Here is a 144,179-nt window from a genome sequence, read left to right as displayed (position 1 = left end):
TGTTCAAGGGTAACTCCACATAGAGCGCATTACAGTAATCCAGCCATGCCGTGATTAAGGCAAAAATAACTAAGGTGCGGGTTCACGGGCAGTATAGCTCAATCCTAGCTAGCCAAATCTGGCTGCCTTCACATGCCCAGTTTCTGAGCTTTCCATAGATATCTAGTAGGTCACTGCTGAGAAAGGAATGTTGAATTAGGTGGATCTTTGATGTGATCCAGCAATTCAGTTTCTGTGGGTGGGAAGAGGATCAAAGATGAGATGGAAACATAATTAATTTGTGGTTTAGAATGATAATGTTTGAAGATCAATATGAAAACTGACATTAAACTATTCTGTTATCATTCATGACATCTTCTAGCCTGCAATGCATTCTGTGTTCCTTAGAAATTTGCATAACACCAGGAAGAGGGAGAAAGAAAGAAAATACTGTATATTATCACCTTACATAATTTACAGATTAAAAGCACCTCTTAGATTCAGTGCAGACATTACATTTCTAAAGATCCCCCCAGCCTATGTTTCAATTAATGTCTCATGTGAAGAACTATGGAAGCTGGAGATGGATACTTCTGCAATTAGAAAAAGTAATTTTACAATTTTTTCCTAATTGCAGAATTAGCTGCAGCAATCTCCCACATGCCTCCTCTTGAAATATTACAATGCTCATGTAAGTTATTTACATGGGTTAGCTGGCTATAAAGATGTCTGCACCTTTTCTTATATTCCAAGTCCCGTGTGGCAAAAAAAATCCCTGATCTGTGAACTCTATGTGCAGATCAGCAGAGGGAGACAGAGCACAATAGTTTGTGTCATGATCTTGCAGCCCTAGCGAGGTATTTGCGTGTCTCTCTATATTTAATCTTCCCATTACCTGTATATGTAAGTGTATAGCCCCTACTAACTTGGCAAAGAGGCACCTTTTAATGTGGCGATTCTCTTTATTTAGCAGGGGGAGAGTAACTGGCCCTATCCACCCCAGCACACTACCTCCAGTGACTGTTGCTGATGTCTATCTTGTGTTTCTTTTTAGATTGTGAGCCTTTTGGGGACAGGGATCCATCTTATTTATGTATTATTTCTCTGTGTAAACCGCGCTGAGCCATTTTTGGAAGGGCGGTATAGAAATCAAATAAATAATAATAAATAATGCAGCACCATGCCTAGCAGCACTTCAAGGAGGAGGAGGAGGAGGAGGAGAAAGAAGAAGAAGAAAGAAGAAGAAGAAGAAGAAATGAAATAGCTAATGGATATATTAGGAATGAAGCTTCAAATAAGAAACTGATGTTTATCTTCAATAATCTGTTTTGTATGCCTTCCTTTGATCCGGCAGTTCAATATAACTGTGTTCATATAACATATAGCAAGTAAGTGTGAGAGAGCCTCCAGTTTCTGCCAGGCATGCACTCCTGCTGCTATTGCCACTTCCATGCTGTCAGATCCCGGAAATGGGCAGAGGATGGCCAGTACCCACCGCTGCCCAACATGGTCAAGCCAAGTTCAAATGACAGGCTTGATATGGGGTGAATGTTGGGCTGAGGTGGGTACAGAACATTTGTGGCCTGACATTTCTAAGTTCTGACAACACAGAAGTGACAGTGGCAGCGAGAGCACACATCTGGCAGGAACCAGCAGTTCTCCCTTTCTTACTTGTGTGAATATTTCCAGCAAAAAATTTTGAATTCTAAAACTACCTACTCTTGTGACTGAATGCTGGCTCTTGTCATTCTTATATTCACCCAACCGTTCACTAGTTAACAGTGAAAGGACAAACTGTAGAAAGCATGAAGAGCTGAAGGCCACGCAAAAATTGTTAGAGGTTGTTGATTTTTTTAACCCTCAGTGGGTAAAACAGCAGAGCACTGAGGAATGAGCACACACTCCAGTGAAAGAGTAGGTAGCAGAGGATGGTTTAGCTGTTGCATCTATTTAGGGAAAAACACATGGAGATCCTTGTAGAACTAAATACTAAGTATTTATTGGTTAAGTACACTTGGATAGGAAAGACCTAAACATAAGGACTACATAATGAATAGGTAAGGAGGGAGAGAGATGTTTCCATCTTCTTTCTAGGAGGAAAGGAAAGGAAGGATTGTGACTCAGCACAGGAAGTGTGGAAGAGTCAGATTGGGGTCACAGAGTCTAGGGAGACCCTTACTCACTGTCTCTACTCCCAATGCCCCTGGTGGTCATTAGGATAGCTGGTGCAAAAGGCTGATGCACTGGAACTCCATCTCCAACAAAAATACCCTCTCTGGCAGATCACATCTCATGAGAATAGGAAGAGGCAAATGAAGGGAGCGAGAATCTGGTCAATCAGATAATTAAAGATGTTGCTCCTTTACTCACACTGGTCAGGCAGAGCCAATGCCAATCCAAGGCATAATGCATTGCAGTGCAACAGAAAATCCCTTTTGAATCTAATTCTCATATATTACTTGTTTCATAATTAAACAAATAAACTGTTTAATTGGTTTTTATCCCATGAGATTGTTTTAACTTTTTATTCTGTGAAATAGAGCTCTTCCAGATGGTGATATATTCTAACTTCAGATTCTAAATTCAAAGTGCTGGTTTTGACCTTTAAAGCCCTTAACAGTTTGGGCTGTGGATATCTGAAAGAATGCCTGCTCCCAGGCAGGTTTCTGCCTGGAGGGGGCTCTGCTCCACATGCCAACGGTGAGGGAGGCTCAGCTGACAAGCACGTGGGACAGGGCCTTCCTGGTCGTTGCCCCCAGGCTTTGGAATGCTCTCCTGGCTGGCTGGCACTTGCTCCTCAGCCTCCCACACAGTTTTTAGGAAACAAGTAAAAACATGGCTCTTCACCAGGCATTTATATGAGAGAACTGTTTTTTGTCATTGCTTTTAGATGAGAGAACTCAGGTTGCTGCTTTGTGTATGACAGAATTCATGTCGCTGCTCTGTTTTATATATATAGGTTTTAAGCTTTTAAAATAAAGAGGTAGCATTTTTATATGTAAATTTAACATTTGTACTTTTGTGTATTGTTTTAATTGTGCATTTTAATTATACTGTGAACTGCCTTGGGATTATTTTAATGAAAGGCAGTATAATAGATAGATAGATAGATAGATAGATAGTTTTGTTTTTACTCTGTTTTATATTTATTGTATTTTAAATTATGTGCACTGCCTAGAGCTGCACATATCAGGCAGTATATAAATTAGATAGATAGACAGACAGAATGGCCATACCAAATTCCAATCGCACATTGAGATGCCTTGCACGTGGCCTGACCTAGTAACTTTCCAGGACATGGCAAAAGTGACACAGCAAAGTGTTACACAGCTACAGCTCCTACCAGTCTGGCATCAGGGATTGGCACAATAAATTCCAGCTCAGCAGGGGGCTTCCTGCCAACCCCAAAAGCCTCTTGGCCTTGATGCTCCTGCTCAGTCTTTGCTGCCTCTGCTTGTTCATGTGTCCTCTTCAATTATCTAAGCAGCAACAGCCACTCACTTGGTACACTCTCCTCTGGGGGGTTATGTGGATTGAGTCAGTGACCAGAAACAGCAACAGTGATGAGAAGGAGCAGAGCCCACTTGGGGAGGGGGCCCACTGAGGGTATCTTGCCCCAGGGTCTCCCCAAACCTGGAACTGCCATTGGTTTCTTGTAACTCCTGCCCACTTCCTCTCCAAGTTATAGACAGACAGTAGTGTCTACCTAGAAACTAAATATGCTTCATCACACCTCTGTCCTTTCTCTTGGGGCCTTCCTGCTTTCAGCCAGGAAACCTACTGAAGTCAGCTTCAAAGCCAGTTTTTCCATGGGCCGATCTGCATCTACAAGTGACAGCCATGCCACCCACAGCTGCCAGATTGGTCACGGATTTACCGATGGGGAAAATCATCCATAAACATAGCCTTTTGAAAAAAGCCAGACTGAATTTAAGGAGCTGGTCCTGTTTAGGACTACTTAGGAGGTACACACTGACCCCTTGCTTTCCCTATATGCTTTCATTTGGGTTAGAAAGAATGGTTTGTGTTACTAGTGATGGACTGTAAGTTGGAGGAATAAGGCTGATGGATGGAAGGTGGAGAGGGAAAGAGAAAATACTGGGGCCTGTCTTAGGAGATGTTGCAGACCATTATCAGACCATTTATCTGTTGTTTCTGTTTTTATCTGTTGTATTGTTTTTATCCCTGTTTTATATGTTTTTAGCTTGATGTTTTTATTGCTTGATGTTTTTATTGCTTTTTATTGTATGTTTTAATTTTTGTAAACCGCCTTGAGGTTTTCTTTTAATGAAAGGTGGTATAGAAATGTAAAAATAAATAAAAAATAAATAAAAACCATTCAGCAAGACAAAGTGGGTTGGTTCTCAGAACATCAGGCTTATATTGCATAGAACTGGCCTTTACAACAGGTTGATTCTGTTTTAAAATGCATGAGTTAAATATTTAGATATTTAATTACATACTTAAACAAGTCTTTTCAGTGGTGGACAGGCCATTAAGCAAGTTTTGTTTTTCAGGCATGAGGGAGGTCTGCCTGTATCCCCAAATGGAGCTCCTTCTGCAACTTAAGAGAGCCCTCTGCTGGTTCAGACACCTTTCTTTCTATTCTGACAAGGAGGCTAAGCAAACAGTTGGTAATGCTTTCCTGAGGATACTTTTGGTTAAACATGTATTCATGCCATTCAATTTCTTTATTTTGGTCAGAGCAACTTAAATACCAACTTTAAACATTAAAATATGCATCTACAAATACGCACTGTCATGGCTTACTCACTCCATCAGCAGCCTTTGTTTTGAGGAACCTGGTTCTGCAAGAGTTGTTTCAATTTACCAGAGACACAAGTTGCAAATTTTTAACTTAATTGAATGAGTGTTTTCAAGTTTTGTTAGCTTTGACATTTCATAACTTGACTTTTTACCAAATAACTAAAGGCATACCATGACAATATCCTTGAATTGTTGACATGAAGTGTGGTGTAGTGGTTAGAGTGCTGGACTAGGACCAGGGAGACCCGAGTTCAAATCCCCATTCAACCATGATACGTGCTGGGTGACTCTGGGCCAGTTATTTCTCTCTCAGCCTAACCTACTTCACAGGGTTGTTGTGAGGAGAAACATAAGTATGTAGTACACCACTTTGGGCTCCTTGGAGGAAGAGCGGGATATAAAATGTAAAAAAATATAAATAAATATAAAAGAAGAAAAGGAAAATATATTGGGGGTGGGGTGGGGAGGCAACCCCACTTCTTAACAACATGAGGATAGCTAGTTGTTGTTTTTTTTTTTAAACACCTTTAAAAATTGCTATAACTCAGTCATTCTTCATCGGAATTTCCTTATATTTGGCCAGATTATACACTTTAGAATACAGATTCTCCAAATTTCCTACAGATAAGGCAAATAGTCTCAACTGTATGATGAATAGAATGTCCATGCTTTATATTGATATTAAGATAAGTGGTTGTTTCAGCATAACAATGTAGGGACTCCCATGCTTGTATAATTTTGACATGAGCATTATCCCAGAGTTTGTGCCTATGCAGGAGTATGAACTGTGCATAGCCCCTAAACTACAACGTGCAAATCAAGATCTCAACTGAATTAGAATTTGGCCAAGTCTACTATATTCTCAGAGCAATCAAGCAATATGACAGCAAGCTGGACCAGACAAGAGTACAGCTCTGTTCTTACTTTGGTCTAAAACTCTATACCTGAAGAAGGAATGTGTGCAGTTTTAAAACTTGTAGAATATCTTTAAATAGCTAATATTTCTGGTTCCTTGTTTCCAGCTGCATGGAAAGCAGAAATTCAGCAGATAAACATTTGTCCCTCAATCCATCAGCAAAGAAACTTCACCACCTGATTTTTCTCATTGTCATTCTGGGGTTAACAACCCTCCAAAACAGAGAAACAAGATGGATCCCTGTCCCCAAAGGGCCCACAATTGATTTTCAGATGACTGTTGAAAGCAATCCTGGAGATACTAGTGGCTTGATCCTGTGAAAAATACAGCAAAATTCCCTGAGGGAATTGGGGGGGTTGGAGCGCGGATTCTTCTCCGGGAATAGCTTAAGCCAGAGTTGGCAACCCTACATGCAGCTGTTAAAGGCACATGAACTCTAATGGTGAAAAACAACAACAAAAACCCCTATCCATGCTGGATCTAGCAACTTAAAGCTGCTTACTAGTAACCTCTCTACATTACAGCCAATTCAGGGCCACAATTAACTGTGCATCTCTAGGACATAGATTTGGTTACAATGTTGTATAAAGAACTGTGCGCAACAAGTTTTAGTTGCTCTTTTTACAGCAACTTTGTAAATAGATTTCCATGGTCAGAGGATACTCTGCTACAAATATGGTTACGTGGGAAGATACATTTGCAGGCAAATGGAAAACATTGCCTCAAGATAACTGGGTGACATAAAGCATTGATTAAAGCTCCATCATTATCTATCTGCCTGCCTATCAACTAGGTCCCAACGTTCCATCACACTCTGACCATGAAACAGAATCTAGGATGTAGCTATGCAGACAAAAGCACACTTTACAATAACACTCATATGTTATGTTCATCACTTGTACAATCAGTGTATACAAGTACAGCTCTATACTCAGGTACAGTTATTCACACATTATGTTGAACGCAGGTGCAGTAGTATACACTTCCTATCTGTATCATGCGTCTGATGGGCCTGTATCCAAGCTCACTTTTAAAATGAAACCAGTTCAGTTATTCACCCAAAGACACATCCCTGTGTACATACATCTGATTCTGAACATCAATACAGCATGAAGTCTGAATAGGGCTAATGGCTTCTGCTCATTAGGTACAAGGTGCAGGTTAAGGCCTCACTCCAGTTGTGTCCCTGAGCGTGACCCATAATGTAACATATTGACTTAAATACTTTTGAAGCAACTTTGTTTTGGGCGGGGTTTTTGCCACAGAATAATTTACAATTGTCATAACTGCTGAAGATCTTATTGAAATACATTGAACAACTGAATCAATTTTTTCCTTGGCACCGGTCTGAGTTTATCTCTTGGTGTTTTTTGTTTGTCTGTTTGTTATTTTGATGTAGCCACTAGGTGGCCTTGCTCTCACTGATAGAAATCCCCTTCATGTGTATTCACAGCCACCTATCACCAAACATTACAGCTTGAGAAGCAGGTAGGATCTATAGACTTCCCCTTGTAACAAGGGGGAGCTCATAATCTCAACACTCATAACAAGCATTTTGCTAGTAACCCAACTAAACTATACACTGGGATTCGATTTCAGTCATACAGCTCAGAGAAAGGGAGGAAAGAGCTGACTGCCTAAGGTTACCTCCTGATCAGAAAAGAAACACCCTGGCCTAATTTTGTGCCTTTAAATGTAGGTTGATCTGCACTGCAGATCTCAGCATGAAGTCTGAGAGTGGCATGACATCTGCATCTCAAGCTATGGTTCAAGGCACAGTTACAGAGTCCAATGGAAAAGTTGGCAGCACTTGACTTCTGAGAGCAGTGAGTTTCTAAGCTTAAAAGTTGTGCACAAATATTCACATAGAACTGACAATCTTCAGCCCCCAGAACTGCCTGCTTCCCACATGTACAATATCTCCTGTTCCTCTCTAGCCTCTCGAATTGGCTAGAAGGCAGAATTTCACCTGGTATGATTTTCCAATCACAAAAATACCGTTGGAAATCTCTCCTATATCAATCTTAAAGATACAGGGGTCCTCCAAGTGGCTAAAATAGCCTGAATCCAAAGAACTGCACCACCAGTACCACATGCCCAAGGAAGGACTGGACTTGTGTTTCTCAAACAACTGTGCCCCCTCCCCCTCTCCTGCCATGTCAAAACAGATCATGGCAAGCCTCAGTGGAGGGGAGCTGCATAAGCAGCTTGTGATATGTATTATTATCATTATTTTATTCAATGTATATGCCGCCCTTCCAAAAATGGCTCAGGGTGGTTTACATCAAAGGAAATAAGTGGTGCAGTGGGGAAATGCTTGAAGGTTGTCGGTTTGAATGCCTGCTGGTACTATATCAGGCAGCAGCGATATAGGAAGATGCTGAAAGGCATCATCTCATACTGTGTGGGAGGAGGCAATGGTAAACCCCTCCTGTGTTCTACCAAAAGAAAACCACGGGGCTCTGTGAGCACAGGGGTCGAAATAGACTTGACGGCACACTTTACCTTTACCTAAAAACAATTAAAATCAATTAACAATTAAAATCAAAACTATAAAAACAGCATAAAACTAATTAACAGTCAAAACATTTAAACAATTGAAAACCCTGGAGAACCAGGCAGAAAACTTACAGCAGTTAAAAACAATTTACAACAAATTAAATACCCTGGAAGGCCAGGCCAAGCAGATAGGTTTTAATGGCTCTCCAGAAGGCCAGCAATGAACTCAGATTATGGATTTCTTCCATAATCTGGCATTCGGGGGCGGGAGGCAGGAATCTGCCTTTTAATTTTTTTAAAAGTGTAAAAAAATGCCACTGAAATGTCATTGGGCACTCCTGAAGGAGCTCTTTATATCTCATTCAATAAATATATCCAGTTATTACTGTTCATTTAAAGTGGATTTTGATTCTCATAAAAGAGTGATCTCTGCCTTTGCAACAATGCTATCAATAGTGTCCACTCCATGGATTGGCAAACAGCACAGCTGGCCTGTGTCTGGAAGGCTGCTATTGATCACAGCTCAAAGGCCCAGCAGGACTCCCTTTTAAGGGTGGTATTATTTGGGCGGGGGCGGGGGGGGGGCCAGAATGCACTTCTGTTCATTTTGAAATAACACAATAGAGTCATATAAGCACAGTGAGGGAGCTCAGAAGAGAGCCTCTCTTTGCCTTCAATCTCTCATTTCAACGGAAGCAGCTACAGCACACATACAACCCCAGAGTTCTATCATCCCATCTGTGGCCTCCATTCTGTACACCCTGTTGCTATTATTACACCACAATCCAAGGAGATTATTGGTGGCGGGGGGCGGGGGAATCAAAGCTTTAATGCTTCACAACTCAGCAGATACTTTTATAACCTGGTTGCTCTCTGTCTAGCCCCACTCTAAAACTAGTCTGGGTCCACCCCCCACATCTCCCAGAGTTCCACTAGGCTTTCCTTTTAAAGTGACAGTATTGTACAAAGCCTTAACCAGACTGGATAGCCTTATGCTGTAGGATGTAAGAAATGTCCAAATCTGCTCTCTGGGCTGCTCAGAGCTCTTCTTGCGAGATGGGAGGCAGTGTACAGTCCGCACCTTCTGCAAACTCACCCATAACCACTGGATTGCAGGTCACAGCTGTCACTCAAGATACAGTGCCCCCTTTCTGCCTATCTGCAGCTTATAAAATGGCATCCACAACTTCAGTAGTTGTTTCTTTAGTACATTGTGTCATGCAACTGTCCAAATCAATAGGCATCCTGGATCACGCATAAGCATCTACATTTAATATTCCTGGCCTACCCACCAGTGAGTTGTGGCGCTGAGTGTTGCAGAAGTAAAATATATATGTTAATGTGCTGTTATCACTGTACACTGTAAAAAAAAAAAGGGGTGGTGGTGGTGGTGGATTATATAGATAGTCTCAGAACCTGTCTGCCAGAAACTCTAGTTTCCCTGAGTGCATATGATAATTTTTCTCTGCTGCTGTTAATGTTCTTGACCCATACCCAATAACACAGAGTTGGCCTTTCTATAATTGATAGAAAACTGCACCAAGTCCTTTGTTGGAGGCATCCATATAAAATAAAGGGCAATTATATATCTGGGTATGCCATTACTGGAGGCTGCACTACGTGGTCAATCAATTCATTCAATAACCATTGATGATTCCATACCCATTGATGATACCATGCAATACCTGATGATCCAAGTGATTAGTTGTTTGGAGGGTACAGGCCCGGAGATCCTTTGTAATCTTGCCATCTGTGTCCCTTTTTTAGTTGTTCTATGACAATCATTAACATCAGATCCTAAAGAAGACTTTAACAAGTCGTATAAAGCTTTAGCTATTCGAGAAAAATCTCAAGAAACCCTTAAAAATCGTAAGAAACCCTAGTAGTTTGCCAAGTTCCCCAATGGTCTTTGGAGCTTGTTCTGCCAGGGTGCAAACTGCCAAATCGTCAGCAGGATCCATTCTGTAACCTTCAGCAGACACTACCATCCCCAAATCGCATACTTCTCTTCTTAAAAGATTGCACTTAGAAGCTTTGAGTTTGTTTGATGCCATATTTCTGTAGCTGCTGTAACACCCTTCTCACGTTCTCCACGTGTTCCTCAAATGTGCCATTGTAAACTAGGACATCGTCTAAAAATAGAATGCAAGTCATCCCTGAGTCCTTCTAGGCATTCTTCCATACACCTCTGGGAGTCTGCAGGTGCATTAGTCAATCCAAATGGGATCAGGACCCACTCATATAGCCTCCAGGGAGTGATGAAAGCAGTCAGGTGATTACTTTGTTCAGCGATGTATCCTTGGTGATAGGCCTTTCCTTGGTCCAAAACAGAGTACCAAGCTTTGCCCCTTAATCCATTAAGCACATCCTGAATTTGGGGAATGGGCTGCCTAGCTGATATTGTTTTCCTGTTCATTTCCTGATAGTCCACACAGAGATGGAGGCTCCCATCTTTCTTCTGAACACAGACTACTAGAGATGTGTATGCAGATCTTGATTTTGTAATTTATCCTTTGTTAAGGAGGTCTTGCAGATATTCCTTTACTTCTTTATATAATGTGTGTGGGGTTGAGATGTATGTATTCTGAACTGGTTGTCATGCAGGTTGATAAACATTTGCAGAGTGGGAATTTGTCCCAGGTCTCCCTCATCTCTTAACATATTTTGGGCCATTTCCTGCTGTAGACCAGAGAGGTGACTAAGATCCACAGCTGGTTCATACAACATATTTTCTTCTCTCTTCATCTGATGGGATTCAGAATGCTTAAGCCTGTTGCTATTGGGTCTAAAGTCTGAAGTTACTTGAATATCAATTGGGATTTCAGACTTAATCCGGTTGCAGTTTCCCAGTGGGGTTCATCCTCTTAATTGGATAGCATGTTTTGTGGGTTTACTACCTGGGATGTTTACCTGGCAGGGTGTTCCTCTTGGTATTCAGACCAATGTTTCTTTAAGGTACATGTCCTCAGGCCACAATGCAGTTGGGTCTGATTCTAATATAGTAGTCAGGCTTTCCTGGTGAGGCTGTACATGGGCCCAAGATTTCACATACATCCCTTTTTCCTTCCTTAAGGCCACATAATTGACCAGAATTGGTCAATTTTCCATTGTCAACATGTGGGAATGCATGCTTCATTCTGCTGTGGAAATTGTAAGTAGATGTTTCTGGTTGAGGTGCTACTATGACATTTTAGAACCTCCTCAATAACATTGCAGCCAATTATCACATGCTCCATTTCATGTGAACTGACAAGCATAAGAATAGTCAAGATGTCATCATCTAAGGATAACTGAAACTGGGCCTCAATCCATCCCTCATAGCGTATTTGGAGTCCTATTGGCTGCTTTCAGTTCCAGTTCACTGTCTATTTCTAGCAGATCTCCAAGCTTACACAGGAGTATTCCTGGAAGATTATCCTTTGCTCAATGGCTAGACACCATGGACACCTGTGCCCTCATATCCAACAAAACTGGGGTCCTGACTTGGTTGAGGAAGCAGCAAATAACACATTTCTTTCCAAGTGGACCATTCTGGTTTTCTGCTTACGGGTGAGATGACAGGCATAATTAGCTCCCGCCACATCCAGCTGTACAGGGGCGGGGTTCTGGCCATGTGCTTGTTTTGATTCTGGGACCATGCTTTCTGGGTAGTCACTCCTGGTCCCTTTGGAGTGACCTTCTGCCATTTCCTACCTGAGTATTTTTCTGAGGTAACCTTCTGGCATGACACCCTGACTGGTAGTGTTCCTCACTTCCACATCAGAAACAATGATTGCATATGTCCAATCTGTTGGCAGATTCTGAGACCCCTTCTTTGATATTGGTTATCAAAATCTCTCATATTCCCATAGTTTGCACATTGGTCTGCACTTTGAACAGCTTGCTTTAAAAGGCTGACTTCAGCTTTAAGTTCTCTAATTTCTTCAAGGCTGTTTTTCAGTTCCTTCATCTCATTCAGCAAGGAATTGCTCTTTTGCTTGGATGGTAATACCATGCTCCTCTTAGGCTCTGGTTCTAGATGTAAGTGTTGCGCAGTTAGGCTTTTCCCAGTCTTAGTATGGGCCCTGCTTTCCCATTTTGAGTTCTTTTCTCATTCTTTACCGACAACCATGTTCAGGCTTTCATATAAAAGGTCATCAGTGATCTGGCTGTCCTTTAAATGAGGTTGCATCAAGATTCAGATATTATCACTCTTAAGTCCTGTTAGGAAGGAGTGGAGTAATATATTTTGTACAAGTGCAGGGTCATACTTTAAGCTGGAGTTGGCTTCCTGTGAGGCAAGGAGAATGTTTGGTCTCAAATCCATCAGTCAGACTAGGAAATACTGGTGTGTCTCTTGGGGTTCTTGCACTGCTTTTGACAAGGATAAATACAGCTCTGTTGCATCTTTTCCTGGTGGTAGGATCTTATAATATGTCTCTGTTTGGCTAGGCTGAGATCTCTTTCCCCTTCCAGATAGCTTCTGAGGCGAAGTGCAGGGGAAATGGACTTAATTACAGCTTCTAGGATTTCTGCCTCACTCCACCCCCTTTGATCTTCACCCTCAATCCAATAGGCCAAGCTGGTGAATCTCAGTATGTCCTTTTGCAGAGGGTTGCCTATCTGCCCAGTTATCTTAACATGTTTTGGTTCCATTCCTATATGTGATTTTCTCTCCTTCAAAAGTTTTGTATCTCCTCCATTTTTTTCTGGAGCTGATCTTCTAATAGTTTCACTTTCTCAAGATATTGCTTCTGTAGTCCTCTTTAATTACTGTTCTCTACTCCTCAATTTGATCTTTCACTTTCAATAATGTGGATAGGCCCTCATCTTCTAATTATTTGTTCAGCACTAATCAAATGTTGCAATACATATCTGCATAAAGCAAAATGGTTCTTGTTTGCAATCTTAGATGATTTGGCCCAGCAATGCCCCAGGACTCACACACTTTTAAATACTGCTCCTCCTGCAGTTGATACAAAAATCCATAAGAAGGCTTTCTAAATCATTACCAGCCATAATGGCTATTGCCTATGCTCTATTTAACAAGGCCCTTCTTACTGTCTTATGGTCTTCAGAAATTCTCCCTTGTATTACTCAGTCCTCCAGAACTGGATGTTCATCTCTTGTGGATGAAGTCTTGTTAAATTCATGCTCCTGGCTGTCTTGCCAAAATGTTACACCATAATCCAAAGAGATTGCAGGGTGGGGTGGGGGACCTTATTGCTTCACAACTCAGCAGATTCTTTTACAGCCTGGTTGCTCTCTGTCTCTAGGCCCATTCTAAAACTATTTTGCACCCCGCTTTCCCCCCAGAGTTCCATTAGGCTCTCCTTTTTAAAGTGACAGTATTGTATCAACAACCAACTAGTGGGCCGGGTGCAGAACATCTGTGCCTCTAGTTGGGCTCAGCCATTCCCCCACCATGCCCACATGCCCAGCTTTCTGGCTGGCCGACCGGCCGCTCCTCCCCACTGCCGTCCCACCAGGCCAGGCTGTCCCTGTTGGAGATGAACTTCCAGTGCATCGACCTTTTTGCACCAACTGTCCTAATGACCACTAGGGGCATTGGGAGTAGACACAGTGAGTCAGGGTCTCCCTATCTGTCCCTACTCTATGACCCCTGAACTGACTCTGCAGCACTTCCCGTGCTGAGTCACAATCCTTCCTTTCCTCCTAGAGAGCAGATGGAAACATCTCTCTCTCTCCTTACCTATCCACTATGTAGTCCTTTAGATTAGAGATAGGTCTTTCCTATCTAAGTGTATTTAACCAATAAATATTTAGTGTTTAGTCATACAAGGATCTCCATGTGTTTTCTCTAAACAGCTGCAATATCCAAACCATCCTCTGCTACCTACTCTGTAACTGGAGTGTGTGCTCATTCCTTAGTGCTCTGCTGTTTTACCTATTGTGGGTAAAAATCAACAACCTCTAACAGGGTTATGGGCCCAGCAGGAGCAACAGGCTTCTAGGCACAAGCAGAGTTTATTTTATTTTTCATTTTTGAAAGTGCAGCTGAGTTAGTTAGAAACTGCAGTATGGATCCTGTGACTACAGCCTACTCAGGAATGGCTCCTTCTTTTCCCAAACTGGATGGCAATAACTACGAAACCTGGGCCCTCAAGATGAAAGTGATCTTCATGACAAAAGGAATCTTTGAAGTGCTCACGGAGAGACGGCCAGCCCAAGATGAAGCTGTTCAAGCCTTGTGTTCAAGTACTTTTTCACACAACGCATAATCCACTTGTGGAATTCTCTGCCACAAGATGTGGTGATGGCCAACAACCTGGATGGCTTTAAGAAGGGTTTGGATAACTTCATGGAGGAGAGATCTATCAACAGCTACTAGTTGGAGGGCTGTGGGCCACCTCCAGCCTCCAAGGCAGGATGACTCTGAGTACCAGTTGCAGGGGAGTGATAGCAGGAGGGAGGGCATGCCCTCAAGGCATGCCCTCAAGCAGGAGGGAGGGCATGCCTGTGGCTTCCAGCAGCATCTGGTGGGCCACTGTGCAAAACAGGACGCTGGACTAGATGGGCCTTGGGCCTGATTCAGTAGGGCTGCTCTTATTCTTATTCTTATTATTTTACATTTATATCCTGCTCTTCCTCCAAGGAGCCCAGAGTGGTGTACTACATACTTGAGTTTCTCTTTCACAACAACCCTGTGAAGTAGGTTAGGCTGAGAGAGAAGTGACTGGCCCAGAGTCACCCAGCTAGTTTTATGGCTGAATGGGGATTTGAACTTATGTTCTTATGTACTTTCTAAACACATACCATAGAGCCAGATATGAAGACCAGACTAACTACACAAAGAGAAGGATGCACATACCAGGTAGAAAATGATTGCAAATTAATATCATATATAAAAATCAACCCCACCCGCCCCACCCCACCCCACCCCCACAAAAAATTCCATGGGGCTGTGGCCACAACCCAAAAGGAACTGCTACATGCATCCCTGCCACAAAAAATTAAATGAAAGGAGAATTAAACAATAGCAAAGGATGTTGATGATTGTGTAGCAGTCAGGGCAGATGTTCCTTGCCTGGCCAGAACTTTGCAAGCTTGCTAAAGTTATTTAAAAGCTTTTTGGTGCTAAAATACATTAATTAACAGTTACAGAAAATGCTACAATTCTTTTAAAAATCATTACTTCCTACTTCTAATCCTGTGAGATTATAGGCAAATTTATAAATCTCATTAAACATGCAGCTATTTCCAGCTTATTTTCTTATGTGGTGGGAATGCAATGCACAATATTATGGAAATAAAAATATAGATTAGTCAGACGACAAGAAAATTACTACCATATTAATCAAATGTCTGACTCCTTCCCCAGATAAATGCATGGCATCACAGATACATCAGTGGGGTGCTTTGGCAGTGCTCAGCCATTGGATAAATCTCTGCTTGGAAATGGCCCCTGAAGCATCACAAAAAAGATCTTAAGGAAAAGTGGACTCAAACCTTTTGCCGTTCATATTCATTTGCTTAATTATTATTTTTGGCTGACTGGTCATATTTCTTTTGCACATTTCCAGATGCTTTTCTATTGGCTGTGTAGGGGTTAATTGAAAATCCCCTCCATACAAATCGGGTGACGTTGATGACACATCACCAGTTTGGACCCAAATGCAGATATTCAGAGCTGCTGCAAGATAATTGGAATCAGATGCCTTTTTTCTCCACTCCAAGCCTAAGGCATTCTGGTTGCTTTAGCAACTTATTCCCTTTGCTTCCCTTCTGATGTCATTCTTGGAATGCATTGCATTGGAACATAACGGCAGTGGCTGCCGGAATAAGGAGGTGTGTGATGCCTGGAAATATGTAGCCAGAGTTTACACAGTTTTCGCCTTCAGGACCATAGGAACAAGTTGCAACTAAGTCCCACTGAAAGCAATGAAATGAGACGAATTATGATTGATCTGAGTGCCACTGATTTCATGTGAACCTGCCTTACACTGAGTCAGACTATCAGTCCATCTAGATCAGTACTATCTACGGACTCGCAGTGGCGCTCCAGGGTTTCAGACAGGGATGTTTCTCTGCTAACTAAAGATGCGTGGAATTGAACCTGAGACATGTGCTCTGTCACTAAGTAACAGCCCCTTCACATTTCAATGACACTTAAGTCACAGTAACTAACTTTTGTGGATGTCTAAGGTCAACAGGTTACAGTTTTTGAGAGCTGAAGGTGATATGGTGGAGCCATACCACTATGACAAAGCCATATCATATCTGTCATTTTCGATGGTGAGCCCCTTTGGGACAGGGAACCATTTTTTCATTCCTTATGCCATGTAAACTACTTTAAGAATGTTCTGTTGTTGTTGAAAAGCAGTATATGCATGTTAATAATAATAATGTTTCTCATGGTGTTCTTACTAATTCTTCTGTCCCTCTTTTGTCCATGGTCAAATAGGTTAAGTCAAATTTTGTAGTGTTTAACCCAGGTCAATAGTGGGACCAAATAAATGAATGTATTCACAATGCCACAGGTATTGGTGGTACTATCATGCCACCTTCGGCTCTCTTAAAAAGCATTGTCTGTTTGCAGACTACAGGACTAGTTCCTGAGGGGCTGAAAGGTCATTATTCCATGAAATACTTCAAAGGTATACCCACCCAAGAGGAAGCTACTATAGATGATGAGTTAACAGTAAGCATCAAATGATCAGCTATTGATTTAATTTGAGGATGCTTATGATGAAATACTTACCTGTTCTCCACAGTATGACCGTGGGCGATAATTCTTCTGCAAACTTTCCTCAATACTTAAGGTTGGTCAGGGTTATTGGGAGTTGGCATTTTTGGGCAGGTGCTGAGGGCCCAGGGCCCACTGCTGATTTCAGAGACTATGTCTGGGCCACAGCCTTTCTGTGAGAGTAGCAAAGTTACTATCTCAAAGCCAGGAGCAGCTCTTCCATGAGACCAGGTGAAGTGACAGCCTCAGGGGACAAGTGCACCATGGGGGTCAAGTGCAGACACACTTCACTGATGATGGGCATCACCTCACCTGCCTGCTGTTGCCACCCCATCTCTGGGATTCCCCCCAACCCACCACTCTCTCATTGGCCCAGACCGCACCCCTCTCCCCCCTCACTGCTGGCCTCTTCTTCTGGCACGTTCAAGTTTGCACACCAAGGCAGCATGGAGTGTGCATCCCAAAGTAGTGACTGCTGGCCGGCCTCTCCTTGCATCATCACTGCACTGCTGGGCTCACACCAGCTCTCTCTCTCTCTCTTCTCCCCACCCACCGCTGCTTCTTCACTTTGGTGCTGGAGGGAAGAGACAGCAGGAGGGAGAGAGGGAAAGAGCTGGTATTGGTGAAGCAGTGCAGTGGTGACATGAGGAGAAGCCCACTGGCAAAACCACTGCCATGGTTGGATGCATGTTCCATGTTACCTCACTATGCAAACAGCAAGCGGCAGCAGTGAACCTGAGAAGGTGAGGCTAGAGGGAAAGGGGTAGAAGCATCTGGTGAGAGGGGGCTGAGACAGCACAGATAATTGCCATTTGCCTCAAATGGTTTATGACAAGGAACCAGCACTGCTCTGGGGCCACCCAGAGAGGAGGGGCCCATGAAGGTCCATTTGCCAAGGGCCCCCTAAAACTTGGAGCCAGCCCCAAGGGTAAAACTGGCCCATTGGGCATGCTGGCTGAGTTTCTCTGGCATTTGGTTTGTGTGGCTCGCTTCATTATGTGTGCAGCTTTACTGCACTACATTTACTGTAAAACTGGCTACCCATCGCTGGGCTGCATAGGGATGTGATAAATGTGGGAAGAGTTCCAAGTCAGGCACATGGCAAAGCAATCATATAACTATTTGTCCACATGTTGAACTTTTCACACAATTCAATTCACATTTTAAATTTGCCAGTCTGGTTGTGTGAGCTGGTCATAATACAAATTGATTTATATTGGCAAGAGTGTGAATTATTGTCTTCTGTGTGCCTATTTAAAGGGAAGACCTGGGGTATGTGTGTGTGTGTGTGTGTGTGTGTAAGCTACTGATGATTGTTTCCAAAATGCTGTGAAACCTATCAAAAATTAAAAGTCTGTACAACACAGTATTTATGCTTGTTTACATGAGAAAAAGGGCTGGTCTCCTGATTTCCTCTTTATATGAAAAGAGGGTTGTTAAGAATCATACAGGCTTGAAATAGAGCAAGAATGGTTTGGTTCTGCTCCAGCTGCCTTGGTATATTTATTGCTCCAAATCTTCACATTGAAAAGAATATTCCCCATAGGTAAGTGGTTCTCAAATAACACATGTGGCCAATTACAAAATGTCTTGCTTCTACATTCATTTCCAACGTTGCTGTGACTTTTCATTATATTTTTATAAGGATCTTGCTTAACCAAAACATGTAAGGCACACGTTTTCTTGTAATACAGGAAACAATAAGTTTTAATCGTGTCTAGAAATTACACATGAATCCCAATGGAATGTGAAGCAATCTACGAGACCATTATTTTTTTTACACATGCTTAACCTTGTAGTCTACCCACATTCAATATTGCAAACTATATGCAGATGGATCTCAGACTCAGAATCCAACCAGAGTGCCCTTGATTTGTGTGGGGAACCCCATGCTGCTCTGTGCTCGTTGGTGGACTGAATTAATTATTAATTATTATCATCATCATCATTATTATGTATTATGGTACTCGTAGCACAGTGAACTGAGAATGAAGACTGAACAACATCTTACATTAAATTCATTTTTGTAATTTAAACAGTAAAATAGATCAGTAACAGAGGACTATCAGGGCCGTGGTATGCAGCGGGTGGGGCTTTAACCCTTTCCACACATTTGCAGTCCTGTAGAGAATCAGGGTCCCCTGGCAGCTGCTATTTATCCCAAGGATGAAGCTGCTGTGGGTGCCAATGGGGGTTTCCCTCCTGGGGCAGCCACTGCAGTGTGTGCATGCTGTGCTGGACTGGGGGGAAAGGGATAAAAAGCCTTCCTCCACCGCATAATCCCAATGCTCACCCCCCCCCCCATTTCAGCTATTTAACCTTCATCCAGAGTGATGATTATTTTACACACAAGCAGGAGTCCCTACTCCGAAATAATCCCATTAGTTACATCGGATGCCCCCCCAATTTTCCAGGCCACAGGACCCACACAAATTCAACATATCACTTTAGTGCAGTGCAGTGCAGCGGTGACCCCCCACATCCCAAGTATTGTGCCCTGTGTGACTGCACGACTCATTGAGGATGTGAGTTCTTAAGAAAGAAAAATGAACATTCCAAAGCCCACACTAATGAGGATCCCGACTTCTAACAGCTCCTGCCATTGCCCACCTTCCTCCCATAGCTTGGCCAGCAGCACTCACTCTGGCCAGGCCTTGCCTTGCTCCATATTGGGCCTGAGGGGCATGTCAGAAACTCACACCCGGCTCTGACCAATTTCCCCTGGTCGTCTGTTGTTATGGGAGCCACATGTCTCCCAGCAACAAACCACCTCTCCCCTTAAATGCGGTTAGCTGAGCAAGTGCTCTGCTAACCCCATTTAATTGTGCGCTGCTGCGGCATGGCTCCGTGGCCACACACGAGGAGACCCCCGCCGAGTGGGGGAAACCCCACTCGCACGGCCATCCCGAGACTTCTGGGGGCTGTGTGGCCCCTGCTCCTTGATGGAGCCAGTAGTTGGGTGGGTGGGCGATCCGGCCGCCCAGGGCTTGGAGGCTGCTCGTGTTCACACGGGTCTTCACCCATTAAATCCATTTTTCACATCCTTTCAGATTCAAGTTTTCATTATGATGCTGAGGTGGTGAAAGACCATGATGAGCTAAGCAGCTAGTTAATCGCCAGCACAATGACTTCACACCACATCACTTGGTGCACTTATCAATGCCTGATAATGCCATAGTATAATGTTAAGCACATTTTAGAAAGAATTTAATCCATTTTATTGGGAAGATTTTTTGTAATCTCTCTGACTAGGAATCCAGATGTCTCTGCTAACATTATTCTGCCTCAAATTTTACAATATAAAGCTCAGGGGGAACTATAAAACCTCCCAACATGATGTTCAGTACTGTTTCCGATACATAAAAATGCCACAGCTTTAGAAAAACTGTTCACGTCTTTGAGCTAGATGAGAGTTCTGCATCCCTCATCTGGAAGTTGAATCTCTCCTTTCCCAGGATTTAAAAATTCTAGTTCTTAGTGCTTGCATTTTTATTTTTATTTTTAGCGCATTAAGGAAAGCAGCCACAGGTTCATAACTTGATCTCACATGTTCTGAGCCTGGAGCTGTCAGGAAGAGAAAGGAAAGGATCCCCATGATGTGGGCTTATATTTTTAAATTACAGTTTGTTTCAAACTGCTCAAGACACTGGACATAAAAGCTAAACAAATGAGTGACCAGAGGGCAAGTGATTTTGGCTCGGGAGATTTCATACAAAGAAACATGAGTTGCACTTTGTTATAGGGATGAAACATGACAATAGCCAGATAGAAAAACGTTTACACAAGTTATTTTTATACATTACTCTGAAGTACATTACTTTATAAAAGGAAGCATAATTTTTCTTCCCCTGGTTTTGTTGCAATATGTGCAGTTGCTCTATTCTGAGTATACTATACAGCAAGTGTCTAAACTAGGTTTCTTCTCCTCCCAGGCAAAATTAGTGTGGCTTCCAAGAAGTTCAGGTCCCAGAACTGATTGTTACTTATGGTAATATCATCACAAGGTGATTTTCACTTTGTGAGTTTCACATAGCAAATATCTTGGCCGAACATGCTTTCTTTTCATATACGGGCACTCCCCAAGTTACAAACATCAGTACTTCCAATTTGTACTTCCATAATATATTAAATTAAGGCAGCCTGGAACTTACAAATACCAATCCACACATAAACAAGTGTTTGCTCTTGAGAACTATACATGGTCCAAGTTGTGAACTTTCGACTTACAAACTTTGGGAACATATGTAAGTTGGGGACTTTCACATGTATGTTGGGGACTTCCTGTACACAAAGTGCTGGTATAATGGGACCCTACTGAAAATGGCTGACTTGGATGCATAAATACCATCTTGCATTACCTGTGAATTTTTTAAAGCCCAAATTTAATATTCCATACACAATATTGTGCATATTTAGAAACACTAATTACAGCATTATATATTAGGATTAAATTACAATATTTGTGACCATTCTCAAATTATATAATGATATAAATTAAAAGACAAACATTCAAAACATGATTATAGGAATTATATATATATAATTCCTGTGAGATTTTATATATATATATATGAGAGATATGTGTGTGTGTACAGGAGATACACACACACACACACACACACACACACACACAATGTACACGTCATATCATGTGTGCATGTGCGTGAGTGCTTTTTAAAAAATGGATACAATCCAGCCAGAGTTATGAGCATTCATGCCTCACTGATGTCTATGGTGTTTAATGTGTTTTCATTCTTCCATTAAAGTCAATAGGATTTGGGTATGCTTAAGTGAATTATGTCCATGTTTTCCTAAAGCAGAATTGTTTAATTTTAAAGGCAGTAATTACATTTTAAAAACAATTTATTGTTGTGCTTTTTGTATAAAAATATAACATATAATATAGTATAACAATATTATAAAATTTTATTTTACCTATTCCTTTAGAATATCATCACCTAGACAGTTAGGGGCCTTCCCTTCCATTTGGTAATTATTTGATTTTTATGTCCTTTCATTGCTTTTAAAGAAAATACTGTTGCCATCAATTACAGCAAGACTGTACATATATAATTATTCTAACATTGGTTATGTGCCTTTTCTCTGCATATGCATAATTCATGGCTTGAAGGTGAAATGTTGTATGTGAGTGTAACTATTTACACAATGCTCATTTGGTCACTTCCCTCTGGCATTGTATATCCCTATCCATCCCCAGTACAGTACCTCCAATGACTGTTGCTGGTGTCTATCTTGTGTTTCTTTTTAGATTGTGAGCCCTTTGGGGACAGGGATCCATCTTATTTATTTATTATTTCTCTGTGTCAATCACTGAGAGTCATTTCTGGAAGGGCAGAATAGAAATAGAATAAATAAATGAATAAATAAATGAATAAATTTGAAAAATGTGTTTTCACAGATAAATAATTAAAATTAAAAAGCCACACTTTTTCATAATATAGCATCATCTAAGCCCAACAAAATGACCTACCTCAGTTGTCACTCACATCTAAAATCCCAGTGCTTTGCCTCCATTATTTTACTTCTTCTTTATTGTAATATATGTCAGTTTAAAATAATTGGTTGCTGACTACTCATGTTCTCTATCTTGTTCCAGGCTGGGATCAGTGGCCGAGTTGGAGCCTCCACCAAGGCAGGGATCTGGATGCTAGTCAAAGTCCCAGGAAGTTCTGAGGGAGGCACAGTCAGGTAAAAGGTCAGGACCTGACAGCTCTAAGGGAGCTGGATACAGCTACATAGATCAGACGTGGCTCCATCAAATGTTTAGAGTTGACTGAAAGTTTTTATAGTTGCTGCTGAGGCAGGGTGCTTTGCCCCCCCCCCCCATCCTTGGTTAAGGCTCTGTGGCTTAAAGGAGCCTTGCCTGATTTTGTAGGCATCGACTCCAGTGGCACTGTGGAAGCTGTGCTTGGACTGGCAGGGCTTCAAGGGACTCTTCAGAGTCAGAGAACAAAGGTAGGATTGTATCCTCAGGACATGGAAAGGATGCTGGAGTTCCCCTGATACAAGGGTTCCTTCTCACCCCAAAGCATTTCCTGAACTGTTTGCCTCACCCCTGATTGGGGAGGCAAATTCAGTTTACAACATTCTTCCATTGCTTAATTGACAGCACCTCTTTGCTTTTTCAGAACCAGGTTACAAAAATCTTAATACCCATCACCAGATTAAAAGCCTGTTCAGCCTCTTGAACCAAGTTTCTTTAAATATCCCACTATTACCACTGCTGGATCCACTGGTAGCACAATGTTTGAAATTTCTACAATTTGTCTGTTATTTAACTCCAAAATAGTTTGTTCCCATGTTTCAGAATCCAGCTGATCTTGCTTAATAACTGAGTCATAATTATGCCAAATGAATCCACCCTAGGAATTAGTAGAATATTAATTAATTAATTTATTTATAAGAATTACTTTCTTGCTAAATTCTCCCAAAGCAGCTAACAAATTCAACCATCCAAATGAGAAGCCACAAGGGCATGAGTATCTACATTTTTGAATGTTTTTCCTCCCATTGTCTGCCAAACAGCTTCAAATTCTTCTGTTTATGTTGCCTATTTAAATAAAATTCAGATGTAGCCTCTTTTTTCTTCAATGTTTTCCCTAATGTCTTATCTTGAAGAGGCCAGCAAGAAGTCTAGGACTTCAGCAAGGAAGTTGATCCCATGACATCTCAGCCACTAGGGATGTGCAAACCGGTTCGAATTTGAACTGGTGAGTTTGAAGGGTTGAACTTGGACCAAACAGGGCATTGCATTGACAATGCTGGTCCAAGTTTGAACCAATGGAGCCAGGTTCGGTTTGAGCTGGTTCAAAGGTTCTAGAGGCCATTTTAGATGTTGTCCTCCATTTTGTGTGACTTGTGTTGCTTGATTTCATTGGCTGAGCTCTTGCTTCCCTGATTGGCCAGATGAGTGTGGCTCTCTGGTAGGCTCTGCACTGTGCCAGTCCTTGAGAACTGGCACCCTATTGGCCAGGGGGGAGGGCAAAAATGGGGGCTCCCAAAGGAGGGAGTTTCAAATCCTATTTAAAGCCAAGCCTCTGGCCTAGCAAAATCACTATGGCTGCAGTTGCTGCTTAGCTTCCTTCTGGCCTGCTGTTGCTGGTGCAGTGAGAGTCTGCTTGGCAGACTGCTGTGTTTTTGTTCCCAATCCCCTGTTCCCTTCTGTCTGTTTCTATCTGCCCCTGCCCTTCTCTCCCCTGCTTCAAACCCTTTTTCTTCTGGTGTGTGTGTCTGTTCTGTTGTGTGTTTGTTCTGCTACTTTTATTTTTTTTCCTCCTGAGTGAGTGAGTTTCTCCTCTCCTTTGGGCCAGGGGGCCCGAGGCCCATTTCCCTAATGCAGTCCCGACTTCCCCCCACTTTTTTTTGCTTTTGGTGGATGCTGCTTTTAAATCTGTTGGCTGAGTTGAGACAGAAAGAGAGTCCTCCTCCTTGGCTCAGCAGCCACTGCCAGTTGTTTCTATTTTATTCTGGGTTCTTTGGGGGGTCCCCCCCCACCTTGTTTTCTCTGGAGCAGGTGCTTTTCTTTGTTAATTCTTTTCTTGCTGTGCTTAGCACACTGCCTGCTCCAGAGTCCAGCACCTCTTTGTCCCCCCCTTCCCTCTCCCCCTTACCCATCCCCATTCCTACAGCCTTTTCCTCCGACCAGGCTTTTTATTTATTTTCTCAGTGTTTTTAACTTTGTTTTTTGGGCAGGTGAAATAGCTGGAAAGCTTTTCATTCTGCCCAACCCTCACCCCAACTATGTCAGCCTGCCCACGCTGTGCCAGCCTGCCACTGGTCTCGAATTCCTTCTTTTTTCTCCTGACCAGTGTGGGGGCAGAAGATCTCCAGGACAAGGGGGTAAGTGATTACTTTTTGTTGTCCCCCTTAGTATTCCTTAAATAGGGTCTCCTTTCATGTTTGGGTGTGGGCAGGTATATTTTCTGTGTTTTTTCTTTACAGGTTGTTTCTTGGTTTCCACAGGTTCTCGCTTAGTCCCCCCCCCCCCCCCCCGCCTTGTGTATTTTATTGCATTGTTTTTTATTGTATTGTATTGTTGTGGGTGGGTAGGCTTGTTTTAAAAGGGGTTTTCTTTAAATAGGGTTTCTTTTTTTAAAAAAGGTTCCCCTCCAATAGGTTTTTTAAAAAGTTCCCCCCATAGACTTAAAAAAGGGTTGCCCCCTCCAAAAAGCATTGTTTTTAAGTCCGCCCTCCTTCTTAAAAAACATTTCCCCATTTTTTAAAAAAAGCCCCAATGTCTTCGGGAATGTCTGAGCACCATGTAGTGAGCAAAGCTTGCAGCAGGGGCAAGCAGAGGTGGGAGGGGTCCCCAAGCTGGTGCAGGAGGCCAAGGTGAGGGGCAGAGAAGACACCATCCTGGGGTCCCACAGGTCCCCATCAGCTAATTCTTTGGCCCAGGTGAGGCAGAGGCAGTGGCTCCTCCAGTGAAACCAGGCCCTTCTTCTTCCATGCAGGGTGGAAGGGGGGTGCGTGATGGCAGTGGGCAAGCACCAGCAGCCCCTCTAGGTCCGCCGTCACCCAAGAGCCCCAAGATGGCGCCCAGGGCATCTGAGGCCACCCAGAGCTGTGATGTTTGGCAGCATTTTGAGGTCTCTCAAGATGCCCCAACTGCGGCTCGCTGTGTTCACTGCAGGGCACGGGTCAGTTGGGGCAAGGATGCTAAGCATCTGGGGATGACCTCCATGTAGAGACACATGTGACAGCGTCACCTAGATCTCCTTGACTCTGCTGGCAGCACTAGTGCTCTTCGTGTACCTGCGACTAGCACTGATAAGGGCAGTGCGCCAGCTTCCATGAAGCAGGGCATGCTGCCAGCCAAGCGGTGGACGCAGTCATCAGTCAAGAAGCTCCCTGGTCACGTGGACCCACATCTCCTCACCCGCCTCATAGGGGAGATGATGGCCACTGATGACCAGCCTTTTCAGGTGGTCAAGAACTCTGCCTTCTGCTGGATACTCCAGCTGCTAGCGCCTAACTACACCATCCCCTCATGGAACACTTTCAGCCATAATGTGGCCCCCTCCCAATACAGGCAGCTCATGTCAGCCATGCTGTGTGCAGCACCAGCTGGCACCAGTGTGCATTTCACCACTGATCTGTGGAACAGTATGAGTGGAATGCATGCTGTTTTCCTTGCCCTGACCACCCACTGGTGGGGTCTGGAGAGAGAAGGGACCTCCAGTGGTGCTTCCTCTGGCTCTAGCACATCCCACACCGCATTTCGGCACAGGTGGGCCGTCTTGCACGTGGAGACCGGATGTCAAGCACACCAAGGAGGAGGTGGCAGCTGTACCCTGCCGCCAAATTGACAAGTGGGTAGGTGGGTTGCTACACCTCTCCCGGGGCTTCATTTTGACAGACAATGGCTCCAATGTCATGGCAGTGGTAGAGTTAGTGTTGGAGTGTGTGAACATCCGCTGCATGGCACACATGCTCCACCTGACTGTCAGGGACGCCCTTGGCCTCAAGAAGGCAAAGGTGTCCAGGGAACATGGCTGCCCCATGGTAGGTGCTGTTGCTGCCACAGCTGTGCTTGTGGAGAAGTCTCACAAGACTGCAGCCCACTTCCACTGGAGTGCAAAGTCCAGGTGCCTGCTTCGCATGCGGCAGTGTGTCCATGGGCTTCCACAAGACCTCATCCCCATGGATGTAGATACCTAGTGGAACTCCACATTCCTCTTATTCCAGCGCCTGCTGGAGCAGGAGGTGGCTCTCGATGACCTGGTGAGGAACAAGTCCTTGGGTGTGTGCGACCTATCCAATGCGGAGTGGAAGCTCATGTTCAAGATGGTGTCAGCACTCGTGCCCTTCCCGTTTGCCATGAAAGGCTTGTGTGCCGACACCACTCCTCTGAGTGAGGCCCTGCCCACCGCACTCCTCCTGGAGAAGCTGATGGCTGTACTCCAGACTTCGCTGACCATGCCAGAGGGGTGTGCTCTGGCTGGAAGGCTGAGGACCGGGGTTGTCGACAGGCTGGTCAATGAGTTGGGTGACATGGAGGAGTATGTCCTGGCTTGTCTCTGTGACTCGACCATCAAGGGCAATGTCATTTGCGCCGATGGCTTGCCCAGGGGGAGGGACCTCCTGGTTGATAGAGTAAGGGAAGAGGAGGTCACTAGGACCCACAGAGACCAGGAGGGTGGTGATGGTGTGCCCCTTGAGCATGTGCGACCCACACCCAGTAGCAGCAGTGCGGGCAGAGACCTTTCCGTTCCCACCCCTTCTTCTTCCCAGTCAAGCAGCGCGGCATTCCAGGCAGTGGCGCCAATGCAACAGGCAGTTCCTCCCACTAAATCAGCCCAGTGGTTTAAGCGGGTGTGCCTTGGCACCTTGACCAGTTTGTAGGAGGCTCGGCCTACCAGGCTGTCGTAAATCTGTTAGCTCGGCTCACCCAACAGGATTTCCAACCCCCTTCAGCACTCCCCCATGAGTTAACAGAAAACAGCAGCGAAGCTACACGAAGGAAAATAAAAGGCTCACTAAGAAAATAGTAAATGAATTAAGTCCCCCTGAACTGAACTAGGTACCCCACTCTAACAATAACTGAGTAATCACTGAAAAGAAAGCACAGAGCGAAGAATGAAAGGGCGGAGGACACCAGAAACAAGAAATTAACAGAATAAAGCAGGAAAGCATAAACATGGGCAAACTGGAATTCGGAAAAGTTAGGAATTCAGAATAGCACACGGACTGTGGTCAGCAACGTTGCTAATAGCATCTGAGCAATTGACAGACTGCTAAATATATATGGTTCAAAAGAACCAGCAGCCAATCAGGCTTCCCTGAGTCAGCACTTCTGCTTCCTCTCTTGTTATCTCCTGTGCCTGGGTGACTCCCACTGAGCTTGCCTCTTGAGATGTCTTCTCAAGACAGTGAAATCCCAGGCTCCTCCTCATCAGAAATCATGTCTGGCAGCTGTTCCAAATCCTCAGCTCCAGAGTCTGGTCTCCCTGCCAAATCCTGTTGCTGTGTCCCTGAGCCCTCACTAGCAGGCGAATCCTCCTGCCCTAACTCTTCTGAGTCAGAAGTCTGAGCCATGACACCGGCCCACCAGTGCTGCACAATGCGTTGCCCAGTACTTGGAGGAGCCTGTGGAGGAAGACCCCGAGATGGACCGTGTGCAGTTCTGGGCAACCCACTGCCAAGTCTGGCCGGACCTGGCAGTGGCTGTTGCGCGCCTCTTCTCCTGCCCACCAACCAGCGTCCAGAGCGAGCAGGTGTTTTCAAGTGTTGGAGACATGGTAACATCTGCTTGGTTCCGATTGGACCCTGGCTTGGTCGAGCAGCTGGTTTTCCTCAAGGTTAACCTCTCCCTGCTGGGCCACCCCGAGCTGGAGGTTGAGCTGGGCGAGTGATTGGCCCATGGTTGACCCATGGTGCTGGTCACCTGCCCAGCAGCATCTTCTGCTCATCCCTCCCCTCCCCCTCCCCCTTCCTCTTTCAGCCATGCCAAGTTGCAGCGTGCCTGCTAGTGCTGTTACTTGGCAACTGGATACACCCCCACCACCACTGGCGTAACCCAATGCTGAACTAGTCCCTGGTTCCACCTGACCACAGCACTTGGGGAGCTGTGGGCGCACACACACACACACATACACAGCGGTTTGTGCCAGTGTGGCACTGTGTAGGAGACATGTAAATATTTTGATGTGTGTTGTGTTGCTTGTTGTTATACATAGTTGACTTGGGGGAGAGGGCAGCAAGACTGCCAAAATGTATATTTGTAAATATTTCAGTGTGTGTTAATATGTGCTTGTGTAGATACAAGTGTTGTGTGTGCATAAGTGTGTGTATGCGTGGAGGTTTCTTCTGTTGTGTGTGGGTGGTGGATGTTGTCAGTAGTAGAGATTTTTCATTTCCTTTCTGTAGATAGTGTTTTTGGTCTGGTTTGTGTCGATAGATAGTTGTTCGTGGTATAAATATTACTGTATAGCTGCTGTATATATGGATTTGTATATATACTTGTGTAATGTGTATATATGTATTTGTGAATTGTTTTTATTAAGTGTGGCCCCCCTCTTCCCTCTTGTTTGGCTCTGCTTGCACGCACACACACACGACACACATGCACCGGCCATGATGAGTAAGTGGTCTCTCGCCATACCACATCATTTGTGGCCTCCACTGACTCACCTCTGAGCTGGACTTTCCTATCCCTTTAATTTTTTCAGAGCCCCGCTTCTCCTCTTCTAGCTAGCAGCACACACCAAACGCAAACATGCATGGATGCTGCTGATGCCACCACGTGTCTGGGGCCCAGTGTGGCCTCCAGCAAAGATATGGTGGACCAGACACTCTGAGGCATTTCTTTCCCCACAGGCAAAACACATGCATTGCACACAAAGAGAAGAGCAGAAGAACCACGTGCACATTACTTTAAGTTCCCCTTCAGCGTGTTGGTGTGTTTTTGCCTTGCCCCTCTTTCTTTGCAGTTTGCGTGCTATGTTGGTTTTACTGCCTTGCACAGTCTAGTTAGGTCTTGTTGGTTTGTGGCTGTTGTGTAGTCTGTGCTGTTGTTTGGTTTGGTCCCCTTGGCTTTGCAGTTGTGCGGGCACAGCAGCAGGTCTATTTCTGTGGTGGTTTTTTGGTTTCCAGCTGGTTGTCTTCTTTGTTGTGTCACTGTGTGTTGCCATGGTGGCCTGCTAGGGGCACAAAACTGGGGCGGGTGGTGGGCATCCAGGGGTGCCAAGCACCCACCGAACCCCAAAGCAATCGACACTTCTGTGATTTTAGATTTTTCCAATTTTTGCATTCCTCCCATAGGGAACAATGGGGATTTGAGGCAGCCCAGCCAGCCCATTCTTCTCTTTGGGTGGTACCAGGGCACCCCAAAGTGGGTCTGGGGGCACAGTGGGTTGTACCACAACTCCCCCCAGGCAGCCCCAAGCTGGTGGGGTTCATAGTTCCCCCCCAGGAATTGTTCGAGTTACTGTCCTTTTAACACGTCTATCTCTATCAGAGTGTGTGTGTGTGTGTGTGTGTGTGTATGAATGATCTTCATAGGGATTCATTGAGAGAACTCATACAGCCACCAAGAATCCAATTTGTGTTTGGACTTGCTGTGTATGAGTTCTCTCAATGAATCCCTATGAAGATCTCTCATACACACACACACATATATATATATACACACACACACACACACACACAGACCAGAGAAGCTACTCTGATAGAGATAGACGTGTTAAAAGGACAGTAACTGGAAAAAAATCCTGGGGGGGAAACCATGAACCCCACCGGCTTGGGGCTGCCTGGGGAGAGTTGTGGTACAACCCACCATGCCCCCAGACCCACTTTGGGGTGCCCTGGCATCCCCCCAAAGGGGGGAATGGGGCTGCCTCAAATCCCCATTATTCCCTATGGGAGGAATGCAAAAACTGGAAAAATCTTCAAAAATTCATTTAAAAATCACAGAAGTGTCTGATTGCTTTGGGGTTCAGTGGGTGGTTGGTACCTCTGGGTGCCTACCACTAACCCCAGTTTTGTGCCCCTAGGTGCTCTACATAGGGAGTAATGGGCTGGTTCGAGTCCCCATTATACCCGATGTAGAAGCTTTTAGAACTGGTTCAAACTGGGTTTGAATTCAAACCGAACCGGGGGGTGGGGGTTTTCATGCAAAACCAAACCTACCCACCCTGGTTCAAAGCTTGTTCGAATTTGAACCAAACAGGTCTAACCGGTTTTGTGCACATCCCTATCAGCCACAACTAAGCCCTTTTATGTCTCTTGGCCCTGCCTCCTTCCCTCAGGCTCCACTCCATGAATACTTAAAGGGGAGCACTTTGCTGTCTCTCAGCCACATCTTGCCTGATGTGTTCCCTGTGTTGGCAGGCAAGCACAGAAGGATGAGAGGTTTCTGGTAAATCCACTTAATTGAGTCCAGCTCAGGTGGGACCATCTCTGGGGGTTCAGGCTCCTCAGGCCCTTCATTGCTCAATTAATCCTTGAGGCTGATGCCTAAGGCCTGTGCCTCAGCTGCTGGTGTTGGTGATGGGGATTTGTCTGGCTCTTCAGATCTAAGCCCTGGATGTCATTCAAGGATGGGGTCGTGACACACAATTCCTGAAGAAGTTCACCTTCTTCAGGATTAGCACAGTTAACACAATCTTACATTTTATTGATATGGTTATCTGATTATAGAATAATGTTAATCTCCTCGTACTCCATCCTTTCATTATTTCCAATACAGCTAGACTCTCAATGAAGATTTTAAACAAACCAAAAGATAAGACTTCCTTGGTATGGACCTTTTTCTAACTCAGTATGTTCTGAAATAGCCACCTAATGGCGCAGTGGGGAAATAACCTGCCTAGTGATCAAGAGGTTGCTGGTTCGAATCCCCACTGGTATATTTCCCAGACTATGGGAAACACCTACAGTATATCTGGCAGTAGCGATATGGAAAGATGCTGAAAGGCATCATCTCATACTGAGTGGGAAGAGGCAATGGTAAACCCCTCCTGTATTCTACCAAAGACAACCACAGGGCTCTGTGGTCGCCAGGAGTAGACACTGAGTCGATGGCACAGCTTTACCAACTTGATATTCTGAAATGCCCATTTAGTGTAATTTAGCTTTTGATTGCTTAGACCACATTAATCTGCAGGTTCCCCAAATGAGAACTTGTCCAAGTTGGCATTCCAGAATATTCTTTTTACTTTTCTGAAAGCCTTTTTCACACCCAGAAAGGCTAACACAAAGGGTCATTGATCTCTCTCTTGTATCCCCCTCAACATATTATTTTTAAACAAATGCCCATTAATAAATCTTCTGAGGGTCTATTCAAATGAAATACTCACCATGCAAACTTAACATTTAAGACTAGTTAAAATTGGCCTTATCTTTTCAAAATATAAAGTGAGAATTGATCTTAGGTTAATAGAAATAGTGTATATATATATATATATATATATATATATATATATATATATATATAAAAGAAATCTTGAGTGTACTGTAGGAGTGCAATAGAAAAATGTTATTCCCCATGCCTCCATCACTTCTTGCAGTTGAACACTGGAACTGAGGAAACCAGGGAGAAATGAGAGGCATAGACTGAAAGAGCAGTTGGAGGAACTGGCAGTTGAGTTATATGTGGGGTCTGGAGGAAGCATTTTGACCTGGTAAAGGTACTAATAGATTATCTTGGCAAGTCAGTTTTGTATGGTGAGGTGTTTTGGGTTTTTTTAATATGCCCTTAGAGGTAGGTTAAATGCACCCTGAATATTGGTTGTTTCAAGATAAGATTCAAAGGGCAAACTACCAGGGCTGATAGGCCAGGTTAAGAAGGTGCAGCAGTGGTTGTTGGGGAAGGAGAAGAAGAAATCCTTCCAAGGTTTTGGTTTGGGATATATGCCAGATTTGGGAATATATACCAGAATTCTACTTTGAGCTCAGGCAATTTGACAAAGCAGCTGACTAAAAAAAGTAGTCCTGTCCTTTTCCAGGATGACTTTGTTTCCTCAGGGACCATAGGCTTTCTGAGTTCCATATTAATTACATATGTACTGAATATAATTGTATCACCCTTTTCATTTTAAACCACATAGGAGTTCACAAAATATTAAAACAATTGCAAAATGAACAAAGTTTAAACTACCACAATAACAGAACAAATCCGCAGTAGTGGCCAGGGGAAAAAGTCAGAATATAACATCATATTTCAGGGCTAAAATAACTTCTGCAACAAGAAGCTCTTGACCATTAATCCAAAGATAGTAAGAGTGTAAGCCAGCCTGTGGAGAGAGTTCTGCAGTTGTGATGCCACCACCAAGAAGTGTCTGACTTTGGTACCTGCCAATCAAATTTCAACAGTGGGCCAAACAGCAGGGACTCCGATGCTGATTTTAAGACCTAGGCAAGTTCATATGGGTTCCTATATTAAACAATAACTAGCTGATCACCTGTGCGGCAGTGCACTCCCCCCACCTTCAGGCCCAGTTTGTTCTCCCTCCAACCTTCTGCCCCAGTTAGTTTCCCCCACACCCTTCAGGCCCAGTTAGCTCTCAACTTTCTATCCCAGTCTCCCCCCACCTTCTGCCCCAGTCTCCTCCCCTTCTGCCCACCAGCCTACCCTCCTCCCATCCTGCTCCTCAGGGTGGCGGGGCTTCAGCTGCCACCAGCCCTCCTCCCGCCGTCTGTCCTGCTCCATCACGGCTGCCTGTCACACATCCTCCTCATATGTCCTTGCCCATCCTTGGCCATCGCATGTCCTCCCACCACACGTCGTCCTCCATCCCAGCCCATCCTCACCCATCCCAGTGCCTGTCCTGCTGCTCAGGGCAGCGGGGCTTCACCCATCACCCATCCTCCACCATCCCGGCCCCCGTTACCGATGCGTGGGGCAGCGTGCTGCAACTCTCGCGGGATCTCACGAGAATTCCACCAGGCATCCCTACGCATCCCCACACATTCTGGCTTAGAGAATTAATTATATAGATTGTGGTAGACAAACACCCCAAGGTGAAAATGTGTAAATCACAGAGCTCTTCTTCAACAAAAGGAGAGAGGACAAATTAGCCTGAAGCTTACCTACAATGACTTAGCAAGCATGCAATTATTTACTACTGGTCCATCACCTTCACATTTGCCAGGTCTTAATTTGTAAAAGGAGAGGAGAGATATGAGGGATCATTCTGCATGGAAGTAATGCTTTCTGACTTAGAAGCCCTCCCCACTAAACCCAGATATATAGAGGCTGGAAGTGGTGAGATGTGTCTCCACAATTACTCCCATGATGTCACAAATGGTTCCAGAATGAAACCATGGTTCACATTAAACTGAGCAAACCCTGAAATTAATATGGTCACAGCTGTACATATTTGTACAACAGCAATATTAATTAGGGATGTGCATGAACCTGTTTGGAGGCCCTTTTACAGGCCTCTGAACAGTTTCGAACACAAGCTGGTTCGAAGGCTTGATGGTGTGTGTGTCTGCCTTTAAGGGCGGGGGAGGGTGCACTCCCCCCCCCGCCATGTTTCCCCTGCTGGGGCTCCGCTTCCTCAAAGTCTGTCGGGGTCGCAGCATACCTCCTTGCTGCCCCATTGTCCCCTTTACTGGATGTAACCCGAAGTACTCAGCATGCCTGCACGCGTCAGGAGCACACATCGGGTGCGTGTGAGCAGTGTCCGCATGCATGCCCGATGCACACAGGTAATGTAATGTAAAACTTTATTTCAGTCGTAGACCAGCAATGATGCACACAGGTGCCTCGAGTACTTCCAGTTACACCCGGTAAATAGGACAATGGGGCGGCAGGGAGGTACGCTGCTGCCCCAGCGTACTTTGAGGAAACCGAGTGCTGGTGGGGGAAATGCGGTGGGGTTGGGGTAAGTGCACCCTCCTTCACCCTTAAAGTTACCCCCCCACACACACTGTTGACCCAGCCCCCGCCAGTTCTGTGCACATCCCTAATATAAATGTGTGCAAAAACCTACTTACCTGTACATATGTCAATCTCTTTCTTGCTCATACACACATACCCATATGCATGCACCTCATACTAGCACTGCTAGTAGATGACTTTGTTTCCTTGCACTGAGTAGCTGATTAGAGGAAATCAATTCAGCAGGATGTTTTTCACACAGGGCTTTTAAAGCCCTTTAACTTGCATCTCCTCCAGAATGGAGGGGGTGAGTTCACATATCAGACAGATTATGAGAGTAATCGGGGAGCAGTTCACACACAATGCAGGTTTTTTACTGCATGTTAGAGTGCAGCGTGATTTATATCTGGGGTTAAAAAAATCCACTATTTGTGTCAGTTTTTTGGGACAATTTCAAGCCTCCCAATAAACTCGCAGTAAAGCCTGCTGTGTGTAAAAGTCCCAGGTGATACTTTTCTCATCACTATCACCCTACAATGGAACAGCCACACAATTTATCCCTGCAACATACTAATTAGATATATAAGCTTTCTCTTTGTGTGCCACAACAACCTTACCGCATTCTCATTGATGAAGACCATTGTGTGAATTCACAGTGGTGTAAAACAACCAACTGATTTTTCTCAGTTGCCCAAACAAAAAATACGTTTCACAGAGAGTCATTGGAGCAGCAGTCTCAGAAGCCACATTGCATCTATAGTTTCAGCAGTTTAGCTTGCTCCTATAGTTGGAGCCAAGAACCAATTTAAATAGGTGCTAGGGAGAGAAATTGAATTTGCTGACCTCTTGCTAGAGCAGTGGGAGACTGCTATTACTCTCTTATTTGAGTCTGTACTGTTCTGTAAATCTGTTTCAGGTTTATGGCAAATGAAAAGACTTGAGAGATGAATGGGGGAAAGCCATAAAGGTGAGAGAGAGAGAGGAATGTTGGATTGGGGACTAGTGGTTCAAAAGAGTACCTCATCCCCCAATGTCTGATTACCTTGGAAGATCAATTTCACATGAGCCCAACTAGTGCTGAAATGCTATTGCAGACAATCTGAGATTGATATCATGCAGACACATCTATCAAGGAATGCACCTGTGTGAACATACCTGTGTGATTGACACAAAGTTCAATATCTATACTATAGGCACACACTATACATATAATTTTCCAAAAAGAGGGACAATCGCATGTATAGAAAAATAACTCAGTCTTAAGTCTCAGTCTGATGTATGCAGATGCAGTCTAAATTACTGACTTTGATGAATGGTGGAGTTCAGAGATGGATTCAAAAGCATCTGAGATACACAACAGACTGGGTGACAGTGGGGATTAAAGTACAGGGGCTAGGGATAAAACTAATACACTGAATGAACAAACATTCTTCCTGGTGAGGACAGTTAAAGATTAAAACCCAATATTGAGTTTTAACTGCTCAATATTCTTTCTGCTACTTTTTACTAGCAAAAGTGACATTGCTTGCTTCTCTGCCAATGAAATATATGTATACCTTTTGGAGAATAAGAGTACTCTACAAAATGGGAGATCTTTGGTAAGGAAGCTCAGTGGGATATGCACTGACTCTGAGTGACCATGGGATTTAGGGACCTGTCCCTAAATTTCAGTAGAGCTACCCTGAAATCATATTGGGGCCTGGTGAAGGAAGTGGGTTATTGGCAGAGCAGTAGGAAGCATCAGCTGTTAGGCTGATGGTTGCCTGTAGCTGATGGATGGAGGCAAGGCCTAAGATATCATGGGCTAGGCAGGACTCCTTCACAAATACATGCTCTGTTATGTGTATATGATTTTTAAAAAAACACTTACATTTATTGAGCTTCCCTCATGCTCCCCTCCTGAACATTCAGAACAATAGGTACTGTGAAGAAGTATGCACTTATGGAAGTTTAGAAACAAATTTTTTTAAAGTTTGCCTTCCATAAACATTACAGTATGCTAAACACATACTTGAACTGTACTCATATTTCATTCCCACATCATCCTGAAAGGGATGATTATTCATTTGGCATTTGAGAATAGCTAACCTAAAACTCAGCACTGTATTACGTTTTTTAATAAAAACATTCTTGTGTTCCTTTTAAGTCGGTAAAAAATCTGCTCTATTGACTTCTGTAATATTAATGTACTGACTGTATTATTACATTTGTTTACTCCTGAGGGGAGGCAGCAGTCAGTAAACGTCTGCCCTATTAACTGTTGTAATTAATGTATTTAACATATTATTACACTTGTTAACCATTGTTGGGAGGCACCATTCAGATTGTCTCCCAGAAGCCAAAATGTCATAGGCTACTTTATAATTTATTTAAGCTTTAATTTATGGAGGAAATAATCAAGGAGGAATGAGGAAATGGCATGCTAGAGGGCTGGAGAAAACTGGAAAATCCTGTGTATGATTTTTTGGGGAAAAGAGCATCTCAAGTGGGAAGCCTTAGGTAGTGGATCTGAATGAGGAAATGAATGACAGGGACGCTTTCTGAAAGCACCTTTCTGTGAAGGTTACTGATGGCTTGGCATAGCCCCATTTGCTGTTTTCAGGGACTGGCATGACTAGGTCTATGTATGTATGAAGCAAAAATATATGGAACTCCCTCCCCCTGCCCCCTGTTCCTAACAAAAGCCTCACTCCTCCTAAGGCACATAAAACATTGCTTTTGCAGCTGGGAGGTTTCAGAAATGGTTGGCAAGGAAATTTGAAAGAGGAAATAAATTCAAAAGCCCCACTATATACACACAAGCTCCCATGCACCTTAAAGTGTTTCTTGGTCATGATGACCCAGAAGTGAAGAGGCTGAAAAACTGAAAGATGAGGAGGCAAGACTTTATCAAGCCAGCAAGGGAAGATGGATCGGCTTTCTTAGAGCACGAAGGAAAAGCAAATGCAATATGTTCCTCACATTGAAGAACAAGGTGGGTATTGTAATGTATGTGGGAAAAGTGAGGCTCCTTGCCCCACTAAATGGCCACTTAACACATCCACGTTGCCTTAGTTACATTCTGAAAATACATGTAAGGAAGAAGTCAGAAAACAGCCAAAGACATTCATCTTCGTCATGCTGGAATGAGAGTGTAGGAGAAATGTATCTTTCAAGCTTCTGGAACATTCTTTGCTTTTCTCACATGTAAGGCCTACTTCATATGGATTGCTATCAAATCCCTACAGAGGACACTTCTGCGTAAGAATCAGAGGCGTAACTAGGGAGAATGGCGCCTAGGGCAAGCACTGAAATTGCCCCCCCCCCCGCTAATGTTGTCATCTGAGCTCGATACTGAGCTTTAATACTGAGCTAGATGAACCTACGGTCTGACCCAGTATATGGCAGCTTCCTATGTTCCTATGTGGGCCTACCAAGACTGGGGGCAGAGCAGAGACACTCTTACCCCTAGACTTCAGGGCCAAAGTCCAGGATTTTCACACCTCCTGGGGACCCCCAAATTTCTTCAGTGTGTCCTGGGTGGTGTAGTTGCCACATCATGTCACTGGCCCATGAGGTGCCAGGTGTCCAAGTGCAATTGTGAACTGTGCTGGGTGATTTAGAGACAGAGGGAGGAATGGGGAAATAAATATGTGGGACTAGGATTGATTCTCACAATCAGCTCCACAGAGCTCACTAATCCCGACTGACTATTTAACCAGGATCCCTGCTGTTGTGAAGATGCCGCCAGAGTTATATTTTACTGGTATAGCAAATCATCATACAATTATTATGTTAATTGAATATATGTTTAAGCAAAAGAGCAAACACCCTCTTGGCTTTTAAATCGGTGGAAGGCTGGGCTTTTGCAGAATAGAGTGTTACAAGCACGTCTCACTACAAGCATTTCTATTTTTTAATTTGTTTTTACATTTAATATCCCGCCCTCCTCCATGGAGCCCAGAGTGCTGTACTACATACTTCAGTTTCTCCTCACAACAACCCTGTGAAGTAGGTTAGTCTGAGAGAGAAGTGACTGGCCCAGAGTCACCCAGCAAGTCTCATGGCTAAATGGGGATTTGAACTTGGGTCTCCCTGGTCCTAGTCCAGCACTCTAACCACTACACCACGCTGGCTCTTTGTGAAACAGTGGAAGGTCTGCAGCATGGATTCTTAGTTGGCTAGGTCTGATTTTAACAACTGAAAACTCCAATATTCTTCCCCCACTTGTTCTGGTACATCATTGTTTTACTTCTGATTGCAAGCATACATATATATTGAGTCATTATGCTTATTTTTTGTTTTGTTCATGCATTTATGCTTTATTTTATGTTATGATTTCAAAGTTAGAAAAACTATAAAAGGGCCATTTTAGAGAAGCTATGCACTGCCTAAGTTGCAAATCCTGCTTTTTTGAGATTCCCTGCAATTGAATACAGCAATAATATACACCTTTGCTATTTAAATTGGTTGGAGATTATTTATAAAAAATGAAATGGCATTTTAGATGCAACATTGGTTGCCTAAGACCACTCATATTCAACTAATCTTCATCACAATAAAATCACATTGACAAAGAGAACAATTAAAACTCAAATCCATGTCTAAAAACAAACCGCTTTGGTATTGTTTTTAATGAAAAGGCGGTATATAAATTTAACAATAAACCAATAAACAATAAAAGTCACCATTTTGTAGGAGGTCACAAAGGGAATGGTATAATCATGGTCAACATTGTTCCTAATGTGGACTACATCAGCTGCCTGACTTTTGTTTGCTTTAATCAAAACTTGATTCCTCAAAGACTGGACATTCAATTATTTATCACTCCCTCTCTGCTACACACACACACACACACACACACACACACACTTTTAATCAGCTGCAAGGATTTTTTTAATGATATTTAGAGGGCGTCAGAATATCAACAGAAAATGTAGCATTCATTACTTGATGAAACTGGCATTCACTTGGCATTGAATCCCTGCAGTTTAATCTATTTGTTTGAAGCTATTAAAGCAGAGCCACCATGCCCTCGCTAGGCTTAAATGCGAAGACAACCTGAAACACCCACATAGTTTGCTCATTGTGGGCAGATTTTGATGCAAGGAAATGGGAGCACATATTCTGCAGATACAGCTTTAAAAATAGTGTTTGTGTAACTGAAACGCTCACCTCTAGGAAAAGCTCTGACTTTGCTACCGAGCTGCAGCCCCCGCCTCTTCCAGCTGTCGGGGAGGGGGGAGGTCACCCGCCCCCACCACCACGCCTCCCCCCTGGACGAGAGACACCTTGGCTTGAGCGCCCAAGAAGAGACCGAGAAGCCCCAACCGTTTCCTCAAGTCGACAACAACACACAGTAACACACAGCTTCTGCCAGCTTCTCTCCACCACGCGACCCAAAGGCTCCCTTTGCTGAGGGAGGGGGCGCAAATATGCTTGCCTGTGCTGCTGGGCTGGGAACTTCCTCCCTGAGCCAAACAGCAGGCGAGCATTTACGCCCTCTCCCTCGGCAGTCAGCTCGGCGACGGCACAGCAGCAGCAGCAGCAGCACAGACTTGGGCAGCTAACTTAACAATGGGGGCTGAGAGGGGATGGAGCCTCCCCATCTCTGACAGTTTTTAGAAAGCATTTGAAAACCCACGTCTTCACCCAAGCTTTTTCTGTTCTTTAAATTTTAAGGTTTTAATTCATGGTTGATTTTTAAATTGTTTTAAGTTTTTGTATATTTTTAAACTTGTTTTATACTATTGTTAACCGCCCAGAGACAAAAGTTTGGGGCAGTGTACAAACGTTAAATAAATAAATAAAATTGGGGTGGAGCCACCATTGGGTGAATGGGTTCAAAGAACCCGGGCCACCACCAATCAGGGGCTGCGAGCGCGGCCCCAGACATGCCCCCCCCCCGCATCTGACGTCAGATGCAGGGGCATTATTTGGGTCCCAAACAGGGCTGCGCAGCCCCGTTTGGAGCTGAAATCGGCCCACGCTGTGTTGGCAGCGCAGCCAGAGTGACTCTCACTGCCTTAAAGGCAGGGAGAGCCACTCTTGGTCTCATGGCCAATGCAGCAGGGTCGATCGGTCTCCCTCCCAAATGGGGCCGTGTGGCCCCATTTAGGAGAGAGATTGGCCTGAGCTGCATTGGCCGGAACGGCTCTCCCTGCCTTTAAGGCAGTGAGAGTCACTCTGGCTGCGCTGCCAACACAGCGTGGGCAGATTTTCTCCCTTTAAGGCAGGGAGAGTCACTCTGGCTTTGTTGCCAACACAGCGTGGGCAGATTTTCTCCCTTTAAGGCAGGGAGAGTCGCTCGGGCCCACGCTGCCCAATGCAGCGCGGGCCGATCTCCTTTCCAAACGGGGCCAGGTGGCCCCATTTGGAAGGGAGACCACACACCCACATCTGATGTCAGACGCGGGGGCATGGCTAGCTGCACACGAGCTGCTGCCAGTCACGCTGCACTCCTGATGCTTATGACACCCAGATCTATTTCTCCATACCAACTTCATCAGGAATTAGCATGACCCCCCTAAGTGCCTGCCTGGAGGTGGTATTGGGCTGGATAATAACAAACTGAAGTTGAATCCTAACAATATGGAGGCACTGTCTGTAGGGGGTCGGGGTCCAATAGATGGTTTAGATCTACTTGCTTTGGATGGAGTTACACTCCCCCTAAAAGATCAGGTTCGTAGTCTGGGAGTGCTCCTGGATTCCAAACTCTCCCTGGTTTTTCAGGTTGAGGCTGTGGCCAGGAATGCTTTTTGCCAGCTTTGGCTGATATGCCAGATAAGTCCATTTCTGGAGACAAATGACCTTAAAAATGGTGATACATATGCTGGTAACCTCTAGGCTTGACTACTGTAATGCACCCTATGTGGGGCTGCCTTTGTACGTAGTTCAGAAACTACAATTGGTACAGAATGTCACAGCCAGATTGGTCTCTGGGTTTACCCGAATATAACACCATATAACACCATAACACACCAATTCTAAAAGAACTACACTGGCTGCCGATATGTTTCCGAATGAAATACAAAGTGCTGGTTATTACCTATAAGGCCCTTAATGGCTTAGGTCCAGGGTACTTAAGAGAACACCTTCTCTATCATGAACCCTGTCACCTATTAAGATCATCTGGAGAGGTCTGGTTATGGTCACCACCAACTTGTTTGGTGGCAACTTGGGACTGGGCCTTCTCTGTGGCTGCCCAAGGGCTTTGGAACACGTTCCCTGAGGAAATGAGCATCTCCTTCTCTGTTTGCTTTAGGAGGACCTTGAAGATGTACCTTTTGCCCCAGGCTTTTAATTGAAATTGTAATTTTAATGTGTGTTATTATCTATTGTGATTTGTATCTGTTGTATGAATTTTAAATGTGTTATTTTATATTATGTTTTAATCTGTACATGCCAAGAGATTTCTACACTAGGTGGTATAGAAATGCAATAAATAATAACTAGCTGACCTGGCGCAGAGCATTGGCACCCCTAATTCTCCCTGTCTCCCCCCCTTGAGCTCCATTTAGTTCCCCCCATCAGCCCCATTTCGTTCTCCCCCCCACCCTGGTTTGTTCTCCCCCCCCCAGCTCGTTTGCCCTCTGCAGCTGGCCGGCCTGGCCGCCACTTGCCCTCCTCGCATCCTTCCAACCGCCACCACTTACCCTCCACTGGCTGGCCTCCACTACCATTTCCCCCCCAGCTGGCTGCCACCATTTTCTCCCCCGTCCACGTGGGTAATCAGCAGTTGCTCACGAACTCTCATGAGAGCCATGGAATTAGCCATGGGTATGTCTTAGAAAAATAAATATATAGATTATAAATTTAGTTATCAAAAGTGGGGCTGTGCATCTGCATGAGAATCTACAGAACCTTTTACAGGGGTGGGGGGCAGAGGCTGCAATCCTATACCCACCTACCTAGGAGTAAGCGCAATCCGGGCGGGCAACTGCCTCCCTCCAGCTCCAGACACCTATGTACACCTGAGCTCCAGGTATTTTATGTACCTTGCAACGTTTCTGGTGGTATGTAATACATCTGTAAGCCTTCATCTTCCTGGGCCTTTCCACTTGTTGATTCCTAATGTTATCAGGAAAGGTCTGAGTTGTGTTGACAGGCTTCAAGTGCTGCGCATCTCCACCAGGGGAAGGGAGAGATGGCCCCACCCTTAATACCTCGTAGGTAGAAATAACATGACGTCATAGCCGTGCTATCTCGCGGGTCCTCCCTTCCCTACTACTCCCACCACGGGGCCCTTTGTCAGATACCCTCCTGGCCTAGAGCAACCCTTTCTGTAGCACACACCCCCCCCCCGGGAGAGCACAAAGTGGCGCCTTTTATTCTGCTCCGTAAAAGCCCTCATCCAGTCAAGCAGCGAGCCCCACGCGACTATTTGCTCCCGCCAGCACGCAAGCGCCTCAGAAACCAGCCGCATATTTTGTCAGAAAGGGTCTTGGACAAAGCCAACAGAAGGGTCCTTGTTAGCCGGCTGCTCCCTGGAGAGGGAGGGTGGGAAGGGAGAGCGAAGAGGTGGGGTGGGGCCCTCTCCGCTGCCTGTCTCCTCCTTCGTCTGCAGAAGCCAGGGGGAGGCAGCAGCCTGAGCCAGGAGGGGATCTAGCGACTTTTCTAACACTTTGCAACTCTCCCCGCCTGGGGCAGCGGCGCAGCGCTTCTTCTCGCGCGCGGAGCCGGCCTTGCTGCGCCTGTGGGTTCCTTTGACGCACACGCTGCGGAGAAGCGGCTCTTCAGGACTGCTGGAAACCCTTCAGGAATCCAGGAGGGGAAGGGCTGTGTGTCTTTTTAGGGGCAGCCAAAGCGGGGAGGAGGAGGAGGAGGAGAGACTCGTCCCCAGGGAGCGTCCCCACGCCTGACCTCCCATACCCCGGGCTTCTTCAGTGCAAGCCGGTGTGAGGGACGGGAAGGGCTCACCCCGCCCCAGTCGACCCTGCACAGCCGCGCGGGGCAAAGAGGGGATTCTTAAAGCTGCTTTCCCCAGGAAAAGGCGGCGCGAGGCTGAAGGAGGAGAGAGAGCGCCGAAGGAAGCGCTCGGAGTGGATGGTCCCCAAGCTGCTGCAGCTCATCCCTTTCGGGGAGAGCTCTCGGCCACCAGCCCCTCCTCGGAAGGAGACGGCGCGGAGGACCCCGCGGCAGGGTAAGGCGAGAAATGCGCCCGGGCGTCTCTTCTTGTGTGCCAGGCGTGCTTCCGAGCCGGCTGCGCCGTTGTCTTCCGCTCCTTTCACGCTCTTTTGTTTCTTGGTGGCGAGGGAGTCCTTTCGTTTCAGTGATGGATTTCCAGCTTCTCTGATGTAACGGGAGGAGCGAGGCAGGGAAAGAGCTCTGGTGCATCCGGATGCTGAAGGAGCAGGAGAAGGACTTACCTGCTTTTCCAAGCAAAACAAAGCCAGACGATCTCCGCAAAGTTTTGCTGAAAGATAAAGTAGCAGGGGGTTGTGTTGTCATATGCGTTTTATTTAGATGCCTTTTAATATACAGATCCAAACATTGCTAAGCACTTTTGATGTCTCACTGGGTTAAAAAGAAGCATGTGCTTAAGTCTCACACTAAAATCAATGGGGTTGAGAAGTGCTTAACTTTGACTGGATTGTGCCCATATATTCTATTTTTGACGCAGCCTTTTGTATCTCTGCAGTACAGGGTGACTGAGAGGACTTCTTTATCTTGAAACCCAGAGCAATAAGCAGGGGCGTAGCTAGGGGGGAAGGGGGCCCTCTCCCCTCTCCCTGCCAGCCCCTCAGAGTGAGAGAGATAATAAAGAGAATAGGGAAAGGTGGAGCTGGGGCTCAGGATCTGGGGGCCCAGGTTCTTTGAACCCATCCACTCAATTATAGCTACACCCCTGGCAATAAGTAAGACATTATGTTGGATTTCGTTTTTATGGCCCAACTGGTGTTTAAGATGCAGGATTCAAGCTTTCAAGCAACACAGGACTCTTTCTAACCAGAAAGCTTTGATGCTAACTCAAAGTTTTTAAATTAGAAAGAGCTCTAAGCAAAAGCCATCATGCTGGATTTTAAAAACTAGCTGATCTATTCAGAAGTATATTTCTCAGAACTGCCTCATACAAGAGGAAGGGTACAATCCACCCACCAGGAGGTTCTCCTGCACCAGTCCCATTGAAAGGAGTGAGTGGTGCAAGAGTGCTCCTCTGCAGTCTCATTTAATTTTATTGGGATTTGCATAGAAGAGTTTCCTAAAAGATTATGTCAAATATGTTTTATACAAAAATAAGTTCTGTGCTGGAATCAGCAAATCTCATATATGGCTAATTGTGTCATAAATGCACACAGTATTAGTTCACTATATGCACACCTGACAATGGAAGTTGGAAATTCCTTATGGTCAAAGGCACCCTTGCTTGCTTTGTGTTCTCCTGTTCTGTGGTAGTAACAAAAACTTTGACTTCTTTATCATAGCTATTGTCTCAGCAAGTCTGTAGGTCACTATGATGCCCATTCTACAGATGGAAATGGAAACTATTGAATTAAAACATTCAGAAAAGATGCATAGTACAGTCCACCCATTTTCTGTACACAGACTGAGGGGAATCTGCTTTTTGCGGCCAAACATCTCCAGACTTTGGAACCCAGCATGTTGGGGACAAAGCCAGGCAAGAACCTTTATCCTGGATGTACAGCGGTTCGCATGCAGGGAGTTTTTGACATGGGGAAGCATTCAAGCATACAATTTCTCTATCTGCATTCCAAACAGGCTAGCATGCTTTTTATTGCAGGGCAGAGAATTGTACCAAGGTTTCTATGGTTCAGATGCGGAAAAATATAATGTAATATAAATCTATATGGGAGAGGTAGGGAGCAGGAAAGTAGCCTGTTGAGGATTTTGCTCATCTTTCTGCTCTGCTACTGACACAACCTGCAGTTGAGCTACTGACACAACCTGCATCTACTGTATTGACTGCAGGGGAAGCAATGTGGAATTAGCATGGGCAGCTTGTTGGGGATCCAATTCATTGACCTGAAACCTGAAAAGAAAAGACTTGTATGGATATGACCTACATCATCCACTGAAATGAGGCATCATTGGAGAATATCCGTGTGGAGAATTTCTCAGAGCAAGGGTCACTTTCATGACTTTGTAATGGTACCCAGGGCAACATACATACTAAATTCAGGATATCACTTAAAATATTTTGAGCAGAAGGAAGGGATTCCAAAAGGCGAAAAGAAAACCACCCCCAAAAGCAAGAAGATCCAGGTAGTACAGATCAGAATTTAAGTGAATTCAGTACTTCTGAAACAAAAAACAAATTCAAAATTCTGCATCAAGGTAACCCAACATTCTTTGCCAAGAAAAAATGAATTTTGTGATGTGTATAAATTATGCTGCTAAAACATATTGCATAATTTCTCTTTATCTTTCATAATTTATTATGCACTTGTTACTATTCTCACAGTTTATTCTGTTTCTATTAGTCAAGGAGAGGGGTAAGGAACTATGCAAGCCACTGAAACCCTATCCCCACCACTTGGAATGTTATTCAACAATGTCTTTGGTGTTTACATTTTCACCAGATGTTGCTGACACATCTTAAAGTGTACCTCATAGGGCTAGAAACTTGCATTTTTCAATGAAAGCTGAGCTCTTTAGGAAACTGAATTCTGCACTCAGCATCACAGCTCTGATGCCCTGAAGCTACATATCATTAAACTGTTACTTTTGCAGAAGCCATAGAAGTAAATATGCAAAGAAAGAAAATGCCCATTGCTGTCATAATCACAGTTGTCGTCATTATCAATTTGTTAAATGTCAACGTAGACTTGTGTAGAATATAAAATAGGCATGGTTCCTGTGCATTGGGTTTACAGTCTTGTAGTACACATGCTCCAGTGGAAGGAGAGTGAGAGACATGTAATAAGTGAGATATAAGAAAGATTAGAAATCAAAGCAAATTCTGTTATTTGACTACAGACAGCCACACTTCCATTTTCCAATTTGATAGCAATATTGGCACTCCACATGGACATTTAGGCCTATAAAAGTATACCATTGAAGTCCCCCCCCCCTTTTAAAAATTGGTATATATTGGAATATATGGAAATTCATCCTACAAACAAGCTTTTGTTTGGATGGTAGACCTAAGGAATGCTTCATTAAAACTAAAACTGTATATAATGTAAATTGTCAGCAGATTTCAAAAGAAGCAACATCATGGTAGCAAGAGACAGGCACAGAGGAAAGCTAAAGTCTTTGTTTGGACTAACAGACTAGACTTTTGCCAGATGAGAATCTCTTTTAACAATGTTGTTTAATTGACTGAATATGGAAGTACATTAATTGGGGAAAACGAAAAGGAAGGTTCATGCTTTGGAAGCTGATAGAAACAAAGGATGCTTACTGGATGTGTTGTACCAGCATCATTTGTTGCATATGTTGTAATCTCACTTCAATTTGCTCCTCATTATCTTGATACTAATCTTCACACATTTCTTGTATGTGCTTTCTCCTCTCATGACTGGGGGGACCAAATTCCACCCCCCACATACATAAATAAATAAAGCTGCATTTGTACGGTGAGATGTGATAATAATCTGATTTGGTGTGCAAAAACAAGGGTAGGGGAAAGTAGTCTTGAGATGTTTCTGTGGAATTGTGACATAACTTGGATTGAACGAGAAAGAATTAGCTGAAGAAATTTGCAAGGTGTGTTGGATAGGTGAGTTTGCACAAAATCAGCTTTTTAAACGTAATAGAAGAAAGACGGCTCTGACAACAAAGGAGGAAAGGTGGGCAATAAATCAAGATGACAGGCATTGCTAAACATTTACCCAAACTTCTTGCCCAAACGCTAGCTTCTCTATAAGGAGCCTGGAGGTATTAACTTTTGCAGGAAGGTGAAAGTAGGAAGTGGAACACAAATCTGTAACAATAAAGGACAAGATCTGAGATAATGTGCAGAGTGCACCAGCTCCTTGTACCAATTGCAAAAATGAGCTAATGCAGATCTGTGCTTAAAGAACCTATGGATAGATTCCTTTTCCATCACATCAAACAAGGATAGCAGTTCATGTTGCCAGCTCCTGTGCTAGTCTTGTAAAGGCAGAACAAGGCCGTGTATGGTGGAGACATCATACCTAACAATTGTATTATGCTCTGTGTTTATCTGTATTTTCATTCTGGTCCCAACGAGGGCATGTCCACACACATTTGAGGGGCTTACCTAAGGGCTGCAAGCTATGTAGCACTTTTGCATGGCTCATACAAATCCCTGCCTTTCCATGCTGTAGATGCAGAGAATTATGGATTGTGCAGTCCACAGGTGAAGGGTGACATGAATATGCAAAATCCCACATCATCCCTTTTTGTTTGAAACCTCCATGTGGACATGCTATTAGTGATTGGAAGAGAGGCTGAAAGGATTTGTAACTGCATCGTGGCATACAGTCATGACAAATGCTATTTTGATTTCACACAGGTATCCAATCCTGCCCATCTCCACTACCTCATTTAAAAAACGAAACAAGAAACCATTCACATGTTGTTCTCATCGATCAAACTGCCAGTTCATTAATTCAGTCCTTAGCTGTCTTTGCGCTCTGGCTTCTGTTCTGAAAACTGGCAGGCTATCTCAGGCCACACCAGACTTTTCTTGAATATGCCAAATGGTTTTTAACTTGTGTGAAATTGGGGTGTTTTTTTTTTGTTTGTTTGTTTTGTTTTTTTGTGGTCTAACATTACATGATATTGAGGAGAGCCACCATGGATGCCGCACATGGAGTATTGGATTTGGATATAAGAGTCCTACAGTGGATGTCTTGGGGAAGGCCCTGTGTGGTTCTCACCTGCCTCACAGGATTCTTGTGAAAATAAAGCACACTGTAAATATGAAATGGTTTATAGAAGGAGTAAATAATATTTGTAACAAATGTCTCCTAGAAAGAAGGAAGTGTTCTATAAGCTGGTCTAGGCTGCATGGAGTTTTCTGTAAAAATATGGTTAGTAAACGAAATCCATTGGTAACCTTGGTGTGGTTTTTCTGTTTTTAAAAAGTGACAGGATGTTATCCTCCAGACATTTAGCTACTGTCCAGAATGTAGCTGGCTCTCAAAAAGAGAACTTGCTCAAAAATATCCAGAAATTGCATCCTCCTCCTTGCCAACCTTACTCGGAGGGTGTAAAAGTTCTTCAATCCTTACAGATTCAATCGGTGGTCAAAAAACGGGCCTGGCTGTCATTCTGGATCTGAATGTTCTGTGTTCCTGCTTCTTCAGGGCTGACACAGTCAGGTTCATGCTGGTTTCATCCATGGCATTGCTCCTCTGGCTTGGACCTTGGCCACTGTGATCGGAAGCTCTGACTTCTGTTGACACACTTGATTGCTGCAGCCAAATTCTGGGATGGAGAAACAGATACATGGGTATATTCTTCTGTGAGAGCATGTAAGGACTTCTGTGGGTAATTCCTGTTAGTATTCAGAAGCGTTATCCACATAAATCCCTCATTCATCCAACAGGAGAATGGAGTGTTGTGTATATGTAAACTGCAGCATTTCATCCTACCTTAGAGTCCCAAGGGAAAGAGGATAAGCCTCTGCTCCTTCACAGCTTTAGTACTAGTTGCCCTTTCCAGTTACTAATTAGGGAGATTTATGGTTCCAAAAGTGGATGTTGAAAACACAATTATTTTTCCTGGTAACTTTTACAAACCTGATTTGATACTTGGACTGGAATTATGGCAGGGTTTCCTGGAAATGCACTGTATATGCAGTCCAGATGCATTCTGGGATATTCATCACAGTTCACTGGGAGCATGACAATGGATTGATTTACAAGAAGGAATTCCTTCTTAATACTGGTCCCTGCCTCCCAAGAGGTGGCTTGGGGGCGGTGGGAGAAAACTGAGCACACTACTTGCTTTAAGGTGGTAAAACAGAAGCAAACACAGATTCCAAACTAGCTTGAAGGAACAGGCATCCCATTCAGCAGTTTTTCTGGACTCTTTTTAACAGGGGAGGGTGGGAAAAGATTGACAAGTATAATGTAGCAAGATTTAACCCTCCCTCAAATAACAACCAAGCATCAATCTGCAGGCACATATTTTACAAGATAGGAGAAAAAGGAAAATGTTTTATAAACATAATCTTAAACAAACAAGACAGTGTTTGAACCGAGAATGTTTGAAACCAGAATATCTGACCTGGAAAAGCAGTTTATTGAGAAGCAGATGTAGTCCTGTGGTTTAGAACATGCCCCAAAGGCACAGCAGGGAAGAGTGTGAACACAGCAGCCAACATTGTCTTTTGCTACAGAGAAATATATAACTGAACAGCAACCAAATGCACCTAGGTTGTCTTTAATTGCAGAAGTGTATAAACCTAGAGCTCTCAGGCTAACAATAATAATAGATCAGCAAAAGGTTTCTTAGCCATTCCTTGTGGTACACAGAGTATGGTGGCCTATAGATACCGTGTTTCATTTAATACCCTCCCCATTTCCCAGCTCTGGTGAATAAGGGTGCATCTAGGGCAAATCTTGACACATTTTCTTTGGATCTAGGAGCCAACTCAAAATTTTTAGAAACCAGACAATGGTCACTTCACAAAATTACTGGACTTCGTGTGATGGAAATTGATTGATTTATAAATAAATAAGGTCTGGCTTTAAAATAAAAGGTATTTTTATTTTATTTATTATTTATTCTATAATGTGTAACAAGATGAAAGTGCTAGGTACCTGCAAAAATGTTTCTTAAAACAAACAGTGCCCCACCAGCAAAGTCTGCCTGCAGCATGAGGGAGGAAAGAGCGAAGGCAGAGAGGAAATGGGTGCTGGATTGTGAACCAGGTGTTTGTGTCATTAGAGCATTAGAAGAGCAAGGGAAGCAAAGTTCACCCCATAACGGTGGTAGTGGGGGCAGCAAAAACTAGCTCCTGTATTTTGGTTAATCTGTATAGCAGGCTAATCTTACATACATCTTACATTTTACATAACAAAAGTGAGAGGTGCATTCCAAGGGAACTGTTGTTGCCCTCACTTTCCAGTGCACAAAATGAGGTTAGGGTTGAACACTATAATATGACTATGCTATTCAATTCAATCTTTATTACAGTCAAAGACCAGCATAAAGTATAAGGGGTGATTACATATTAAAAGTAGACTATTATTAAAGACTATACAAATCAGAAATAAAAGTAAAATTTAAAATAAAACTATGGCTGTCTATAACAAAGTAAGACGACAAACTAATGACCCTTAATGGCCGAGTCCTGGAAATTGCAATTAACAGTAGTTAAGAATGGTAAAAAATGGGTACAAATATTTATAAAAGGCACCATAAAAACATTATTTTTAAAAAGGCATAAAAGAGAGAAGCAAGAACGCATTAAAAAGTTATATGAAAAACATGGAGGCATAAAAGGACATATAAAATCATACAAGGGCAACTATATACGTAGTAAGAGTTTTATCAATTTAGGGCAAGATAAAAAGCCAAGAAGCTGTGGGGCCGTAGGAGTGCTGTGCTGCCTGCCATGAAGTGCCTGGAGGCAGCAGGCAAAGCTGTGCTCGCGTTAGACCCTAAAGTTGGGCGCTGGACACATGCATGAGGTCATAATCTGCCAGATTTTAATCGCTGCCACGCAGAACCTGCCAATACTGTAAGTGGTGGTGGGGTTGCTATCAGATATTTCTTTATTTATGATTTGATTTGATTTCTGTACCGCCCTTCCAAAAATGGCTCAGGACGGTTTACATTAAAGCAAAACAATTAAAATAAATTAACAATTAAAACTGTAAAAACAACATAAAACCATTATCAAAACAGTTTTTAAAGACCCTGGAAAACCAGGCCAAACTTTTACAGTTTACATTTTAAAAACCCTGGAAGGCCAGGCTAAACAGATAGGGCTCTCCTGAAGGCCAATAATGAACTCAGATTACAGATTTCTGCTAGGAGTGCATTCCACAGCCCAGGAGCAGCTACAGAAAAGGCCTGCCTCTGATTCGCCACCAGACGTGTTGGTGGAAACGTAAGATGGACCTCATCAGATGACCTTAACATGTTGTGGGTATCGTGCAGAAGAAGGCTTTCTATAAGACAACTCGGACCTAAGCCATTCAGGGCTTCAGATAGCAGTAAAGAGGTGTAAAATTGGTCCGTATGATCAGGATACTTATGTAATAATGTTGGAATGAAGATGGCACAGATGTCCCTGTAGTACAAACACTGAAGGAGGATGTGCCCTGTTGTTTCTTCTTGCCCTGAGTTGCAGATATGGCTATGCAGTTGGAGCTGCTATAATGACTGACAGAGAGGATTTTAGGAGGAGGACTCAGGAAAACAAACAAGCATGACCCTGAGCCTGACCTTCCCCAAACTTCAGAGTCAGTGAAAAGAAAATGTACAAGCTAGCTGTGGATTTCACAGTGGTTGAACATCTGTTGTTTCTAAGACTTTCAATTGCTGAAAGTGTGATTTTCACCCCATCACACTCGGTGTGTGATGGGCCCTTCTTCTCATTAGGGCCGGGTCTGATGTACCATACTCTGAGGATTTCATCTTGGTGTGAAAGTGGTGGTATAAGAATAGAATATGAGCTCCTCCTTGCTCTCCCAGGGGAGAGCTGTTGCCAGATGTAGCCATCTCTAGGCTTCCATGTCCTGGAATCAGCACAGCCTAGTGACTATGGTTGCCTGCATCCCAGCTGACCCCTGGGAGTGTGCCCTTGGCTCCAGGCAGCCCTTGCACGGTCTGGGCCCAAACATACTCTCCTGCCTCCTCCCAGTTCCATGTCTTTCACTCCTTCCAATGCATATATGGATATCATTCCCATTTACTCACATGAGTCATCAGGAATTCTAAACATACACTTGATTGGATGTCTAGCCCCTGGCGATTTTGGTTTGGAAGAGAAAAACAAGCCCTCCTTTTTCTCTTTCTAGACTCACATGGGAGGAGGTGGGTTGAAGAGTAAGCCACAGAAGGTCCATACAGTATGTATGTACTTTTGTTCTTGTTTTAATTCATAAGCATTATTTTGAGGCAAGCAGTAGTTTTGCTTTCAGTTTAAGAAACTTTAGTACTGAGACTCTCCTTTACTGTTCCTTCAGAGTTATGATGACTTTTTCTCTAGACAGCTGTTGGTGGGAAGAAGAGGTTAACCTAGGCAAGGAAACACTAATAACTTTTAAAATGTTTAATTAGATTTTCTTTCTACACCCCCATATGGGACTGAGAAAAGATTTTCACACAAGATAAAAAGCCCTCTTAAAATGTATTTGTAGTGCAAATCTTCCCCCCCCCCTTCATTACTGTCTTTCATTGGTGTTTTAGAATGAATGCCCAGATGACTTAAGGAAGCCAAGGAAAGCTATATTGGCTTCTTGTCAGAGAAAGGTTGAAAGGGCTTCAACCTTTCCTTTATGTACTTTGACTTGCTTTAACTAAAGCTTTCACCAAGTGCAAAAACTAAAAATAGAAAAAATATACACAAGAATGAGAGCACGTTTGTGAGCACACATATCTGACCACTTCCTCTTGAACTACAGTATTTCACTGCAGTGACATGAGAGGCACTACCAAAAAACTGAAAGGGGGGGCACTAATAGATTGGGTTTGAGGAAATTGAGACCTCTCACTAGAGGCAAGCCCAACTGTGGCCCCTAGAAACTCCAGGAAGGAAGAGCTTATCTTAATGCTTATGGGTCCTTATGGAATCCCTAGCCAGTGGCCCAGTCTTCCTTTCCTTCTACTCACTGTCTTCCCTGTTTACATGTCTGAAAATGCTGAGCTCAAAATGGCAAACTGGGATATGCTGCAGTTTTCAAAAATTTCCATGACGTAGTAAGCATCTTTCTGGTTCTATAAAGTTCCAGGCACTTGCAAGCACCTGTTTCACAAGCATCTCCTCCTCCTGAACTGTTCGCTGGCATGAACAGGAGATGTGCTGTTGGAAAGCTGAGGGGAAAGGGACACACTGTGGATGAGGAATATATTACATTTTAGCTGGGAGGGGGAGACCCTCGAGTGCCACATACCCCTAGGAACAGCTGTAAGGAAAAGGCTCTCTCAGTGCAGAGTTAAGAACTATTGTGAGTTTGACATCAACCAATGCACCAGTCTTCTCTAGGGGTGTGCAAAGACCACTGTTTCAGCTGTGGTCTGAATTTGGACCGGCCTGCAGTCTGGCAAACTGGTTTGGTCTGGTTCGGCCAAACCATAGACCGGTCTGGCAGTTCAATGTGGTGCCAGGGTGGGTGGGTGGCAGCAAGTAGCCCCTTTGAAAGTAGAGCTGCAGGTCCTTACCTGCATGACTGCCACTCCAGGTAACCTTCCTGCTGCGGTGGAGCTCTCCCCAGCAGCCCCGGTGCGGCTCCACCTGGCCTCTGTGGAGGCCAGGTGAGTGATGGAGCCACGCGACCACCACATGTGGGCTGCTGGGAGGAGCGCCGCTGCAGCAGGAAGCGGCCTGGCGTGGCGGTCACATGGGTGAGGACCTGCAGCTCTACTTTTAAAAGTGCCGCTTGCCGCCCCACCTGGCGCCACCTCGAACTGCTGGACTGGTCTGTGGTTCGGTTGAACTGGACTGAACTGGTTTGCTGGACTGCTGACCAGTCTGAATACAGATTGTGGCCTGAACCACAGTTCATGCACACACCTAGTCATCCCCCCTTCCTATTTGCATGTTTGAAAAGCCAGATATATCTATGCAGTTCTATGAGAATATAAAGCAACATACCAACTACATATAAGATAAAGGGTGAGTGAATCACTATACAGCAAACACCTTCCCCCCTTTTCTGACCATGTGTTTAATTCTTGGATGAATGGAGCAAACTATTTTTGTCATGCTGTCCAATGCTATGCATGCTTGTTTGTTTGCTTGTTACATTTCTATACCACCCTATCCTTCCAAGGGCTCTGGGCAGTTTACTCAGAAGTAAGTCCTATACATTAGTGCAGCTTACTCCCAGGTAAGTGTTTACAGGATTGCAGCTTTAATGCACAATTAAAGGCAGTTCCATACATAATGTGTTGGATGGATCTTCTGTTTTGGATGTGCTCACAATTATGGTGATTCTGGTTAAAGAGTTAACTAAAATTGCTGAGCTCCACAGAACTGGTTGTGAGAATGCAGATTTTCTGGGCAAACCACTCTGGTTAAACTGCATTTAACCAGGATCAGATCCTGGTTAAATGCAGTATAACCACAGTGCTTTGACAAGGATTGCCCAGAAAAATCTGCATTCTCACAACCAGCTCTGCGGGGCTCAGCAATCCTGGTTATATCTCTACCAGGATCAAGATGATTGTGAGAATGCAGCCTTTGTTTAGTTCACATAGGTACTTTCTGCTCCTGCTTTTCGCCCCAAATTACAGCAGTTCTAGCTATGTATGTGGTGGAAGGTCAAAGTTCTGCAACAAGGCCACACATTCTACATAAATAAAAATGGAATCCTGCAGCAATGGCTTGTTTTGCACAGTTTATCCCACTTTGGCTAGTCACAGGGAGAACAAAGAAGTGTTCAGGGTGCTGAAGTTCTGCCCTTGATAGTTCTGCTCCCCTAGCTGACCTCTCTGAAATTACCCCATCCATTGCCCGCATACTTCCAAAGATTCTTCACAGAGAGAGTCAAAAGCTTGCTCTTTGAATTGCAAGCTCAATTAAAAAACAAAACAATGCTATGCTATGCATGTTTACCCAGAAATAAACCCTGCCGTGTTCATTGGAGCTTGCTCTCAGGTAAATGTGCACTGGATTGCAGTCTATGGCTGCAGTGTTATACACATTAACCTGGGAGTAAATCTCATTGAACACAGTGGCTGACATCCAGACTAACTTAATGTGTAGTTTAACTTAATGTGTAGTACTACTCAGGGAGTTGTTGAAGGACTACTAAATTTCAACAGGATTTGCTCTGAGTTTAGTCAGAATGTCAGCAGTGGGGCATACATATGTGTAAATATGCATAGGATTTTGCTGCATGACTCTGAGATACTGAAGAATCTTCCACCCAGTACCAATGGAGAGCCAGCATGGTGTAGTGGTTAGAGTGCTGGACTAGGACCAGGGAGACCTGAGTTCAAATCCCCATTCAGCCATGAAACTAGCTGGGTGACTCTGGGCCAGTCATGTCTCTCTCAGCCTAGCTTACTTCACAGGGTTGTTGTGAAAGAGAAACTCAAGTATGTAGTACACCGCTCTGGGCTCCTTGGAGGAAGAGCCGGATATAAATGTAATAATAATAATAATAATTTCTGCTCTTACATGGTGCAATTGCAAAATCATGGAATACACACAACTTTGTCAGAATTCGTTATTTCAGTGCTCTAGCTATCTAAAGGTGCATCCAGGAGAAACAGCTTTCCCCACACAGGGTTATCACCTAATCAAATGTATGTGAAATGAAGAAAGAATGATTTAGCTTGGAAGAATCCCATGCTGACATCATATGTGAGGTCATGGTGAGTCATGATGGCTCTGCTTATATCCCCATCTGTTAGGCAAAGGGAGCACAGCAGGGTCAGCTTAGGACATATTGTGGCCTGTGAGGAATAGGTGCTGTATGTCTGATTCCCACCACCTCAGTGCAAAAAGAAAAGGAAGCGGGGTGGGGGGAGGAACTGTACATACTCAGAGAATGAAAAAACTTGAGAATTTAAATTGTTGGTGGCTGCAAATTGTGGCCATCATTTAAAGCTTATGCAACTTTTATAGAAGACTGAATGAGTGGAGACCAAAGTTGATTTTAGCTTAGGAAGCCTGGAGTTGTATCACGTAGCTGTGAATTTTATCTTAGTTATTAAAAGATACTCGATTACTGAGTGATGCCCTGATCCATTTAGGAATGTTACACATTTAGTAGCAACCTTCTGTACATGTATCCCTAGCTGGATGAAGAACTCAACATGCAAGCAGGTGTTGTACGCAAACGTGCTTTCTCAGATCCAATGGCCGGTCATGAGTTCTCTTAAAACAGCTGTGATCATATGTAGACCAGATGCTAAGGTGGAGAAATTGAAGGGCTGCATTTAGTCTCTCCTCTACCCTCTGTTGAACTACTGATCAGCTTGATTGCAGCTTTTCTGAGCAGACTCTGCAATGGCTGTAGCATGTTGGATACAGGCCTGTGTTTCCCCCCGCCCCTCCATATTTACATGTCAGTTCCTGCTTTTCCAGAATAAAACAGAAATGCACTTCTCAGAGTAGGTAGAACCAAATAGGTTCTGAAAAAGAATTTTACTGAAGCACAACCTAGTCTAGTGGGGCAGCTAATGGATGGCATTGTACCTTTGACTCACAAGCATGAGCTTTTGCAGAAATGTTCCCAGATATATATGGTTTTAGAAAGTAAGAAAGGACACCCCAAGAAATCCAGTATGGTGGCCAAAAATAAAGATGATGTAGCAGTATAAACTGTTAAAAAATCATAAGTATCATTCAAATAATGGCACAGACCTGAGATTTAGCACAAATGTTGCCAGAGGTTTCTGGTTCTAGAAAGCAATGTTATATACCCCAACATTCCAAGATGGTGACTAAACATAAATATGGCATTTATGTTAAATGTTAAAAATAATCAGATTCATAATGATACAAACCTGAGATTTGGCAGGAAAGTTGTCAGACGTTTATGCTTTTAGAAAGCATTGTTAGGTATCCAAAAAATCCAATGTGGTGGCTAAAAATTCAGTTCAATATGGTGGCTAAACATAACTATGACGGCACAATATAAAATGTTAAAAGTCATCAGAATGATTCAAACATTGATGTGTACCTGATATTCAGCAGAAGTGCTGTCGGATGTTTATTAAAACAATAGGAAACAATAGCACCCCGAAAATATGGTGTATACAAATCCAATATGGTAGCTAAACCTAAATATTGAGCACAATCTTAAAATTCTTCAGAGACATTTTGAATAGTGATATGAAATTGAAAAATATATCATTAAGATTGTATGGAATGTATTTTATTTGATGGAATTCAATATTCGTATTTGCAATAAGACATGTTTCTTCAGAAATTGAGCCAAAACATCTTATTCATAATTAACAATACTTACATTACTCTACAGTTCTATTGTTTATGAGCAAAATTATTTGAATACAGCAAAGTACTTAAATGGCAAAGCTAACTTAATGAATCAATGAAATAAAACAAAGACAAATGAGAGCTTTCTAATCCAAGCATGTACAACTACACAATCCAGTGCAGTCGAGGCCACTTTTGAAACATTTACACCTTCTTTTGCAGTCAGCTTTGCAGGCACAGTTTGCAAGTTGCCTGCAGCATTCTGCAAGAGGTAGAAGCATTGTCCAAGGGATTTTCCATGTTCCTCCCTCTTTTTTTCCTATCCCCACTGGATGGAATACTCAGCAGGACTTGGTATGTTGGGTTGGCATGCAGTTGTTTGGCCCCATACTATCCTGCCTGGTACACAGCCTGCTATGAATGCAGTAAGAGGGCACCTCCAGTTGACAGAATAAACAGCATAGCCAAATGGGATTTTTGTTTTCTAGCAAAAAGTTCCAGTCTTACATCATTCACATGCACCGCTGTACTGTCTCTGTCATACATGATTACCACAAACCTATCCAAGATATATCAGATCTTGCTCTTTAGTTATTGCTGGGCAGTGACTCAGTTTTGTAAACACACTTGGCACATCATCAAACACATTCCATGTACACCACGCAGATTTATTGCCTTTGCCGCGAAATGATATGGTATCGGATCCAGTGAATTCATGAAAGAAGGGTAGCCCACTAATTTTTTCTGGCCCTAATGAGTCAGTGATTTCGTCGACTGGACTCCATTGGTGCTTTGCACCCTTCCCAAAAGAAAGCCACATGGTCTGAAGCCAAGCTCCTTCAGTGACGGAAGAACTGATATGGCGATGACAATGATATTTGTTTAATTTGCTTTGATTAGAAGTTCCTTGCAACCCAATGTTACTGCATTTTTGGCATGCACAAATATGCGCGTCAGCCTCTTCATGTGAGCAAGGAGCCAAATGATATACACAGATATTTTGGTTGCTTAAGGTGTTTTCTCTTTTAGTTAATAATAATTACTTCTGTGCTGACTGGTGCCTTCTTGTTTGCTAAGAAGTGGAAAAGCTCAGTCTTCTTGTTAGAATCTCTTAAAGGCTTTTCTAGTCATTTGGTGCAGTGTTGCTTCCTGCAACCTTCTCCTGAGACCTTTGCTTCTGGAACACCATTACTCCATTTCGGACTGTACACATCAGACACATACTCATCAAATACAATATCACATCTTTTGTACTACCTACAGTATGCCTCCACTGTAGGAAGAAACACATCCACTGCATAACTATCAAAGGCTATCCCTGCTGTCCATGGTGGTTCACTATTCACACTAGTGCTGACCAATCTACTATTACAGGTATATTATCTGTTCTTTTCTTTTCAGATATAATATTTCAGATAATATTATATTATCTGTTCTTTTCTGTACTACCGTTATATCATCTTCAAGAATTTCAATAAGTTGAGATTTTTCACAGGTGTGAAGCTTCCCAATGTCACTGAGTGAGGCTTGAGAGCACTGGTTTTCATACTTTAAAAAATTATACAAATACAGAGCAGAATCTGTCTGCTCTGACGAGATAAAGAGTTGTGAGAAAAAGTTGTGATCTTCCTTCATTGTAGCCTGTGGAGCAACGACCTGCTGTTTGAAGAAACCCAACTTGTATTCCTTAATAGGTCAATAGAAGGAGTTTTCATCTTCCATGTCTAGCCCCACTGTGAATGATTTGTACTTTTCTCTGTGTCTGCAGTAGTGTGTAAAAATCATGTCAGCACAACTGTGATCTGTAATATCTCTGGTGTGGAGACTGAAAAGGTCTGCTGATGCTTCTGTGAAAGTCTAGCCCAACTCCTGAATCACGTTGGTAATCTTGCACACTCTGTCAAAGAATGCTTGTTGAGCTTCCTGCACTGTTTGTGGTGACAGCTGCTGTTCACTAACTTTTTGACACCTGAAGCAGTCTCATATTCATTCACTGGCAGCTGTCCTCAGGCCCAGCAATCATCCACTGCCTAGATGTTAGGTTATATTTATGTTAAATAAACAAGTGCTGATTAATTCTCAGATACACCAATTTCTCCTCCTTCACCTTTAATATCTTTATTTGCCTGATCAAGTGGCAGACCTGAGTATTCTTTCTCAGATTTGTGAACCACAAAGCTTCATCTGTGGAATTGCTCAGCTTCCTGTGGGTGCAGTTCGTCCAATGACATCATGTCTCTGAGGTGGATGCGGAGTTGGAACTGTTGCTAGCAAAAACGTATGGTAATAGTTCAGATAATTCTCTGAATGATCAAACAAGGGTGAAGATGGTCAGTTCCATTGAAAGTATAAGGTACCAGAAGTGAAACTGAAGACTTTCAAGTTTACATTTCCCACACTAGGTTGCAAGGTTATATATCCCACACTAGGTTTAAAGTATGTGACACAGAGCATAGAGAGTCTACCAAAAAGTATTGGGGGGTGGGGGCGGAATTCTCTGCTGCATGAGGACTGACTGAAATGCTTTTAATGCAGTCTTCTGGTATATTAAAGTGTGCAAAACAGAAGGAAGATGCTTGTTTCCTTAGTGTGGCCATGTTAATCTAGCAACAGTATATCTATTTTCAGCCACCATATTAAAATTTTGGGGATACCTACAAAGCTTTCTGAACAGTATAAACCTCTGACAACTTTCCTGCAAAATCTCAGGTCTGTATCACTATGAATGATGATTTTTAACACTTCAGAGCCCATATTTATGTTTAGCCACCATCTTAGAATTTTTGGGTGTGTACATCTGGCAATATTTGTGCTAAATCTCAGGTCTGTGCCACTAGTGTTCCCTCTAAGGCAGGCATCCCCAAACTGCGGCCCTCCAGATGTTGCTGAACTACAGCTCCCAGCATCCCTAGACACAATTTTTTGTGGCTGGGTATGCTGGAAGTTGTAGTTCAGCAATATCTGGAGGGCTGCAGTTTGGGGATGCCTGCTCTAAGGCATGCACACATGCGTGAGCATAAGTGGTTTTTTTTTGATGTCCACTTAGTTAATTTGGGATCCCGCTCAGATAGAATCAGGACAGTCCCACTCTGAATATACGTGCGCACACACTTCCTTGATACTTCCACCCAGAACAAAGTTCATTTTGCACACAGATGAAAAAAATTTGAGAGAACACTGTGTGCCATTATTTATGATCCCCTTATGGTCCCCTGGTGTCAACCAGTCATGGAATAAGGGGACAAGTACATGTGTGGATTTCTAACTGGTTGAAGGACAGGAAACAGAGGGTGGGTGTAAATGGGGAGTTTTCACAATGGAGGGAAGTAAGAAATGTGGTCCCCCAGGGAGCTGTACTGGGACCGGTGCTTTTTAATTTATTCATAAATGATCTAGAAGTAGGGGTAAGTAGCAAGGTGGCCAAATGTGCTGATGATACCAAACTCTTTCGGGTAGTGAAATCCAAAACCAATTGTGTGGAGCTCAGAAAGGATCTCTCCAAACTGGGTGAGTGGGCGACAAAATAGCAAATGTGGTTCAATGTTGGAAAGTGTAAAGTGATGCACATTGGGACAAAAAAACCCAATTTCAAGTATATGTTGATGGGATCTGAGCTGTCAGTGACTGACCAAGAGAGGGCCCTTGGGGTCACTGTGGACAGCTTGTTGAAAGTGCTGACTCAGTGTGCGGCAGCTGTGAAAAAGGCCAATTCCATGCCAGGGATCATTAGGAAGGGGATTGAAAATAAAACGGCTGATATTATAATACCTTATATAAAACTATGGTGTGGCCACACCTGGAGTACTGCATACAATTCTGGTCACCACATCTAAAAAAGGACATTGTAGAACTGGAAAAGGTGCAGAAGAGGGAGATGATCAGGGGCCTAGAGCACCTTTCTTATGAGGCAAGGCTACAACACCTGGGGCTATTTAGTTTAGAAAAAAGATGACTGCAGGGAGACATGATAGAGGTCTATAAAATCATTCATGGTGTTAAGAAAGTGATAGAGAGAAATTCTTCTCCCTCTCACATAACACTAGAACCAGGGGTCATCCCATGAAATTGATTGCCAGGAAATTTAGGACCAACAAATGGAAGTGCTTTTTCACACAATGCATAATCAGCTTGTGGAATTCTCTGCCACAAGATGTGGTGACAGCCAACAACCTGGATGGCTTGAGGAGGGGTTTGGATAACTTTATGGAGGAGAGATCTATCAACAGCTACTAGTCAGAGGGCTGTGGGCCACCTCCAGTCTCAAAGGCAGGATTCCTCTGAGAACCAGTTGCAGGGGAGTAACAGCAGGAGAGAGGGCATGCCCTCAACTCCTGCCTGTGGCTTCCAGCAGCATCTGGTGGGCCACTGTGTGAAACAGGATGCTGGACTAGATGGGCCTTGGGCCTGATCCAGCTGGGCTGTTCTTATTTTTTACATTTTATATCCCGCTCTTCCTCCAAGGAGCCCAGAGCGGTGTACTACATACTTCGGTTATGAATGAATGATACTTATGAATGATACTTATGATTTTTAACGGTTTGTACCACAACACCATCTTTTTTTTCTTTTTCTTTTTCTTTTCTTTTTCTTTTTGCCATCATATTGGATTTCTTGGGGAGTCCAATCTTACTTTCTAAAACCATACATACCTGACAACGTTTTTGCAAAAACTCATGTTTGTGAACCAAACTGCATGATTCAGCTTAATTTTCCAATTTAGCTGTTCCACTAGTCAAGGTTAGGCTGTTCAGAAATGAAATGCTCTTACGCTACCCAGAATGTGCTTGAAATAAGAGAAAACTAATGGTAGAGGGGGTAGAAAGATAGCTGATGTGCAAGGTATTGGCAAGAATGGCAGGCTATAAAAATATACAAGGCTGGACGTGAAACTGCCTGAGGCTATGCTGCAGGGAGTAAAAAAGAACTGGCAGTTATATGGCCTGAAAGTAAACAAAAATAGCTAATTTTGTTCCTGAAGAAGAATGATGAACTTTGGGCCATCACCATTAAGATTCAATTCCTAATTGTGCCCAACTTCTTTTTGACCACAACCTTTTGCCATTAGGGCAGATTTAATGGGTCATTCACAGTGTTGGCTTCAGGAAAAGCATGAGTGTGCTTTTGGTACCATAAGCATACTGAGCAGCAGGAATGGCCAGTACTTAAGGAACAGTCAGCACCAGGGGATCGGGGCCACATATTTCAGCTGGGCAAGGGACAACAGTTGGAAGCAGCCAGCTTGGTTGTGTCTCCCTTGTTTGAGGATTGAAAGAGGAAATTTACATTCAGTGGGTGATGTATTATGCAGTTGTAGATCAGCTTGATAATGCTGCCTGCACACAAGCAGCACAAATGCAAAAACTGTGCAAACATTATGCAAAAGAAAGCCAATTGGAAATAACATTCCAATTATGTTATTGAAATGTGCAGCATTTGTACAATTTTTGCATTTGTGTAGCTTGTGTGTATGCACAGTTACTAGGCTGATGTACCATTTTGCAGTATGTCAGCCACTATTATTTTGGAACTAGGCCTGGCTTAACTCCATCTACTGCAGTCCACTTATAAATTCTGTGCTCAGGGTGACCTTCACAAGCCCCCTTAGGCTAAAGCAGCAGCTTCTTTTGTGCCTCATATTCTTATCCCAGGTCCCCAATGGAGGTAAACAATCATAGGCAGTCAACAAAGACATAAATATTTTGCTCAGTTGCTGAACTTTCTTTCTTTGGCATATTAAGAGTTCTTTTAATAAACTCTGCATGTTTTATTGTCCAGTCTGAGGCTGCCTGATACTCATCTGTGTTATGTAGACAGTGAGGCCCCCATTCGGGGTAGCGCAGGGAGAGCGAGCTTAGCCCGCTCTCCCCGCACATGGGCAGGGAGCCGTTGCTGGGCAACCAGATCAGCCACCCACACGATTGCCGACTCCATCACAGGGCTGGCAGGGGTGGTGGGCATTAGGGGCCAGCTGGCCCCCGGAAGTTCCAGGATGCCCTGCACAACTGCGCGGGGCATTCCGGAGAGACCCCTGGTGCCTGGAGGCTTGTTTCAGCGTCCCGGTGGGGGTCTCCTTGTATGTTGCTGCAGTGTAGAGCCGTGCCACTGCAGCACATGAGTTATGTGGTTTGTTGCCAGGAGCTGCACGTCTCCCATGGCAGCAGATGGCCAGGGGAAATCGGGCTAGGCTCCCTTAGACTGATTTCTCCTGGTCATGAGAACCAGGCTTCAGTATGTTCCCAGAGCTGTGAAAACTGTCTTAACTGATAGTGACTTTGGCTGTTGTGGCTGGGGAAGATGGGAGTTCTAGTCCAACAACGTCTGGGGACCCAGGGTTGCGCTAATAATTCATTCTTGGCTCTGGTTCCTCGCTGAATCATCCTAACTCCAAGTGATGACTGAGAGGGGAAATGGCCTGCAGGGAAAGGGTTATGCATCCCTTTCCCCACCCATTATTCATTGGAACATAGGAAGCTGCCATATACTGTGTCAGACCATAGGTCCATCTAGCTCAGTATTGTCTTCACAGACTGGCAGCAGCTTCTCCAAGGTTGCAAGCAGGAATCTCTCTCAGCCCTATCTTTGAAAAGCCAGGGATGGAACTTGGAACCTTATGATGCTCTTCCCAGAGTGGCTACATCCCCTGAGGGAAATATCTTACAGTGCTCACACTTCTAGTCTCCCTTTCATATGCAACCAGGGCTGACCCTGCTTAGCTAAGGGGACAAGTCATGCTTGTTACCACAAGACCAGCTCTCCTCTCATCTTCTTCTCCTGACTTCTGTGTGTTTTCATCAAAGTCAGGGGGAAGTTACATGAAACGTTTTGTAAGATATCACTTGCTGCTGCTGGATGAGAGCATCTTGTTGAGTTATCCTTCCCCCATGATCCAGAGGCAGGACTTGTGCAAATTAGCTGAAGTTTTAAGAGCCTAGGAAAGAGAGCCCCATTCAAGTTATTTCAGTTCTTCATCCAACTCCAGAGACAGCCACTCTGACTTTCAACTTGTGGCCTATTTTTTCCACTTACAGTACTTAGTATCTTACATCACTTTCATCTTCCAGATCTCCTCTTTTTCTTCTGCTTCCTTAAAAAAAAAAAAAAACTTAAAAACTTTATTCCCTCTTCAGTCTTTGAATGTATGTTTCTCATTCCCTGCCTCTCCCTTCCACATTTTTCCCCTCTGGCCCTCAATGGAGCCTCCAGTGGCCAAGATAAGGAATGTCCTGATTTACAGGAAGAGAAAAACCCCCAACCATCTTCTGCCAGATCACAATGCTCCGGAGATGTCTAAGAAGAAATCCAGCCCCATACTAAGCACATAGAGTGCCATTAGGCCCTCACCACTGCTCTCTGGCCAGACCTCTGCAGATCCAAGAGTCACATAATCGGATCTTCTGCTAGTAGGCTGCAAGCCCAATGCTGCAAACAGTGTGAAGGCCAGCCCAAGGATGCTGTAGGCCCCATTCCCACCTGCAGGAGATTCTGCAGCATGACAAGCAGCACTCCACCATCATCCACCCCTGAATGGCCAGCAGTGGCAGCTCCTCCCAACCAGCTGGCAGGCAGCGCTTCTTCAACCCCACTACATCAAAGGCTTCAGGAAAAAGCTGCAAAAGCCAAGAGAGTGCCGAGCAACAAGAAATGGAAGAAGATGAAGGGCAAGCAGACAAATGGCCTGTAGAAGACCCAGGGAGACCTAGTCCACCCCCACTCTCAGAAGACCTAATTCAATCTCCCCCTCCAGCAAACCCTTACCCAATATTTACCCCTGCTGATTTGCAAAAAGTCCCTCCAGCATGGCAGGCATGGTTTCAGGGCATTCTCTCCCAGTCTCTCTAACAGAAAAGGGAAACAAAAAGGAAAGAAAGAGAAGTGCTTCTCCCTCCTCATCCTCATCTTCTTCCTCAAGTTGTCATCCTAAAAAAAGCAAAGAAAACAATGTAAGCACAGCATTTTTTTTTAAACCAAGAAATTTAGCAAGCCTCATACTCCAACTGAACTGAAATACCATGATCTCATTCTTCTGAGATTTCTGAATAAGACTCCCCAGAGCCCCATTCTCATCATCCTGACCCAGATGTGCTGTGTCCCCTACCTAACTCTCCTAAGGGACAGCTTACCCCACCTCCTAAAGATGCTGAACTGGATCAGGAAGGAGGATGGTGAATGGTCCGATGTCCGGAGAAGTTACACCTTTTCAAAATCACAAAGGCTGTTAGTATCAGCCTTTGGGTTTCTCTCTCCTGTTAACCAAGGGTATTGCTACCTTGGGCTTCCAGTTACTCCCCCCTCAGGAACAACAGCCATCTACTAAAGGGGCATTGGTTTGCCCTAAGCCCAAAGTCCAAGACCATAACATACCTTTTCTGGGGTGTTTTGCAGACACAGTTAAACAGGAATCGCAACTGCCTGCAGAAAACTGAAGGCCCAGTGTTGTAGCTAACAAATTTTATAACCTACCCCATGGAGTTGCGGAATTGCTAAAGGTGCCCCACACCATTGCGCCACATGATGGGGATAGCTCACTTAGAGATGCCATGGATGAAAGGATTGAGGCAGCCCTGAAAAGATACATGAGGCTGCTTCCTTATTGATATAAGCCTCTGTTGCTGCCTCCATTATGGCTAATCTACTCACCCTTTTGTGAGTAGATTAGTTGGTCAGTAATACTCCCAATGACCCAGCATGCCTCAAGCAGACACTCTTAAAGATTCAGAAGGTACAAGTTTTCATAGCAGATACCAGTCTGGGTTCTGTGAGCTTTGCCACCGACTCCAGTGCCTCCAGAGTTGTGGCTAGGCACTGGCAAGTAGATACTCCATTATACACTATGGTACCGTATGCTATGAGCTGTTTTGGAAGGGTGGTATAAAAATCAAATCAAATCAATAAATAATAAAATAAATAGCTCAAAATGATTCAGGGATAAGGCCCTCAAAGACATTCTTGTTGAGACTAAGGATAAAAGAAAAAGCTTCTTCTATTCTCCCACACAGGGAAGATAAGAACTACCCAGAAGATCCTTTCTCTCATTTAGACCTTCCTTTAGATCCAGGGATAAGGACACCAAGACAGTGACACAGCATCAGTTTTGGTACAAACAGTGTCCTATGCCTAAATCTCCACCCAGCCATGATTCGCCTTCAATAGCCAGTCCAGGACTTTATACAGCCTGACTTGCTACCACTCCCAGTGGGGTGTGTGTGGGGGTGGGTGGGTCCCCTATCAGTACACTTCCACACCTTGGAACTCACCACCACAGACAAGTGGGTCCTCCAGATTCTACAGCACAGATACAAAATAGAACTAAACACCCATCCCAGGGACTGGGTACTACCAACACTCCAATTGTGCTCCCTTTCCAAACATTTAAGCCTTCCTCAATCAATCCAGCATTTGGAAGCAATAGGCGCAATAGAACTGGTCCCACTTCTACAACAAGGAGCTAATATTTACTCTATTTTGTTTATTGTGTCCAAGAAAGAAGGCTCCCTCAGGGCAGTTCTAGATCTCAAATTCTTAAACCAGTTTGTAAGATGCAGAAAATTCAGGATGGAGACCCTAAGATCCATCACAGCATCTCTCCACCATCTGGATTACATGGCTTCCATAGATCTCTTGGAAGCCTACCTACATGTTCCCATCCACATGGCAAGCTTCTTCACTTCAGGTATGCAGACAAACATTTTCAGTACACGGCCCTTGTATTTGGCCTATACTTAGTGCTCAGAATCTTTACAAAGATACTGGCCCCCGTAGTGGTCCACCTCAAACTGCAGGTCATCTAGGTGTTTGCATACCTAGACAATCTGCTGATCAGATCCCCAAATTTGAAGGTAGCACACAGAGATGTGATGATGTTGGAGGCATTCTCCAACCATGGATACCTCGTGAACAAGGCCAAAAGTCATCTCATTCCTTCTTGACAAATCCTCCACCTGGGGGTATTAACAGGCACTTAGATTGATTTTTCCATGAGATTGCATTCAGAAGATACTAAAACTAATTCACCTAGTCTCACACAGCAGCACTAGGGATGTGCCCAAACCATGGTTCAAAGCACGGTTTGAGCACTTTTTTGGAATGAGTCCTGGGAACTTTAAGAAAAAGGAGAGCAGGTGTTTACCTGCTCTCCATCACCCCATTTAGCTTCCTGCTGGGGGTGTATGCATCCCAATAACCACCCGCATGGCACCATCATGCACATGGCATCTATGCATGTGTGGGCTTCATTTACACAGTCAGCATGGTGTTGCCGACCATGCATATGGTGCCCACGCATGCGCAGACACCATGTGCATGCTGGTGCCATGCGGGGGTTTATTGGGATATGTGCCGCTGCAGCAGGAAGTTGAATGGGGTGGAGGAGAGAAGGTAAGGACCTTTTCTCCTTTTTCTTAAAGTTCCTGAGACTCTTTTTTTTAAAAAAGTGCTTGAACCGTGCTTTGAAACGTGGTTTGGGCACATCCCTAACCAGCAGAGTGCCCCTCCTAACCCTGACCCATCTTTTGGGGCTAATGGTGGCTTCGCTGGACTCTTTACCATGGGGTGGATTTCACTTCCAACCTCTATAACGGTTCCTCCTTCCCCACCAGAAGGCTATCACATGGAAGAGCCAGAAGAAAATACAACTCAGGTCCTCCAGTCCTTCGCATGGTGGACATCTCCCTCCTGTCTTTCCCAAGGCAAGCAATTCCTGGACCCTCTCAGAGTTATCCTGACAACAGATGCCAACCTACTGGGATGGGAAGCACATTGCCTTCATCATTCAGTACAGGACAAATAGACTCTACAAGAACAAAAGCACAGCATGAACTGGTTGGAACTCAAGGCCATCTGCTTAGCCCTAACAGCACTACAGCCCCTGTTCCTGGGGAAGCATATACTCATCCACATTGACAATATGACAGCGAAGGTCATGTAAATTGCGAGGGAGGAGCCAGATCCAGGTCACTTCATCGAGAAGCAGTCCTCCTTCTCAACTGGGTGGAAACACACACAACCTCATTAATAGTTCACCACATCAGTGGGGTGTTTAGCTGCAACTCCTGGCTGAGCTGCAAGGAAACCCACCCTGTGGAATGAAGTCTCAAACAGCAGGCATTTAACCTCCTTACCCAACATATGGGTCACCCTCTAGTCTCTTCACTGCACCAAACACAAAGTCCAACAGATTTTTCACACGCTCTCCTTACAAAGGCATGGAGGCAGTCAACATGCTCTCAACCCCATGGCCTCCAGTGCTACTGTATGTCTTTCTACTGATTCTACTGTTCAGCCGCTTTCTCCCCAAAGTTCACCTCTGCAAGGCAGAGGTCATGTTAGTAGCTCCCCATTGGCCACAAAGGCCTTAGTCCTCAGAAATTTTTCATCTCATTATCTGAGATCCTGGTTCTTTCCAGTCACTCTGGATCAGCTATAGGTCCAACTCTATATCACAACATCATACACCATAGCAAGATGGAGTAAGGCCTATAAATAAACTGCTTGTGAAACTGAAAATATATGCCCACCATCATATTTGACTGTACATTCCACCAGATCGGCAGCTACTTCTACTGCTTTCTCTACAAATGCACCTCTCTATGAAATCTGTAGAATGGCAACCTGGTCCCCTCTCTCAACATTCACCAGGCATTACAAGCTGGATATGTACCTCTCCATCCAGACCACCTTTGGCAGAAGAGATCTCCAAAAGGAGATCCTACCCTAATAGAGCCTAGTGTCCCACCCAGGATTGTTTTTCGTGGCATATCCCCAATTGAGATGCCCTCATCCAGCAGTAGAGAAAGGAGCATTGGTTACTTATCGTGAAGGCTTCTTCTTGCTGCTGGATGTGAGGGCTGATTGTCTGCATCTACTGGTGGGACCCAGACGTCTGAGTTTACTGGTGGGACCATCTTATCCGTATAAGAACTGTACAAGAACACTTACTACTACTCCCTCTCTCCTTGTTCTCTGCATTAGCGCAACTGGCTTCTCTCTCTCTCTCTCATTCTCATTGGATTTGGCTCTCCTTCCCAGGCTCTTAAAGCTTCAGCTAATTTGCATAAAGTCCTACCTCTGGAGCACATGGGAAGGATAACTCAATCAAGATGTCTTCACATCCAGCAGCAAGAAGAAGCCTTCATAGTAAGCAACCAATGCTCCTTTTTTGCCCTCATGCTTTCTTAGGTGGTGCATCAGTAATATGATTTGGAGAACAGCAGTGCAGATAGGAGAAGAAGCAAATTCCAGATTCCAGAAGAGGTGAATAAATAGGAACTTGTTCATTGCATCACAGGCCAGATGTAGTAACAAGTTCTGGCACGTCTCCTTTTGATTAGCAAGACAGGATGCTTTTCTGTTCAAAGACTAAGTTGGTTCTCTCCTTTTCTAAAAGTAGACCAGTTTTTCCCACACTGGGGATTTCCTTCACCCTATTAGACACTGGGTCCAATTCTATTACTTGCAGCTAATTAATACTCAAGCCATATGGAACCTGTAGTCACAGACAAATTAAAGGGAACAACAACAGTGCATTGCAGTGGAACGATCATACATAGCTGTATATTAATTTCCACTGAGTTTTAATCTTTCTCTGTGTTCAGTCATTATTATTATTATTATTATCCTTACATTTTTATCCCGCTCTTCCTCCAGGGAGCCCAGAGTGGTGTACCACATACTTGAGTTTCTCTTTCACAACAACCCTGTGAAGTAGGCTAGGCTGAGAGATGCGTGACTGGCCCAGAGTCACCCAGCTAGTTTCATGGCTGAATGGGGATTTGAACTCAGGTCTCCCTGGTCCTAGTCCAGCACTCTAACCACTACACCACACTGGCTCTCTTGTTTCAGTCATAAAAACAAGCATTGGATAGTGGTGGAAAAAGGAGTATGAGTGAATAAAAGGATACTGCATCCATGCTAGTTCTCTATTCTCCTTTTTAGAGCTTTTTTACTGAACATTGATTCATTTTGGGAAATGGTTATTCATGCTTTCCTTGGTTACCTGCTCTATTGAGAGATACATCCTTTCTTGTATGATGACCCCTGGATATAGGCTATGGTAGTAGCACTAGTAAAGGGATGAATGAGCAGTCTGCCTTGATAGATACCTAGCCCCTCTCTTACATTTCTTGTTTTATTTGTAAATTGACTTGGCATTTCCCATATTCTAATCCCTCCTGAAGGCAGCATTCCCAGCATGTGTATTCCCCACTGGGATGGAAGATATGCTAATTTATAATTATCTTCATTAGATGGGATGTGAGAGCACACAGCTGCAAGAAAGAGGAAATTAGCCCCTCTGGGCTATGGTTATATTGCAAAAGAAATACTCCCTAGCCCCAACAATGGGAAGAGTCACCCAGTGGAAGTCTCTGTTCTGAGTGGACAGAGGACACGGAGACTGCACCAAGGCTTAATTTGCAGAATAATTATTACTATTCCCGATACATTGCTGACATGATTTGTTCTTGTTCGTGTATTGTAAGGGCAGAAGAAGCATGGAGCTGCCCCTGAAAAGAACATTGCAGTGTTAAGAGTTATCCATCTCCATCCTCTGTGTCATGTAAAAAGTGAAGTGTGTCATCAAGTCAATTTCAACTCCTGGTGCCCACAGAGCCCTGTGGTTTTCTTTTAGTAGAATACAGGAGGGGTTTACCATTGCCATCTCCCGCACAGTATGAGATGATGCCTTTCAGCATCTTATGACTTTTAATTCTGCCTCCTTACCTGGCAAGTGAGCCTATAAATGAAGAGTTCAAATCCAGCATTGAAGCAGGTAGCAAAGAGCTAGGTCTTACATTCTCTAATTACTAGGGGGACGCATAAGCGGAAGATGATGTTTTAATGCAATTTTTAGTGTAAACTGTATATTGTCCCACCTATATATAGTATATTGCCCAAATTCTAGCTAATTTGGACAATTCGGAGACAGAACAAATCACCCCTGTGGTCCATTGGCTAGATTTGGATCCAAATTGAATCACACCAGATTCAATGTGAATGTCTTTGAGATTGGGATTTCTCCTATCATTTTCCCCAGATTCCCAGCTTCCTTTAAAAACAAAAAACAAAACTAAGCTCTAGCCCTTGTAGAAGTGGAGTTGTGGAGCAAAGTGTGTGTGTGTGTATACACACACACACACACACACACCTGCAAAAATCTCAGGTGTCCAGTCATCCAGATGGTAAGAGTGTCCACATCTAACAATGTGAAATGTTTTCCCCTAAACCTTCCTTCAAGTGACTGATTCTCCCCAATGGCCATAGCATGTTATGTTGCCCATGCGATTCATAGTAGCCTCTTAATTTTTTCAGAATGACAGAATTCCAAAAGGACTTTTACTTGCATTAACCAAGCAGTTAGGATTCCACATGTTCCATTTCTCATCACACTAGTTTTCCTGCCAGCTGGTTTCAGGGTTATGAGCTACACCTGGACTCACACAGCAGGCCTTCCAGGAGCAGGCTGGAGTTCTACTCCTTGAGCCACTGCATCCCAGTGGAAGACCATAGGCCTCTTTGAGCCCCAATAGCTGTAATCCCTCTTTGCCTTGCTCCTTTCCTGCCACAACAAACTTCGCCTTCCTGTCACCAGACATTACCTTAACAGCAAAGGGCTCCTTTTAGCTGGCCACAGACAACTTCCTTCCTCTGCCTGCTCATGCTTTGCTTCCTGACTCTGCAAACCTTTCCTGATGCATGAGCCCTGCCACCTGCTTCTCTCTCCATATCTGCCTAGGCTGCCTTTTAACCTCTGTTTGCCTCTCTGACCTCACCTGTTAGCCAAACTCTGCAGAGAGCTCTGTCCTCCTTTTCTCCTGAGAGACCTGGCCCAGGGGATGAGGTCCTTCCAGTGAGTGACAGCTACAGAGTACAAAATCTGAAGCTGTAGAAGTTAATGAAAGGGCAGAGCAAAGCACAGAATCATGTTTTTTGTCTTTTCTTTTTCTTTGTGCTATTGTCAAATTTACACAATGCTATGTATGAGAGGGTTAAAAGAGTAGGATCCAGAACTGGGGTTTTGCCTCAGTTGGTTGGTTCTGACTTTGGATCTAGAATTGAAATGGCCCATAGTGTATCTTGCTGACAACTTCTTGTTATCTACAGTATTTCCATAACACACCAAGGTATTCAACCCTACCCCTTGGGAATCATCTAAGTAGGATGCTATGTTTCCATTTTTTAAACATAACACTTTTACTCTTTCCTGATCCTTCTGCATGCTGCAATTGCCAGAGGAGCAAATTGAATTATCTCGTTTATTGCATCTCTGTCTTTCATGGACTGGGGCTGAACCTTCAGAGATTATGAGTGTGTTTGCTTCAGTGAGGGATAATAAAGTGCTTCCTTCTTATCCAATTTCCCCCTCATAACATTTCTACAGCTGACTTAATAATAGTAATATTTCTGGAGTATGTATATCACTTTGTATATGTCAGCATCACTTTGTATATGTGAGTGTGACAGTTTTTGTATAACAGCAGACAACGATCATACTGTCTTGACACTCTACTTGCCGGAGTGGTGGGAGGTTTCAGGGTGTTTGTTTCCTCTAAAAGGAAAGTAAGGAATAGAGACCCTTGCTATATACAAAACAATCTCTTTGCAAGGATTCACATTGAACAGGAATTTAGTGGGTCAGAGATGCAAGCTCACAGGTAAGCAGTGGTAGATACATAGCTGTATCTGAGAATCTTAAGTATGTATACTACTCTGGGCTCCTTGGAGGAAGAGTGGAATATAAAAATAAAATAAAATAAAAATTTCCCAGTTCTCTCTCCAGAAATGTCTTGGCACCTCTCTCTAGCAAACTCCAAAAATGTTCTTCAGCCTTTCCCCAAACTCTGTCAGCTTCAGACAAATCAGTTTATCCAACAGTACAGATCCAGGTATGCAAGTCCAAGTGACTTTGGACACACAGTAGCCTAATGATTTCTTGATAGATGATAAACAATTGTTATGCCAAGTCTAAGGGAGGCTTTATAAGGAATAAGACACCATGGCTCACAACAATGTATCTGCTTTATATGTAAGAGAATAACATGTGCCTTGCTGTAATGGTATGATATGAAGCATTTTGATAAATTCATTCTCCATTACTCATGTTGGAATCTGGCCAAAATACTAAGCACTCCTTCACCTCTGAGGAAGAGTGTCATGACATGTTGAATGCACATGTGTGATAATGACCTCAGTCTGACATCTAACTGGAAAAAACCCAGTTGGGCTGATACACGATACTTTTTGCAACAGGCACAGATATACAATGCACCATCTGTAAAAACTGCATGCATACATACCAGAAATGTGAGTTACTGTGTGTGGCTTACATAGTTCCATGTCATGGCTATCTTACTGTAGTAATGGCAAAAATAGAGTGGTTTTGGTAAAGACAAATGAAAGAAACTGAATGTTTCTTCCCAATACTGTGCCTAGCATTCTGGAGGTTGTAACTTTCTCAACACATGCACACACACACACACACACACACACACACACACAACACATGCACACACACTCAGCATTAAAATCAGTGGAACAATTGAAGATATTTTAGCTGCTGCAAGATGCCTGTAATAAAATCACTTTCCCACCAGTTGTCGGTTCCATTCAGGATTCTGGAGTGTGACCTTTCGTCCTTGGATCACTCCTGAATGGATACTTGAGAAGAGAGGAAACCTCCTTGCCCCAAAAGACTGGGAATTAGGGATGTGCAAATTGATTCTGGTACAAATAGATTTGTACCCAAATCTAGCTATTTTGGGCAATTCAGAGACAGAACAGATCAGCCCTGTGGTCCATTGGCTAGATTTGAGTCCAAATTGAATCACGCCAGGTGAGAATCTCTTTGAGATTCAGATTCCTCCTATCATTTTCCCCAGATTCCCAGCTTTAATTTTTTTTTTTAAAGGTAAACTCTAGCCCTTGTAGAAGTGGAGTTATGGAGCAAAATGTGTGGCCACTTTTCCCCCCAAGTGTTTGGATTCTTTGTTGTATAATAAATTTTCCCCAATGAATCCCTATGAGGATTCATTACACACCTTCATTTCTTTTATTTATTTTGACTGTCTTTGGACAGTGGCAACTGTCAACCTCCTTGACACCCCGTTGGCATCCTTGGCCGGAAGTACCGGGCGCATGCGCACCTGTCACATGCACGTGTGTGCCCATCTGCTGTGCATGCACGCACACGCAACAGGAGCATGCACGCCCGGTACTTCCAGCCGAGGGCAGCAGGGAGGTACGCTGTTTTGTTTTGCTGTTTGTTTTGTTTTGCTGTTAAGATCTGACTCTCTCCGTTGTGTTCTTCATGATTGTTGCAGATCCAGATCTAGAGATTGTTACAGAACTAGATAAGATGACCTGATTGTGTGGGGTCAGAACTCAGGATACTATTTTGATCTGCCCATTATGGACAAGGTCACACTTCCCCAGAATAAACAGGTACATAGTCTAGGGGTCTTCTGGATCCAGAACTCTCCCTGGTGTCCCAGGTTGATTCAGTGGCCAGAGGTGCTTTCTATCAGCTTCAGCTGATACATTCATCTCAGTTTGTTGAGATGAATGACCTCAGAACAGTGGTACTTATGCAAGTAAACTCCAGACTTGACTACTGCAGTGCACTCTGTGGGGCTGCTTTTGTATGTAGCCCAGAAACTGCAGTCGGTACAGAATGCAGTAGTCAGGTTGGTCTCCAGGTCATCTCGAAGAGACCATATTATTCCTGTGTTGAAATAACTACACTGGCTACCGATAAGTTTCCAGGCAATATACAAGGTGCTGGTTATAACCAATAAAGCCCTAAACAGCTTAGGCCCAGGGTATTTAAGAGAAGGCCCTTTTCACTATGAGCCCCATCGCCCATTGAGATCATCCATTCTGGAGGGATCTAAACATAAGAACAGCCCTGCTGGATCAGGCCCAAGGCCCATCTAGTCCAGCATCCTGTTTTGCGCAGTGGCCCAAAAGATGCCGCTGAAAGCCACAGACAGGAGTTGAGGGTGTGCCATCTCACCTGCCATTACTCCCCTGCAACTGGTACTCAGAGGCATCCTGCCTTTGAGGCTGGAGGTGGCCCGCAGCCTTCCGACTAGTAGCCATTGACAGACCTCTACCCCATGAAGTCATCCAAACCCCTCTTAAAGCCATCCAAGTTGTTGGCTGTCACCACATCCTGTGGCAGAGAGTTCCACAAGTGGATTATGCGTTGTGTGAAAAAGTACTTCCGTTTGTTGGTCCTAGACCTCCTGGCAATCAATTTCATGGAGTGACCCCTGGTTCTAGTGTTGTGTGAGAGGAAAAAGAATTTATCTCTCTCCACTTTCTCCACACCATGCATGATTTTATAGACCTCTATCATGTCTCCCTGCAGTCGTCTTTTTTCTAAACTAAAAAGCCCCAGGTGTTGTAGCCTTGCCTCATAAGAAAGGTGCTCTAGGCCCCTGATCATCTTGGTTGCCCTCTTCTGTACCTTCTCCAGTTCAACAACGTCTTTTTAAAGATGTGGTGACCAGAACTGTACGCAGTACTCCAAGTGTGGTCGCACCATAGTTTTGTATAAGGGCATTATAATGTTAGCCGTTTTATTTTCAGTCCCCTTTCTAATGATCCCTAGCATTGAATTTGCCTTTTTCACAGCTGCCGCACATTGAGTCGACACTTTCAACGAGCTGTCCACCACAACCCCAAGATCCCTCTTCTGGTCCGTCACCGACAGCTCGGATCCCATCAGCATATATTTGAAGTTGGGGTTTTTCGTCCCAATGTGCGTTGGCATATAAGCACCTATATGCTGAATCTCTCCCCTGTCTGCAGTCTGAATCTCTGTCTGCAGTTGCCACCAACTCGTCTTCTCTCTTGCTGCCCTGAGACTCTGAAATGCACTCCCTGCTGAAATAAGAGCCTCCCCATCTCTTACAACCTTTTAAAGTCCCTGAAGTCTTATTTTTTTCACCCAAGCTTTGTAATTTAACTGTGTTTTAAATTGTTTTAAGGTTTTTACTTTTTGTTTTCACTTGTTTTGTGGTGTTGTAAACTGCCCAGAGATGCAAGTTTGGGGCAAATTTGATAAATAAAAATAAAGGCACGGGTTTGCTGGCTTCACTTCTAGTTTGGTGCTATCTAGTCTTCTGTTCTGAAGGGTCTGGGGGGACATTTGTGTTGAGGAATAGACAGGATAAAAATCAAAATGGAATTGAAAAGCACGTGAAGAAAGAGCTATGTAAAGGGATTGGCATCCCCCCACCCCTGTTCAGTTGCTCAAATACATGAAAAGCTTTACTGTCTGGGTGAAACTGATTAGTGGCAGTCATAGAACCCAGGAAACCCGAAAGCAGCCATCCCAGCCCACATTCCATCTGCATAGCTAAGTAAGCAGCAGCTCAGAGGCTTTAAAAATGCACAACCAGTTGCTGGGCTATTTCAGTGCCAATCACTGCAAACATAATGTGAACAGGGTTTCAGAAATCAAGCCCCAATGTTGCTTAGTGTTCCAGATTATTACTGCATCATTCTCAGTAGATAACTTCTCTGGTTTGTGGTGTATAAAGTAAACTGAAACTGCTCTTTTGAGAATCGACTTGGCTTCCAGAATCTAAAGTGAAATAGCTTCTTGTAGGTGCAGTGGTTGCAGTTCTTGAATGAATTTTCCTTTAAGTAGCCATACTTAAAAAATGTTTACCATGACTTGGCTGCCTCAAGTGCAGAATTTTTGCTTCTGAAATGCGGTAAATGGAGATCCCTCCTGCTGTGTAACATACACATACTGGTGAATGTAATGTATGGCTACTTAAAGGAAAATTCTTTCAAGAACTGCAACCACTACACCTACAAGAAGCTATTTCATTTTAGATTGTATGTGATGAAGATTGCCGGGGGCGGGGTAGCAAGGTAGGAATGGGCCCTTGGACAAAATGTGAAGATGGGTCCCTGCCTCCCCTCCTCCTCCTCCTCCTCCTCCAGAGAGGCAGGAGAGAGAAAAAGTAAGCTGACACCCAGCTGAAGCCCCCCCCCCCCAATGGGGCAGGAACATATGTCCCCTATCTTGTTGAGTTATAGCTCCACCACAATGAAGGTACTCAATTAATAGAAAGGGAGAAGAGCCCAGTTTGGTTCCATGCATGCTGTTCTAGGATAAGACACCTGCCCCTGCAGTAAAGGTGTTCCTTTCTCTTCTGCCGATAGTGTAAAAGGCACAAATCCCTGTGGTATCAGCTGATATTTAGTAGTCTCTGGTGGAAACAAACTCTGAACCTGCTATTGGGGCCATGGGAATCAGTAGTTGAACCTGTTGTCTTGATTGTTCCCTTCTTATGATGCCCATTATGCTTTCTTTGGCATCATCAATTTCATCTCTTTCAATGTGAAACAGAGTCTTAGCCTATTAAAGCATGCAGCTTCTGAGGTAGCCTCGGCAGGCAAAGCTCATGGAGCTTCCTGGACCCCAATGAGTAAATATTGTCCGCCTCCCTTTATATACCCCCACTGGAGGGATTTTGGAGGGAAATAAGATATTTACACAGAATGCTATGACAACACTAATCTAGTATGACTGCTTAAGCCATTCATTCCCAAACAGGTTTCCTCCAGATGCTGCTGAACTACAACTCCTATCATTCCCAGCTACCATTTATGGTGGCTGCAGGTGATGGGAGTTGTAGTTCAGCAACACCTGGAGGAACCCTGGTTGGGAACCACTGGCTTAAGGGATCATACAACTCAGATTTACACAACAATATTTTCTTGAAGATTCAATCTTCAAGACTAGGAGAGCTGGTCTTGTGGTCGCAAGCATGACTTGTCCCCTTAGCTAAGCGGGGTCTGCCTTATTTGCATATGAATGGGAACCTACACATATGAGCACTGTAAGATATTCCCCATAGAGGATGGAGCTGCTCTGGGAAGAGCATCTAGGTTCCACGTTCCCTCCCTGGCAGCATCTCCAAGATAGGGCTGAGAGAGATTCCTGCCTGCAACCTTGGAGATGCCGCTGCTAGTCTGTGTAGACAATACTGAGCTAGATGGACCAATGGTCTGCCTCAGTATATGGCAGCTTTCTATGTTCTTAAGCTGCCTTGTAACCATTCCTTCTGGTTTGCTGACACATTGGAAAGGGAGATCTTAATTCCTGTCCTCTTAGACTGATACAGACAATATTCTTTTCAGAGAGCTGGAAGATGAATTGCTCTTCCTAGTGTGTCTGCTTAGTCCACTTTCACTTCTAGTAGCCAGGTTTTGCAATGCTTCAAACCTCAATGGGGAAAATGGCAGAATCGCTGCTTGTGCATCTGCTTGCAGGACAGTATTGGGGCTGCTTAGGAGTGCACAGCAGCCCTGGGGCAGAGTGTTACAGAGCTATAACACTGCGCATCATGTGGACCAATATTATTTAAGATGGCTAAAATTTAAACTAAAAAAAACACAGTGGTCTCCCTTTTCCTCAGATGCTGACTGTGAATTCTATGTTCCTGAAGGTCTCACAGCTCTTGGGACATGTTTTCAGAAGTCCCGGTGGACTTCAGAGGAAAGGAGAGATCAGTGGGGGTGGGGGGTTGGCTGTAGTGCATGCAGTGTTAGCAACACCAGCACTTGTTAGTGTTGGCCAATATTTTTAAACCCCACAAAACTCAGCGCATAGGCACCTGAAACATCAAATGAAATAACAAACACAGATCTGACAATCATAAGAACAAAAAGAGAGCCAGCGTGGTATAGTGGTTAGAGTGCTGGACTAGGACCGGGAAGACCCGAGTTCAAATCCCCATTCAGCCATGATACTAGCTGGGTGACTCTTGGTCAGTCACTTCTCTCTCAGCCTAACCTACTTCACAGGGTTATTGTGAGGAGAAACTTAAGTATGTAGTACACCACTCTGGGCTCCTTGGAGGAAGAGCGGGATATAGAATGTAAAAATAATTATTATTTTTTTAAAAATATAAGAAATGAAATATAAGGAAACTGTACTTGAATTCATGAATCATATATACATGATGATAATAAATAATCATGAGAACACTAATAAAGAACAAGAAATGATGTAGTGAAGCTATTCACATGTGTGTGCAAAACCGGGCTAAGGGAGCCCAGCCTGGTTTTGCACACACGTGTGAATCGCCAGGATTGGGCTCGATTCTGGTGGCACCATGGCGGCAAACCTGCTTATGGAGCCTCCCTTCTAAACGGGGTTAGGAGAGCGGGTGCTTTCCTAACCCCACTTATTTGATCGTTTGTCAACTGCTTGCAGCCGTGGCTGGCAAACTTGGGGAGGCAGATCCCCATAGTGGCAGACTTGGGGAGGGGAGGGGGATCCCCATGCACTTGCGCTGTGCATTATTGGAGCTCCGGGGGGCACGGTGATGCAGAGCGATGCATCCTGGCACCCTGACCCTCAGAGTGACCGGCAGGAGCCAGTGCTCATCTGAATGGGCAATCTGCCCACTCAGGAATGGCAGAACGATTGTCTGTGGGGAGGTAAGTGCTTTCCGGCTTCCTCCCTGCAAAACGGGTAGCCCTTTCTCACTGCACATTTCCAATGTCGTCTTTCGGATTTTATCCTTGCATTTTAGTCCTACAACATTGCATGTGCATCACAAATAAATAGCTGTATTTTCCCATTGTAGGAGGGTTGTGCAAGCTATTTATGTTTTCAAAATGATCCTGCCAAGCCAAAGCATTTTACTGCTGAACAGTGTGTAATCTGGAAAGTACCCAGGTGTCCAAGTGTAAGTCCCAAACTCTTTCTTGTAAAAGCAGGCAATATTTTCAATGGAAGTAAAAAAAATCACATAGAAAAACTTTGGGAACATCAAATGAGTCCTCTTCAGAGAAAACTGCTAAATCTTTTCTTGTATAGATAGAGACCAATACACAATTATATAGTTCACACATTGCTAAACTCTTTTGCAAACTGAGCTCCAAATCTTCTTCTTCGAATAGATTTCTGATATGCAGTCATGTAATTCACGTTACCTAAGAAATACATCATACATCAATATTCTAAAACGATTTTTCAGATTGATTAAAAACCATCTTATAATTTGGTAACAAAACCAAACAATTCCATGGGCTAAAGCACTACTACAAAATGACTGAATCTACACAGGTATTAATCCCATATGAATGATTCATTAATAATCATCAAAGTTTATACAATCTTCAAAATACATATCTAAAAACCCATCTATCTAAACTTAAATTTAATAGATAAACCTTATCTATAAAACCCATCTAAACTTATCTATGTCAGATGCAGGGGGCGTGGTCTGTGCCGGGATGGGGCTATTCATCCCCGTTGCGAAGTTTCCCCTCCTCAGTCAGCGATTCAACAAACTGCTGATTGGGGTGGGGAAACTTGGCAGTGGGGCTGAATGGCCCTGCCGGATGCACTGACCACACCCCCTGCATCAAGCATGGATGTAGGGGGAGTGTCCACTAGGGATCCTTCTGAGCCAGCATTTCATTGAAAACTGTTTGGCTTGGTTTTTCTCCTCTCTACCTTGCTAAGAGTGAAGCAGGGGGGAAAGCCCTGAGCCAGCCAGCATTTCAATGAAATACTGGCTGGGAAGGAGAGGGGCAAACCTTGGGTTCCTAGCTAGTGAACTCACCAGCTGGGTGCAGAAGGGTCGGGAGCAGGGGGGTACCCTGGGTTAAGGTGTACCTTTGTGGCTCCCTTGGACCCTGGTGGCCAAGGGATGCTCGTGTGTCCCCCCCCACTACTTTGCCCCCATGCCCCTGTGAATGTGATAAATATTTAGTTGCAAACACATGTGGGTATCATGCAGGCACACTGATATGAGAACCACGATTGGCTCTGTTACCCTATCACGTGTTCCTTCATTGGCAAACATGGAGATGCCAGGTTCACAGTAGTGCAGTGATCTACTTTGCATAGCCCACAGGCCCGCTGGCAGCCCCTGATTTGCTTCTCCATGCTTTGTCCCCTGCTTTTAGGTTTGTGCCCTCCCCTGCACTTTCTGCCATATCTTCTGAGTGGTGGCAGGAGGCAGGAAGGAAGGTGCTTGGGCAGCACCTTCAGTACACACCTCCCCCCATGGCAGAACGTGTGGTGGTGGGGCCTCTGCCTGCTGGATGCGTGTGCATTGGCGGTGGGCCGTGGCAGGGGGTGCACATGCCAGCGGCGACTGGATGGGCATGTGTTGGTGGCAAGGGGTGTGTGTGTGTGTGTGTGTGTGTGTGTGTGTGTGTGTGTGTGTGTGTGCCAGCAGCAGCAGCAGCCCTCGCCGTCTAAACCGTGAATACCACTTCAGTAGGGTATGAAATTGCCCTACTGCCTTGACTTTTATACAAGCCAAGCCATCTTTTCTTTTGCTCTTCAAATGGTGTTTTTTGCTTAGACTACTAGTTTGGCTTACGGTTGAAATAGACACTGTCATTTGGATAGGAGGACAGTTGCCCCATTACATTTTAGCAGGAATGGATACTTTTCCAACTACAGCGAATTGAGTGGAAATTGATCTTCACACAAAACTTGTGTTGTTGGACAAAGAATAGATCTCTTTTAGGGAAACAGTTGTGTCTCTGCACCATTTTCTTCTTCCAAATCTCACATTGGGTTATGCCTTTGTTTGTGTTATGGAAAAATGTGAATAATTTGCAGATGCAATATCATTTAAATTTTTATAGTACAAATGGGTGTCCCCCTCCAGCCCCAGCTCTTTTCCTCCGTCAGGCAATCTTTGAAGGGTCAAAAACCCTTGTATTTAGGTTTGTTCAAGTTAGCATAAACAATGTTTCCTCTTTGTATCTTTTAGTGGCTAGTTAAATTCATTCATGAGAAGATCTCCTGCTGACTCAATAGAGGAGGACGGTTGATCAGCCCTCATAAAACCAGTAAATTCCCACTTTACGTCTGCCTTGAAAGGCTGCTCAGTTCAGAAAATTGAATCTCTGTGGTCTTGAATGGTAATAATGAATGGCAGCTGTTGCCATCCAAGACAAATGAAGCTAAAGACACAATAGTTATAAGAGAGTTGAAAATGGTTAGAGAGAAGGTTCACTTCCCATAGTATGTACACATGTATTCTTTGTCTCACTGTTGCCTCTGTTCAGTTTTGCAGATTTTTGAAACAATATATAGATCAGCAAAAAATTGTTTGTCAGAGGCAAAAAAGGAATCGCACAATGAACAGCAATCCCCTTTTTCAAACTTCTTTCAACTCTTTGGAAAAAGCATTGTTTCCAGCATGAGATGTCTTCTCTCATTCCAGATGCCCAAAGATTGCGCCCACTTGTTCTGAATATAGTCACTAGTCCTGTTGCTCCTCTTAGGTTTTTGGTAACCTCCCTGCTCTGGTTACTGGACACAGCACTCCATGAAACTGATGGGACTGTGCTATGTAAACATGCTGCATTCCATGCATCTCTGCAACATGAAATACTGAAGTGCTCTGTGCCTTTGTAGGCTGGGGTGCCATTTCTTACTACTCTTCTCCTGCACGTTGGAGACCAATTCTTGCATTAACGTTTTGTGCAGCATAATCCGTATGTGGGTAATGGAGCACCATGGAAAGTCAGTTGTGTGAAACACTTCCCAAATAAACAACAAAATGTTAAAACACTAGCATCCATTCTGGCATTGTAAGTTTTCATTGTTTAATGCAAACTGGAGCTAAGGTGGAACAGAACCTGTGTGAGGTCTGTACCAAAATGAATATGAACATAAGAATTACTTTTGAGGTGAATCTCCTGAGAAAGGAGAGCAGGCTAAAGACAGCGAAAACTTTTTATATTTGGGAGTTGCCTTTTGCAGTCAACTTCAAGGCACCAAGGTAGTCATAATTCTTGTAAACAAAAATATAAAACCATATGACAACATTGTGCAAATCAGCATAAAACAAATAGCATACACAATAACATACAAACATACACAAAAATGTACATTTTTGAAGAAGAAAAGCTTATAATGGGTTATAATTAAATAGGACCATTGTTACTTTTAAAAAAGATTACATGTTCATTCTGGGGAACCATATTCATTTTTATAGGTTTGGGGGGAAATCATAGATTGGTGAGTTCAGAATAACTGCTGTGTCTCATCCTGTACACATCGGTGTTGAGCTAGACTAGCCAACTCCAACTCTAGTTGGAATTAAACTGTATGAAGTGGAGATCTTTCTTTCTGTCCACTTTCCTCTTTCCCTGCAATAGCATCCTTTCCCCTCCTTTTTTTTCTTTTTTGCTGCTTTGCTACGATGGACTGTTTTACCCTCTTAGTAGGAAGGATGTATAGGAATTGACAGATGCTATACTATCACCCAAAATGCATTGAGTTCATGAATTTTCTTGTCTGGCAGGATTCCTTTGGCTCACATTCTCATGGCATTTATTGTGGTTCATAATCAAGACAATTATCTATACCTGATTGTACCACTTTAATGCAATCATTTCACTTTATGCAGATAATCAAGTGATGATCTAGATGTCATATACTTATTAGCTTTTCTATGCCACTGGGGGGAAATTCCCAGAGCAGATACTAAACATGACATTTACAAATATGATTTTAACAAGACTTATTGTTACTGTGGAACCTGCCCTTTTTTCACCATTTATTGCTAACAGTACTTAACAAGACTTAAGAGGCCTTCATTTTTCACATCAGAACTGACAGCATGTGCACATTTGTAAGAGCACCAAAAATAAGCAAGCCTTGATTTAGTAAATTTAATACACAATTCTTGTTGAGTACTCTTGCTCCTATAGGTATATTTGGAAATATTATCATAGGGTGGCTGCATATGTGATACAAGTAGAAGTGTGATTATTTCTGCATCTTGTCTGAAGTGTGGAGAGACATGAGCACTTCTGGGCGTTGGATAAGATGTGGAAGCATGGTGAGAGAAAGTATGAGTCACTCATTCTTCTACTTATGCCTGATCTGAATCTATCCATAGTGTCCAGTGATGTGTGCTGGCCAACACCAGCAAGCCTGCCCCTGTGCTGATTCTGCCTGTGCCTCTGCTAGCAAAATGAAAGGATGGAACAACCTAAATGATGGAAAACCCCATTCTGTCTTGCTGGGCTACTTCTTACATTTCCTCATTCATTCACTCACTCACTCACTCATTCATGCACTTTTTATGCTGCCCTTCCTAAAGTGGCCGTTTACATTAAAATCAAAAACACACAATAAAACAATAAAAAATAGGAAACATTTAAACCAGATTAAGCTTAAAATTAAAACTAGATATAATTAAAAGTCATGCTGATCATTAAGGCCCTCTTGAAGGCCTCCAAATTGTGCAAACAGCACTAAATGGTGCCAACAGTAGTGCAGGCTGAGGATTTTACTACCTGGACACAGACTTAGGATTCTGAAAGAAAACTCTAGGATATGTAGGGTGTATAAGGACATATAATTAGAAAACTAGGATTCTGTTAGTATCATTCAGCATTCCATCACCTGTTTTTAATTTTTGCCTGAGGATAGGGAGGAGTACTAGAAAGAAGTGTAGTCTGTGTATTATAGGTAGGAGTGGAGGCATTGATGAAATACTGTAGGCTAGTTCACACAATCATTCATTGGGCAGGGCAAATGTCCTACCCAACTTCAGGAGCTGTGAGTGCTCCCATTTTGCAGTCATGTGCAAGTAAAAAGCAAGGTAGGAGGTGGGGGAAGTGATCATGTTTGAGTCTCTCACTATGTAAGAGGGTTTTTTTCACTTACCTCATTAAACAGCTGGGTACAGCTGCTAGGTAGGACAGAGCCCTCCTATGCAGTGCAAGCCTCGTACACCATCACTTCCCCTACCTCCTACCTTGCCTTTTACTTGCACATTATTGTAAATTGGGAGTGTGCACAGCTCCCATACTTAACAATCATGTGAACTAGCTTAGTGTTTGTTAGGGATGTGCAAATTGATCCGAATTTGAATCAATTTACCTCAAATCTGGGTGATTTGTGTGATTCAAATTCAAATCACCCAGGCTTTTGTTTAGATTTATAATTTTAATACTTTTAAAGTTGGGGTTTAAATGATTATAGTGTTAATGATTTTAAAGTTTAAATTATTTTAAGTATAAACTGTCCAGAGACATAAGTTTTGGGTGGTATAGATAGATAGATAGATAGATAGAATTGCCCCTTAAAAGGGCAATTCGATTTGAATTTGAATTGAATTTTTGGAATTTGATTCTAATTTGATTCAAGAGCTATTTGGCACCTTTTAAAAATCTATTCAGCCCCCCTGATTGGTTAAGAAAGGTGCCAAAGCAGGGTTGAATCACATTCTAATTCAAATCAAATTTTTGGACCAGATACAAATTTTATTTGAATTCAAAATGAATTTTCACAATTTGATTCAAATTCAAAACTCTGAGACTTTCAAATTCTAAAATTTCAAATCTGAATTGGATAGAAAAAATTGTTTTGTGCACAATCTCTAGTGCTTGAGTTGTTTTCTGTGACAAGACATTTTTTGTTTGCTTTTAAAAACGAACTCTGAGCTATTGGTAGATATTGGCAGACTTTAGGCAGAGTGAGTGCTTGTCTCAAGCAGCAGATTAAAGGGCAGAATGTCAATTATTTAATGTATGTGTTTACCACCATGGGGGTACCATTTGGATTCTCTGCTTCAGGTACCAAAGTGTCTTGGGCCATATTCTCTAGACACTGGATCTTGAGTAACCCATAAAGTACCCTAGACTTTTCTGTGAGTCACAGTGTTCCAGTGTACATTCAGCTAACCCAAGGAAAGGTCCTTCTTGGTTACTTGCCTGTGACTTTTTCACCCTGCTGAGATAAAAGCCATTTTGAAGAGCATCCTCCAGCAAAGTCTCAGATGAAAACAGCAGACCATATTGCTTTGTGAGTCACTGCAGACTTTTAACAGTCCTTAGAAAAGCTCATAAATAGAAATATAACTTTTAAGAGGAGGCCTGTGGTGAGACCAAGGTCAATGAGTCTGCTTTACTATAAAACACTAACTTAGAGCAATGCACGAAGCTGGAAGACCACATGGGCAGGGAAGCAGAGGCAGTTTCAGAAGTTGGATTGCTCAAAGCTCAGTAATAAGCAAACTCCTCATTTAACCCACAGTGCATGCAGCAAGTGCAAGTTTCCTTCGGTAACGAACACAAGGAAATGCTTGTTATCTGTAACTGCGAAGGAGACTAGAACAAGGAATTCATCCTGGGTTAGACGTATTCTGACAAGACTGTGAATGGAAATAAAGCAAAACTTGTTTTGCTGGGTTTTTGTTTCGTTTTATTCCTTCTGTTTCTGATGTATACCAGCATGTATACCAGAAGTCCTAAGTTAAGATTAAACTGGCCATAAGCTACTCCTTGTCTCACCTAGATTTTGTCCTCATTTCACACTTGAGTCACTGGGTGTTGTCCACCTCACGTCCAGTGGTGGCTAGTCAGTAAGGGCAGTAAGGCCCTTCCGCCAAGAAAAACTAACAAGCTAGTAAAAAAATCAGACTGAGCCACAGCCAGGGAAACCAAGGAACAGAGAGCTTCCTCCAGCCCCTCCTCCCCTGCCTGTAACAACTTCTTTGGTCTTATTGGATGTAACAGCTGCTGCTCAAGCTGCTCCAGCCAGTCTGATTCTTAGGGGTCACCTCCTGGCACTGCCTTCAGGAAGAACTAAAAGGATGAGTTAAAATACACTTCCTGGTTGTTTCAGGGAGGATATTTTTAATATGATTTCCCCTTCTTCCCGAGTGCACTGCAGATGTGGGCATTTCCTTTAACGCATCCCTGCAGCCAGCTCATATTGACCACCCCTTGTGCTTCTCCTGCAGCAAACATACAAAGTCTGAATGGCAAGCATGTAGTCCTAATAATTCAAATCCACTCGCTAGGTGTTATGTTTGTGGGCCCTCAGCATGCTTCCACTGCATATGTAAGCACAGATATCTGTCACACTGTATGTGACTGCTTCAATAAACATCTGTGCAATGCTAGAGTAGGTGTGGCAAAAGTGAGAAGTGGTTCTGTGGGTATATCCTGCATATCCTCGGGCCAGTCACTTTCAACCTGACCCTACCTCACAGGGTTGTTGTGAGGATACAGTGGTTGGAGGAGAGAAACATGGGAGGGCAGGAAATAGAGATATAGACATTACACTGGAGGTATAGTATCCCCAGATATTTCAACCCAGTTGTGTTTGAAGAGCTGTTCTTCCCATTATTCTTTTACCCAAAGAGGCCCAAGTCTTTATCCTAGATGTGATTCAAGCAATTATTCAGCCAAAATCACACTCTGCACAAAATTGTGTTTGCTAACCTTGACTGTGACATATAACCTTATAGCTGTAATATCCCTATAGCTTTTCCTGTGGTGTTTTTGTTGTTTTTTGAAGTTTTTCCCTAGAGGCCCTGATCAAAAGGGAAGTAGAAGGAACAAGGAGACTGGGAGAGTGGAGGGAAGAGAAAGAAGGCAAGAACTGTAACGGGGTCTGAGAATGAAGAAATAAAAACTATCTGGTGTCCAAGTCTTGCCTGCTGAGTCCTTCTTTACTAGGAGCAAGATATAAAACAGGATTACTGGCATGGTGCCAGGCAATCTACAGAGTTTCTCCCACTGGGAACATTCTGAACCTACTGTAAATATGCAAAAACAGGCTCCTTAATGCATGCAGTTCTACAAGATTCTGGAAAATATAAACATTTTTGTGTGTGAAGTTGAGTGATGTTAGATAATGCATCCACATGTATGCACATATGCATCCATACGTGCACACATGCGCGCACACTCACGCTCCCTTTACCCAGGATCAGGATGCAACAGACTGTTACCTTGTTTAATCTGTTTGCTGGTAAGGTAAAGTTTGCTGGCAAGCAAAGGAAAGAGGTGAATTCCCATAAACTCACTGGGCAGCTTCTTGAATGGGCCAGATTACCCCAATTTCTGTTCTTCCCAGTGCAAGAATGTGTCAGCAGAAAGCGTTGCACTGCTAAATCTCACCTGAATATTAATTTATTTATGAGAAATTATATCCTACCTTTTTAATCATATGAGAGTTCAAGGCTGCTCACAGAAGGATTAAAATATTCTCTCTGTGTAGCACAAGAACAGCTAAAGAAGTTGCCATCTCCACCATTCTTCTTGTCACCTCTGCTGAAAATCAAGGGCATGCATCATAAATGTGCCTCTCTATAGCAGGGCCTTTGGAGATCAAGTAACCTGACGGCTGGAGAATTTACTGCTTTCTTGCTGCTGTGGCTTGCATGGTTTCTCATGCTCTTCTCTGGTATTGCACTTTTTTGTTGTTGATTTTGTTGATACTGATTTTTTATTGACTTTTAATTTGATTCTGTTAGCTCCCTTAGATCTGTTTTATCAGAGGTGGGCAAGATAAATCTTATTGAATGAACGAAATAAATTAGTATTCTTATCCTTATTGAACTTCTTTGCAATAAAAATCTGGTCACCAGTTCTAGCTTGGAAGTAAGAAGTAACAATGCCTTCATTGTTGTCTCTGGATATTTTGATATGAGCCTTAAAGGAATTTGGAAGGAGCACACAAGTGTGTGCGCATATGTGTGTGTATTTGGAGCTAGAAGATTTGCTCCACATTTTTCCAGGGTAGGAAGAAGCCAGCTGGGAGTTAAAGCAACACAGAGCTGCAGTACTGACTGAGCCTTAAATGAGAAACATAACCCCTCAGGCTCTGTTACTTGCTAAATGTCTCTCTTTTTATGGCTGCTGTGTATCAGAGCTGATGGTGTAGGCAGGCAGACAGCACATGTGCCTGGTTTCACAAGAGCAGCTAAACATGCCTTTAAACTGGCTCAAACAAGTAACCTTTTTCTTTTTAGAAAGTTGAAAGATTCTGGGTTTTTAAGTGTCTGTATGACAAAGGAACTAACCCCTTCACATTTTTCCTAAAATCATTTTTTTAAAGTGGCATATTGTTTGGCTGATCAGCTCATTACCTCAGAAACAGGCTGTAAGGTGGCTGAATAAATGGGCAGTTGTGGGGAAGATACTAATCTGGAGTTTTATCTATATGCAGCAAAAACAGCAACAGCAACAAAGACCCGTTACAATCTTATATAATTATCGGAGTAGTTCTATTTATTTATTTTTGCTTTCTGCTGTCAAGAAGCAGAACAAAACAATGTCTCTATAAAGCCACAATAGCGTGTGACCTGTCAGTGTAAAAGTTGCAGTTTCCCCTTTGGGGAGCATGTGGTTGTCTCACTCTTTTAGTGAATCAGATTTGGGTTGTTAGCAGCCATACTCATATTCAGACCTGCAGCAGACGTTTTCCAACATAGGGGCCCTGTTGTTTGTGGCTAGGGTACTTGAGCTGGAGTTGGAGGCTAAGATCTGAATTGCAACAGGCAGAAGATACTGCTTTATAGACCACGCAAAAGGACAAAAAGTGAGGGGTTTTTTGGTATTTAGTTATACCAGCCCTGGCCAATGCAGATACTTAATATTGCATGCCAAATGCTGGAGGTGATGTTCCATACCCTAGTTTCCTTCTGTAACTGAAAAGACAGGACACTGGGAGAAGTTTTTCACCACTAATGGAAAATGTTGGGTTGTATCCAAAGAAAACTAATCATGGCTCAGTTCCATTGAAATTCATGAGACCTGAATTAGTGGTGACTAACTCTAATCTCATTGTAATATAGTCAGGACTAATTTTCCTTTGGATACAGCCCATTCTGTTTCTCTTTTTCTTCGGGCATGCTCATATTCCGATACCACCTGCAAAAGACACTACTTTTAAACTCTAGCAGTGTAGTCTCCAAAATAATTTTTTGCATTGATCTTTAAATCTACTAAGCATGTGGTATTCATAAGCCTAGTGCCTCTGACTTGAGCATCCCTTTCTGGGTCTAAGACTTTCTGGGTCTAAATATATTGTTTCCCCATGTATAAATAGTGGTTTAAAACAAACAAAAAAGTAAAGAAGAAAGAATCTATTCATTGTATCCATTCCTGGTCAGAAGTGCTTGAGTTTCAGTTATAGTTCTGAGTTATGATTTTGTATCTTCACCGAAAGGAAGGAGGAGATGGTTATTAGCATAGCAGCACATTAAGACAAGGTTTAGTTTAAAAGTATGCTGAAGTTCTTAGATCCCTGTAGGAAACTTGACAAAGGCATGTTAAACTGCTAGTCTTTTTAGCCACACTAACTGCTCAAAACTGGATCCATGACACTTACAGCTTCAGGCTGAAGACAGGCAATAGTTTTAAGCTGGTTTGAGAGAGGCATCACTTCCTAAAATATCCAGTTCTTTTCTCACGCTCTTGCCTCTGGTCACAGTTTTTGCAGGTTTTTGAAACCATAAAAACACCTGTTTAGTGCTGAAGCAGATGTGGGATGAGTGTATGCACCATAGCCAATGAATGTACGAACCACAACCACCCAGGGACCTTTTGCATGGGGCAGTATAAAAATGTACTTAATAATAATAATAATAATTAATAAAATAAATATGATCCTATTGGCTACTTTTTAGCTGTAGTTTTAATCTCTTTTGCCACTGTTATATATGCCATGTAATTGGGGTTTGTGCCAGGCTTTGAAAATGTTGCCTGTTCTCCTTTGCTCTCTAGATGGGGTGGCATAAAAAGTCAAGTACATGCATAGAGAGAGAGAGAGAGAGAGAGAGAGAGAGAGAGAGAGAGAGAGAGAGAGAGAGAGAGAGCTATTTTCTGGCTTCAGACAGGTTAGTTATAGTAGATTCCATTTGCACAAGTGTTAAAAGAAGTGGCAGCATTTGAGAGTGCTCTCTTTTCTTGAGCTGTGCCTAATGTCCCTGGTGAGCTAACAGCTGGGGTTGTGAGCAAGTGCTGGAGTGCCCAAGCCATAGGAGCCATCTGTGCCTACTATTGGAAACACTGAAATACTGACACACTGAACCAATACTTGTTCACAGCAGGGGCTGGGTATAACCTCTTTCTTAGCAGAGCGGTTTTACTTATTTTAATATTTTTGGTTTTTCAAAATGTGTGCAAACTGACAAGGCCAGTGTTAACACCAAAGCCACAGACGAGGAATCCAGTAAAAATGAAACTAAAAATTGCAGCAGTTCTTTTAACAGGGCTGATCAGTGATGGGTGCTCTTTCATAAAAGCCTGGGTAAACAGAAACATTTTCAAATGGAAAATGTTTGATAATGTTCAATTGGAAGGCATCATATGTCAGGGATCAATGGATTTCTCTTTGTAGGGAGTTCCATAGGGTAGATACCATTACTGAAAAGGCAAATAGGATCATAGGAAGCTGCCTTATACTGAGTCAGATGATTGGGCCGTCTAGCTCAGTCTTGTCTACATTGGCTGACAGTGGCTTTCCAAGGCTTCAGGCAGGAGTCTTTCCCAGCCCTACCTGGAGATGCCAGGGAAGGGGATTGAACCTGGGACTTTATGTATGCAACACAGATGCTCTGCCACTGAGTTACAGCCCCATCCCCTCTTCTCCTGGTCTCCAGGCCTGACAGAGCAAGCAAGCTCAATGACACCAGGGACTTGATTTGAATAGGGAGACAGCGACTGAATGAATTTCGACTGAATGAACCTGGTGCTGTTGGAATAAACCATCCCTCGCAAAGAGGTGGTGCTTCCTGCCCTCTATCCATAGGAGTCTTGTTTCAGGGCATGCCTTAGCTTCAGGCTTCCAGCCTCTCACTTGCAGATCAGAGTGAAGCCTTTTGGGCTTCTGAAAATAGACAGTTGGTGGGATGGACGAGTTGTGCTCACAGAATGTAGAAGGTGGCTTTTCAGAGCCCTGAGCACAAGATTCTGAAAAGAGGAAGAGCTGCTGCCAGCGGGGAAGTGCAGCAAGGGGTCTTTTTAAAAGATTTATTTTGGGAATGGAGAGATCTAAGGGGCAGAGGTTGATGGATGCTCTCAGCAGCTGCTTCTTCCAGGCAAGATGAAGGTTGCAAAGAGAGGGAGGAGGCCCCCCCGCTTTTTTAAATTGCCCTCACTGTTACTTGGAGCCTTGTTCACATAGCAAAACAGAATAGTCTTTAAGCCCTTGATGTAGGCACTAGCTCTCCATATGCTGAGAATCACAGATGTTTCCTTGATGGTTGAGGCAGCGCACTCGAGAGATTACAGAGAGTTGTATGTTACCAGTGTGAAATGTGATGTGAAATGTCTGTTTCATGTTTATTAATGGAGCACCTCTCCGCACAGGTTCTCACTTCCTTTTCTTAGATTGAAACTAGAAATGTTGAGGGAAACACAATTCCCACTGTTGTGCCTCTCTTGTAATACTAACGCAGGAACCGGGGGCCTTTGCATTGGACAATCAGCAGGTAGAAGGGATGCTTTTCCTCCACCCACTGATCCTTCTCCGCAAATTAGCACATCCACCCCTCATTCATTTATCCAGCCAGGGCCCTGAACCAGAAGCAAGCCCAGCTAGGGGTGGGGGAAGGGCAGGGGCAGTATTTTCAAGAGACAATCGGCATGTACAGGATTAAGTACCCATCCTGCCTGCCAATCCTCTTCTGTTAGTTCCACCACCCATTTATCCCTGTTACGTCTGCAAGTGCAGGTTTCAGAACACATATTATATGAGATGAAACTGATTTCTGCCCTAGGCTATGTACCAACAATACCTTTTTAGAGACTTGGAAATGGTATTTTAGAACTGCCAGTGTCTGTGGTCCATACACAAATTTTTTTGGAACACCAATTTTCTGATCAAACCAGTTTTTCAGTTTATGTTGCATTCCCAACAGTACCTGAGAAAAACTAAAACTACTAGCTCCTAGCAGTGCAACCATTATGCCAGCAATATAGCTGTTGAAGACACCTACTGGATAGAGCATGTGACATCAATGATAATGAGAAACACACTTCCTCTTCCTTAATACAAGTATGGTAAAAATCCACTTTTCACTCTGTGTATGTGTGTGTGTGTGTGTGCCTGCACAAATTTACTATTTATCAAGAGCCCTAAAAGCACAGAACAAGGCTACCTGCTCCAAAGACATTTTCTTATTGTTTAGATCTATTTTTCTTTCAACAGTACATCTTCTCCAGTACTAGCACTGCACTTGTGTAGCAGCGCTGAGATCCTGACTGCCACTGTGTCATTGTTTCTAGGGCCTGCAGTGTTATAATGGGAGCCCTCGTGCAACTCCCCTGTGCAAGTGTGTGCGCAAACACACTTGCGCAACAGCATTCAGACTCCCGCGCACAGGGGAGTTGGGAGAGTTGCATGAGGGCTCCTCTTGCACTCCCACAGCCCTAGCAGTGCAAGCGCTGTGTTGATCAGGATGTCAGCAACAGGCCCTGATCACACAACCATATCAGCAGATTTGGCCCTAAGGTAATATCAGTGAGGTGAAGAATAGAGCTTTTTCCTCTGTAGGGCAGCATCCTTGAGATGGGATGTGCTTCTGGAGGAGAGCTATCTGGCCACTTTGTGAACTGCATTCCACTGGCAAGTAAAGACAATGCTTTAACTATTCCTTAAAGCTTTTGCCAGTGGTTGATGCCTGGAGGATACTGGATAGTTCTATGAAAGACATCATCTATTGGCCATGTTCTGTTGTTGTTGTTGTTGTTGCATCATTTGTGGTTTGTGGTTGAGCTTGTTTTGACTGGATTTATATTGTGCCACTTTGGGTGTCCACAGGATGTGAATGCAGTTAACATATATGAGAAATTACAAATCAATCCATGTCTATAGAGCAGCTTCCCCGCTTTCCTGCTGCTGTCAGACTAGCCTTTATCCAGAAGCGAGAGCCAAGGGCAGCCTTTCCGCTGCGAAAAAGGTCTTTCTCTAGTATTAATTGCCTGGGAACCTGATCTACAATTCCTTTGTGCCTTCCACTATGCATCTTTGTCTTACTCCTTGGGGAAATGTGGCAGATAGACAAGCACATTAAGATTAACTAACAATGCAAGCTGCCACACGGCACCCAAACATTAAATGCCTCAGACATGACGAGAAGGTGGAGGGAGAATTCAGAGAAAATTAATGAGATGAGCAGCTCTGAAAGGCAGTAGCGGCAGAGACACAGAGCCAAGCCACATGATCAACGGGATCTTGTTGCAGCTTTTACTAGACTGCACCTATTCAGACTTTCAGGTGGAGGATTACATGCTGGAATGGTCTTCCATTAAAAAAAAAGAAGTTCCCTGCACGTAAATAAAAATGCCAAGAAAAACTAGAACAGAAAAGTTCTAGAAAACTCATAGAAAAGCTAGAAGTTATCTCCTTGGATGTCCTAGTTTTCTGTGAGCAAGATATAGATTTAATATGGGGAATGCATTCAAATATGAAATTCCCCCACCTGCAGTGTGAAATGGTGTCATCCAGCAAGAGCTGCACCACATGATTCCGCTTGGTCATGTGGCTAGGAATATTGCGAAGAATAAATCAGCAATATATTATTTTTCTGACCTTCTGGAGTCAAGAGAAGTTCCATGAAACCTTTCTTTAATGAAGTACCCTCCCTCACCATCTAAGAGCTAATTCACGTTAGACAAAATTTCTTATGTGGAAATTGCACAGTATAAGAAATTGCTTAAATTCTGCATGCAGTTTATCACATTTGGCCCATACATACATCATGTCTGTTTAAACCCAGAAACACATTTAATGTGTTTGCTGATACTTTATGCATTTATTTGTTTGTTTGCTTATTTATTTATATAGCACTATTTATATATGATCTCTCTCTCTCTCCCTCTCTCTCTGCAGGGCAACAGCAGCTCACCCGATAAGGAGAAGCTAATACCAGACAATACTTTTCAAATAACTGAAGAACATCAGGGGAATTAAAGGGAGATTTATTTTATCTCCATAAAGGGAAAAGACCTTTCCCTGGCAAACCCATGAACCCTTTATTCTCTCTCCATGGATAAAGGACACTCATTACCTCAAGATTTCTGGGAGCTGTTGCATTGCCTGAGGATGAGGAGCAAGTACGCCATCCTCCTTGTGTTTGTGGTAGCCCTTGTCATTATTGAGAAGGAAAACAACATCATATCAAGGTAGGGGGAAAGGAGAGCTGTGCTGGAAGAGAGCCTTTCTCTGTATTCTGTTGTAGCCTTCAGGCTGCCATTATATCTTACCAACCTTGCAGGTCCCGACTTGCTACACCATCTCACCAGCACTTGGAACAAGGTAAATATCTGCATAACCCAGTCTGAATTAAGCTGCCTCTTTATCCAGGCAAATACAACTCTTTAAACACACACACACACACACACTATCGCTTACTGTAGGTCACAGTAATGGACCACTGAATTGGCCTGATACAAATTTAGATTTAAATGTTTAGAAAGGAATTTCAGTAAATTCAGCTTTTTGCATCTCTCCATGACAAGCTGAGCTTACCAAAGTTCCCTCTTCTGCACAACTCTTCCTGCAGGCATCTGTTCTACTTTGCATCCAGTCACCCAGATTATAATCATAACCATCTTGAACAATAGTTATAACACTTTTTGTATGTCATTAGGGTTAACTCTTGAAGGGAGTGTTTACACAACGATAGTTAACAAAGTATAACTTCTGTGGTTCACAGGAGAACATTTCCATTATAAAACATCCCCACTGACATATAGTTGAAGATCAAGTAGAGCTGGCCTTATCATGAGACAAATGTAAACAGCAGCCTATGGCAGCAGAACAGGGGTGGTGGCAGCAGCAGCAGGTAATGTTGCCACTAGACAGTGACACGGCTTATGATGCAAGCCTGACATGGCCAACAAGGTACCCTGTTTCCCCAAAAGTAAGACCTACCCCGAAAGTAAGACCTAGCAGTAATTTCTGATGTACCGCTAATTGCCCTAGTGCATTTTTTGGGGCTAAAATTAAAATAAGACACTGTCTTATTTTGGGGGAAACATGGGTATGTATATAGCATATGGTATTTGGACACATAAGACTATTTCAGATGTTGCCCTTTTGTACAATAAATGTGCATGAAGGAGGCATTGCAGTGGCCTGCTCCACCTGAACATATGTGCATTCATTGTACTGTCCAAAAAGACTTCCCTCCCCAGCACATACACACACCAAGATGTATAGCACATACTTGCAGAGGCTGTTCTTCATGCATTCAGGAAGCTTGGAAAAGCAGTTTTCCTGAATGCCTGCAAAGAGCCCTTTATACATAGTTATACATGGAAGCATCTTTTCAGATAGTACAGTGAACATACATATTTATTGTTACTACATTTCTATCCTGCTCTTCCTCCAAGGAGCTCAGGGTGGTATACATGAGTCAGCCTCTTTTATCCTCACAACTTACCTGTGAGGTAAGTTGGGCCGTAGGAGAGAGGAACTAGCCTAAGATCACACATGAATTTCATGGCTGAGTGGAGATTTGAATCCAGGTCTCCCAATACAACACTCTAACCACTATACCACACCGGCTGTCTGCCTGCCCATGTTCAGTGAAACCTTCCAATGTAGTGCTCTCCCCAGTATTTTGAAACTCCTGAAAACTCGTTGCCTTCACTTCACTTTGCCTGTAAAACTCCTGAAAAGTGCTCTGTGTGTAGCTTTGGGGCAAAAGTTTTCAAACTGTGTTCCAATGAGCTCCTTGGAAGCTTATTAAAGGTTCAGTGAGGTTCCTAATAGCAGGCAGACGTCCACAGAAACCAATTTACTCACTGCTTCTCATCTTCCCCTGCAACTATGTCTGGCTTCAAATGGGTTGACTGAGCAGCCCAACAAGCCTAGGCAGAGCTGCCTTTGAACTGAATGTGTTCCCCAGAATATGCTCCAAAATTCTCTGCAGTGTACAGTAGTTGCTTGGTGTAAAAAGTGTTCCTTGGTGGTAGAAAATGGGGGAAATGCTGCCATAGGGAGTAGATGAAAAACATTGAGCTCCTTATGTCTCCTGTGGAAAAACAGTTGATTTGTACGACCTGAAGTTACACTCCAACCCCTCCCCACCTCTCTCAAATAGTGTTTGTTTTAGTCTTGGTGATTTTGTTCTTTTTTTTTTCTTTTTCTTTACAGGGTGTCAGACAAACTCAAGCAATCTCCACCATCCCTGATGGAAGCTAACAGCACAGACTCTGGTTTGGTGCTATCAGAGAATGGTTCCCTCATGTCCCTCAGTGAGCTGGATTCGGCTTTCTTCCAGCTGAAAAGCCGGCTTCAGAACGTCACTTTGCAGCTTGGGGGAACTAGGGAACCTTTGCTGGCACCTGTTAAGGGGACCCGGAAACATGTGCTCTTAATGGCCACCACCCGCACTGGCTCCTCCTTTGTGGGGGAATTTTTCAACCAACAGGGCAACATTTTCTACCTCTTTGAGCCACTGTGGCACATCGAAAGGACAGTGTCATTTGAGCCTGGTGGTGCTAATGCTGTGGGATCAGCTCTCGTCTACAGAGATGTTTTGAAGCAGCTCTTCCTCTGTGACCTCTACATCTTGGAGAACTTCATAATTCCATTCCCAGAGGATCACCTGACCCAGTATATGTTCCGGCGTGGTTCAAGCCGCTCCCTGTGTGAGGAGCCTGTTTGCACCCCTTTTGTCAAGAAAGTCTTTGAGAAGTACCACTGCAAGAACCGCCGCTGTGGCCCCCTGAATGTGACGCTAGCTGCAGAGGCTTGCCTGCGCAAGGAACACATGGCGCTTAAGGCAGTGCGGATTCGGCAGCTGGAGTTCTTGCGCCCTCTGGTTGAAGACCCTCGTCTGGACATGAGGATAATTCAGCTGGTACGGGACCCGCGGGCCGTGCTGGCTTCTCGCATGGTGGCTTTCTCAGGGAAGTATGAAACATGGAAGAAATGGGCTACTGAAGGTGCAGCGACCCTCAATGAGGACGAAGTACAGAAGCTGCGGGGGAACTGTGAGAATATCCGGCTTTCAGCTGAACTTGGTTTGAAGCAGCCAAAGTGGCTACGTGGTCGCTACATGCTCGTCCGCTATGAGGATATTGCCAGGTCTCCCCTCCAAAAGGCCAAGGAGATCTACAGATTCACTGGCATCACCATCACCCCGCAGGTGGAGGAGTGGATCCAGAAGAATACTCAGGCACCTCGGGACAGCAATGGCATCTACTCCACCCAGAAGAACTCCTCAGAGCAGTTTGAGAAATGGCGGTTCAACATCCCCTTCAAGCTTGCCCAAGTGGTGCAGAACGTCTGCAGTCCGGCCATGAACCTGTTTGGCTACAAACTGGCTAGAAGCCCCGAGACTCTTACAAACAGATCCGTCAGCTTGCTAGAGGAGAGGAGGACCTTCTGGGTCACGTAAAATTGGCCTTTTATGATGGATTTTCCTCATTGTAGCATTCTGTGAGACTGGAAAAGACAAAACACAAGAATAGCTGGGGAAGGAACACTTAGCAGAAAGGCTGAGGGGGAACCATCCTTGGCTGACCCTGCCTCATGCTTCTGCTTGCCTTGTGCTCCTTGTTCACCCCAGGTGCTTTCTGCTTTGCCTGGGAGCAGATGTCGCTTGTCAACATGTTCAGGGCTACTTGATGGGTTATAATGTGGCCATGCATGGACATGAAGAAGAGTTCAGAAGCTAACAAAGGGTGGAGCAGGAGTGCTGAGTTCCAGCTTCCCTACCTCATGTCCATTTCCTTCTCAGTGCAGGCACTGTCTCTTCATTCATGGAGCATTTATACACTAAACATCCAAAGAGAGAGAATATTCTATTTTTGAAGCTACATTTACACTTTTTAAAAAGAAAAGAAAAGAAAGAAATTGGTTTCTCATCCTGCTGCAGAGATGTGAGAAAAAGCAGAGTATTGCACTGATATTGCCTAAGGCAGCCTTAAAGAACTTGTCAAGCTGATATTTGGGGAGGGTAGCAAAGGTGGGGGACAAGAGAGGAAGGCAAGTTGCTCAACAGAACTGTCAGAAAGGAATCTGACTGCTTCATCATTTTGACAGAGGCTGTTTTGTATGTGTTTTACTTGAGACCCTCAGATAAATTCATGCCTTGTTTAAACTTGAGGAGATGTGACTGGCTCACACAAATCACCAGGAAAAATGTGGAGTGGAGCCAAAGGTGGGCTCTATCCACAATAAGGATATTTGAGGCTACATCACAGACAGTTCCGTACACTTGCTGTGTTTTGCCTTGCTTTGCACCTAAGCCATTAGATGATAGATAAAAAGCAGACTATGAAAACCAGAGAGGGAGAGAATGGAATTCTATTCATCCCACATCCCTGAGGATCAAACCTTCATCAGTGCCATCCGTTGTTTTGCTCTCCAGTAGTCCATTTTTAAAAAACCACACAAATCTGCTGTCTGGTTTTCTCACTTGTCTCTAAATCTATTGTTACTGAATCATAACCAGTGTCTGGAGACACTTAGAGACAATAGTTGCTTTCAGTCTGGTGATAGGAGGCTGTGACTTGTGTCTGTATTTCCCTCCCTCTAATAGTTTTTGTGTCTTTTAAAGTGCTGGTTGGAAACTGCTGATAATGCTCCACTGCAATTTCAGAGGGAATTGTTTTGTGCAGACCAGGCAGTTGAAGCACGGAAAGGAAGAAGTGAAAAGCTAGCATATGCACACGAGTACAGCTGGTCTAGTGTTAGGAAGCAGTTTCTGCAATACGGAGAGACAGAACGCAAGCAAAGGATTCTTTTTATCCCTTTCTAGCTCTAGGTTCCATTTTATATCATGCACCTGCAACTAACATGTTGTGAATCAGGTTTGTAAACAGCAGGGCCAAAACGCCATGAAATGCAAATAGTAGGGACAGGTCTGTCACATTTCAATTCAGAACTGCATCAGACCCATTCATAACAGCAGTCACTGAAGATAAAATCAGAAAGAGAGGATACTAATTTGACAGTTAAAGAGAGAGAAGTACTTTCTGCAGTGAGGAAAAATGCTTCCAGTCTCAACTGAAGTGAATCATTTATTATTTTAAAAGAGACATTCCAAGTTTCATTTCTTTTGCTTCTTTAATGTCATTCAAACAGAGGTTCTTAACCTTTGTTGGTTATAAATGGCTTATAAAAACATTGCTTTATTTGGGGGGAGGGGGAAGAAGTGGTGAATAAGAGACCACGTGGATTTTAGCCTTCTCAGAACGAATGGTGAATGATGTGTTTCATGATCCTAGTTCCTGGTGGGTAGGGCGGTGATAAGAAAATGAAAGCTGGGCTTTGCACGGCTGTAGCAGAAACTTATAATTATGTGTCATCATCCCCCACATTAAGAAAAAGCAGCTGCTTCTAAGCAGAAATTTCAGTTATGACACAGATAAAAACAAAGATCTTGCCTCTGAATTAAAGTTTTAAAATGTTGCTTCTGGTATACTGTTAACTCTTTCCAAAGCATCTGCCAAAGTTAAGACATTAAGCAAGATTTTCCACGGAAGGGATCAGGGAAGGGCTAGATGTCTGCATCAACTAACTGTTAAACACATGCTTGTCCCATTCACCTATAAATTGGGGATTAAAGTTGTGCTCAAAGGAGAGGAGCAAAACCCGTGTTTAGCAAACTAGCTTTTAGTTTAGTTCACACACATTTCAGATTACCAAGGAACAAGGGCAGTGCCCACATGATGACTCATATGTTTGAATTCCCCCTCAGTTATTCATGTCCTGGACGGCACCCTGGGTAAAGGAGTTGAAGTGGACACAATCCACCGAAGCTGTATGTATTTACTGCTCTCCTGCACAGCAGTTACTGATAGCAGCTGCCTCATAGTTGGAGAACTGGCACCATCTCAATGGTTGACAGGATTCAGCTGTTACACCCTCCAGCTCCTGATGAGGAAGTGCTGCATGAAGGAAACTCTACTCTGCTGCCACCCTTTCTTTACTTTTTGAAAGCAGAAAGTGAGTTGAGGAGGAGCAGCAGTGGCGGTGGTGGCACTGCTACCACTGCCAGGTAAAGTAGGTGCAAGGCATGTTGTTCGAGTCTGCATTGCCTTTGTGGACTGCACTCTCAGTAACTCCCAAACAGTGAGTCTGCAGTTGATCATGAGAAAATTGTAGGTGGGCTGTTTATGGCCGTTGGTGTTGTGATGGCAGACAAACAACGATAAAGGGATGACTTTTCTTTTAGTTTATTTATATGCCTCTTTTCTACCAAAGAGGGCTATAAAATATCTCACAAGACAATAATATTTGTAACCTGGGAGAAGGGGCACTTTGCCATGGTCCCCAAAAATGAACAACATTTTTTCCCCGGGTCAGCTCAGAAAATTATGAGTTTGTATCAGTTCCCACAACTGCTTCCTAAGCTGGGTGTTTATAGCAAAAGAAACATGTATAGTAACTTTGCACTTGAAGGTGCAGATTCTTTTTTCTACAGGGAATATCTTGGTGTAGATAAATCATCAATAAATGAAACAGTCTTAAGCAATAAGAGTGACAGGATCTAGCATGAGACTAGATCCAAAATTTACCCAGTCCAAAGGACAGTTTTATAAAATCAATTTATATAGATGTATAAATAAAATTGACATCTGCAGGAATTATTCTGGGAGTGGGGGAACAAAGTATATATATCCAAATGGATTCATAAAATATGTAAGCAGACATTCAATCCAGCCATGAATACAAAGGGGCTTCCCTACCCCCACCCCCGCCCATGGATGCCTATGGCTACACAAGAGACTTTCTGTTAATGAAAAGCTGTGCTTCAGAACTAAAATAGATCAGATCCAGAACAGCAAATTAGTCCTCCAGTTTTCACATGGTTAGAACACGTTGAACATCCTCCAGGGATTCCCTGGTGAAAATTAACCTGCATTATGAGAATTTCCAACCAGCACTGTGTTTACCATGTAACAATGTGTTGTTTCTGTTGTTTACTTTTGTTTGTGCTTTTTTATTGTGTTGTGTGTTTTCCTCCTCAATGTCACCCTTTATTTTTTTAATTCTGTATGACAGCTGTGGCATTGTAAAAAAGAAGTTGCAACTTCCAACATCTGCAAGACTGTTCCTATTATGGAGGTTTCTGTTTTTTCTCCCCGCTCCCCTTTTAGCTGTAAATGGTGCAGTTGATTAATTTATTTATTGTATGGAAAGAGAGGGAAAATACTTTATTAGCAGGAATCAGAGCTGCACCAAAATAAATAAAAACAGACTCAGAAATGTCTCCCAAGAAATAAATGCAATTAAGTTAAGAGTGGTTCTGGTTAAAACAAGACATGCTGTTTTTCTTTTTCTTTTGCTGTGTTTGCAGGAATCTTTTACAGGAGAGAAGGGTTCTATTTCAAGGAAGGAACCAGGCAGGAAACAATTACATTCTAGTCTGCGTCTGTAATCTTGGAGCTGCAAATAGCACTAACTGTTTTGGTAACTGATAAGGGAACCATTTCTTCTCCTAACAATATTTTCTATATCTTCATCACAATGTTACTTTCCACTGCACAACAGAAGGGAAGAGATTTGTTTATTTTTTCCAGTGAAAAAAGCTTGCCAAACCTCTTCGACCAGGAGGTCTCTCCACCTGGGCAGGTGTTAGTGGTGACCACTTTGCCCTTCATCCTTGGATCAAATAGGCAGGACAAAACATGCACTGCCTATGCATCCAAGAGTGTTCCAGAGCCAATCCACCACTCCGGACTTCAGCCAACCTGCCAAGGCAATTGCTTCTTCAGTGGTGAGCATGAACTTGATCACTCCCATAGTTTTCATGTCAAGACAACTTCGGAAATGAGCATCCATTCCTGGTTGGATAGGTCACACACTTCCTAGCCATGCCTCCTTGGCAGGCCGTGGCTGGCTGGCTCTTGTTCCTGTCGGCACTGGAGCAAGAGAGAGATGGAGTTCCAATGGGTTGGAACATCCTGAGGGATCAGGTGTTGAGGCCCAGCTCTAGCTGCCTCTCTTTGAGCATCCGCCTACCCTTTTCACTCCAGTGGAAGAAAGCTGCTCTCTTGTGGCACCTGTCCACAAGAGCAGCTGTGGCGGCAGCAGACTGGTGCCCAGTGCCTTCAGTGTTTCTCCTGGCTGCAGCCCCAGAAGGGCCAAGCACATTCTGCACAACCAGTTTCAGAATGTGTGCCACACAACGGATGGACACAAACAGAAGCTGCTCTGCTGCCCTCATTATGTTTGCAGCATTATCAGTCACCATAAACCCTGGCGAAGATTTAGCTTCCCTCCTGGCAATCCATGGCCACTGACAACACATCTGCCATGTGGTTAGTGTTCAGTACCTCTGCATACATCACAGTCCACCTGTGCTTTGCTGCATGGGAGGGTCTGGTCAAAACACCAGCAGCAGATGAACCCTTGCTCTCCTGCCCCCACCAGTGCGCCATGAGGGACAGGACAGAGACGTGCCTCCCACTGCAGCTGGTTCACACATCTGCAGTGAAGTGCATGCTGGTGTCAGGGGCTGCTGCATGCAGCTGCCCTGACATGGCCTTCCTGAATGCGGGGTACAGGGAGGGCACCACCTGCCCGCTGAAGGTGGTGCATCAGGGGATTTTATAGTTGGGGGCAAGCAGTCCGCGCAACCAGCAGAAAGCAGTGTTCACCACCTGAAATGGCTGGCCGTCCAAAGCAATCATCTTGGCAATGGCCCAGATGATGAGCTGAGGCTCTGGGTGAGCAGACCACTTGCCTATCTACTGTACCCACTTCACAGGCATCTTCTCCTGCTTGGGAGCAGGAGCAGCTTCCTTGCTTCTAGTTGAGGGCACACCAGGCCTATTGCTGCCAGCAGGAACAGGGCCCCCCTGGTAATGCCACATCAGGTGCAGAAGCATACCCAAAGTTGTAAGATGCTTGGAGTCCTTCCTCTGCTGACCTGTATCCTGTAGTAGGTGCAGACAGCATGGGTTGGATCACCATGCTGGAGTTCAAAGTGATCTCACACCATGCTGCTTTGGTCCAGAACCATTTTGGTATTGGTGGTACTACTGGGTCTGCTGTTTCTTTCTGGGGACCACCACCACAGCCTTCAGTCTGGGGCTGAGAAAGTCCAGGCAATGGAGTATTTCCTCCTGCTCCTCCCCAGAGAGGGGATGGGTTGCACTGCCAATGGAGACTTGGGAAGATGGAGAGAGTGATCTGGCTGGGCTAGCAGCTGACGACACCTCCTCCACTGCCCCAGGAAGAGGACCTCCCTGCAATTCTACTTCAGCCGCCACAGGCAGCTGCCCTGAGGGACCAGGCACCTCCTGCATGGCAGCACAGCAGTGTGGACAACTTGGGGAGTAGGCCCCTCTCACCATTGCCCACAATGACCAGCAGCATCGCCCCTCCCTCTGCCTTCCAATCTGCTCCTGGCTCTGCCTCACACCCTCCTGGACATTCTGGTTTGTTTGTTTTTTAAATTGAAGGCCTAATTCTGATTGCGGGTAGGGGTAGGGAGCACCTTTAAGGTGGGTATTTTTAAAAGGGGGTGGGATAGGGTAGGGTGGTTTGTTTATGCCATGTGTGCTATCTATAGCATCGTCGTACACAAACAGAAACTAGAAAAATGAAAATAAAGAAGCAGGCTGTAATGGGGGGTGGGCTTTTTTGGAGGAGAGCAAGCAATAATGGATAAGTTGGAGGGAAAGGGGATGACTGTAGCCTCTAAGTTAACCCCACCCTCATGTCCTACAGTGCTAGTGCCTACCTAATCCCTTGCACCAAACTAGGCCCTATTTAAAGGTTAAGAACTCTAAATTCTCAAATAACCCGATCAAGGGGAGCTTACCTTCCAGCATCTTCTCCCAGACTCTAATGCTGGAGTGTGGCCAGGTGCTGCTCCCCAAGGTACTCAGGCCAAGATGCAACAGCAGTGGAGAGGTCAGGTGGGCACCAGTCACCCACCCACCCACCCAAACAAATAAACAAATTCTATTAAGAACTAATTGCCTGCTTACCTTTCACTTTCTCTACAACTGGACTAAATTTGGTTCAAATCGAGGTCCACAAGTTAGATCTCTTGTGCCTCAAAATTTACACATCTGCCATCTTGAATTGGGGTGGATGACATAATCACAAACTGCACAGTTGAGGTGTCCCTACCGCTGTAGCAAATTTGGTTAAAATTGGTTAAGTAGTTCACAAGTTAGCCCACTTGCGCCTCAAAAGTTTACGCAGCCACCATCTTGATTGGGGGTCAGTGACATCAGCACAAACTATGCCATGTTGGTATCCTATGTGCCCCTAACAGCTGAAGCAAATTTGGTTCAAATTGGTTAGGTGGTTCCCAAGTTAGCCCACTTGCACCTCAAAAGTTCACACGTCTACCATCTTGGATTGGGGTGGATGACATCATCACAAACTAAGTCATTTTAGCATCCCTATGTGTCCCTACAACTGTACCCAATTTGGTTCACATTGGTCCAGGCATTACTAAGTTGATGTCAGGGGAACACACACACAGACACACAGAATGCTGGGTGATCTCATAAACCTACTGGAAAGTAAGCTAAAAAAAAAAGAGGAAAAGCTGTGGGGAGCAGGGAGAGGAACACCAGGGAAACAGAGAGAGCCTGGGCAGGCTGGGCACCAGACAGAAATAACAGCACTCCAGCCTGGCGGGGGGGGGGGTGGGTGCAGTCCAATCCAATCCAGGCACACAGCAGCAGCAGCAAAGAGGGATTCAAAAGAAAAAAACAAGCCATCAGCACAGCACCCAGTTATTAAAGCCACTGGGGACTGGCTGGCTGCAAAGAAGAAGGGGGGAAATCTACAGAAGAAGAAATTCAAACCAGCACCCAGTTAAAGCCATTGGGGAGGAAGGAAGGAAGAAAAGCAGCTGTTGACTCAGATAGGCGTTATTACAGTCTTTGACCAGTATAGTTGGCTCTGCAAATTAAAAGAAGGAAAAGAAAAGAGAGACAGATAAGCCACAGGCACTCTCTGTCCCTCTCTCCACCGGGCTAGGCAGACCCCAGGCCTCACTACCACTCTGCTCTCCTCTGCTGCTGTGCTGCAGTCTCTGTCCTTCCCATCCTGATATATCCTTCATCTTCAAGAGGCACTGGCCCACTGTAAGGGCTCATTGCTTCTCAGACCCTTAAATATATTTGAAATTCCCTTCTTTGGACTTTCCCTTCCTCCTGCCTCCCCCAGCCAATGGGGGCACAATTGCCCATGACAACTCTTGATTTGTATGATAACAAGCCAACCAAGAAGCAAGGAGATCTCAAGCCAATCTAAAGCCAGTGCCAGAAAACCAATTAGCAAGGGGAAAACAGCCCTCCAAAATGGTGCTCAGAACAGTCAGAACAATCTGAGCTTGAAATGCGATCATTTTGTTTCAAATTTGGAACAGGCCCTTTATTTTAAGGGTGTTTTGTTTTGAGTTTGAAACACTCAAAATGGCCCATTTTGAGCTTGAATCATTTTGAACTTGAATCATTTTTCACATCCCTACTGGCAAGTTTGCTGAATCCCATGGTCCAAGCAAACAATGGAATTCACTCTCCGTGTAGGAAGAGACCCACAAGTCAGGGCTGAATTGATTAGGTACTCTTGGGGGATTGCACAGAATGGCTCCCTGAGCTGAGGATAGACAGAGAACGCCAATCCTCTGCTCAGTCAGTCACTTGACCTCCCTGAGCACAAGGGACTCATTCAGTGGTAATGTATTTATTTAAGGAAGGGGTTTTTTTTTAGAAACTTGATGAACACATCTTCAGTCTGGAGTGAGTGAGACAGTCTTTGGCCTTTCTAAATAAAAGGGAATAGCCTTCTGAGTATTTGACTTGCTCGATGACAAACAGGTCTCCAACAACACAACACCTCCTCCCATTTTCTGTCAATCAGCATGTTTGTCACCAATTCTAATGTGTGCATTAAGGGAGGGAGTTGGCCCAGGAGAATGGCACAGAAACCAGCTACTGGATTCTGTGTAGTGTGGCCTCAGTCCAGTTGTCTGGCGCAGTGCAAAGCAGTTGCCCATCTGTTACGAAAGGTTTGAAAAGGTTTTGGAGGCAGGAGGGTCTTTCACGGATAAAGTTGTTGGTGTGATTTACAAAGAACACAGCATGGGCCGCTAAGACACAACTGTTCACGGAGGTCTGTGCGGGACCATTCCACAGTCCTATTTCCATTACTTACTGCTAAATAGGGGGTGCTGAAAAAACATTCCCCGCAAGAAGCAGGCTTTATAATATGGCACAGAGATAAATCTGCGGTGGCATTGCGCCTCTAGCTGCAAAAGGTGCCTCTGTCTTTCCCCCATTCTTGTTTTAAGTGCATGATGATAGGACAGCTCCTCCCCACTGCCGTGAGTTTGTGCGTGCGCATGCGCGTGTGCATACGCACACACACACACACACACACACGTTGTCTTATGTGAAATGGCCTATGCAGATTTACTCTCCAAGCAGCGTAGGGCACAGAAAAAGAACTGAAGGCGTGCAGCAGGCTAGAGAAGTGAATGTTTCCAGCTGCTGTCAGCCTTCCAGGGCTGTAAAAAGGAGAGCTGGTTTCTCCTCCTTTTATCTGTCTTCCCTCCTCCTCTCTCTCATTTATCCCAGATTGGCTTTTAACTCAAACGGAAGAATCCTCTGTCATTTTTCTCTTTTAAATCCCCCTTTTAGAAGGACCATCTCATGCTGCCAGGAACAGCTGTTTAAGTTTGTTTAAAATCAAAACACCCGCATGCAGGATTTGAGGCAGACTCTATCTTGAAACTGCAGGGGTTGTCCACGTTGACAAAAACCAAGCCAAAAAAAAACCCCATAGGGAGGGGAGGCTAGGAAGAACAGCCACACTACGTGGCAGGAGATTGTGCTGGCTTGGACTCCTTGGGCAGCGAGATGAGGAGTACAGTTAAGAGGTTCCAAAGGAGTCAAACCCCCCCTGTGTTTGTTTACCTAGATGTGGAGATGTCTGTATTACAGGCTAGGAGCTTTCCCAAAAACAATTCAACAGCTAAACCAATGTGTAAATATTTTCTTACTGGCCCTATGTGCTGTGATGGAGAATTTTAGCTGCAGGGTTTGCCTAGTGCTGGAAGCCTGTTTTGGTCCCTGGCCTGCAGGGCAGTGGATGCACAGAGACACCTTCTGGTAAGGCCTCTATCATGTAGCTATAACTGAGCCAATGGGTTCAAAGAACTCACCCCACCCCCAGCTCCACCCCTCCTTATTTTCTTCATTGTCGCCTTGATTCCAAGGGGCCGCTGTGAGAGGGGTGAACACGGGCCCCACTCTCTCCTAGGTACACCCCTGGCCTCTATTTGAGATATTCTTTCATCTTCCCCCTTTGTGGAGGCATGGGAAGTTCAGGGCAATCGTAACAGGAAGCATCTCCTTTAGAAGAAAAACCACTAGAGACTCATGGCGTCTTCAAAGTTGTGTCTTCATTTACAAAAGGACGATTTGAGAAGCAGGAGGTATGGCAAGGGTACAGAAACAAACATACAAGCAGGTGGTGTTTTTACCCAAGCAACACTGGTTCAGCACAGAGGTGCTGTTACCCCTAGACTTTGGGGCTGAAGTCCAGGGCCTCCGCAGCCACTGGGGCCCCCCAAATCCTCTTGTTGGTCCAGGGTGGTATAGTCACTTGGTGGAGCATGATGATCCTTAATTTGTGGGGGGCGGGCCTCCAAAGGCCTTTAGGTACAGGCTCCAATATTACCTAGGTGCACCTCTGGTTTGGCACCTCAAAATCTAATTTGCTGCATTTCAGGTCTCCTTGCACACATTCTGCATGGTAAAACAGGTTTGAGCTCTGAACCTGTCTGAATGGTGTGACTCATTTTGCAGGTGCTTGGTGTTGGAGATAGAGCTCCTGCATGGCAGCACCAGCAACCCTTAGGGTAGAGACAGCCAGTAAGGGCATTCCCTCTCTGACCATGCTTTCTTTACTCTACTTCCCTTTTGTTAGACTGATAATCTCAAGTTTCATTCTCTCACCTGGAGAGAGAGACTTTCTTCTTGTCCCTTCTTTCTTCTTCCTGTATGTAGCTAGCAGCAAGGCATGTAGGCCTTAATCTATCTCCCTGGTGGATTTCCTAAATAAACTTCTTTATTTAGAACTTTTAACTCCATGTCTCCAGACAGTATTAATGAGCAGTGCTCTCCTTACCTGTGCACTTCTGCTGCATTGCAGTTGGGGTAGATAAAGAAATCTCCCCTCCAAGCTCTCTAACTCTTGGAACATCCAATGACCATCACTGTCCATCATCCCCCATCAATGACCAGCCACATTGAAGCCTAAAGGGGGAGCCTGTTGCATAACAAAACACAGAACTGTCTTAATAGTTCTCACTGTCAAGCTGTACATTGAAGTGCCTCATATAGAAATGAATGTGCACCCCTCAGAAAGCACACAGTTGGTTTGTGAATTTGGATTTTTAAAGAACATCACAGTGATGCAGAATCTAAAATAACATCTGTCTAGCACTTTTCTTTGATTGTTATTTCTGGCAGCTCAAGAAATGTAGGGGGAAATAGCTGGGAAATGCAGCATCTGGAGAGATTGTTGCTCAAGTATGTGAATTAGCAGCAGCCAATCACAGATGTGATTAATAGGTCTTAAGGTGCTCAGGAAAATGAAACTTGGAGTCTGGAAAACAAAACAAAAAAAGCCATGACAGAGTTCACTGCACCACCCAGTCCCATTTGCTCCTTCTTGCCTTCCTATGCTCTTTGTCGTTCTGCTCCTCATTCTTCACCCTTCCTCTGTCTAGTTCTTCTCATTCCAAAGGTGGAGAGATGGTAAAAGAAGGTGGGCAGGAGGAACAAAAAAAGAAGAAGAAGAGAAGCCATACTGTGTGCTCAGCTTATTTAAAGGGAAGGGGGAGGGGGAGGGGAAAGAGATTCCAGCATGAACCTTGATGCAAAGCCATGGCTATATCATCAATGAGGAAAGAGATCTATGAAAGGCAGGAAGTGATGAACCCACTTTGCTCCCTGCTTCCAGTTCCAGCCTTTCTTGTTACGTCAAGCAGTGGTGATAGCAAAGGAAAGGGGTGGGAATCACAGGAATTAGCTTTTTAGTGTTCCCTCCAGGAACAGCACCTTGGCTTGTCAATGCTTGAGTCAACCAGCAAAAGAGAAGTTTCTAAACTCAAATGCCCTCTGCTGTGAACTGTTATTGGAAATGCTGTTCTTGAAATGAGAGGCAAAGGTATAGGTCATATGATATTTTCCGTAGTGGCATCTGGGGTCAGTCAAGTAATACTTGTATTACTACAAGTGGTAGTAACAGTATTTATTTTTAAAGTGTGTACTGCTGCCCTAGGCTATATAAAAGATAAAACGACAGAGCACCCCTGTGAATAAAATATTTTAATTATTAATACATTTAAATGTTTTAATTAAATTGTTATTTTACCAGACAGGTTGTGAAACTACCAGTATTCTGCTGCTTTACATACAGAAAACAAATGCACACAGAGACATTTTATTTCTTTGTGTGTTCAAAACTGACTTGAAAAATAATTTTTATGTATAAAATCAGTGGACAGAATCCTGACTAAATTAGTCACGACTAAGCACTTTTGAAATAAATGAGACAGTCATGACTAACTTAAGTCCCATTTATTTAACTGGGACTTAATCAGGACTCGCTTAGTCTAGAAGGATCCAGACTAAGCTAGTCCTGATTAAGTCCCAGTTAAATAAAGTATAAATATACTAACAAGTATAGCCCACTATACTTTAGGAGATTCTTTTTTTCTCCCCGCGACACCCCACCTTTCACAATAGAAAATACTTCCAGTTGAAAATATTGTGTGCTTTTCAACTTCACATCTGAGAATTTTTTAGCTGAGAAAAGAATATTGTATCCCCCCAAATGCGGTAATTCCTACCATGTGCAACAATAGCTGTGGATTTCATTGAGCTCTATAAATATCCTTTTCATCAGACTGCCTTTGAAGCCAGATTCAAAATTAGCTGGACACAGACTAGAAATAGCAACCAGTTTGCTCTCCTTTCTCTTTCTTCTCTTTCCCATGCCACTCAACCTGGCTAATAGCTTCTAAAAGCAAGCCTGTAATTTACGGAAAGAATAAACAAGTAGTAAAATGTCAGCATGACAAGAAAATCTAAACAGAGGGTGGGGACTTAGAAATAAGAGCAGGCTTTCTTACTCACTGACACAGGGGGTTAAACTGTGGTGGTTGTTAATTAAAAAAAAAATCCTCACCTTTTCATTTCCAGATGGAAATGCTCACGGCAACTCATATGATTCAAATAATTAAACAATAAAAATAATATAAGCAATCTAACAACTATAAAATAGATAAATCATTTTATTGTATAGCTGTAGGCCATTACAATAGAATACAGGCAGACATACAACAAATTAAAACAACAACAACAAAATACCTCAAATCAGTAAAATAATTAACATACAAGAACTAAAAGAGGTTTCAGATCTCAGGCCTACAGCTTACATTTGCAACAACTATAATAAAAACAACTCAAAGCATAGCAAATAAAATGCTAATCAGGAACTAAGAAAATAATCATATTCTTAGTTTTTTGTATTATTATAGTAATAATAAAATCAATCAATCAATCAATTAACAACTTTCTTTATTAGTCACCCCATAACAAATTGTTCTCTGGGCAACTTACAACACAACATTAAAACATGAGATAAAAGAACACATTAAATCATAACAGACCCAAAAGGGGGGGGGGAGAAAACACAAACTACAATACAAAAACAGTTTTTAAAACAGTTTTTTAATCAGTTACAATCAGATCAAAAAAACTTAAAAAATTTAAATTTTAAAGGCCTGAGTGAATGAACAAAAAAGACTTTAAGGCAGCCCCATGTACAATGCATTGCAGTAATCTAAGCGAGAGGTTACCAGAACGTGAGTAACTGTGGCCAAGCTATCTTGATCCAGGTAAGCTAGCAAATAGGGGTGTGCACGGAACCAGCTGGCCTAGTTCGGTTCGAGTCCAGACTGGACTCGAACTAGACCAGCCAAGTCCAGTCCGGCCCCCCATTGAATCCCCCCACCTCCGGTCTGGTCCGGATCCGGACAGTTCGTGGATTTTTTGGGTTGTTTTTTAAAAAAATTAAACGAATATAAAAGTACCTTTAGCTCCTTCAGGGGGCTTCCTGTATGCTGTGCGTGTGGGTGGTGTCCACGAGGGTTCCCCTACCACCCCCCCAGCCTCTGAAATCACCGCCGCGGCTCGGGAATCTGAGCATTTTCGGCCCATTCAGGCCTCTGTAGTAAGCGGCAGTGGCCATTTGGGCCGCCGCCACGCATGCGTAAATGGCCTTTGTGAGGCCTGGCATGGCCCACGGCCTCACAGAGGTCATTTGCACATGTGCGGTGGCCATTTTGTTTTTTTTAAATGGCTGCTGCGCATGCACAAATGACCTCTGCGAGGCCGCGGGCCATGCCAGGCCTCTCAGAGGCCATTTATGCATGCTTACTAAAGAGGTTTGAACGGGCCAAAAATGCTCAGATTCCTGGGCCGTGGTGGTGATTTCAGAGGCCAGCAGGGGGTAGGGGAACCCTCGCGGATCCACACCCCACACCCCCCACGGCATACAGGAAGCCTGCCGAAGGGGCTAAAGGTACTTTTATATTCATTCAAAAAAAAAAAAAATCCACAAACTGTCCGGAGGTTTGATTCTGGTCCAGAAAAAACCTGAGGGGTGGGGGTTGGTTCGATCACGAACCCCTGAACCTTCGGACCAAACTTCTGGACCACCGGACCAGTCTGCACATCCCTACTAGCAAACAATCCATATTAGCTAACAAACAATCCAAATGCTTGCTGTGTATGTAGACATTAATCAATGGCAGAACAATGGCAAAGGGAGAGCCAAAGTAACCTCCCAGGACAGAGAGTTCCATGTTCTGGGAGCCACAACAGAAAAGGCTTTCTATTGTGCATCCCCACCAACTGCACCTCAGAAGGCAGTAGGATGCACAAAAGGGCCTCACCAAATAATCTTAACAGTTGGGAAGATACATGATGATATAATATGTTTGTCTGCTTTGTGGATAAGAGACTGCTCGAACTAGGAATCAACAACTGAAGGCCCCAAAGGCCAAATCTTCCCCCCAACAGTACTAGCTGGCACCTCAGTTATAAGCTGCCCAGATGCAAAAGGAGGGTGTGCAGGCAATGCTGGATGGGGAAATGGAAGTACATGATAGGAGATGGACCACCACCAACTTCTACCCCCTCCTTAAAGTGGCTCTCCCTCAAAAATAATCACGTACCTGGGACTTAAAACACTAGCGCACCACATTGGTCTTATTTTCACTGAGGTGGAACTCATAATCCTGTGCCTGGGTTGTACCGTTGAAAAACGTTGGCATATAAATGAAATAAGTAAAACAAGCACATGATTTCCCACATTTCAGTATGCAGACACTCCAAATGATGTTGGAGAATGCACAGAAGTGGTTGTGTGGAATGCACATTGGCCAGCTAATATACATATTATCTGGATGCATCTGGGCGTGGAATCTATGCATGCTAACCAAGCAATGTCCACAAACTATCTATTCACATTCTGGATCATCCATTGGTGCTTGGCTAGTGCAAAATCTCCTCTCACTGCTGTCAATTTGTACACACTGTTGTCACACCATGTGAATGTAGGCTATCATCAGCGTTTGTGCATATTCCCCACTCAGCTCATAGTAACACAAACATATATATGGGTTTCTGAATATATACACAATTCCAAATAAAAGGATAAGACAGTGTTTCCCAACCAGTTTGCCATGGCATGCTAATGTGGTGTGGGACATTAGCCAGTGTGTCACAGCTGACTTGCTGAGTCAGCTCTGAAAGTGAGGAGTTTAAATTGACTTTAAGCTGACTTGCTCCATAATGCATTGAGAAGAACATTTCCTTCAATGCATAAGAGAGCAGTTTTAAGCTCCCCACTTTTCAAGCTGGTTTACTGCCTTATGACACATCTTTCCTGATGCATTATGGGGGTGAGCCAGCTTCAGAATGGATATGAAGGATGACTACAAATAAGAATAAAGAGTATATACAGATAAAGAGGAGAAAGGAAGCTAGAGTAAATTTTAAAAATTGCACAGCAGCTTTTCTGGCACCAAAAAGAAAGATATGTGTGTTGGGATGGAATAGATCTAGATATAGATATAGAGAGTGTGTGTGTGTGTGTGTGTGTGTGTGTGTGTGTGTGTGCGCGCGCGCGCATGCACACGCATGCCTCAGGATGAAAAGGGTTGGGGAACTGGGGCTAGGGCATATCACAGAGTACCAAATGTATATCTGCTGGGGTTGACAAGCTCTCTGTTTATTATATTACATTATGGAGGATTCATAATGTTGCTCCTTGTTGAGCCATGTTCAATGACCAGCTCTTGCAAAGGCAAACCGATCTGTGAACAGCCGTAAAGTGGCCTTACAGTTGCAGTCTCTGAAGAAGAAACAGCCTTGCTTTGTGGCTCTGGCACTTCCTGACATTACATTAGCTAGCTTGTTTAGCTGAAACTAAGGACAAAAAACTCAGTTTGGAAAAACCCAGACCAGTGAGCCGAAGTGGTAAAAGGTGCCTGACGCTGGCTTAGGAAATGATTTTACTTTTCATGTCACCCTGACTTCCAGTGGGGACATAAGCAATAACATACATTGCCCTTTGTGCTGCTTTTGCTCCTTCCTAGACGCCCCGTTTTTTGTCCTTAGACTCAATGTTTGAAGAAACAAGAAGTCTTTTTTCCCCTGCCCCACTTCGTCAGGATATCATTTGCTCTGGGTCTGTGCTCCCTTCTGGTGCGACTTTCACAAATGAAACCCTTTCAGTTGAGAATAAGTGTGTGCATCAACAGAACCTAATATCCTAGGCAGGGATTAGCATTTCAATAGCATCTTTCATTTACTTTAGAATATTGCCCATGAGTGAAAGTCTGAAAATAAATATTAACCAAGATGAAGCTTCGTTCGTTCATTTACAGTATTTATTTTATTGTTAGATTTCTATACCGCCTTTCACTAAAAACAACCCCAAGGTGGTTTACAAAAGTTAAAACACATAATTAAAATGAATTAAAAATATTTAGCTAAAAATATAAAAACAATCCAATATTAAAATATATAATATACAAAAACTACACATGGATAAAAACACAGAGAAGCAGCAATAAAACAATCATGTAAAGGCCTGGATAAAAAGCCAAGACTTAACCAGCTTTCTAAAAACAGTAATGGAGTCTGAGGAGCGAATGGCCACAAGGAGAGCATTCCAAAGCCTGGGGGCAGCAACAGAGAAGGCCCTGTCCCAAGTGCACGACAACCTAGCCTCCCTCATTGTCAGCACCCGGAGCAGAGCCCCCTCAGATGATCTCGTCAAGCGGGCAGAAACCTTTGGGAGCAGGCGGTCCCTCAAATATCCCAGGCCCAAACCGTTAAGGGCTTTAAAGGTCAACACCAACACCTTGAATTGGACCCGGAAACACACTGGTAACCAGTGCAGCTCTTTCAAAATAGGTGTGATATGATCACACCGGACAGCTCCATGTTTTGCACTAGCTGCAGTTTCCGAATATTCTTCAAAGGCAGCCCCATGTAGAGCACATGGCAGTAATCCAGCCGTGATGTGACTAAGGCATGGGTAACCGTGGCCAGATCTGCCTTCTTGAGAAAGGGACACAGCTGGCGCACTAGCTGAAGCTGTGCAAAGGCACCCCTGGACACCACCTCCACCTGAGCCTCCAAAAGCAGATCCAGGTCCAGTAGTACCCCCAAGCTGCGTACTTGCTCCTTCAAGGGGAGTGCAACCCCATCCAGAACCAGTAAAATCTCCTCATCCCGATTGGCTCTCCTACTGACCAACATCACTTCCGTCTTGTCCGGATTCAATCTCAGTTTATTAGCCCCACATCCAACCCATCACGGCCTCCAGCCCCCGATTCAGGACATCCACCGCCTCCCTAGGATCCGGTGACAAGGAGAGATAGAGCTGAGTGTCATCCGCATACTGCTGACAACTCAGTCCGTCTCCGGATGACCTCTCCCAGCGGCTTCATGTAAATGTTAAACAGCATGGGGGACAGAATCGAACCCTGCAGAACCCCACAGGCCAATGGCCACGGGTCCGAGCAGTAGTCCCCCAGCAACACCTTCTGGACCCTCCCCCCAAGAAAGGAACGGAGCCACTCCAACACAGTGCCTCCAATTCCCACACTCAAGAGGCGGTCCAGAAGGATACCATGGTTGATGGTATTGAATGCCGCCAAGAGGTCCAGCAGAACCAAGAGGGATGCACTCCCCCTGTCTAGCACCCGGTGAAGGTCATCCACTAGAGCGACCAAGGCAGTCTCAGTCCCATATCCGGGGCAGAAGCCAGATTGAAAAGGGTCCAGATAATCCGTATCATCCAAGATCCTCTGCACCTGGGACGCCACCACACGCTCTATCACCTTGTCCAAAAAGGGAAGGTTAGATACTGGTCTATAATTGTCCAGGTTGAAGGGATCAAGGGAGGGCTTTTTTAATAGTGGTCTTACCACCACCTCCTTGAGGCACAATGGCATCCTGCCCTCCTTTAATGAAGCATTAATGATCACCTCCAACCATCTGCCTGTCCCCTCCCTGGCAGCTTTTATTAGCCATGAAGGGCAAGTGTCAAGAGCGCACGATGTCGCCCGCACACTGCACAGGATCTTGTCCACATCCTCAGGCTGCACCAACTGAAAAGAATCCAACACAACTGGACCAGATGGTACCAAAGGCATGTCTGCCAGAACTGCCAAAAACTCTGGAGTCCAGGTCAGCATGGATGTGAGCAACTTTATCTGCAAAGTGGCAAGCAAACTGATCACAATGAGCTGTAGATGATTTCTCCTCCATTGTCTGGGGGGATGTGTGGAGCAATGTTTTTACTACACGAAACAGCTCTGTTTGTCTGCACTGAGCAGACGCAATGGAGGCGGAGAAAAAGCATTTCTTCGCCACCCCCACCACCACGGAGTAGTCCCTAAAATGGGCTCTAGCCTGTGTTCGATCTGATTCGGCACGACTCTTCCTCCAGCGTTGTTCTGGCCGTCATCCAAGTTGTTTCATCACCCTAAGCTCCGAGAAAAACCAAGGAGCCTAACAGGCTGCACCAAGCCGGAGAAGGCATGTAGGAGCAACCGTGTCAACAGCCCGGGCCGTCTCTCCATTCCAGAGATCAACCATGGCCTCGACAGGGTCACCAGCTCTGGACACTGGAAACTCTCCGAGGGCCATCTGGAATCCAAGCGGATCCATAAGCCTCCGGGGGCGGACCATCCTAATCGGCCAACCACCCCTGCAGAGGGCAGACGGAGCAGTCAAACGAAATCCCACCAGATGATGATCTGTCCATGACAAGGGAGTTATCTCAAACTCCCCCACCTCCAGATCATTTATTCCCCGGTCGGCAAAAACCAGATCTAGAGTGTGTCCTGCCACGTGGGTAGGGCCCGACACCAGCTGAGACAGGCCCATGGTTGCCATGGAGACCATGAAGTCCTGAGCCGAACCCACTAGGGGGGCCTCAGCGTGGACATTGAAATCTCCCAAAACCAGATCTAGAGTGTGTCCTGCCACGTGGGTAGGGCCCGATACCAGCTGAGACAGGCCCATGGTTGCCATGGAGACCATGAAGTCCTGAGCCGAACCCACTAGGGGGGCCTCAGCGTGGACATTGAAATCTCCCAAAACCAGATCTAGAGTGTGTCCTGCCACGTGGGTAGGGCCCGATACCAGCTGAGACAGGCCCATGGTTGCCATGGAGACCATGAAGTCCTGAGCCGAACCCACTAGGGGGGCCTCAGCGTGGACATTGAAATCTCCCAAAACAATAAGCTTGGGAGAACCCAAGGCCACCTCCGAGACCACCCCCGCCAGCTCAGGTAGGGAGACAAGTGCAGCGGGGTAGTCGGTACACCAGCAGAATCTCCAGCCTATCTCGGAGGCCCACCCTCAAGGACAAACACTCGAAAGTCTGAGATTGCCTGACCGGGCACCTGGAAATGGGGAGGGTCTCTCGATAGATGACTGCAACGCCCCCTCCCCGACCCTCCAGGAGGGCTGCTGCACACTCAGGAAACCTGGAGGACAGAGCTGAGAGAGACCAACCCCACCCAGCTCATCCAACCAAGTCTCTGTCACACATACCAGGTCAGCATTCTCATCCACAATCAGATCATGGATGAGAGGTGTTTTCATATTAACTGACCTGGCATTCAGCAGCAGCACCCTAATCCTCGAGGGAGTGCTCTCAGAGCTCCCAGGGGTCTCAGGGTTGGGAGAAGGGCTGGAAAAAGGAACAGGCCTCAGTTGCCTGGACCCTTTTCCCCTGTAACGGCCAGCCCAACTCCCACCGCCATCTCTCCCTCTGCCCGCTACCATTGGTATTTCTGCCCCCACACCAACCCCACTCTCCTGCTCTCCCAGGCACATTCCTCAGTCCAGCCAGCCACAGCTCCACTACTTAAAAACCAAATCTGGGACCCACACAACATAGGCTGACTTCTTGATAGAAGGAATGTCTTGAAGATCTTCCAACCCCAGGCAGCTCGCCACAAGGACGAGACTCTCGCCCTTTGGCTCACACCCCTGGCTCAGCCTGAGCTTTAAAGCAGCAGAGTCAGCCCATAGATTGGACACACCTGGAGAAAGGTGGGGCAGAAGCAAAAGCACAGTCACTGCTCTGCCCAAGATGTTCCCTCTTCCATTCATATAGCCCTTAAAATTTAGGTATTTTAAGGGCTATATGAACCCAAATACTTCTTTGTCACTGAAGATGCTGCTGCACCCAGCTCCTCTGGAGCAGGTTACATACACACTGTCATACACACTGGCTGTTGAAATAGCACTGAGCATGATGTGGTCTTGCTGACAGTTGATCCAAGTATGGGGTAATGAATAGCGCACTGCTTGGAGGGTAGAAGACTGGAGTTCAAGGCTCACTTTCAGTATGGATTTCCTGCCTGTTCTTGGGCAAGTCTGGGAAAAATAATGACCTCACTTGTAGAGATGGGATGAGCTTGAACGCAATAACAGGCCCCCATTAGGGCTGCTACATATCCATGACTGACCTGGACCATCCTGTCTAGAAAAGTGTTGTCCTGGATATGAAATGTCTAAACAATTGAGCAGGAAAATTGCTTTAACTAATTTTACCCATTTTTCTGGTGCTTTCCATGCATTGTAAAGTGAGGTGGGATGCCAACAATGTCACTAAAGAAAATTGTGTGTGTCCATAGCTAAATGCAGAAGCTCACTACCATCCTCACTCTGTAGAAATAATCCAGAAAGGAGAGGAAGCCATATATAGCCAGTTGGCAGCGCTGGTGCCACCCTCTCAAAAATTACTTCTGTTATGTGGACACCCTTGCCCTGACACCTTGTTGTGTGTGTGTGTGTGTGTGTGTGTGTGTGTGTAGAAGAAGTCAGTCATGTGAGCTGCACTCTAATCAGAACCATGATTACAAGATCCAGCTGCATATATCAATATATTTAATATAGGTACATTTAAAATAATCTTTGAGATGAAGCAATCACACACAATCTGTAGCTTAGTTGGTCCAAAGTAAAAATCCTCTCAGTGGTACTGCTGACAGGCTGTTGGATAGCTGCCAAGATCAAAGGGATAAATTGCCTCATTCTATAATTTCTCAGCCATCATGGAGAGCAGAGAATGAAGTTAGGATGACCAAGATTAGGGGGAAAAACTGTTATTATAGGCTCTTTCTGTCCCTGGCAGACATGTTCCTTGGGAAGAATTGCAAAACAGTGGTCTCTAGTGTCTAATAGGGAGAAGAGCAGGCTAAATAACTTCTTCGAAGCTCATAACAAATGCATCTTCTTCCTCCCTCAGGGTTTTACAAAAGCTTCTAAAGACCCGTCTTTCTTGAGTGCGTTTTAAGAGTTTTATCTGCAGCTATATCTGGTGGGCTGTCGGGAATCTCCGACAAAGTGTCATGCTTCAGCACTGGGGAGAGATGTAGCTGGTGGACACCTTTACACAACAAACATATCAGTGTTGTATACCAGTCCTATCCTGGGAATTCTATTTTGGAGAGAGTGCTGATAATATTCAGAGTTATTCGTCTTTTTGCGTTTCCTATTGATTCCTATGTCCCATGTTCACTTCTTCCACACAGCCCGTTTCAGAGCTTGTTACACACTGCCAGAAGCCAAGCCAAGAAGTTTATCTCAAGCCCCTGGTGGACTGCAGTATGTGGTTGGTGGGCTTCAAGCAGTATGGTGGGTCACAAATTGTGCAGTCCTACTCTGTGACACTTCTCATATTCTTCTCTCTTTCATGACCACACAGATTTTACTCCAATCCCCTCTGTTTTCAGAGGCTCTTTCCATCACTGCTTGCCATTTTGGCCATATATGCAAACTTTAAAATATGTGAGTAGGAATGGCAAGCTTCAGCATCTCATCTCCTTTCACGCAAAAGCATTATTTCAGAAAAGCTGAGACCCTGGCCAAAGCCAGAGTTAGGTTTGTGAGTAAGATTTCCTTCGGCACTTTGACCAGTTGTATCATGCAGGTTCTCTCCATGTGAGCAGTGACCCCTGCAAAAGGCAGGATTTCTGACTGTGCATACAAAATAGGGGTGTGCATGGTCTGGTTGGCATAGTTTGGTCCAAATTTGGACCGAACTGCAGAACTGGTGTTCAGCTCAACCGATTGCCTGGGCCGGTGATTTTGACAAGCCAGCTTGAAGCTACCAGCTTGAAGGAACAGGCACGCAGTCTGGGGGTGCTTCTGAATCCCAACCTCTCCCTGGTGTCCCGGTGGCCAGAGGTGCTTTTTATCAGCTTCGGCTGATATGCCAGCTGCATCCTTTTCTTGAGATGAACGTTCTCAAAATGGTGGTAAATATGCTTGTAACCTCTAGGCTGGATTAATGCAATGCACTCTATGTGGGGCTGCCTTTGTACATAGTCCGGAAATTGCAGTTGGTCCTGAATGCAGCAGCCAGGTTGGTCTCTGGGTCATCTAGGAAAGATCATATTACTCCTGTGTTGAAAGACCACTCATTGAAGACTAAGTGTGCAGAATTTCAAGGATATTGGTTTACTCATTGATTCTTAATGAACCTTTAAAAAAAAAGTTTCTCAAACTGTTGAAAAGTGTCATAACTATTGAGGCTGTGGAAATCTCCCAATCCCCCTCGGTGCGAGGATTGGGTACAGGACCTGCTTAAGCTTGCGGCACATGAAAAATGGGCCCTCTTAAAAGTAAATAAATTGGATAAATGGTCTGAAATTTGGGATAGCTTTCTTAATCTTTTCTTAGAATAAGAATCCTTCTGACCTATCCACATCTTCTAGTGCAATGGTGATTCTCCCTTCTTCTCTTCCTTTTTCCCTCTTCTGTTTTTTCCCCTTTCTTTCTTTCCCCTTCCTCTTCTTTCTTATGGGGTATGGGGGCAGGGTGGGGGAGCAATTTGGGCATGTTGTTGCAAAATATAAATTGTTATAAAATGTTTAAAAACATTAAATTAAAAAAAAGTGTCATAACTGCTTTGTTTCATGGCAGAAAGTTACAAAATGTTCTGGAATTTAACCCCCCACTCTGTCTATCACCCAAGCCTTATTTGCAGGAAACTGTTCCATGCCTTCATATAAAAGCCCCATTTTTTTTGCATCTCATATTATAACTCCAGATTGCCAGACAGAAAGTTCTGAATAATATGGGAATAGCACATGATGGTAGCATTAAATGTGGTGTTGTTCAAAGAGATCAATATGCCTGTTGATTTTTTATGAACGTTTAAAGTTGTGTGTTTTTTAAGAATCATTACAAATCAATAAATGGACTGATCTCCTTGAATGTCCACACATTTAAGCCTACAATCATGTAGGAACACCATATGAAATCTTTCTGCTCAGCTATTCAGGAGCTTTTAATATTTTTTTAATTCCCCATTGATTTCTATGGGGAAATTATGATTTAAGTAGGAAATTTGGGCACAGATACTCCTAGTGGTGGCCTTTGTTCATTGCACACATTTGCTCACATGTAGATCTGCCCCTGGCTGCTGGCCTAAGATGGCCAAAGACAACAACAAAAACCAAGGAGCTTGTCAAATCACCTGGCAGACCTAAAAAAACCCATAGCTTGAAGGCTGTATACAGCTTGGTGGGTGACCAATTGTGCAAGCTCAATAGAATGACCAGCTGTAGCAGATTATAGCCTTTGTCTTACAGCAAACTCACACGAGAGAAAGAAATGCGGACTCATCCCTGCAGAGCTTTCTGGCAAAGGCTACTCCTAAAACATTCCTGTGATTCTTGGTAGGTTAAAAAATGACTGCCACCACCACCCCTCTCTATTACAGAGCTTGCCCCTCCCTGGGATTCTGGTGGAAATCCCAGGGAAAATGCTTTCTTTTGCTATTTGAAAAGAACAAAAGAACCTTATATGTGCAAGCCTACACGTGGGGAGAAAACTGATAGCTGATTGAGGCATGTTTTGCACCAAAGAAAAAGCCCCCTTTTAGCCTCCCCTTTCTCCTGAGTTAAAAATCCACTTGGATGAGGCTTGTAAAAGAAAAGAACAAAAAGGAAAAAGTTTTATTCAAATACCACAGACTGCTTCCATCTGAGGCTTTCCCAGCTTTTAGTTACAGGTAAAAATACTCAATGGTTACAAGAATACTTCAAAAAAACACCCCAGTTGAAAGGAACAGGGATGTAAGAAGATACAAAAGCACCTTTAAAAAGCTTACAGAGTCTTTTACAACGTCCTGGCTGGATGGGCGAAGGCTAGTGTTTCTTAGTTTAGTTACATTACAGGTAAACAATCCTAGGACAATTTCCGGGATCTACAAAGCACACACCAAAGAAACAGAAAGTCTAACAAAAAAACACCTGACTAAATAAACTTTCCCTAGACTAAACTTCCTGAAGCCACAGACCTGGCTTCCTTTGTCTTGAACTCACCAAATCCTGGATGAGAATTTAAGTTTCCTGCCCTCCTGTCTTTCAAGGAGCTGCAGAGACATTTTCCTGCAGCCAGTCCTTTATGACCACATGTCCTCCTTGTAGGGAATTCTCTCTGGTAAGAGAATCCCTTTTTCATTATAGCAGAGTGCACAGAGGCACAACACAGCGGAATTTGGTTAGGCATGTGTGTATGCTGAGAGTAAAGTAACTTGGAGCCAGTTCATAGTTTCAAATCAATATATCTAGCATTTATTAGAGAACTCCATTCTGGATAGGAAAGCGAGGAGTTAGGATCTCTAATATAGCTAGCTAGCTGGATGCAGATGGATTCTGCATCTTCTCTGCACACATGGTGCAGGGGGGAGGAGCTTGCATGTTGCAAGGTAGAAGGAACAGGAAGAGAAGGGAAGAGAGGAAGGAAGTGGCTAGAAGGAAGGAACTCCCTAAGATTAGCAATCTACATTCCAAAGGGATAGTGTCAGAGCAGTATAGAAGCGATGACCAATGTCTTGACCCTCTAGCCCTCTGACTCACTAGTCTGTCCTCCTATGTCACTGAGACAAGAGACAGCACAGTCCTTAACTTCCAACACTCCTCTACTCCTCCAGCCAGCTCCCTCTAACAAAGGACCTCTTCTCTTCCTCCCAACAGCTCTCTAGGTCCCACCCACCTGGTGTGCTGATTGGCTGAGCTCTGGAGTACACCAGCCTCAGTCAGGACAGGGTTCACTTCTGGTTCACTCTTTAGGGGAGGGGTGGCTGATCACTACACCAGTTTTCATCAACAATTAGGTTCTTGGTTTCCTGGAGGATCTCTGAAAGTTGAACACAGTGCATGTTGGAGAAAATATCCTGTGTTAATTGGCCTAAAACAGAGGTGGCCAATCTAAGGCTTGTCAGCTGTTGCTATTGGACTATGACCTCCATCATCCCAAGGCACAATTTATTCATATAATCTACTGAAAATAGATTCAGTATCTGTGTGCAAATGCAATGGGATTAATCTTGAGTAAATCTTCTCAGAGGTAACAGTTGGATGCATACAGTATATATATTGTTTCAAAGAGGTAAACAATTGAAATAAGGAATAGCTGAATTTAAAGTTTAGGTGTATAAAGGGAAAGCCTGGTGGGAAGTACAGCTGAGACTGTCCTGTGATGAGAATGCAAGCCTTTTTACCCATGTATACTTTGCTGCAAACAAAGCATTTGTATTCAAGCCGAGGATTTCTTTCAAGATGTTAAATATTCTTTAATCTAGCAGTTTGCATTTGATAAAAGATTTTCCTTTATGTTTATGTATGCATATAATATGTAATCATGCTTATTCATATTTTTATTTATTTTACTAGGTCTTAAAATCCATGAGGCAGAACTCAGGTTTGTGCTGGTCAAGAAATGGTTAAAGGGTTTGCAAACTGTTTTAATTGTAAGTTGCTACAAGGTCATAAATCTGTCTTCTGCTGGAATTCAGACAAAGAGGCCCCTTTTGGTATCTCCAGATAAGCTAGGTGCTAGCTATGACACCTTCAAGGACACATCTGGCTAAGAAAAGGAGTGAATTAGCTGGAACAAGATAAAGGGAGGAAGGAATGCTTGATTATAAGCTAGAGAAATACTGCCTAATTGTAATAATAGCAATGATTATAATAATTGTAAAGTGACGATTAAGTGATGCTAACCAATGAGGATTGTATACACTGAATGTAATTGAAATGGGTATAAAAGCTGGAATCACGATGTAATCTGTATCTCAGGTTTGGGAATCTATTCCACTGAGATCAATATTTGCTGGCAAATAAAATCTGTTTTCTCTCAATTGCTGGTGACAATCTTTCACTCTGAGCTTGGGAGGGAATTCTGCTACATCCATACAGCTATTTATTTATATTTTTATATAAATTTTTATATTTTATATTCCTTTAAGGAGTCCAGAGTGGTGTTCATTGCTATGTTTATTCCTACAACAACCCTGTGAGGTATGGTAGGCTGAAAGATAAGTGAGTTTCATGGCAGAATAGGGATTTGAACTGGGATTTCCCTGGTCCTGGTCCAACACTCTAAACACTACAAAAGTGAGAAACTGCAGGTGTCTGGAGCCGGCATAAGAGCATGTCATTAACTAAGGAGGCCTAGAGTCTCCAAAGTCAATAGAGATTACAAAAATGTGCAGCATATGAGCAAAATGCTCACCTTTGTCTAGTGTGTCAAAGGGAGCAATCTGCCTGGCAAATTCACCTGTTGAACGTTTCTGCTTGTCAGGCAGCTGTGAAAAGCCTAGGAGTCCTGTCAGAAAGAAGGGAGGCGAATCCCAGCTGCCAAGTGCAAATCAAAGGAAAAGTAAAGAAAATCTCTGACCAGTGAGGTCTGCACACAGATGCAAGATTGTTTCCTTCAGCCAAAATTAAGGTCTAAGGAAGATTTTCTGTGCAAGTCCTAGAAAAGCCCCTTGAATTGCTGAAGTGATGTGTGGCTTGTAAGAGCCAGCCTCTTTAGACACCACAGCCGTTTCATGGCTGTGGCGGGCAAAGTAAGGAAAGGTACATTCTGTTGCAAAGTGCTGGTGAGAAAAGAGCCTGTCTGTCTTCGAACTTCCTGGTCAATATGTGATGCAGGAAAGTAAATAAATAAAATTAGATTTTTCCTTTGAAAAGAAGCTGAGGCAAGCCAGGCTTTGGATGAATCAAAATGCCTGTCAAGAACATAAACAATCTCTTTCTTTTGGAAGCGTAGCTCTATCCCAACTCAGCCCAAAATGAAACTCTAACATGTGACACAGCTACAGGCCCAGCCAAACGGAAGAAACCCACCCCATGGCTCAGTTCCTTCTTTCTCTGCTTGCCTTGGCTCCTTGTTTTGGATTCCAGTGCCCAGATATTTCTCTTTCAGTGGACTCTTCCAGAAGATGCTGTTAACCTCCTACACAACTGCTGCTGCTGCTGGACTCTGTATTCAGAATGGATGGCTGTGGGCTTTCTATCAGTCAAGTGGAGAGCATTAACTACCTTTCCACCAGGCTGTAGGTTTGATGCTCCCAGACACAGGTTCCTTAGCCTCATTTTCCGTTCCTATTGTTAATGAATGTTTCTGCTTATAAACTATTTCCAAATGCCTGCCATACAGTGTGAGAGAGCCAGTGTGGTTTAGTACTCAGAGTGCTGGACTAGGACCAGGAAACCCGAGTTCAAATCCCTGCTCAGCCATGAAACTCAGTGTATGACTCGGGACTAGAAACCTATCTCTCGGCATAACCTACTTTGCAGGGTTGTTGTGGGGATAAACATAACAATGTACACCACTCTGGGCTCCTCAGAGGGATATATGATTGATTGATTGATTGATTGATTGAATTTATATACCGCCTAATATAGAAATCTCTAGGCGGTGTATATAAATGTAAAAATAAATAAATAAAATTTGTAACTACCTCTCTTCTCACCTTATCAGTCAGTTATGTTTCAATAAGAGCTGCTTTATCTATATACATATATATTTATCTAAGGCGTACCTGTCACAAATCCCGTGCATGGCAGCTCTTGTGAGTGTTCGTGAGTGAGCTGCCAGAAGGGAGAAAGGAAAGCAAAAGTGTTGGAGATGAACTTCCAGTGCATCGACCTTTTGCACCAACTCTCCTAATGACCACTAGGGGCATTGGGAGTAGAGAGAGTGAGTCAGGGTCTCCCTATCTGTCCCTACTCTATGACCCCTGAACTGACTCTGCAGCACTTCCTGTGTTGAGTCACAATCCTTCCTTTCCTCCTAGAGAGCAGATGGAAACCTCTCTCTCCTTACCTATCCATTATGTAGTCCTTTAGATTAGATATAGGTCTTTCCTATCTAAGTGTATTTAACCAATAAATATTTAGTGTTTAGTCATACAAGGATCTCCATGTCTTTTTTCTAAATAGCTGCAATATCCAAACCATCCTCTGCTACCTACTCTGTAACTGGAGTATGTGCTCATTCCTTCGTGCTCTGCTGTTTTACCTATTGTGGGTAAAAATCAGCAACCTCTAACAAAAAGTGGCAGACAGGTGGGCAAGGCGGGAAACAAAACTGTGGGGGGGTGGGGTGGGGGGGATGGCAGGGGGTAGCGGTGGAGAAAGCGGCAGTGGGCAGGGAAGAAAATGGCAGCAGCAGGCGGAGAAAGAAATCAGTGGTGGTGGTGGACAGGGGAAACTAGAGGTACAGATGCTCTGCTCTCAGTCCAGCCAGTTTGCATATATTTTGCAGGGACAGGCAGCATGTGTCTTTCCATATGTTGTTGAACTACAGCTCCCATCACCCCCAGTCACAATTTATTACAGCTGGGGATAGTGGGAGTTGTAGTTCAGCATACATTGCCTACCCCATTTTAGGGTATGATCAAGAGGCAGATGATGTACCTATCAGGCTGAAGCTAATCAGGTTTAGGGCTGGTCCTTACCTGAATGTGTGACTGCCGGGGAACCCACATGGCTGTTACTTCTGATTCCTGGAGATTCTCCCACCCCCACTGCCAATATTTTCACAATATCAGGTCATGAACACCTCCAGGATTGGTTTCAATACCCTAGGAGTATCATATCAACACTGGGCAGGATCCTGACTAGTGCTTCATCAGCGCAAAAGTCCTTTTGCCCCCCTGTCATTTTTTTTTAATTCACCCCTATCCATGCAGCCACTTGTGCCACATTTCATGTTGCTGTTGAAGGTCCCTTGGCTGCCAGGAATGGCTTTTCCAGTGACTTCGGGGGCTGCAGTGACGAGAAGGGGCAAGGAAAATGACTTGCACTTGTTTAACATTCTAGCATTCTCTGGATGCTAGCCATCGGTTTTTGAAAGAGATAAGGAAGCTCTTTTCACAATCCGCGAGAAGAGCTTCTGTTGGGCTTGCGGCAGGCATGGCCCGTGAATGCGCCTCCGGGAAGTGCGGCGAGCGGTTTTTAAAAGTGTAAATGGAGCCGGTGCTCTGTGCTGCCCAGCAGCCCCTGCGGCGGGGAATCGCCTCTGCCACTCACCTGGCCGCTGGCGGGGGCTTGCCTCCAGGTGGAAGCCAGGTGAGTGGCGGAGGTGATTCCCCGCCGGGGAGGCTGCTGGGCGGCATGGAGCACCGGCTCCATTTACACTGAAAGAAGCTGCCCGGCGCCCCTCAGAGGCGCGTTCACGGGCTGTGCCTGGCTTGCAGGGAGAGCGGGCTTAGCCGGCGGGGGCTGCGAGGATTGGGGGCTGCATGGCCCCCAGAAGTTCCAGGATGCCCCACGCGCTTGCCCCGCTCCCTTAGCCTGCTTTCCAGTGATCATGAGAATAGCCTCATAGAATGAAATTTGTGTGTGCCAAAATCATTTAAAGATTCAGTCTAGCTAGGGGACAGAAAATCTACTATTATACTCTGCAGTACATCCAGGATCTATTTATATCTCCTGCCTTCAAACTTCACCAGTGCTGGCTCCAGGATTTTGAGGTCCCTTGGACAATATAGAGCCCCTCCCCGATAATCAAATGAGGTATATGAATTCCTTAATGTTGCCTTTGAATTTCTCGGGTGCTCTATACAGGGTGACAGTGCTGGCCCTGCTGGGGCAGTGGACCTTTTGCCATTTTGGGGCCTTGGCAAATGTCAACTTCTGGATCCAGTTCCTGTCACATCTGTTTATAGTGCCACAGGAGGGTGAATGAACATTAGTTCCCTTCGACATGTCTCTGTAATATCATTCCACATCATTACTGTTCTGTACACTCCCCAGAAGTAATTCACTTTAGCATTAGGTTGCCAGGTCAAAGGCATCCCCAAACCCAAGATTCAAGAGGTGAGATGAGGCCTGGTGATGTCACACAGTTGCCAACTATTGATTGATCAAAAGAGAAATCTAGCTCCTCTTCTCCCTCTAGGACAACTGGGAGGAGATAGAGCAGCACACTCAATTTTCCATGGAGGGGAGAGGCGGCAGAGATGCTGGGCAACTGGAAACTCAGCTGCTCACCTGGAGGGCCAAAGATGGCCTCCAACCCATGGATTGCTGGTCTTGTGGTAGCAAGCATGAATTGTCCCCTTTGCTAAGCAGGGTTTCCATTTGAATGGGAGATTACATGTGTAAGCACTGTAAGATATTCCCCTTAAGGGATGGGGCCACTTTGGGAAGAGCACCTGCATGCTTGCATGCAGAAGGTTACCAGTTCCCGATCTGTTATTGCCAAGATAGGGCTCAGAGAGACTCCTGCCTGTAATTCTGGAGAAGTCGCTGCCAGTCTGTGTGGACAATACTGAGCTAGATGGACACATGGTCTGACTCCATATATGACAGCTTCCTATGTCCCTAACCTGGCCAAAAACCCGAGTTCTGACAAATTTACTTGGCACAGAAAATATAGATGTCTTGCTATGCTGAAAGAGTGATCTGAGATATTTCAGATCCATGCTAAATATCTTTCCAATTTCATCCCCCCTTACTGTTCTGAGCCACAGTTGACATTGACTTGTGACCAGAAAACATGTCCTGCTTTTAACTTGGCTTTCCTTCCTCAAAAACACTTTCTCTTCAGAATCTGGGTGGGATCAGTTGGATTTGCCATGCAGAGGACTGTTCTTGTTTGAGCTGGCTGGGAGAAGACGAAGGATCCAGGTAACCTTTACCTGTATAATAAAAGCCTACTGACCTTAAATCAGTTTTGTTAAAAAGCCAGCAATGGCTGTCAATAATTCAATGTGTTCATAAATGCAAATGCAGTTTTTTCAGGGCCCCCAAGTTTGAGAACATGCCTTTCATTCAGATTATTTAATCTTTCCAAATCCTGTTTCTTCCAGACCACAATATCAAAGATGAGTCAGATGCTAGTTTAAACATTCAGAGCCAAACTAGATATGATGCTAAACATTCTTCAGTGAATCTTTCCAGACACGGATATATTCCAACATTAGCACAAAATTACCATGGGGGAAAAAACATGAGAAATCCGCACTAATGTCATGCTATATTCTTAGTGCCATCTGCTGGCAATCTGCAGCAATTGGTGAAACAAGTATGAAAGAATTGTCTTTTTCATACTCATTTTATTCGAACTTGAAAATGGACTTCTTTTTTAACAGATTGCTTCAGATTGCTAACAGATGCCACCAAAAATCTAACACAATGTCCTTCTCAGTGCGGATTCTCTCCCCGCCCCTGTTTTTCCATGTTGCTGATAGAATATATCAGTGTTTGGAAGGATCCATTGTCTTAGCAACCAGGTGGCTAACAGCTTCTCTCTTGAAAATCTCTCTTCAAGCCATCCCCGCCACCAGCTTGACTCACTTCTGGAGTCAAGCTGGTTGGAGGAGAGCTGGTCTTGTCCCCTTTGCTAAGCAGGGCCCACCCTGGTTGCATATGAATGGGAGACTACATGCGTGATCACTGTTAAGATATTCCCATTAGGGGATGAAGCTGCTCTGGGAAGAACATCTGCAAGCCTGCATGCAGAAGGTTCAAAATTTCTTCCCTGGCACCTACAAGACAGGGCTGAAAGACTCCTGCCTGCAACCTTGGAGAAGCTGTTGCCAGTCTGGGTAGACAATACTGAGCTAGATGGACCTATGGTCTGACTCAGTATATGGCAGCTTCCTCTGTTCCTATGGGGTGATTCTACATGAATTTATTTCATCTTTTCTTAAGCTCCCATCTTAGTGAATGCATGCTCTTATGCAGGCTCCAGACACCTGTGCCCACTTTCAAAGATACCATCCATCTTTGCAATTTTCAGCTATGTAACCAGATGGGGCGCTCTGCCCTTCTGCTGTTTTTTTGAGCATCACTTGCTAGCCATTGCTTACTGTCCCATTATGAAAAGAGATGGGAAAGGAGGCGCTGGCCAGCAGGTGCACTCCAAAAATAGCTGAAGGATGGTGCTCCCCATCTGGCCGCAGTGCAGAAAATAGCAAAAGGGGGTGGTGGGTTTCTTCAAAAGCAAATGCAGGCATCTAGGGCCTGCCCAAGAGCTCATCATTAATGAAGACAGGAGTTTTAAAAAGACAAAACCATGGAAATGACCCTGGTTTTAGATCCCAGCAGAGGAGAACACCACACACCTGCATTTGCAAGGGTGAATCTCCAGGGAGAGGAAGTGTTAAGCTGCAGAACACCCTTCCTCCCACTGATCCTCCTCTGCAAGTTCTCCCTCCACATTTGCCTTAACAAGGATAATGACGTTAGGAGCCCTATATGTTCTCAGTAGTACGTAGTTCCTTCTGCTCCTAGGTGCAAAACATTCAGTGAGAGAAGACAGATCTAGTAGCGATGGGGAGGGGAACCCCACCTGTATAGATGATGGGATGGCTCAGGCAAGTTGGGGTACCTACAAATTGGATGTCAATAGGATATTTTTGTACTTTAGAGTGACTGATATCTTGCTTTGCTAAGGTATAAAATACTCCAGGAATAGGGCTGCCAGGGACTTTTACACACGACAGGTTTTACTGGGAAGCTTTACAGTAAAGGAGCCAGCGTGGTGTAGTGGTTAGAGTGCTGGACTAGGACTGGGGAGATCCGAGTTCAACTCCCCCTTCAGCCATGAGACTAGCTGGGTGACTCTGGGCCAGTCACTTCTCACTTCACAGGGTTGTTGTGAGGAGAAACCTAAGTATGTAGTACACCACTCTGGGCTCTTTGGAGAAAGAGCAGGATATAAAATATAAATGTAAATAATAATAATAAAGAGTTTACGGGGAAGCTTTACTTCAAACTCGAAGTTGTCCCAAAAAACCGACACAAATAGTGGACCCCCACTCCCCCAGATATAAATTGGGCTACACTCTAATGTGCAGTGAAAAACCCAAATTGTGTCAACTGCTCCCTGATAACTCACAGGGACTTTGGGGTAAATCTGGCCAATATGTGTTTATTTGCGGTCATGAATATGTGAATGCACCCCCTCCATTCTGGAGGAGATGCGAGTTAAAGGGCTTTAAAAGCCCCGTGTGAAAAACTTCCAGGTTGCAGTCTTGAGAAGCATGTTAGTGCCAGTGAAATGGGAAATGTTGCTGCTGCCACCGTTACTCCATACCTGCCCTGCTCCTTTCTGGGTCCTGATGTTCATTCTCTTCCTTCTCTTCCTCCTGTGGAGGAAAACTGACACAATTCCCATTTACTTCAGCTGATGGGAGAGGAGGGTGACAGACTGAACATGTAAAGAAAGGGGTGAAAGGCATCAGCAACCTCTCTCGTTTTATCAGGAGGCACACTACCATGAAAAGTAATTGTTGCTTCTCCACATCACAGTGTGGCAACTCCACCTGAGCATACCTACAACAAGTCCCTCTTATGCATTTCTAGAATCTAACTCAAGCCATTCTCCTACCTCCGACTATAAGCAAAAGTTAGTTCAGTCTTGTTAGGTTGCTGGCTTCACTCACTCATTCACACTCCACATATAATGAACAGATTATTCTAGCCCAGGAAAAATATAAGAAATGTTTATAGGTGTGGAAATGAGCCACTAGGTGATATTCCAGTTTGGCCACAGGAAAACTGGCAAGGATTTTTTGTGAAAAATAATAAATAAAAAGATGTTTGTCAAAGTCTGGTTTTAAAAGTGAGTGTTATGAAGTAAAAATAGACAATGTTGATTTTTGTGAGAAAATCCGGAACTGGCACTGGTTTATTTTTTCTGCAGACAGTTCCTTCATCCAACATTCAATTTGATCTTCCTGAATAGGATCACAAGTGATAGAAAGAGAAATCATGAAGGTGGGTAAAAAAAAAACCCCAGACCAATGCCTGAATTGTTTGTCACCTTATGAAACCAGCTCTTGATAAATCCACTTGTAACTTGGAGCTGGTTAAGATAGCTCACAAGGTTGCAAAGTTCTAGGAGCAATACCAACTTCTACAGGTGAAACTCGGAAAATTAGAATATCGTGCAAAAGTCCATTAATTTCAGTAATGCAAATTAAAAGGTGAAACTGATATATGAGACAGACGCATTACATGCAAAGCGAGATAAGTCAAGCCTTAATTTGTTATCATTGTGATGATCATGGCGTACAGCTCATGAAAACCCCAAATCCACAATCTCAGAAAATTAGAATATTACATGGAACCAAGAAGACAAGGATTGAAGAATAGAACAATATCGGACCTCTGAAAAGTATAAGCATGCATATGTATTCAGTACTTGGTTTGGGCCCCTTTTGCAGCAATTACTGACTCAATGCAGCGTGGCATGGATGCTATCAGCCTGTGGCACTGATGAGGTGTTATGGAAGACCAGGATGCTTCATTAGCGGCTTTCAGCAATTCTGCATTGTTTGGTCTCATGTCTCTCATCCTTCTCTTGGCAATGCCCCATAGATTCTCTATGGGGTCAGGTCAGGCAAGTTTGCTGGCCAATCAAGCACAGTACACTGTATACTTTTCAGAGGTCTGATATTGTTCTACAATATTATTCTACAGATTATTCTACAATCCTTGTCTTCTTGGTTCCATGTAATATTCTAATTTTCTGGGATTGTGGATTTGGGGTTTTCATGAGCTGTACGCCATGATCATCACAATTATAACAAATTAAGGCTTGACTTATCTCGCTTTGCATGTAATGCATCTGTCTCATATATCAGTTTCACCTTTTAATTTCCATTACTGAAATTAATGGACTTTTGCACGATATTCTAATTTTCCAAGTTTCACCTGTAGTCACTTCAGTAAGTTCCTAATGCACTGTTGTAATGATGTTCCAGCTTATTTCTGGCAAGAAAGGGTCCAGAACCATACTAAATGGATATACAGACTGGGTGCTTTGTTCCTAGCAATGCTTTTCTGTTGGCTCTCAGGAACCCTGCCCGCCCCCGCCCCATTTGTGTTTGAGTCTCCAACCTTGGAGATCTCATTCTTGTCATGCTCGGGAGCCTCACAGCATCGTGAGCTCTCCGTTTATGGCACGTGGGGACAAGTCACTTAGTGACAGTGGGCCAATCACCCCTAGAATGCAAATTGGAAAGGGGAGCCGATGCAAATTGGAAAGTGGAGCAGATGCACACCCTCCCTAGGCTGAAATACTCTAAGCAGACCCCAGAAGTTAACCAAAAGCGAGTTAACTCTCTGTCAAGGCCACTCTACCCACAGAATGAATGTCCTTCCCCTCCTCTCCATCTGCAAAGACTAGCAGCCAGCCAATGTGCCAATTAGCTCAATAGGAAGAACACAGATAAGGCTTACGGAGGTAAATCTCCCCCTCACAAAAGAGGTTGAGTCAGTGATAAGGACCTAAGCGATGCATCCATTACAAGTACTGATTGGATTACTGGACCTTCCGTTCATGCAGAATAATTCTTCTCACATCTATGCACTCTGTTTTCACAACAAAAGCCTTGACATACCTCGGCAATTCCCACATTGTTACATGCAGAAAGAGAGATCAGCAACAATGGAATCCTTGCCGGTTCCACCCAACAAACCTGTCCAACAAAAAGGTCACTTGGAATTTGCCCCCAGGTCACGATATGTCTTTGGGGATAAGAAGTCCCACTTACATGATCTAGCATGCTCCTTGCAATCTTCGTGCTCTTTGTGCACCAGATACCTTGGAGTTACCAGCAGCTTTTTGGATGATTTTCTGTCCACAGGCCACCACGCAAGGCTGTGTTCAGTACTTTGTACCACTCTCCAGATTGGCTTTCTTGCCCAGCCTGATCTGCCCAGCCTTCTTCGCTAACATAGGAAGCTGGTTCCATGGAGGCTGTGTTCCATGGAGGCTGGTTCCATGGAGGCTGTGTTCAGTACTTTGTACCACTCTCCAGATTGGCTTTCTTGCCCAGCCTGATCTGCCCAGCCTTCTTTGCTAGCATAGGAAGCTGGTTCCATGGAGGAAGCACGCTCCTGGATTCACCATTACTGACTAACCCCTCCAACCTTCTTGCACCCACCTTGGCTCGAGCTGTCTCTGAGGAATGAGGTTCATTGGTTGTTCCCGGAGTCCTTCATCCAGATCAGGTGATATAAGTGTTTGCCCCTCTCTGGGCCCAAATTCTATCTCTATTCCCCTTTCTTAAATTCAACCACCTCCTTATATAAAAAGCCTCTTTCTCTTGCCCACCTGGAAACGTATATAATTAGGTCTCAAAGCTAAAATGCCTCATTGCAATTATACATATTTTTGAGAGTAATATTGCTTTGACCACACATTTCTCTCCTCTGTACCCCTCTCTACAATAAACATCTTCTTTTTATTTTTGAAACTTGAATCTTGTCTCAGTCCAGGTATTTACTGAGTCCACAACATTACACAAATTAAAACTAATGTGAAACTCTTCCGTGCTGAGCTAATTTTCCCCATGCAAGCAGATTTCGGGGTGTTTGCCAATTACTCCGGAGCAGTTTCATTAACAGCTTCCACATTATTAGTAGTATTTATAGATCACTTTTCAATAGAAAAGAGGTTTGCATAGAAAAATTATAACAAGATGGTTCCCTGTCCCCAAAGGGCTCACAATCTAAAAAGAAACACCAGGAGCTTTTTCAGATGGCAATTTTACTGCAACTTAACTTTGGGAGGATAGGTGTGCATTCACATATCAGCCAGATTTACCCCGAAGCCCATGCAAGGTTGCAGAGAGCACGCACGATTTGGGTTTCCCCCTCTGTACTGGAACCTAGCCTGATTTATGTCCAGAATAAAAGAAATCCTCTTTTTGCATCATGACCCAGGCCACGCAGAGGCCCATAGCACATGTGCAGCAGCCTCCAAAATGGCCACCAGGAGGAAGGCCCAGAACAGTCCTAAGAACGCCTGAACCGGGTGATTTTTGACATAAGGAAGGCTGGCAGGGGGAAGGGAAACCTCTGCAGACCCTAACCCGCTGCAGCTTTGAAGAAGCCCCCCAAAGGGGGTAAGTACTAAAAAAATCTTTTTTTATAACGTTAGAATGCTTGCAACCCGCCCCCAACTGAAGCAGGGGGTGTTGTTCATAGGAACATAAGAAGCTGCCATAATCTGAGTCAGACCATAGGTCCATCTAGCTCAGTATTGTCTTCACAGACTGGCAGTGGCTTCTCATAGGATCATAGGAAGCAGCCAAATAATGAGTCAGACCATTGGTCCATCTAGCTCAGTATTGTCTTCACAGACCAGCAGCGGCTTCTCCAAGGTTGCAGGCAGGAATCTCTCTCAGCCCTATCTTGGAGAAGCCAGGGAGGGAACTTGAAACCTTCTGCTCTTCCCAGAGTGGCTCCATCCCCTGAGGGGAATATCTTACAGTGCTCATACTTCTAGTCTCCCATTCATATGCAACCAGGACAGAACCTGCTTAGCTAAGGGGACAAGTCATGCTTGCTACCACAAGACCAGCTCTCCTCTAAACCATGGGGGACAAAACTGAACTGGCCTGGTTCGATGGGGGACAAAACCGAACTGGCCTAGTCTGGGTGCGGTTCGGACTTGAACCGAACTGGGCCAGCCGGTTTTGTTCACAACCCTAGTCAGAGTCAGTTAGAACTGTTCAGTAGTTGTTGAATGCTAGTGCCTGTTTGGGTATGTTGTTCAATGTCTCTCTAGTATGTTATGTTTTAATTTCTTTATCTTTATAAACCATCTTTAGATAGTTTCTTTATCTAAATCTTTATTTGCTTTTTGAACTTAACCTACTGTCTCCATATAAACTCTTGGGCTAAATTTCTTTACCACCAGAGCATACTCTGCTGTATGAAGACTTTAATGTTTCTCCTCACACCCCTTGGCATTAACATCTCATTATGCCTCTAGTGGCCAGAAGAGGTTACTGTGGTGCTAAGAGCAATGCTTTAGAATTCTCACTTCTGACATTCCTTCTCATTGCTCAAGCATGGAGCAACAGCTCCCTTAATCTCTCACAATTCTAGAAAACAATTTCTTGGCAATGGCTTTGTGAGTACATCTGTTAACATCTTCTCTGTATTTCAACTCCACCAGACTATTTTCTTGTACATCACATACATAATGGTATTTTGTGTCAATATGCTTTGTTCTGGATTTTGTCTTCTCCATTTGTGAAAGCAAAATACAGTTTTGATTGTCCTCAAACAATTCAGTTGGTTTGGTTAACCAGATACAAAGTCTTGCATCATTTTGTGTATCCATGCCATATTCTGGCAAGCCTGAATGGCTGACACATACTCCACTTCCGTAGAAGAAAGAGCAACAGTGTTTTGTTTTCGACTGCACCAACTAATCACTCCATGTCCATAAAAGAACAGGTGTCCACCTGTGGATTTATGATTCATCCTTTCTTCTGTCCCATCTGCATCCACATAACCCACTAGTCTAGGAGTACTACTTGCTGACAATTTAAGTTTTAGATGAGCTGTACCTTTAAGGTACCTACCCAATCTTTCAACTGCAATCTGATCATTTTTGGTAGGTGCATTCACTTCCCTGCTCAAAACTCCCACAGCTCCTGCGATGTCTGGTCTTGTTACTCTAGCAATATATAGAAGTAGTTAGCTTCCATTAGAGTGCTAACTTCCTTGGCATTTGTAACACCCAGACATAGACAACACACAAACCAAACAGATGCAACATGTTGATAAGCTTCTAGCTCCGAAAAGCTTGGCAAACTGCTATTGTAGTTCCCAGTTGTTGAGGCATTTCATGGGTGGTCCTTAGAGTCTGTGATTTCTTGTTTTGGACCTGGTCTTGGGACAGAAACAAAGACCCTGTATTCTGAGCTAAATCCAGGGCATGCTTATTGACTTCACAGTCTCCCCCCACCCCACCGTGGATAGGCTCGTGTTTGGTCTCTTGAGGACCCAATGGAAGAAGCTATACAATTCAGTTGGAACATTCCGATCTGTAACTTCTGTAAGTGAACCAGGAAATACCCATCTCTCTGCTTTGGTAATATGTTTTTTGTAGAATCTTAGCAGCATCATAGAATATTTTCATGTCATCATTTCTGTCAGTGTTGCTCTCGTCTACTAAATGAATTGTAGCATCTCGTAAAATTTTGATAGAACTACGTTCTGATTCATTCACTCATTTTGGTTTATGGAATTCTATACTTGGTATATCGTGCTGTATAAGCTGCTTTATTTTTTTGCGGCTGGGATGGCTGTCCACATTATTTGTCATAAGGGTTCCTGTATATGCCTCTTGAAGATGAGCCATGGTGACTATATTTCCATCCAAAAATGTATTCTCAAGCAGACTAAGGAATTCAATTTCGGCTGTCACCTCATTTGCCTTGCTTGGTTTTGTTGGTTGAGTGCTGAGCGATTGACATTTGTTACATGTGTTGCCCAGCACCATTTGTGGAATTAAATGTCAATAGCATATGCATCTTGAGGATCAATGGATGTACAAAGCTTGACAAGCAGTTTCTCATTCCCACTTCTTTCAGCTGCATCTTTAAGTGACTGAGCAGCATTTTCTGTGGCAACTAAACGCAAAGAGTTCTTCTAATCCGGTCCATTCTCATAAAAGAAACACAATTCCCTTTTGTAAGGTGATGCTTGAGATCGAGTGAAGGTACTGCTTGAAGGTATTGAGTCTTCCTCAGTATTCAGTTTTATCTTTTTTTTCATATCATTCTTTGGCACTTTTGAGCATTTGGGTATGAACAGTCTCTTGATAAGTCTCTTGATTTCCAGGCCACAAACATCCTTTTGCTTGAATATCTTGCTATGTGACATCCTAAGGCACCTACTAATCTCAGGAAAACTTTTGTCTCCATACTGAGCATGCTCCCTGATAAATCTCAGTAATTTTTCATAGGATATATCAACAGGCTTCTCCACCAATGCCTCATTTCTCTCTCTGTGTGACAGATGATACAAAGTGAGTAGTTATTGTCATATCTTGCTACTTCAGCTCCACAAACTTCAGGGTGGGAAACACCTTCCATTGTTTTTCAATGAACAACAATCTCAACAATATTTAAGTGGCTCTGAGGATCTCACACACAAACAAAAAAAACAAAAATTGAAAACTATGCTAAAAAAAACCTTGTGCACATCAAAAACAACCTCAAACCTCTAACTAGGGAAATGTCAAGATCAGCTGATGTTCAGCTGGTTTCCGAAACACGCAATTCCCCCCCGCCCAACCTCTGATAATGTTGAATTACATTTTTATGTTATAAAGGGAATTAAATCACTGTCTAACTGTGGTTAATTACCTTTTCTGTTGGTTTGTTATTAATATTGCTTTTACATTATAAAATACCTTTAAAAAACTGACTTTATAATTTAATGAGGGATTATAAAAAACAGAGCAGATTCTCAGACTGCCAACATGTTTTTTCTTGTTTTTAGAGGTATTCTGAAGATACTTACAAAAGTGGTTTGCTTTCATCACAAAAATCCCACGGGTTTCCAAATCATCATATATGCTCCTGCACTGAAAGGTCTTTTATCTTTTGTTTCTGAATAAGAAGATGACCTCCATCTTGTTCTCTTTCTATTTGTATTCTGAGATAACAGGAAATGTCCCCCCAGTTGCTTCACTCCTGTTTTTTCATTCAAATGTTTTATAATTTCATAACTATCTTCTCGACCAATTAATCTTTATTTATTACAGTCTTTGATCAGCATAAAGTAGATTACATTAAAACAGCATTTAGGCAGCAATAAGCTATGCCTGGAACTGTTAAGACAGTAGGGAGGCTAAAAACTATACATTGTTATACAGCAACTGTTAAGCTGCAGTAAGCTATCTTAAAACTACAGTTAAAACAGGTAAAATTAATGTCAAATGGATAAGACTATATTACAACTTTAAGTGGTTAAAATCTTAAAATTTTACTCAGTCTGTAAAAAACTGTAAAATTATAAAATGCTATGGAAATTAAAACTAAGACAGCAGAATATGCTAAAAAGCGTAAACTGTGTGAACATGCCCTGTGCTTGTTTAGTTCTTGCTGTTGGCCAGGACCCATTGGATTTTACACACTGCTGTGCAAAACCTGGCAACATTATGTGTTATAACAGGGTTAGAGTCAGGGGCGGAGCCACCATTGGGCAAAAGGGTTCAAAGAACCCAGGCAGCCAATGGGGAAAGGCCACCAAAAGAACCCCGTCCCATGGCTCCGGCTCCATAGGATCCCAGAGAGAACTCCTCCCCCGTCCCACGCCTGGACCGCCGAGAGCCCGGGTGAGCGCTCTGCCAATTATTTCAGGCAGCTCCGACTGCCCCATAGAACATTTTCCTTGGTCACATGACAAGGGGGCGTGACCTGGGCTGCTGAGAGCCTGAACGAGCTCTCAGCTCGTCATTTCAGGTAGTGTTAGGCTGCCTGATAGGACACTTTCCCCTTTCTCTCCCTCCAGAGAGGGAGAGGAAGGGGAAAATGTTCTATGGGGCAGTCGGAGCTGCCTGAAATAATTGGCAAAGGACTCACAGTTGGATCCCCTATCAGCTATAGGCACAGATCCTGGCCTTCCCAGTCCCTCCGTGGAACCCCACCAGTCCCAGAACAGACCCTATCTCTCTAGAGATCTTCTCTCTAGCTCTGTCCTCCTCTATCTGAGAAAGTCCTATCTACTGGCTTCTCTAAGCCCTATCTGAGAAAGTCCTATCCGCTGACTTCTCTAAGTTCTATCTAACACTCTGAGCTTACAGTAAATCAGTTTAACTGCCACTCTCAGCTCCATTCTAAATCCCCTCCCTTAGGAATCCCACCTGGAGGGCGGATCCTTTGGCTTTAAAAGGCGATTGACAGGACTGGAACTCCTGCCAACCATCACACTCCTTTTTGCAGTTTAGCCTTGCAGACTCTCTGCCTTCAGCAAACATCTGCTTCCCAACCGCTAGAAAAATGGGAACCTTATCATTTGTGTCCAACTTAGTAAATCTTTCTTTTTCTTTAATCAAATTGCTGGTTGTGCCTGAATCAATATAAATTCCAACCCTGCATTTGGTAGAACTAGCTCTTAAATTCTTCTTTTTATTAGCAGCATATGTTTTATGTATGTCATTCTCTCCTTGCTTCCATGCATCTTTCTTTGTATGCTTAGGTGACTCACTCCTCTTGAAATGTGGTATCACCTTTTTAGTTGCAAATTCATTGTTCTGAGGACACTGAGCCTTCATGTGCCTGGGACTCCCACAGACAAAACACATTTTGTTCTTTTGATAAATTTTGAAAGCATTTTCTTCACTTGATTTCAGTTGCTGCCCATTGCCATTGCATAATTACAGTATTCCAAGTGGGTTATTACAAACTCCAAACTCAAATCATCTTTGGCTTCCAATACATTTACAATAGGCTCAGTATGCTCAGGAAGACTGTTCAATAGCAATCCAATCTGAACTTGGAAATTACTCCCTGTACTTGCAGCTGTCGTGAAGTCTCCAACGTCTCATTTACATGCTTAGACAGATCATCTCCCTCCTTTAGTTTATTATTACACATCTTTATAAATTAACTAGTTTTTTTAAGCCCGTTAAAATAATGGGCGCTAGTAGGGTGCCCGGGCCAGACCTGCCCTCGTTGTCTCTCCCCTCCCTATGTACCCTATGGCGGAACACTGTCCTCACCAGCGACTCCCCTCTCCCCACCCCCGCAGGGCTGAGGCGGCCGGATTGTGTCATGCACAATGGAAGGGGAGCGGGGCGGTGGCGGGGGTGAGAGGAGAGGAGAGCGGGCTTCGGCGGCAGGGCGAGCCGGGGCCACCGGCGACGTCCTTTCCCCGGCTTCTGCGCCATCTCCGGGGCAGAGCTCGGGCCTGCCATTGTGGTGGTTGCTGCGGTGGGCGCCGCTTTTCTACTCTGGGGAAGGGAACTCGCCGGGGACCCACCAGAGGGGACGGCAGCCCTTGGGGCCAATGCCTGCTGCTCCTGCTCCTGAGGAATGAGGCGCCGGACTTCAGGGCAGGGCCGGGGTCCTGCTCCTTAGGCCAGTATCGCCGTGCGGCTCTTGCCGGGAGCGCCTCGCTGAGGTTACTGTCCTGGATGGGGAGAAACCGGGGCACCTGCTCTGGCGTCCTGGTAACCGCCGCTCCTGCCGCTGAAGGGGCTCACTTGGCAGAGGCTTCGATTCGAAGTGACCTGTCCCGAGTGGCGGCGCCTCGCAGTGGGGCAAGGTTGCATGCGATTGAATGGATATTTGGGGATATCAGAGAGGGAATGGATATTTCTGCCCTCCCCAGTCCCCGCTTCTCCTCCTACCGGACCACACCGGGAGCCAACATGGCCGCCGTGTCTCTGCGGCCGTATCTTTCTCGCACATTCTGGGCATGCGCTCTGCGCATGCCCAGAACGGCCGAGAAAGACACGGGCGCAGAGACACGGGCACACACCCAAGGCTTTTATTATAGAGGACTAGTATTTTTAAGCCCGTTATAATAACGGGCGCTAGCTTTCCTCCCCCCACCTTTTTTTCTTTGCAGTGTTGTGTCTGGGTTGTGTCTTGTGCTTTGTGTTACTGATTGGTATTCTTTGTTTGTTGTGGGTGTTGGTGTAGTGCTTAATGCGACGTTTGTTTATATTTTTTGTGTTGGTGGTGTGCGAGGGGGATTTATTAGGAGAAGCAAGGAGCTTGTGAAAGGAGCTCCTCTCTATGCAAGGCTGCTTCCTAGACTGCTTTAATGGATGCTAGTGACGCAATAGGCGTTCCTCACGTCCATGCTGGCAGTCTAGGCAGAGGCTTACCACAGGGTGGAGCTGTTTTGGTAAGCTCTGCATTTTTGGGGTTTTTTTTGGTTTTTTTTTAGGGTTCTTGGATGCTTGCTGGTTGGGTGGGAGGGTGATAGGTGGCGGCGGCGCAATGAGGAAGTGTTTTTATTTATTTTTTGGGGGGAATGGGGGGACGTTGATTCCTGGCATATTTGAGGGTTCTCCGGCTTCTGTCCTGTTTGTTGGCTGCCGCCATTGCCTCTGGCTCTTTCGGGGCGGCCGCCTCTGGTTGTCTCTGGCGGCCGTGTCTTCTCCGGCCGCCGCTAATGAACTGTCAGGAAAGGGTTAAAGAGTCCCCCCTCCCCCTTTTTAGTGGAAGAGCGCTTTCCCTGTCTCCTCCTCCGTTGAACAGCAGAGGAGTGCGCACACCGCCTCTCGCACTGGCCGGGGAAAGGGGGAGGGAATGGTGGCTGTGTTCGCTGGTTGTTTTCCCCCTCCCCCGCTCCTTTGGCTCTCGGGCGGCTGGGCTGGCGGGGTACGTGGGACATGGCTGCTGATTTTATATGGAGCTTTGTTTGTGGTGTGTGTGTGTGTATGCTTGTGTGTTACTTTGCCGCCCAGAGTCTTGGCTGTCGATCTTGTGCTTGGGCGGCCGGGCGGGACGCACCATCGCTGCCTCTGGGCTCTCTGTGGCCCGGCGGGATCCACTGCCACCGTTGCTTCTCTCCTGGCGGTCGGGCTGGTCCCGCCGCCATCGGCATTGCTTCCCTGCGGCCGGGCCGGGTGCGTTGTCACCGCTTCTGGCGGTTGGGCTGCTCGCTTGGGCTTCTCCTCGGCCCGCCGCTTCTGCTCCTCCCGGCCCTCTCGCCCCACGGCCACCGCCATCGGGGCCAGTCGGCCCGCTGCGGCCACAGCCACCTCTTCCGCCGCCATCTCAGCCAGTCTCCCCCTCCCCCGCATTGTTGTTTTCTTTGGAGCGGCCGTTTCTGGCCGCCCAAGCTGCTTGGCAGGTTCTGGCGCTCGTTTGGGTGTTGCCTCCACTAATGGCCGAGGTGGCGGCTCCGCCGCCGCCTCAGCCAGTCTCTCCCTCCTCCACAGTCCCGGCTTCTTCGGGGCAGCCGTTTGTGGCCGCTCAACACGGCCGCCGGGTGCTGGTGGTCGTGTCTCCCTTGGACTGTTCTGAGCATGCGCTCCGCGCATGCTCAGAACAGTCGAGGCACGAACGCACGCTTGGTGTCCGTCCACGGATGGACACCAAGCGTTTTATTAGAGAGGATGCACCTTGGATAGCTGACTTTCTTTCATACAATTTCATCAGAGTCTCTCACGTGTCCTTTGCATGTTATTTATTTCTTAAATGCACCAATATAGAGTCACACACCAATAAACAAATTATCCCAGTGACTTTATCATCTGCACAGCAGCAGCAGACATATCTCTTTGATGAAGTGTCAGGGAGATGGGAGATGGGAAATCTACAATGGGGTTGCTTCTGAATGAGCTGCTCCCCATCTCTGCTAAGCTTGCCAGGGCCCAGTGAGAAGGCTTACCGGACAGTGGTGGGCAGCAGTGGACACTACTCCTTCAGTGCTATTAGAGTGGCAGGGCTGAAAGAGAAACAGCCCAGTTAACTTTCCTGAGCATCATAGGGGAGGCAGTGTGCACCCTTGTACGTGCCATTGGGCATGGGGGCCAGTGTGCCATTGGTAGTCTAGAGCAGAGCTTTGCCCCATGGTCCCTTGCAATCTGGCACTGACCCTGGCCCTCTCCCCAAATGGGATAATAA

The 144,179-nt window shown here is 44.2% G+C and overlaps 1 protein-coding gene and 2 long non-coding RNA genes across 7 annotated transcripts in view; 2 read left to right on the top strand and 1 right to left on the bottom strand.

Moving 5' to 3' along the window:
- LOC128348951 (uncharacterized) overlaps nucleotides 1–4,679 on the top strand; it is a 19,000-nt gene extending 14,321 nt beyond the window's left edge. The window contains exons 2-3 of the long non-coding RNA XR_008318448.1: nucleotides 3,748–3,944; nucleotides 4,497–4,679. This is a non-coding gene — a long non-coding RNA (uncharacterized LOC128348951). The remainder of the gene's footprint in view (nucleotides 1–3,747; nucleotides 3,945–4,496) is intronic.
- Nucleotides 4,680–42,404: 37,725 nt separating this feature from the next.
- On the top strand, nucleotides 42,405–102,204 carry CHST3 (carbohydrate sulfotransferase 3). Of its 5 annotated transcripts, none has more exons than XM_053312072.1 (3): nucleotides 42,409–43,315; nucleotides 94,812–95,104; nucleotides 97,083–102,204. In XM_053312072.1, the coding sequence occupies exons 2-3, from the start codon at nucleotides 94,968–94,970 to the stop codon at nucleotides 98,329–98,331; spliced, it is 1,386 nt and encodes a 461-aa protein (XP_053168047.1). In that variant the 5' UTR covers nucleotides 42,409–43,315; nucleotides 94,812–94,967; the 3' UTR covers nucleotides 98,332–102,204. The 5 variants fall into 5 exon arrangements, 4 of the variants coding, with proteins under 4 accessions (XP_053168047.1, XP_053168048.1, XP_053168049.1 ...); XM_053312073.1 differs by lacking the exon at nucleotides 42,409–43,315 and adding an exon at nucleotides 69,247–69,304; XM_053312074.1 differs by lacking the exon at nucleotides 42,409–43,315 and adding an exon at nucleotides 69,309–69,421.
- LOC128351970 (uncharacterized) lies at nucleotides 57,129–71,880 on the bottom strand. The gene is made up of 4 exons (XR_008320152.1): nucleotides 71,764–71,880; nucleotides 64,939–65,089; nucleotides 64,199–64,256; nucleotides 57,129–59,475 (listed from the first exon to the last, which is right to left on the bottom strand). It is a non-coding gene; the product is annotated as an uncharacterized LOC128351970 (long non-coding RNA).
- Nucleotides 102,205–144,179: the final 41,975 nt, after the last annotated feature.

This window comes from Hemicordylus capensis, chromosome 3 (genome assembly GCF_027244095.1).
Source record: "Hemicordylus capensis ecotype Gifberg chromosome 3, rHemCap1.1.pri, whole genome shotgun sequence".
NCBI lineage: Eukaryota > Metazoa > Chordata > Lepidosauria > Squamata > Cordylidae > Hemicordylus > Hemicordylus capensis.
This window is presented reverse-complemented; position numbering and strand designations above follow the sequence as displayed.

What these genes read in the sequence shown, in the direction of transcription:
- CHST3 (XM_053312072.1), top strand. Translation starts at nt 94,968, where the DNA reads ATGGATAAAGGACACTCATTACCTCAAGATTTCTGGGAGCTGTTGCAT. An exon ending in GAAAACAACATCATATCAAG is followed by an intron (nt 95,105 to 97,082) that starts GTAGGGGGAAAG and finishes TTTTCTTTACAG; the next exon opens with GGTGTCAGACAAACTCAAGC.